Consider the following 116,521-nt stretch of genomic DNA (forward strand, 5'->3'; position numbering starts at 1 on the left):
AGTCTGCTCTTTTGTGACCGTGTCTGGTTACTTATTGTGCTGAAGAGCAGGCACCCTGCAAGCAAAATGTCACTAAAAGTCAAGCTAAACTGTTATTTATCAGCTGCAGTTTGTCTTTAAAGAGTACTCATCAAAGCGCCTACATTACCCACAATGCAACTTAACCACCAACAGTGTAGATGGAAATCCAGGTCAGAGATAAGTGAGCGGAGAGGACTCATAACCTCACTTCTGTGTCTCTCTCTCTGTGTCTCTCTCTCTGTCTCTCTCTCTCTCTCTCTCTCTCTCTCTCTCTCTCTCTCTCTCTCTCTCTCTCTCTCTCTCTCTCTCTCCTCTCTCTCTCTCTCTCTCTCTCCTCTCTCTCTCTCTCTCTCTCTCTCTCTCTCTCTCTCTCTCTCTCTCCTCTCTCCTCTCTCTCTCTCTCTCTCTCTCTCTCTCTCTCTCTCTCTCTCTCTCTCTCTCTCTCTCTCTCTCTCTCTCTCTCTCTCCACAATGATCTAAAAAAAACAAATCCAAAGCCAAATTCAAGCACTTTTAAGGAGCTTTATTTCTCTTCTTCATCACATTAAATTAGATTTTATTGTGCGATAAACAACCAAAATTATGTTTCACTAAAAGTTCCATGTTTCAAAATCTGTCACCTGTTTATAAGTAGATTTGGCTTCTTATATTACCTAGATTTCAAGCAGTTTCAAGCACTTACTGAATAATCCAAGCACCTTTTAAATTCAAGTGTTTTCAGGTATTTCCAGCACTTATAGGAAACCTTGAAAATGTGTTGCAAAGCGACAACTTTAAAGTTGTTCAGCCCAAGCAGCTATAGGCTGACAGATAGTAGTAGTAGCCGACAGAGGAAGTGCCTCTTTAAGGTGGCATGTTACATAAGTAAAGTCCTTCCCCCCACTTCAGGAAACCTAAATAAGCCCTGATGGCAGGAAAACCACACAGGGGAGTGGCAGAGTTTCGCTATCTACAGATCTGACTCCTCGCAGAAACACAGATAGTGAGAATGACTTGTAGACACGCCATCTCTAACATGAACCATCCGGCGGCCGCGACCGGGAGGAGATAAGGAGAAGAAATGGTGCATGTTTTTCCTAAAGCCTCCTTCTACAGTATAATTTTCTCTGAGTGGAAGTTTCTGTTGTAATTACATGATGCACATATCTTGATGCGGCTCGAGCACGCTGTTTATCTCAGTTTGAGATTGAAAAAAAAAATAGGAGCGTTTCATAATTAATTGAGCAGCATCTTCAATTTGGATCTACATTATTATAAAACTACAGAAAGATACTTTTTTTTCCACTGAAGGACATTTTATTCCCCTGTAACACCTCCTTCCCACTCCTGTGGAGTTATTATTCCAACACTTCATCATGCTCTCTCTCTCTCTCTCTCACACACACACACACACACACACACACCACAGCCCAGACAAATAAACACTAACTAGTTGGACACGAGGTGCCAGGCAGGCCTGTAATGATGTCATCAGCTCACTTTTGCAAACACAAAAGTCAGAGGATCACTTGCTACAGACAGATGGACAGACAAGCTGAACAATCACCCACATTGTTGTAGCGCTAAAACACCGTGGGAACTTTTAAAAAAAAGGCAAACACAGAGGCAGACAACCAGCAGAGCCAGTTGTGTTTGCGGTCTGAGCTGTTGTTGTGTTGCTCTGTTATCATTAATTATGCACCTCTGTATGTCTGTGAATGTGTGTATGTGTGTTTGTGTCAGCAGCGTGGTCTGTTATCAGGGTTCTTACCATTTTCAAAGTCAGGTTCAAGCACTTACAGGTATTTCAGCTCTTTACAGCTGTGACAAATGACAGATCTATATACAGTACATACTGTAGATGCTGTATACACTTTTTTTAAAACAATCAATTTTGTTTTGTGGCATCATTATACAGACAAAAGTCAAGGAAAATTTTTGTCAATAAACTTGGCACCCTATACAATCTAAATATCAAGCACTTCATTCAGGATCCAAGCACTTTTCAAATCTTGAAACCATTTAGATTCAAGGATTTCAAGCACCCATGGGAACTGTGTGTGACAGAGATGTGACTACTGTCAGGGCTGTCTGACGTCTGCAGCCGAGATAAAGACACACACGCACCCCTCCAGTCTGAGTACACAAAGACAAACTGACTACATGAATGAGCAGGCGGGGAGGGTGGAGACAGCAGGACTGTGTGTCACACTGGAAATCCGACACACACACACACACATACACACACACACACACACACACACACACACACACACACACACACACACACACACACACACACACACACACACACACACACACACACACACACACACACACACACACACACACACACACACACACACACACACACACACACACACACACACACACACACACACACACACACACACACACACACACACACAGGTTTACAGGAATGTGTCTCCACTTATTTCCATTTCCGTCTTTATCCTGCTAAAAGGGGGCTTCTCTCCCTCCCTTCCTCTTCCTCGTTCACACACTCAGTCTCTCTTTCATATCTTTGTACATTGAGGTAATGTCAAAATCCACTTCCACAGAGTGACTGCGAACCAAAACAATGTTCATCTTGTTCTGGGCTTCCCTCCAGCTCTGGCTTCGAGCCAAATCTGCATAGCCCACCTTTCAATCAACTGGTATGCTAAGGTAGGCTAAAGTTTCCAACTGCTGTCTTGATGCTACGCTGAGAACAACGCGGCACAAAGCGTCTCAATCTGAGAAAATCTCCAGCACAAACACAAAACAAGCTAGGCACACTTTTCCTCTCTGCTCTCTTCTCTTTTTCCCCTCTCTCCATCCTCCACTGTCTCCGTGTGCTGTTTTTTCGATTTGTGCAGCATAATGACACAGGGTGGGGAACAGAGGACGGCCAAAACCAAAATTAAGTCCCTTGCCAAGAGGCGGCTTGGCTGCCGCGCAAGGAGAGGAAGTGGGGAGTAATGAGAGATCCTGGCCCCGGCACGGAGCGGCCCGGCTCTGCTCTGCTCAACTCGCTGGCTGAACACACAGCCTCCAAATTACAGAGAACAGAGCAGAGCTGCCGGCCATCTCTCCCTCCACCCAAAGCCGCCATCTTCTCTCCCTACTTCATTCCTTCCTCTTACTGTTCAAGGAAAAGGAGAAATCAAGATTGTACCAAATCAGAAACTGTTCATTTTCTCTAAGCAGGCTGCAACTGGATGCATATACATTTCTATCTTTACAGAAACACATTTCTTTCTTTCTTTGTTTTGCTCCCTCTTTCTTTCTGGTTGGTGCACTCCAGTGTTTGTTTTCCGTCAAGAAGAGGCCTCGGCTGCCTCCCTGTCCGCTCCCCTTTTCCTCAAAGACATGAGGTCATATCCTGCGCAGCCCTTTCCTTTTGCCTGCTAACCCAAACAAGGCAGGAATGCAGAGAGAGAGAGAGAGGAGAGAGAGAAGCATAGAGAGAGAGACCGTTTCTGACTTTAGCTGCTGATTGCTAGACATTAGCTTCTTAAAAGATTGTGTCTTAGGCTGCTGATACGCAATTCAAACCTCAACTCATAAAACACCCATTCAAAACAACATTCAGACCTTTTTTTCCCACTGCGTTTGCACCAAAAATGGGCCGTTTCTTCAGGGCCCTCCATATGACAGCAGAACTAGTTTGATTTAATGAGCCGAGGTGCCAAGACTAAATTTAATCTCTGTCAGAGCCCCTGATGAAGGTTATACCTCCAGCCGATTCACTGGATGACTAATTGACTGACTGAAGGGCTGGCCGACTGTCTGTCGAGCGAGGTGACTGGCTGGTGGTATAAGAATACAACTCGGCCTAAATTTAACCTGCAGTGGGAGGAAGCGCCTGTGTGACAGTCGGCCGTGCGCCAGGGCTTGCACCAGGTCATTCTATCTGCCTGTCTGTGTGTATGTGTGAAAATGTGTGTGTGTGCGTACATGTCACCGCAGCCCAACTGGATCCTCTTACACACAGGCACTCCGGGTCAGTCCCCGATGGCACCAGCAGGCACGCCACTGACACACACACACGAACACACACACTGATGCTACACATCCAATAAGAGCTTGGCACGAACTCTTTAAAGAAGAGAGAAAACACTTTGGCTGGGTATTTACCCTCAACTCTTCTAACTATCAGAAAAAGTACAGAAAGCTGGCACTGACTGACTCCTCAGATTTATAATTCCATTTATTTACTCTGTGGTCAGATTGTACCAAACTCAATTCAAAAATTGCAAAATTAAGACAACTCTGTTAAGGCAAAGTCCTTTTATAGCTGCTTTTTTTAAAAGACAGGGTTACTACACCTATTCCAAAGTAAAACTCAACCACTTTTCAAGTATTTTCAAGCTATTTCACCTCCTTACAGCGGTGGTAAATTACATCTTTACATACAGTACACACAATACACTGTTTATTTCATGATTATTCATTATTAAATGTAATGTTATTGTGCTATAAACAACCAAAAACGACAGCATTCTATGAAGGGTGACACATTAAAACAGTTTCATGGTTCAAAATGTGTCACCTGTTTGTAAGCAGACAATATAACCTAAACATCAAGCACTTTATTCAAAATCCACATTGAAATGAAACTGTTAAACACGCTTTTTTCAAGGACTTTATCCAAATTCAAGCATATTCCTGACCATGAAGCCTTAAAATTAAGCATTAGCCAAACTTTCAAGGCTTTTTAAGAACTTAAGTATCGTAGCAGCAGTGTTTTTAAATGATACCAGGCTTGACACATCCACACTTTGTCCCACAGCCAAAACCTCAGTCTTCTCAAACTCACAGAGTTTTATTGAAGACAACATGTTCCAGACAACATGGACGTCTGGTGCCACCAGAGCTGCTCATAACCGATCTAGTCTCCGACAAGTTTAAATATTACTTAACACTCCACAGATTCATAACCAACAATCCAGCCTCCTCTTAACCCTGACCCGATCTCCCATTTCCAAATCTCTCTTCTGATCTCTCCCTTCAGTTCCTGGGTGAATCTAAACCTCTGAGCTAAGCCCTCACGCCAGCTCAAACCAAGATCAGCACCCTGACTCCTAGCTCCAGGCCTCCAGCAATCGACTCCCCCTCCCCTCCTCTCTCCTCTCCTACTCCTCTTCCCTCCACTCTTCCCTCCTCTCTGCTCTGTTCCAAGCTGATGACGTGAGCCAGCGAGAGGAGCTTTGGAGCTGGTAGCCTGGCAGGCAGCCTAGTTTGCATTTGTGCTTGTCGCTGTCGCAGCTCGTTTAACTCCTTCCAGCCTGGATGTGCCTGGCTTTTTCCCCCAAGATGGATAAACAAGGACAATAAAAAGGAAAGATGTGAGAGGATGATGTTTTCTTTACCCTCATCTCATCAGCTTTGCCTGTACTGCGTTTTGTTGCATGCATGAGGATCTCTTTTGGGTCATTTCTTGCTCTTGCTAACTCCATAGCCGGCTACAGCTGCTTCACCGAGTTAATTATTCTTCTACGATGCAAAGAAACCGACGACTTCAAGTCTTTGCCACCCTCCTTCCCTCAAAGTCACCCTCATCTCTTTTCCTTCTTCCTCTCTGTAAATATGTCTGGAGAAGAACATAAAAAGGGCAGAGTGAGTGAATTAGAAGGTCAGCAGCGGGCCTCTGGGAGAGCCATGTTTCTTTTGTCAGGGCCCCAGAGGGAGGGAGCAAAGGAGGGAGTATGAGGGGAGGAGGAGGGGGAAAGGAGGAATGGAGCAGAGTTTCTGTTTTTTTTCTTGGCTTGCCAGCGAAATCATGAGGGCAGAGCGCATCGGCCATCCCGCCCTGGCCTTTCTACCTCTGCTGCTTTCTACTGAGGAGGCCCATTCACTGGAGCACTCGCTGCCGCTGCCATGTCATCCTCGCCAGGAAGGAAAACAGGGGAGGAGAAGGAGGAGGAGGAGGAGGAGGGTACGCCTTGTGGAGGGAGGGAAGGAGGGAGCATGGGGGCGCCTGTTAAGATTCCAGTTCTAGGGTTTCACAGTTTGAACTGGGTCTAAAATGTGTCTTTAGTTAATGCACACAGGGAGGACTTTAATGTCCATCTGAAGGCGTGGAGGAGATGAGAGGAAGGAGAGGAGATTTTTTAGTTGCTCTGTTCTTGTAAGCACTGCTCCAATCTCTTCCCCCATCTAAGGACACACACACATGCAGGCAGTCAAGCTAACCCCCCCTACCGCCAAACAAAGGAGGGGGGAAAATGGGCAGCGAACACCAACTGACATAAAACAGGCTTTTAAGGCCCAGTAATGAGAACCATCTGAGGCAGAGGGAAGCAGAGAAACAGCACAGAGCAATTTCAGGCAGTGGAGAGCAAACTCTCTCTTTCTCTCTCTCACTCCTGAACACCATCTTATTCTGTAGCCTGCGGACAGGGTAAGGAAGGCATTGCTGCCAAAGGGGATTATGGGAGAAAAGCTGAGGAAGCCCGAAACACGTCCTGCATGAGAGATGGAAGAAAGAAAGGCGCCTGTGTCTCGCTCTTATCCACACACAGAGCCCAGAGGAGAGTTAACTGTCCACAAAGACATCCCCTGTACGCACAAACACACCCAAACAAACACTCGCATGTCAGTCGAAAGCCTCTTTCTGCTGCTATTTTTTCCTCACAATACCGCACGCACAGAGCGTATTCTTCTACAAACAATGTTTCAGCGTGTTTGTCTTCCATTACAACATAACACGGAGAGGAAGAAGAGGAAGAGGAGAAGAGGAAGAGGAGAAGAGAGGAGCGTTGTTCAAAAGGGCCAGGAGGGAGGAATTTATGTGGATGTGGGAGAAATACACCACCCTCCTTCACTGGCTTTTTTTTTTATTACAGAGGGGAAGCAGGGGCCCCCACAATCACTGCCTCATCATCACAAGTATGGAGGGGAGATGAGTGTGTGTGTTGAGAGGAATGCACAGGAGAAGGAAAAGAAAACAGAAGAAGAAAATAATATGGCTTTCAAAAAGGGAGGAACGGTAGAAAATCTATTTGTAGGAATATTTACCTGAAAGCCCCACAGGGGCCGAGTATGTCGTTCCCCCAGTATCACTGGATGAAGGTCCAGAGTCTGGAGAATCTAATGGAGAGAGAGAAAGAGAGGCTTTGAATTAGCACTGTGTGTGTTCCTGTGTGTGTGTGTGTGTGTGTGTGTGTGTGTGTGTGTGTGTGTGAGTATGTGTGTGAGGGGAGAAGGCAAAGCAGCAGCTGTGAGACCGTCAATCACTCCGGTGAAATCAATGCCTAATGAAGACGCTGACGACGAAGCTCACACTCTCACACACACAGAGAAGACTTACAGAGGAGAGTTTCTTACACCCCTGATAATCCCCCATAATCCACTGCTTCAGGAGGAACGTTAGCCCTGCATCTCTGCCTAGACGAGCTGCTGATCTGGAAGGAGCCGTATACTTTCCTGCTAACGACTGAGGCGAGGGCTGGGGCTGGAGACTTCTGATCCCTGCTCAATAATCAAGTGTGTTCACGGTCTCGTCTTTTAATAGAGATCCAAAACTGGGCTGATCTCTTCATATTAATCCCCCCCCCCCCCTGCTGTTCTCTCCAAGGACCGAGGAACACCAACAGCAAAAAAAACATTTCTAGATCAAGATATATAGATTTGTTTGCAGCTGCCTCGGCACACAGAGCTTAGAAAGGCCATGAAAGCTGTTCACCGTAAATGTAAAACGTCGCACTCGCAGCCAGACAAGAGAAGAAAAAACTACTCATTCTCCTTCACTCTCCCTCTCTTTGCATTTGAATGCTTAACTCCCACTAAGACTTGTAATGTAGACTAGTTTCGACATGACAAATGAATGGAACTTTAACAAAAAAACGGTGTGTGTGTTGAGTGGAGCAGCACACCGCTGGGAGCAGGCTAGCTCTGCTGCAGAGCTGCTGCTGGTAGCTCGGTATTCACTAATGATACATTCCTCTTGCTACACGTCAACGCATCGCTACACCTTCTATCCATTGAAACATGGTGTGTGGTGGTGATGCACATTAAAGCGGGATCTATTAACCTGTATTTTATGTTTCTATTAGAACACATTTACATGTTTTTTATTTTGAAAACACACATCTTTTTCTCATATTGTCCATAGCTATTCACCCTCTTTCTGAGAGTTTCTGTTTTTTATCGCCTGTCTCTTTAAGCCCAATCCGCTCTGATTGGACAGTGTTTGAGTCTTTCGCAGCACTTTTTACAGCAAAAATTACCAATATAAGCTTATTAACCATATAATGTAAACACTGCAGTAAAGTGACCGTATACTAAAATCCATTGCTGGCATCAGCTTGAACCGAGCATAGAAAAAAAACTATTTGAATGGTTCGAAACTGCTGTTTCTTTCTGCTCAAAAGAATTACCTTACTGCATTATATTAAGCTTTGGCCATGCTTTGATACAAACATTAAACACTGTATCATTATATATATAGGACAGAAAATAAGAAAAAGTTAGGTCCCCTTTAAAGTACGCAAAAATAAGCATGAAGTTATTCTAATCTGAAGTGTTTTGCAACAACTGCAGTGGATGCAAACTGAAAACAAACACTGAGTAGTGGTTCAGTATGGTACTTCTGTGGAATACTTTCACTTTCCAGCTATCAGATCGTCTAATTGCCCTGCTGTTTGACCGAGTGGTTGCTAAAAGGTAATAAAAAAACGGCGACCTGAGTGGTTTGACTGCGAGCCCTCCTCCCTGCCACCCTGCCCTGTCCAGACACTGCCCGTGCTGCTTGTGGTGACAGTAACTAGATGCACGGGCATAGCCCAAAACTCGCCTCGCTTTCATTGGCTGCCAGCAGCCTTTGCCCTGGTCTCCCGGGCAACAGTTCACAGCTGACCACAGGGCTGAGGGGGCATCAGAGAGAAAGAGCTAAACAGTGTGTGATTTATATTCCCCAGAGCTGAAACAAGGTAGCGTTTTTACGTCTCAGCTGCTTTCATACACACCGACTGCCGTTGCCACCACCGCTGCTGGAGCGGACAGGCACCCTGACACATATAACCCCACTTCCTGCTCACTGGAATCATAAAACCATCATCATAAAATCCAGGCTTTTTCCGCTTCATGCAGATTCTTTACAACGTCTGATTGCCTTCTAAAAGTTATCTATGCAGATTTTGTGAATGTCACCATGACTTAACACAGCCTAATATAAAGCAAATATAGAGAAGAGAGTATAGAAAATTGTAATAGCCCCCAGTAATGAGAAGGAGTTGATGATTGACAGCTCCCTTAGGCCACTGGGGGAAAAAACTCCGTCTTTCTGCATGATAAGCTCGTCTGTCCTCTGTGTGTGTGTGTGTGTGTGTGTGTGTGTGTGTGTGTGTGTGTGTGTGTGTGTGTGTGTCTGTACCCTCCAGCCTGCTCTATTGTCCCATTAATATGTTGTCTTTCACCCTGCCTCGCCAATACAGAGACGCTGAGACAGACAGACAGACAGACAGACAGACAGACAAACAGAGTCTCCTTTGATTAACCACAACTGCAGCTGCACAGACTGAATGAGAAAAATGGCCTGACAGGTGACACTGCTGCACATTTTCCCCTAAATCCTGACAAAAGTGACTGTAAAGAAAGGCATATTAAAACTTTTTTTAAAAGTACTCTACTTGATTCTATGTCCCTCGCCGTGTTCTGCAACATTTAATTCCCACAGAGTCGAACCAATCCAAGTCGCTCAGGGAGGGGGAACAGGGTGGTTACATGGGTTGTATAATAATTTCCTTTGTCTGCATCCAGCTTGCATTTCCTATTTACCTTCTTGTTTCCTTTCATCACTGGAATGTTTCCAACTGAACTCTTTGCAAAGAGGCTTTGCTAACTGTACTGAGACAAACATCATGTCAACATGGAGAGGATTTCAATAATAATAATTTTTTAGATAAATTCTGCTTGTATTTAAGGTTGTTTTAAATGCTTTTCAGGTACAGCAATATCACGAAAGCCTGGTCAATAATGGCAGAGAAAAGGGGGGCTTTGAAGAACCACAGCTGCAGCTGCAATGACTTCCTATTGTTTCCACTCACTGAAAGCCACTTTCTCCTTCTCCTGACTAACTGGCCGGCCGCTCGGCTGACGGGTCATTGTTCAACTGATCTTTTCCTGCACTGACAGACGGCCAGACGGACGCATATATATGAGCAAAGAAGCAAGAAAATTCTCAAAATGCCTCATCGTATTCTCTTCCCACCCAATCTGGCACTATTCTGGTTAAAGCTTGAAATCTTACACACTTCAAAACTGACTTAATAGGCGATGACACAACCTGATGCCACTTTCCAGCACTGGGGAATAGGATGACAACCACAGCAGCATGTGGAGTCCAGCACAGGTGGGGGGAGAAAACAATTAAGTAACACCAAAAAAATCTTGTTAAGGGAGGAAAAAACAGCTGAAAGACCAGTGGAGGAAATTAAACGGCACACTAACACACTCCTAATCCCTAAAACAAAAACACACCCAAACAGATATGTGGGAGGACGACACACACCCACACAAACAAGTCCTAAACCTTAATCTGATGATTAATTTGGCTGATAAAGGCAGGCTGGCTCCAGAGACGCCACTGTCTGTGCAACTGCAATTCACAATAGATAGATGGACACACAAACAAACATCCATACAACTGCCCCTCCCCCTCATCAGACACACACACACACACACACACACACACACACACACACACACTGTGCCCCTGGTGACATGCCAGTCAGTCTATAGCTGGTATCTCAACTTTGTGCTGCTTTGCCCTGGCTGCCAGCCATGCTAGAACTGCCCAGCCAGCCAGGCGTGCCACTCCACTGCTATCATAAATCACAACATAACATGGAGCTGTTTCCTACACACACACACACACACACACACACACACACACACACACACACACACACACACACACACACACACACACAGGAGCAGGGGAAGTGTGTGAAAGACCATATGCATATGTGATGTCAGAAAACACATAAACATTCATGAATACAAGATGGCCTCTTAGATGTGTATGTTTTGCATGAAATAGAAAAAGCATTCATGAGTAACAAGCTCACCTGGTGGTTTAAGATAGTCCATGGGATAGCGCGAATATGGAGGAGGAGGAGACTCTGCATGGAGTGGAAAAAAGAAGCAGAGCATGAGAAAAAAAAACAAGCGAGAGATCTAAACTTTATGATAAGAGTTGTCATTCTTCTGGGAAAAGGTTTTGTGTCTGTCAGCTCAGCCTGGAGAGGCAGGCGGTGAGGCCGGCCGGGCGGCTATTGCCTTTCATTGGCAGGCAGATAAACAGGGGGCCGCCTGGCGCCAGGAGGGCCACTATCAGCGTCTAGGACAAACTGAGATACGGGCCTCTTTTGGCCCGGGACGCCAAGCAAGCAAGCAAGCACACACACACACATGCACACATATACACAGGACCTGGAAACTTCACCGTGGAAAGACTGTAAAGCCCTGGATGAGTCGCTTTGCACTTTGGAAATGCCAATTGTGAAATGTTGAAATACCAGATGGGCTGTTTGTTTAAAAAGCGGGGCTTTGATGAAGTTAAAAAATATATCCTGATTTAACCGTGAATAAACAGCTTGTGAGTGCCAAAAAACATATTAAAGTGAGAATGTACCCTTATTCGGAAATCAACATATTTAGCATTTGACAGCAATAATTGGAGGGGAAATGGCTATTTGACTGTAAGAGGCCAAATTCACATTTAATGACACTATACTTTAAGAAAAGATGGAATAAAGGACCACTTGGCACGCTTTCCACATCGGTCAAGTTTGACCTTATGGAAACTCAAGACAATTGTGCCAAGAGAGGTGATGTCATTTGAATTAGGCTAATTATCCCTTTAAGAGTCTGGTAATTCTTTGACATAATGACACGGTGTCTGAATGTGTGCTTGATTTAAAATGAGGCCCGACCACCAGAGAATTAAACGCAATTTCAAAAGTTTTGTTGTGCGGATGAGGTTATTATAAAAGTAATAATAAAAAAAACATTAATCCAGCTCACCGAGTTCACAAAGTCTGCTCATGTGGTGCGGGTTGCAGCAAACGAGCTCTGGGTTGATTTTCCCGTAGGATTCACAGCAAGACAGCCTCTTCAGCTCCGAGGAATGCCTGAGGTCCGGCCACCTGAACACTTTGTAGAGCAGCATGGGGAGAGAGTAAGACTGTTGACCCACTTTGGCGTCCACTTTGCTGGGCAGGAGCAAGCAGGGGCTTCGGGCACCCCCCTTGGACTCCACCGCCTGCAAAAGCACCTCTAATTGTTTCTCTTTGATCTTTTTCAGTATCGAGTGGGTCAACGCCTTCAATTCAGCCTCCGACCCGGCGTTGGACTTGACCACCTTTGTCGTTTTGCCCATGCAGCAGCCCCCGGAGCCATGCGTCCCTCTATCCGCCTCCCCGTCGCCCTCCACGGGCGCACGGCTCCTCCAGAGTCGCCGGACGAGCCCCGATCGTTTGGTCCTAAACATGCGGGACGAAAAGAGGGTTCCCCGGCTAAAAAACGAGCATGGTGTCCGCAAATCATGAAGATTCCGGGATCCGAGTCCAGGCAATGACAAGCAGCCTGAGAAAATACGGTGGAAAAACCGGGAGCTGGATAAGCAGAGGAAATCTGTAGCATACGCCAGTCTATATTGCCTTCTCCTGCAGACTTGATCACCGAAATGCAGTCGAGGTTCCCGGGACAGTCAGCTCTTCCTCCGGGGATGAATAACCATCACCTCCAGGCGTTTAAGACTAGCCTATAAAAATGAATCTAGCAGCTTATACACCTCTGCTACAGCACATGTAGCCTGACTGTGCTGGGGATGTGCAGCCTTTATCGCTGTGAACTGACCCCTTTAAAACACACTCCGTGGCGATTTTTTTAGCATAAAAAACAATGTCAAAACATGTTTCTATCTGTGCGCATTTAGCTGCAGTGGAAATGAGACAAACTAGGGCCTAATTAAGCCTAAACTCGACCACAGTTATCCCATGAAAACCGAAGCTCGCCGCCGTGTCTTCAAGAGCATTAATCCACAAAATCCTTGATCCGACTGCACAGAGTAGGGCTCTCCAGCAGGCTCGCCGAGGCTTTTTTTTTATCCGTTATCGTCTAAATATGCCACTCGTCTGCAGAGGATGTGGTCTGCTGGCAAGAATGAGCCTCGTCCAAAGAGCCAGGGAGCAAATCCAGGACTGATTCTCTCACCCGAACTGAGTTGCGTTTGAAAGCCTGGGAGAAAAGCGAGAGAAAGACCCTCGGGTTACGTCCATGCACCGAGCCTCGTAACCTATTTTAGCAGCCGAATCCTTTAAGATTAAATAATCCAAACTCGTATCTCACACGAAGTTTCCGTGTCTGAGTGTGGAAGGAAGAAAGCGAGCCGACGAGTGATCTCGAGGGGGGCAGAAGGCTCTCTGTCTGTAAATGAGGCGGATGGTTTGGGTGCCCTTGCTCCGTCTCCAGTCTCCAGTGCGCATTGACGCGCCCGGTCACGTGTGTGTCTAGACACCCTGTCGCTTAAAAGAAATGTGATTGTGTTGCGCAAACAACAGATCAAGCAGAGCCCACAGCGCGCGCGCGCACACACATACACAGGCACGCACACACATAAACATGCACACATAAAAAAGTTAACATTTTCCCAGAAAAAGTTGACAAAGTGTAACGTTGAGAATTTGAAGACGAGGTTGGGAAACTAAAGCAGTTTGGCCAAAAGATACAAACCTCCATTTGAAGTAATTTCTGGTAAACTTCTCAAAGTGGTAAAATAATGGAAGATAAATCCAGTAAAGCCCCCAGGACCTTATTAACACTTCTTTTTTTATGTGTAAGTTTTTCCCACAACAAGTTTAAATTACATAAAAATTAAACAAAAGGGAAAAAACTAAGACTTAACAATGTCTGGGAATTTTAGAGCCATAAATGTCTAATTCCTCCTTCCTTGAGGCGTTTTATCAGTAATTTATTAGCAGTATATTTATATTAAAGAAAACACCTATGCAAAAAGAATGCATTAACGGAATTGGAGATAAATTAAATGTATATATGGACAGTAACAATACTTATAACATCATATAATTGATATAAAACATTTAGTTATTGTCATGTTGATCAGTCAGGATGGTTTCCCGGTTTATTAAATTTTCGTATTTTGCCCTGATCGTAGCTTCTCAGGCACATCTTGCGCCACCATTCAGCCTACTTTAGCAAATAGCTGCTCAGATTTTAGTTGGACCCTCATTTTTGGGTTTAAGGACTGTATCTGGGGTCTTCTGCCTCAAATGAAGGGTCCATGAGAGATAATTTGTGCCTGTGAGACTTTACTCAGGGTATGAAACACACGGCCCAAACCTGTCCGAAACTCAGATGAGAGCGCGCTGCTGCCGCCCTCTGGACGGTTTTCTTTCATATGGGGCAAACACACAACTCTTTGAGTTTGTCTATCTTAATTATCAACACAACAGTTTCCACCCTTCTTTATTTGACCAGTTAAACGGTCAGGGGGCCTACGGGTGCCGGACATCCTTGAAATATCCTACTTGTAGCCTATTGTAGACTATTGTGGTGTTCAAGATTTGAAAAGTACTTTAGTTTTGAATAAAGGGCTTACAACTGCTTAAAAAAGTAGGGTCAATATAGGATGCCAAGTCTACTTAAGAGCAGGAAACACATTTTGAAAGATTAACATTTGTTTTGTTTGTATGTATGTGTCCCTTCTGCCTTGTCATGAAACAAATGCCTACTTTTGGTTGTTTGTAGGACAATTTAAATAATGAGTAAACTGTATTTACTGTACAAATACCACAATTTTAAGGTGCTAGAAAAGGTTGAATGCACCTTGAATATGCCTGAAAATTGCTTGAATTTAGAGTGTAGGAAAAGCAAAACAATCCATCAGCCTAGGGACACTTAATTCACTATATTTATTAACATTTATTATCATTTTTATCATATTTATTCAGGTTTGATATGATACATTTACGGTTTTAGACATACACTAACACACAGTGGGGCAGTTTAGTTGTATTCATGTTTATACACATAAAACACTATAGGCTAATGAAAAAGATACATATTCAGCAATGAAGCTTATTGAAGTGGATGAACTATAAACCAGAAGCTATAAAACTCTGTAAATAATGTAATTTTTAAGCCACTGAAGAGAGCTACAACGTGTGTGGCTGCAGAGGAGCTCAGACACTTTTCAGTCACACTGAGCTGCATTAACATGAATGCCTTTTTCTAATGTGTATGCGTGTGTCTCCTCCGTAGTCTAATTGTGCTCCCTAGACAGACAGTAGTCCAGGGGAGGAGGTGCAGGCAGCAGTATGTTAATGTGTCAGTGAGCCAGTGTGGCTGCAGGGCAGGAGGGGAGCGGGGGAGGTGGTTGATAATGATGAGATGTGCGGGGTCGGACGACGCAGAGTGTGTGTGCGTGTGTGTGTGTGCGTGTGTGTGTGTGTGGTTGGGGGTAGTCAGTCAATAGCTCATCCCCACATTGTCCCAGGATCCCCCACTGGCGCCGCGCAAGAGCGCAACGCAAGAGCCCAAACGGTTCAGAGGACTGCGCCGCTTTTTAAGGTAGTCTGGAAGCAATCAGTCAGGGGAAAAGGTCTGTCAGAGGGTTTGTGGAAGTGGCTGCAGACCAGACACACATTGTCCCCTCCTCTCTCTCTCTCTCTCTCTCTCTCTCTCTCTCTCTCTCTCTCTCTCTCCATCTCCCTGCCCTTCCTTTTGTGTGTGTATGTGTGTGTGTGTGTGTGTGTGTGTGTGTGAGACTATTCTCCAGACTCCAGGAAGTAGCCAATTTTATCTAACCGTTTTCCATTTCAGTCTGGCTGCAGGAGTCTGTCTCCTTTCTGGCCTCAATAAACGGGCAGGATAGAGTTTTATTTAACATTTTGCATCACCATGTTTGAGCCCCAATACTTGTCTTATCACTTATTTCAAAGCGGAACCTCACATCAATTGAAATGAACAGAATGCCCCAATCAGTGTTTCCTAAAGGTCTCACAAAAAGCCTTGTGGACCCTTTATTTATGGGCCCTGGCATATATACTGTATACTGTATAGACATTATGTATAAGGGACATTATATGTCAACTCCTGATGGTTGTTATTGTTTCATTTGAACCTTCCTTCTTGAGTGAAGCTGCTTTAACACCTATTGTTCACAGGAATGGGTTTGATTAAGTTGCAACATTGTTGTATTTTTCATTTGGTTCGGTTAGTGTCCACACTGCACTGTGTGCATTGTAAACAAATGTTATGCAGTCGAAATGGTGGTTCGCTAATGGGACAGAATATCCAGGTGAAACTTGCCAACACTCTACGAACGAATGGCACAACACCAAATTTATGTGTTCTTTAGTTTTCCTGTTTTGCTTTGGTGTTTCTATTAATCAAATATTTTAGAAGAAGGCAAACAAAATGAGCAGCTGACAAGAGAGCCAGTTATCAACAAATTTGTTCTTCAAATAGCACAAAGGAGACAGCACCGAAGGAGAAGGCAAGGCAGGCCCTGTTGAGAGAGACATCATGATGTGTTATTCTTGACATACAGACGACAAGAGAGGCATAGTCATAGTAAGATATGAATTAGGTTGTTTGGATCAGATCGTGTCTCAGCTTAAGTGAACACTTAACTTGCACTTGGAAGCGAACAGAGACCCATGATTTCAGACAGATCAGAGTTTGGTTGCTTAGTCCGTACCAAGGTTTGAATAAGAACTCCAAACCAACTGGACTATCTGACAAAACGCTCCAGGGTTTGGTTAAAACAGAGCAAACAGCTCAGGCACCCTTAGAAAAACAAAAACGACAAAACTCTCCAAAATTTCAAAAAAATACAACACTGTGTTATAACCAGTACAAGTTGTTTAATCATCGACCCCAATTTAAACTATACAGTCTTAATGGAATTTCAAATTGTGTGCATTGAGAAACAATGATGCAGAGATGCCTCTGATCCCCTCTCCATTTCTAAAAATGTACATACAGTCCATTCAGGCTGGCCAGTATAATGATATCCTGTACGGTTTATATCACAGCATCTCTCCTTTTGATGTCTCTCCAGTTGTATAGAACATTATAGTTAATGTTGCAAATCAATGAGGCGCCCTGCTTCATGGCTTCATGGCTTAATTGGCTTTTTATATGATTTTTTTGCATCAAGGTGAAGAAGCAAATTGACTTGTCAGGTATTTAATTTGCTGGATTTGCAAAGGAAAGAAAAGGCATTCCTGTTCCGTCATTTTATCCATAAACCGTTTCCAAAATCATTTTTCTAGAAAATTGACTAACCTGTATTATATATTAATTGTATATATTAACCTGTATTAGCATATTATATGTGTTACTTGGACTTTTCTCCCCATTAAATAAATAATCTCACAAGGTTCCCTATTAGAGATTTTACTTTGAGTTTACTTATTTGAATATTTAGAGTAGCAATTTCAGTTTTGGGCTCCGGCATAAAATGTTTAATTTGCCCAGTTATCGTGAAGCGCACAGAGCTGATTCAGAAGAGGGCGTGTGATGTGGTAAAACAGCCTTATAGCAGAAGAAGGATGATTAATATTCTAGATAGCAGTCTTGGCCTTTACTATAATTTATTGACACAGTGACTGCCTCCAGACAAGGGGTCATGCAAATGCAATTAAAGAGGCTTATTCTGTCTGAACCACAGTGCTCCGAACTCGCTAAAGATGGCACACAGGGAGCTCCTCACTGCTAAGATAAGAACAATAAAAATAAGACAAGTATAATTAAAAAGATAGAGGAGACTTTCTTTCATCACTGGTACATCTGATATCTTGTCAGGAAAGCGCAAAAACGCCCACATTGGTAAATGTCACTGGGTAATTAAAAAAAAAAATCCTGGGGTGAAAAGCCATGAGCTAGATGTGCTTCTGTTCTCGTTTATTGTGTTGAAAAAAAACCTACCAATGTCTCCAGCTGTGGTTCCACCATAATGAAAGCAATAAGAAATGGTGTGAAGTCTCCTCAAACATGGAACCAAGAATAAAATATTAGTTGTAGGATTTTCCTGCTCTACACCCTTTTAGCTGACCTTTCAGTAAATGGTTAGAGGTCAAAGGTCATATCACATTTTTCTTTGTTTCCCTAAGTTTTATTATGTCAGAAAATGTTGTCTTATTGGACAGTTTTCCCCCTGAAGGCGAAAGTGAGACCACAACAAAGAGCTGCCACTAACAGAATAGCTCTTCTCACGAGTCCACAAAGTGAAACATTGCAATTTCAAGCGAATGAAAAAGCCACAGAAAATACTGGTCAATGATACGACACCTCAGGGTGCAGGGACAGACAGATAGCTACAAATCATAGACATTATCTCAACAGCAGGAGAGGGCATTATAAGAAAAGCGGGAGGGCAAACGATTTCTTTCATCACTGATCAATTGTTTGATCTATAAGATGTCAGAATATAGTTGAAAAAAAAAAGGCCACAGCAATTTCCAAAAGCTTTAAGGGAATGTCATTGAATTATTTATCCTGTCAGACAAACACTTAAAAGTAAATAATCCTCACAACTGAGAAGCTGGAAATAAGGAATGTGGGGTTGAATAAACTTTAGCAACTGCCAAATTAATTTTTTGTCCAGCCGCTAATTGATTTTTCAGCGTATTGTTTCAGCTTTTAATTAAAGCAGCAGAAAAATGTCACTTTCCACTGCAGACAGCACCCCCCCAGTGTAGGAGAGATTCTCAGCTGATCACTGTTGCACCACTGAACAAAACTGCCATGACATCATCTTCAATGCGACGCTCACTAAATCCTTTCATCTGCAGTGGTGTCAACTGTACAGCATAGTATACAGTGTACTTTTGCAGGCTACTCTAAAATCTGGGTCGAGTGAATAAAAAAATCAGGGTCACTATTCACGGTGGCTTGGCTATTTTGCAGGTTTGTTCCGGATGTCCCGTGTTGCAACAGTGACAATTTTCTCTGATCTGCACTGTTCTAACTCCACCTTCTAGTATTGACTCAGATTGCCTGAAACCTCAACTGAGGTGGGGCCAAAAACGTGACTGATACTATGCACGACTTTTGCAAATGGAAAACCCCAAAAAGGACCGTTTAGCCATGCTGTACCATGCAGTGGAAACATGGCATTTGATAACTTTATGACTCTTCTATAGCCTATTTATGCCACTGTTACATCATGTTTTATTAAGTCACACATAAACATTTCAGTGGTTTTATCATGAAAGTAAAACAAGAAGCACACAGCTAGACATGAGACAATTTAAGCAGCATTTTGATCATTTTTCTATTCTTTTTGCAGTGCATCTTTCAAATGCTTCATCCTGATTTATTTATTTTGAAAACTAACTAAACCAAACGAGTCAATAACATTAAACAAATTTAAACCTCACAGGGACCGGCTCGAAACTGATCCAAACAACAGCTCAGTCTGTAGTTCTGCTGGGTGAGAGATGGAAACTAGAACAGTAACACATCGCAGCCTGCAGCCTGCAGACAGTAGTCAATCAATAAAAACACACCTTAATACAATATTAATCACTTTTAATCGATCCAAATTTTTCAAATGGATCAAACTCAGACTAATGCATTGTGATGCATCAATAGTGTTTTTTACACCCCTACATACCCCCATCATACATTTATGTACTTGTTAAAAATTGATATGTTGCAAACCATCACCAGCAAGTGCATCGAAGTGTCTGGCTGAGAGAGGCATGAATATACTTAAACCATATATCAGAGGCTTCACTGAGGCCTTTTTGCTGCTCTCCTTATAGACTAAAGAAGTGTTTTATTTATGTTTCTCTCTCTGCAAGACCATGTCTGTACTTCATGTTTGTGTGAGGTTTTCTCTTATTCTTGGTGTTTAGTTAAAACATCTTTTCAATGTGAGATTGTTGTCTATAGCTTTTGTTTGATAAAAGTTTTTACCCAGTGGAGGATGCTGTATAGAACAAGTTATTATACATTCACATTTCTTTAGTCTGGTTTTTGTTCAGGGATTCAATTTGTGACTTTTTATTAAAGTAGCTGGAGGCCTTGGTGACCCAGTTCTCTTTATAGGCCATTAATGTGAAACAATTTGGAAGATCTGCATACGTGTAATTGGTCTACATAGAAGCGTGCCGAGGCCAAATGGATGGAACAAGATATGTCAAACCTAATGGTGAGATTGATTTTAAATGTGGTCTGAATAATCATGTACCCCATGAGGAGTGATATCAGTGTTTTGGTGACCTCTTTAACATTACCCTGGCTTCACCATCATGCCAAAAATATTTCTGGAGACAAGAAATGTAACAATGTATTTGGTAAATTGGCATGAAGTGCCTCCTTAGAGGACATTATTCATTTACTGTGATATTAACTGGGATTAAAGTCAAGAGGGGCTTTTTAGGCGACCAAAATGTAACATTTACCTTTCATAAACTCAAAACACGCTGTGACGGGGCCAGTTTTGGAAGATGAATGACAAGGTCCAAAAACCAGTTCACTGCTGTTTAAAAGTACACCGTTTCATTGATACGCTCACTACATCTCTAGTCTGACTGACAGGCCACCATGGTCGCAGTGGAAAGGTAGCCACGCCCTAAAGTATACTCTGCTTTATCGTCTATTTTTACTTTAATTGGGACCATACTTTTGGTTCTACAAATTGAATATCATGGTGTTGAAAGGGACTTAGAACTATCAATTAACACCATGAACACATGATGTAAATATGTAGGTAATAAATCCAATGAGAAGTAATAATTTTCTCCTAGACTTTTATACAATCAGACTTCTTCTTACAACCAGAAGAGTTGCCCCCTGCTGGCCATTAGAGAGAATGCAGGTTTAAGGCACAGGACAGTTAGCGATCACTGAGCCCAACATCGTTATTTAAAAGCCCCGCCCCCCCAAGTCACACCCACACCTGAGCACATGTGTGCAGTGGTTTTTATTAAGTGCTTAAAAAGTAATAATACTGATTTATTTAAGTTGCCCAGACTGGTTTCTTCAGTGCGAACTAGTTCTGTCACATGAATGATTCAAAAGTAGAAGAGAATTTATTCAAATTAATTCAAACAAGAATACACTTGTTTTTGTCTATGAAATGCACTAATTTCTGGTGATTTCCATATGATTAGAGTAATCATATGCCAGTTTGGCAGACATTGCCAAACCCTAAAGACACATTAGCTTTATTTTTTGCCACTTTGAGCAAAGCGACTCAAAAACAGAATACAGTGTAAAATATCAAGATGAGAAAAGCTACAGTAGAGGAATGTGACTTTCCTAAGTTAAGGTAACCAGATATTGTTCGCCTCCTGTAACCCATGACGACTAAACTTGATATCTTGCAGACATCAAGAGTACCAAACAGCCTGTCTGTCTCTTCTTTATATCTCTTTGTGCATTGGCCATTGACGGTCCAGCCCACTGAAGCTCTGTTTTCATTCCACTGAAGATTTGTAGGAAGGAATGGCAGTAGGTGTTATCTGTGTTTATTTTAACATTTATATCTAACCCTCTGTGTGGCTCTCATGCTGTGAACGAGCTTCCCCCTTGCTGTGACCTAATCCTAAAACCATTGAGCCTAACGACCTTCCATTGTTGCCATTGTAATCTGTCATATTAATGAGTTTCATATCACTGGGGGCAACCAGTACTTAGTACAGAGCCACTTCAGCAAACTGGTCTCCAGTGCCCTACTTTTTACATCATTCGATAGACGCTGATCTGGGTGTGACCTCTGCCTCTGGAGCCACGCTGCACTGGTTCACTGCAACACAATCTCACCTAGACCTTGAGGAAAATGTAGCAGCCTGCTTAAAAAAAAAAAAAAACTACCCATCCCAGAATCCCCTGCCCCATCCATCTTTCTGCTGTCACCTGAAACGGGAGCCCATGGTAAGGTGACCCCCACACCATGATGGAACAAGGAGGGCCATGTCACTTTGTGAAAACCTCCCCTCAACCATCTGGCACTGCGATAATAGAGCTGGAAGCAGGTGAGCGTCGGAGCAGAGAGAGAAAGAGTCTGGATAATTTGTCCTCGCAGCCTCACTGTAACCTACCGACGACCCCGTATTGAAAATGGGCCATTCTTTTGCATCAAATTGCATCCATTATATTGTCCTTGAGAATGGGAGAATTTCAGGCATGAAAATCAATACAATAGAGACGAAAGGCATGAAATTCTCTCTGGAAGTGGGAGCTCCGGCGACACAGTGGGTGCCATTGTGCCATAAACTTTTCCCCCCAAAATGGTTTCATGCCTCATGTTTCTGCTGCCTCTGCAGCTATGACCGCAACAGGCAACAATGAGACATGAGAGACATACGCAGTTTATTGATATTCTGTGAAGCAGATATAAGCAGTATGTGACAGTTGGCTTTTTTAGGGTGGTTTTGCTTTTGGGTATAAAAGTATTACAGCTGAAATGAGCCAAGGAAGCACAGACATAGTCCATATGCCTATAAACTCTGTTCCAGTAACTGTGTCTACAGTAGTGGTTCCCACCCAGTAGGGTTGCTAGACACATTTTTGAAGGGTTATGAAATGATTAACTAGTTGGAGCAGATGAAAAATATATACATTTCTGTCAAATGTCCTTTTTAAATTGCAAAATATGAGACAGTTCTCCCTCATCAAACCTCTTCAACATCCTCAAATGAAACAATCTGCAATCTGATGGTGAGGAGCCATACGGAGATATTGCATTGCTTAAAAGGAATTTTGCAAAATAAAAGTTTTCTTGGCAAAAGTAAGATGAGAAGATTGAAGCTAATTATGAAGCTACAGACCGAAGGCTTTTCCATCATGCTTTAATGCTACACTTGTTACAGAAAATGAGCCAAGCAATAGTGTGATAGAAATGAGCTTTTCTACGCTAAAACAAGAGTAACATTAAGTTGTTAAATTTTACTCATCTAGCATTTGCTTCTCCACTCTACTCCACAACTTGCTTAGTCATTACTAACCTCAGTGATTCTGTGGCTTGCTGCAAGCTTATTTATATGGAAGTTAATTCAGAAGTACAGCGTTGGCACACAGAAAAATGGCAGCCGCTCTTGCTCATTCATTCATTATCCTAAACCGCTTATCCGCACTCTGGTCGCGGGGGGCTGGAGCCGATCCCAGCTGACATTTGGCACGAGGCGGGGTACACCCTGGACAGGTCGCCAGACTATCGCAGGGCTGACATATAGAGACAGACAATCACACTCTCATTCACACCTACGGGCAATTTAAAGTCACCAATTAAACCTAAGTGCATGTTTTTGGACTGTGGGAGGAAGCCGGAGTACCCGGTGAGAACCCACACTGACACGGGGAGAACATGCAAACTGAAGAGCAGCAGGCGGGAGGCGAACCGGCGACCCTCTTGCAAGAGTGGTAACCACTACACCAGCGTATAGCCCCTGCTCTTGTTCATGATTATTTTAAATCAGAACTAATTCTACTTGAATTCTAATTCTATGCAGGGGACAGTTAGCTTAGCATAAACCGGCTAGCCTAGCTCAATCAAAAGATCACAAAATCATCCTTGTTTAATCGGTACAAAAGATGAAGTGTAAAGAGGACAAATCTTAGTTAAATAAGTGTCAGGTTGCACAGCAGCTGATGGAGACAAGAAATAGTCCCACATGTTACTCCCAGTAAAACTGCATCTTATAAAGTGTTACCACAATTTGTAAAATAAGACATTTTCATACATATTCCCAGTTTATGTCCATTTCCTCCCCAGACATGAACAGTATTTCCCTTGCTGAATAACCAGTTCACACTGTGGTTGCTTTGATTTCATATTTTTATTTAAACTCCTATTTCCAAAGTAATATTCGCCACAAAATGACAGCCTTTGTCATATTATATGTAATAATATAAAGCCAGTTTCCCACCTGGGAAGAATCAAAGTATAGTACCACCATTTTCCTTTCAGGAGCAGTATTCATTTCAGGACCACTGCCATTAACATCTTGGGGGGATGAATATATAAAAAACAACATACATGAAAATAAATAATTTATACAAAGTCTCTAGTTAAACATGCAAATAAAGTGACAAATCAACGAGACAACTGTAATTATGCACAGTAGGACAGGAGGTTTTAATGACTTGTCCTAGTTTGAGTACTTGCCTTGGGTTACCATCAGGGGGAAAAATGGAAACGTCAAAGACAGGGTAAAGTCAAATAAACGGGCTGGAAGCAACAATGAAATCACATGAATCAGAACATTGTGGAGAGCTAATATTATCCAGAGACTGAAATTAAGCATTAATTATACTGTATTTCAATGCAGGTTACTGGAGGTGGCCACCAAGCAACACTGGTGGACTGAAAACCATGTATGTTACATAAAAAGAGGAATATCTTTTGGTGATCACTTTTTCTCTTTCTCTGACCTTTTTTTTTTTAAATTCACAAACACAAATCTTTTATACAAACCCATTGTTTCCAGAAAACAATGTTGGTCAAAGTAAAACGCTAATTTATAAGATACTTAAAACTCAAAATTATATAAGTTTTCTGTTAATGTATGTCTTCCAAGTGTTGAATATGAAGTTATTTCTAAGCATTCAGTGCAGCAGTTAATGAACCAGAGCAGTGTAACGCTCAGGTGTTTAAATTGACCTTTTCTTCGTAAGCAAGAAAAAAAAGAAATTTAGGATTATCCATCGCCAGTGTCCTGAGCTCCCCACGATAACAGAAGAGGTGTAACTCGACATGTGCTGTGGAAGCAGGTGAAGCTGCTCAGGTGTGAAATCTCTACAGGACTGACTGTACATGAAGTGGGCGCTACTGTGTGAACTGTTAACCAGTACAGATGAAGCTTCACAGTCTGGAAGCAGAGGATTTATTATGATATGGAGAAAAAAAGAGAGGTTGTGCTGCATAAAAAGATACACCAGTCTGTACAAGGTCGAGGCACTTTCAAAGCAGCGTGCACATACTATAAAGGGCAATGCGCACACACACACACCCACCCACACACACACGCACACACATGCCGTCAGTCGTTTTTTTTCTATACTGAACGGGGATGAAGACACGCACGTCTGCTGCAGCAGGTGTTTCAGCCAGAGTCCATGCTGAACAGCTCGATGCCGTGCGGGCTCCAGTGGAGGCCGACTCCAGAGTTGAATACCAGGGACCAGACGTAGGGGATGAAGAAATCCTCCGGCTGGTCTTCCTCCACGTACTTGAACTTGAGCTCCGGAAACTTCTATACACATAAAAACAGAAGCAACACATGCAAAGAACATTTGTAGGATACAAAACCAACACAGTGACAACATTTTATATAGAACAATGTAAAGATGCAACATGGGGTTAAACGGCAGCTACACTTTCAGACAGGATTTTACAAATCTGGACATGGTGACAAACATTTTATCTTGTGTCGCAATGATTGCCAGGAGCAAAATTAGACCGTTCACGTTAATCAACTGCCAGGAAGGCAAGATCGCTGTGCAGCTGCGCTCAGTAGAATTACAACCCCAATTCAAAAATAATTGGGATGAACTATTCAGATTTTCTGAGAAGGCAGAAAACTGAAATACTTCTGGGAGGCAGTACCGAACCTGACTGCCAGAGTTTTAGGAGTTTCTTTGGAGATTGTACCGATACGGTATGTCTTCGGTACAGCACTGGACAGGACACTGAACCCTATGTCAGCAAAAAAGGATTTGAATAATAACATTTAAAGCAAAGAAGTGCATCTTGCTTAACTGGAACAAGGGAAAACCCCAAACATTCGCTTTGTTCAAACAAATTCTGAATGAAACGCTACAACTGCAACAGCAATCATACTGTAAAGAATAAGGGGGGTGTCTTTCTGAGAACATGGGAACCCTTTATGGACATCTGATCAGACGCCAGCCCAGATTATGTAAAATAGTTAAAACAGTGGCTGTAAGACAACCCACAATACTTTTTATTTTATCTTTATTTATTTGTTTCTTCTAATCCAGCCTGAATGTAATTTTTATTATTTTATCTTAATTCTATTTCCATTGTACTCTGACCTGTATATGTATACGTTAATGATAAAAATCAATAAAGAAAAAAAGATGAAATGGGATGCTGAGTAAAACTTAAATATAAACAGAATGTGTCATATTTAGAATGAGTGTTTGTAATACCAAAAAAATTACTTTTCCAGTTTGAGCATTCGATATCTTGTCTCAATAAAGGTGGCAAAGATTTTACAATACACTGCATTTTGTTTTTATAAATTTTTTTTACGGAATCCCAACTTTTGGAACCAGGGTTGTAATTATAAACTAAAAGTTTCTGCTCCGTACCGTGACAGCAGTAGAGTCAGATTACACTCATCACATGCTGGGTTCAGACGGAGGGTCCAACAAGACAGACAAGTGAAAGGCTGAGCCCCTATATGGCAATAATTCAGAATAAGTGAAATGTCTGGTGTACTTGTTAACACCAGCTTCATCACAACTTTGTGAACCAGTGGGAGAGTTTCTTCACTGTGACATCTCTTCTACCAGGAATGTGTACCTATACATATATTTCATTGGCCATCACACTTGGCTGAGTTGTGACAGAAGTTGAGCAGGGTTCAACTTTTCAACCCAGAATTGTTTTTATGTAACGTGTGCGGCATCTTATTGAAATTAATGAGAGTATTTCACACAGTGTTATTGCTGGTCTGAACATGGCCTGAGACGTCAACACCACCAACACACTGCCTCCAGCCACACTGGATGACAACACCTCCAAACACATTGGATATTTATAAAGTGCTGTGACCAACGCAGTGACATCTCTGTTGCTACACGGGTAGGTTAACTCGTTCTCAGTAATCACTCTCCATCAGGTACAGTAGCTCACGGGGAATGTAATTCCATCTGTCTGTGAGGTAAAATTGCTTACAGCTGCCTGCGGGACAGGTATCACTCTGTGGTTCGACCACTGACCTCTTAAAGGGACGGCGTAATGTGCTAATGTCACCTCAAGACCCCAGCAGGTGACTGGATATCGACAGCCCCGGTCCGACTGTCACTCAGGGTTTGTTCAGAAACTACCCAGAGATAAACGAGCAAACAGACAAAACACATCAAGTAGATACATATAAAAAAGAAACAAAAGGCAATCTAATAAACTGAAACCAAACAAAGGGCTGAACTTTACAGAGCAGTCTGTCAGCCATCATGACTTGATTGTTTAGAGCTGTGGAGAAGTGCTGAGTAACCTGATTACTTGGTAATAGCCACTCGACCCTTCAGGCCTCAGCTTGTCATGACACGGCTTGTTAATGGACAAAACACTCAGTGAGTGGGACAGTGAGAGGTTATCGAGTTCATACTGTAGGGCCTCAGTGTTGATTATGTCTGGGGCTAATCCACCGGGGGGAAGAGAAACAATTGTGGCTGTGGGTTGTACTACAGTATGTTGTGCATGCTTATTATAATGTTTTATAACTGAATTTTAGGGCTGAAATGATTGCTTGATTAAGCAATTTGTCATTGAACAGGAAAATCTATTTCACAATTTTCATAATTGATGACTCAAAACTTCACAAGTCCAGTGTCTCACATTGGCAAGACTTAAATGTCCTCAATGACAATTAATTAAATATCTATGGACAAAATAAGCAATTCAAATAAGTTTTGGGATCTGGGGGACTATATAAGACATTATTATTTGATTATATTATGGCATTTTATGGAGCCACAACAACAAAATGATAATTAAATAAAACTTACAATTTCTGATGGTCAAGATTTACATCTTCAAATGTCCTGTTTTTTTCAACAAACTGTCCTCAACCCCAAAGATTTTGACAATGATTTAAAAAACTGGAAAACAGAAAATCCTCACATTTGAGAAGCAAGAATCAAATATTGGTTGCCTTTTTTTTTTAAAGCAAGTAAAATAATTGATTGACTCAAGCCCCTTCTGTGAAAGGCCAAAATGGACAAATTTATGAGCCAATATTGATCAGAGTTGTTGGAATTTACGCATGTTTTACGATATGAAAAAATTATATTACAGAACACATTGCAGAAAACAATGCTTGGGGTGAGTAAGCTATTTATTTTATATTTTATGTATTCTTTATATAAATAACCAGCAATTGACTGATACTAAACAAACAGTACGGATGTCTATTAAGCTATTTTTTATTATTTTGATTTATTTATATTTCTAGAATCAGTTGACAATCTCATGCACAGTGTCTTTTTTTTTTTTTTTAACCAGATATAGCGCTCCTCTGCTAAGTGTCTGCATATGAAATAATGGATGTGTTATTTTCTGAAAGGTACTTGAAGCCAACAGAAACCCACCTAACAGCAGGTAGGCAGCAAAAGAAGAGCATCAATAATACAAGGGTACCTCATTATATCCTCCTGTCTACACACGCATGTATATGCACACACGCAGCCAGTAATCAGTCTGCGGTGAAAGACAGACGCTGAGGGCCTTTATGCGATGGTCCCGGTCCCGTCTATTGAGTCCCGGCTGGCTCTATTCACAGCCACACTATCGGTATCATAATGGCACAGACAGAGGGGCTACGGGGGTCACAGGCCATATGCCAGGCTACTGAGGCCAGACCACACACACCCCGCCATTGTGATGGCTAGACACAATGCGCGAGCTGTATTATCGGGCTGGTATTTGTGTGTAGGTGACTGTCTCGTAGGCAAGCTTACCAACTCATCAAATGTTTATATGACACACAGACGCTGACGGTTACTCAACACAGGCTCACTTTTACTTGATAGCATAGCGGACGTATTGCAGTATAGTTTCTAATTTCAAGAGGAAAACTATTTTGTAGGACTGCTTGATTATAGCAAAAACCATGATCATGAGTGCTTTGATATGGAGATCAGGAGCATAAAATAAATAAATAGTGCTTTTAACAGTAGATTTTCTTGAATTTTAAATATAATTAAACAAATAATAATAATAATAATAATAATAATAAAATTAAATTAATAAATCACAAATAAAAATGCATGCACTAAAATAATATTTTTTTAAAAATCAAAATAAATTAAACCACAATAAATTTTAACTTAAGTGTCCTAACTCTAAAACTACATATAATATGTGAAAATAATAAATAAAAATAGATTAAACCAAAACTAAATTAGATCAAATATTTTTTCGTGCACTGCCACAACCTACTGAAAACAACTAAACCTATATTTATTTTGTCAAACTATATTTAACATAGTAACACAGTAACTCTGACTGGAACATTTTTTTTCTGGCTAAACAGAATGCAGCACGATTATCAATTTATCCCGATTATCTTCCTTTCGTCGTTAGAAACCAAAATCTAGATTGAAAACAAAACAGCCCTACTATTTTGTTGCTATTTAGCAGCTTTGTTGACTTATAAGCACAAACGAACCAAAACAGGAGGCTGTTGAGCTGATTAATGTCCTGCCATAATCATCTTGATTAATGAAATACAACCAGTTATGCTAATTATGTAATTAAGATAATTAAAGCATTAATCAGGAAACACTGTAGTGTCGACATACACATGTGTGGTATTAACATTGTTTCTGTGTAAAAGCATTAAGAAATGAAAAGTTTCCCTCATTAATTTGCAAATATATGGAGACACGCTCCTAAAAACATCATCTATATGAAGAACATGTGCTGTAAGCAGTAACTGCCATGTAATGTTTTTAAGTTATTGTTTTCATAAGAACATGCCTTTAGACAAACATAAAGACAATATAATGTTGCACATTGTAGGTTTGTGTAGAAACATGAAAAGAACAATATTTCAGCTTATATGTTCTCTCAAACTGCGGCTGAATTGCAGCTGAATATGAGGAGCACTTTATCATGACCTCTGAAGGCAGCATTCACAGTTCACTGCAACAAGCGAAACAAATCAGAGCTCGACTATAAGCACACAAATGGTCTTTTCACAACCACTTCTACGTATTTGTGAGCACTTTATGCCTCTGTAAATACAACTCTGTAATTAGACGGCAAAGGCAGAGTGTTCCTTTCAACCGCCTGAATTATCCAGCGTTTTCTCCTAAAAACACTTAACATTCAGATTGTTCTCTCAGGCCTCTTGGGTTTTTTGTCATGGAAAGTTCATACAAGAATCACCATTTTTCACAACATCTTAAAACAACCAAACTGATAAAAAAAAAAAAAAAAAACTATCGTTGTCCATACTGGCCCTATGAAACACCATGTTATACACAACTATGTTCTAAAAATACAGGCACCCCATATAAACATTGACTTCACAACAGAATTGTATTTAAGCTGAATAAAACTTACAATAAAATAATAAAATGCTGTTTAAAGTAGACCTTCGATGCAAAGAAAATTCAATGTTTTTAATTAGAGTTGATGAGAAAACTTCTCCAGCAGCCAGTCAGCTTAAGCTACATCCACACTACCGCCTTTTCATTTTAAAACAGTGTTTTAAAACAAAAATGATCTCCGGCCTCATGACTACTTCCGAACTAACTTCCTTCCATGCTAACGCGCCTGAAAACAAACATATCAAGGATCCTTCACGTACACTGAGCAAGACTGTGCCGGTGTAAACATGGGGGAAGGCTGGTAGTGCTGCTGGACACAGGAATCGTTGCAAATTCATCCAATTATAGCTTAAATTGCATTATAAAATGCAGAAATTACAGCTGTTTCTGGCCTTCTTGTCTATGCTAGCAACTGTTGTGCAGTTAATTTCTTATTTATGCAAAATGTATTCAAGTCGGACGTTGTTTGGATCTTATCAGTCATGACATGTCCTTTTCTGGAAGCAAACATGGGTGTCTGAGTCATCATTTCCAAAGGCCTCAGTTTCTGCCTGCCTAGACTAAACTGCAACCCTGGAGTAAAATGGGGTCAGCAGCCCTTATAAAACCAAAACGTATTAGTGTGAATGTGGCCTCAGTTTAGCACAAAGACAGGAGGTAACGTCTAAAGGTAACAAAATCTGCCTATCAGCCTTATTAAACCATCAACTGTTGTTTATACACTTAGTTTTCGTGCAAACAGAACCAGGCTAGCTGTTTCCAGTCTTTATGCTAAGCTAACTGACTCAAGCATATGTAGCGTACCTATATAAGAGGTTAATCAATCTTCTCATCTAACTCCAAACAAAAAAAGCAACTAGGAATGCATTTCTCAAAATATCAAAATCTTCCATTTATGATTAAGGCTGTCAGTGTGGTGCCACATCAGTAAAGCAAGCAGTCATCTCACAAGCTGTCAAGTAATGCTGGGCTTACACCAAACGATTTTCACAGTTCGAGACTAAAAACTGAAAGTCTTCAGTAAATCTAGGAGTGTTACTGGAGTCACGGTGCGCTTCCGTCACCTTGATCGTTAAGTTTAAGGTAGTAATCTGCTCTGTTTCATATCAGTGTTTTCCTAGTCTTGGGTTTGCAATCATATCAAACGCAAGTCGCAGTGACGTAACTCAATCAACAACCAATAGATGAGCGGGGGAAAGGTTCCAGACCGGGCAGTAAAACCACTTTGACAGGAAAAAGTAACATCACAATAATGCTAGTAAGCTCAGTCCTAAATAAAAATATAGTGATGTAATATATTTATGGCCACAAGTGGGATTTTTGGGGACGCTGTTTCTTAGTAAAGAGAACAGTAAGGAGACCCAGTTAAAATATAGAAATAAATATATAGCCTACATAAATAAGTAATAAATAATCGATAATTAATGTACGATAAATAAATGAAAGTTGATAGAGCTCATACATATAATTTTTCAATTAAATAAATTATAATTAAATGGGACATAAATGTATATCATTAATTAATTTCTAAATTTTCCTTTCCTTAATTCTTCCTTATGTCTATTTTTACAGTAAAATAGTCTACTTTTCATGTCAGAAAAACAGAAACCCTTTTTCAGCTTTGTGAGGGTGAATTTTGTGGTGTCTTCTCCTCTTTTAATTTTTTCCCCCAACACAAACCACTGCACACACTAGAGCAGCTGGAGCCAAAAGCTGCTTCGCCTCCATTTGTAAGTTTTTACTAAGAGCATGATGGGGGAAAAATTGCACGGTAGGAAAAAAATGCTGAAAGAATCTATTTGTAGTCTTGTAAATAGTGACCCTGCAAGATTCACAGTCTGTCTAAAATCTCAGTCTGAGACTAGGCTGGGACTAAAAACTAAACACTAGTCCTATAGTTTTCCGGGAGTCTTTTCCAAATCTTTTGAAAGTCTTTTTGGTGTATAGGTAGCCTTACTGAAAGAAAAGTGAAATTGATGCACCCTCTACCATGAAAACAAACATCTTATATCGAATTGAGAGTTCAGAACAAGTGCAGGAACATACAGTCCCCCTGCGCACACAGACGACCATTTCCACTGGATGCTGAGCACAAAATGAGAAAAAAGAAAAATGGTCCTTGAATCACAATGGCCAACATTTTTCCTCCTACTTCTATATTGGACAGAACCACCAAGGGATTTGGTGGGACGGGAAGTCTTGGATATCACTACGTGCCTCACAGCATAAAATGATCTTGATGTCTCTGGGAAAAATCTGAGCATCTATCAGACCATAGTTTATATTATCTCTGTCCCTTATTCTGTCTATACTGTGGCTTCCTCTCAGTGCGTATCTCATTTGGCTCCCTGTTGCCTTCTCTCCCTCCACCCCTCCTCTGTTTTGTTCTCAGTCTGGCAGCTGTCTGGGCCCACTTGGCCCGGGCTCATATCAGTTAGTTATGGGTCCTGGTGGGTCAGACCCTCGCCCCTGAACACAGACTGACTGGCTGGCCTCATATCTTCACTCAGGACTCGGTGTTCCCTTCCCGCCTCTGCATGCTGCTGTGCTGTCAGAGCTCGGTCAGACAGAGAAGAATGCGGCTAGGGAGCAAATATGAACTCACACAAACACACAGACACACACAGACACAGACACAGACACACACACACACACACACACACACACACACACACACACACACACACACAGGTACGTACACAAGCAGTGGAAGGTCATATTTCAAAATGAAAAATATTAAAACTAGTGATTCCAGCCCATGTTTCACACATAGAGAAATCCACCCAAAGATTTACAACTGCCAAGGAGGTTATGTTTTCAGTTTGGTTTGTCTGTTTGTCAGCAGAATTACAGAAAAACTACTGACCCCGTTTTTATGAAACATGGAAGGGTGCAGCATGGACCAACAAAGAAACCATCAAATTATGGAGCAGATCATGAACATGGAGACCATACATGAATTATTTCTCACTTTTATTAACATTGTGAGATAGGGCATATGTGCTGCATTCAAGTGATTTCAGAATAATCAGAAACTGCTCGAGGCGAGATCAATGTGAACTGGCGGGGTAGGCAAGACAGATCGTACGTTATTTGTGCGACTATCACCCGGTAATAAGAAAGAAATTGAACCGTATCATCAGAAACTCGCCTCTCACTGGAGTCCAACAGTAAGTGAATCATTTTGAGTAAAAGGCAGAACAACTTTGCATGAGTCTGCAGAATCTCTACAGCGATAAACAGCAACACCGCTGCGTCACTTATTGTACCCATACAGTCATGGAAAAAATGATTAGACCAGCCTTGTTTTCCCATTGCTTTCTCGTTCATTTAATGCCTGGCACAACTAAAGGTACATTTGTTATGACAAATATAATGATAACAACAAAAAAATAGCTAATAACAGTTTAATTTAAGAGCTGATATCTAGCCATTTCCATGGTTTTCTTGATAATGATTTTGGTTATTATCAAGAAAATCATGGAAAATGGCTGGATATCAGCTCTTAAATTGAACTCTTATCAGCTATTTTTGTTGAATTTTAATTTTTTTTCATGACTGTATTTATGGCTTTCTTTAAATCTTTAAGGTTTAAAAGGGCTACAAGGTGCCAGTAAGTTCTCCTATATTATTACAATAATCTTAATTATAGAGCAGCCATGATATTGCTGCCTTGTTCACCCTAAATTTTAGTTGTGTCAGATTTTGTTGAACCTGGGACAGAAGATCAGTAGTGAAGACAGGTTGTATTACACACCCAATCCTTTAAAGTTACTGCACTGTTTGAAAAAGGCTTTAGAATGAGAAAATGCATATCCCCAGTGTTGTCAATGTGTGGGAAAATAGTGGTGACTAGCCGTGAGACCTATAAAGGCCCAGGTAGCAAGTAACAGCTGGTAAGCCCTTCCCCCCCACCCCCTCCGTCCTGTCGTGAGGAGCCAGAGAGTCTGTAGGCTATCACTGCTCAATAAGGCAGATTTCAGCTGGTCAGGCTAAACAACACATTCCACAGGCACTGCCCATGAGAGCCACTCAGTCTCACACACCCTGAAACAACACACTCACACAAAGAAGGAGAGGGAGATGGTTGAGTGACGAGGCGCTGAGGGGGTCATCCCTGGGGTATTAACCACCTTCTTCTAATCTTTTCTTTCAGTTGGTAATTTACATGTCCACGTCTTTGTGTAAACGCTGTAAAATCCTTTAGGTAAACAGGCCTTTTTTTGTAGTTCTGTGTCTACAATGTTCCCCTCACCAAAGACAACATGGTGAGTAAAATCTAAACAAAACGCAACTGTCAGCTCCTCCCAACAAACGGATTTCAAGGCAGCAAATTTAAGTTGTGTCCACATATACTGTTGCTGTGTAAATGCTAAAATAACCGGCATCAACAATAATAGGAAAAAATAAAAAAAATTTCCTTCACTATCTTATTAACAATTATAGACTGTATGAAAATAGTGGATGTAGTCACTGTCATGTCACCTATAGGTTTGTGGATTGGCGTTCTGTCCATTTTGTCCATTGTTTTTTGCAACCAGTGCTTGTGCAGAACGGATTGGAAGCCAGAGTGATGCTCTACACAACTCAACTCTAGCATTTTCAGACTTCTTTACTCTGGAGATAGTTCTCAGAAAGCTCTGGTTTTGGTTGTGAAAAACAGAAGGCCAAAATAGAGAGAACGTTTCTTTGGCCAGCTTACTGTCGACATGGCTACAACTTCAGGAATTTAAAATTCAACACAGCAGATTAACCACTTGTTAACTCACACAGCATTCACATTAACTATTAATTATGAAAGTAACTACATGATAGAAAAGCTGCAACAATGATTGAAAACACAGCTGAATAACTTGCTCATATTCCTCTTGGGGTTTTCTTCAGAGCAACAAACACTCTTCTTTGTAAGCCCACTCCATGCACGCACACAGCTGATTGAGACACCATTACTCCCTTCAAAGAGCTTTTCTTAGTAATTACCAATTTATTGATGATCCCACGCAACATTAATTCAACCTATAGATTTTTGCATTGGGAGCTGTGTAGCAGAATTAGCTCATAAGGTGAAGGGAAGCACAAGGTAGAGAGACAGCTGTTTGTTTGAGCGATGGTACCATCAAACGGCAGGGACTTCTCCCAGAGGAGACATTGTCCAGATATACTGTTCGCTTCATGTCACCCTGTGGAGCTAGAAAGCACTCAGGTGGTGGAGAGTCAATGTGAGACTTTTTTTTTTGCACAGAAACAAAGACTGACACACATGGCTTCACACTCATCGACATGGAGATCCAAACGGAGAGGAGGATGCACGCCACACATGTTCCAGCTACAGCTGACTGCATGAGTGTGTGGTACAGGCTCGGCCCCCTCGCTGAAGGACATGGCAGGGTTATCCACATGGCTCCATGTGTAATTCTATGGCTCTTTGGTCGATCGCTACATTAGCGCTCCAAGGAGCCGAATGAGAATGAGAGACAGATAGAGAGAGAGGGAGCACATGGACTTGTGGCCACGCACCATCCCTCTTCCACATCGGCTAGCGAGACAAATGCCTTGCAGCCAGCCGCCAAGTATAGAACATGAAACACATGATGAAACATGCAATTAAGAGCTTCTGTGCTGGTGAGGAGCGGAGTGGGGAGACCGCTGGTTACATATTTCCTCACTGATTAATGGAGGAGCACTGGGAAGGGCGGGGGTTAGCGAACCCGCCAGGAGTGTTGGGAGTGTTGGGTAACGAGGCGCAGTGGCAGATTTATGTCCCCCCACTCCCTCCCCCAATCTTATGTGCCCATGACAAAGTGCCCCCCAGCCCCCCATCCCATCTCCTTGAAATGCCATTACATGTTCGCATGCAGCAGGCCAGCGGAGATGGAATGAAGATGGGCATTAATGCTAATGAGAATTGGGCTTTAGCCTTTTGTCTCATGTCCCAATGGCTCTGTTCATCTTTCCCTCGCCCCAGTCCATATCCCCATCCCATACCTCTCCGTCTCTCACCTGTCCAGACAAACTAATTCTCTTTCCCTCACCTCCTCGGCACCAAATCAGCCATAACTCGCAGCGTTTGACAACACACTGCACCCTCAACACATGCACCTTGATGTTCAATATGTCCCACTTCTTTTTTCTTTAGCCAGTCTCATATTTCATTGTTCCTCGTCTCCAGACTCGGCCATTACATCTGCCCCCCCCCCCCCCCGCTGCGTGTGTGTGTGTGTGTGTGTGAGAGATTTACCTTCAGTCTGTCTGTGGGCAGAGCCTGGGCTCCTTTCATGATAACTTCCTGAACTCTCTCAACTGACAGGTCACTTCCAGCCTGCTCCAGACGCTGACTGAAGAAGCCAATCACCTAAACGGTCACATGAGAGGAAACAGGAATTATAATACAGAACCCAAATCTTCTAAAACATGCAGGTGGTCTTATAGAGATGGTATAAAAGCAGCAGTTACATTTCTGAAATTATTTACAGACATGGGTTACTCACTAAGTTGCCGATAAGAAGATCAATACCACTGTCCGTTATACACAGAGCTACAGCCGGAGGAAGGTTAGCTTAGCTTAGTATAAAGACTAGAATCAGGTATAAACAGCTAGCCTGGTTCTGTCCAAATGGAATTTTCTACCTACACCTCTGAAGCTCATTTATTACCATCTGAACCCCATAAACCCTTGGCACATAGCTAAAGAGAAATAACATGCAGTTATACATTTTTATTAACTTTTACGTATATTTTTCTCATTTTTTTAGTATAATTTTAGTTTGTTTTCTTTCTTTTTATCTTTAGATATTAAAAATATTTAAATTTCAATGACACTTTCTGTTCAAAACTATCATACACCCATTGGCCACTTTATGATGTACACCTGTTAAACTGCTCATTAACGCAAATCAGCCAATCACATGGCAGCAACTCAATGCATTTAGGCATGCAAACATGGTGAAGACAACCTGCTGAAGTTCAAAACGAGCATCAGAATGGGGAAGAATGGTGATTTAAGTGACTTTGAATGTCGCAGAGTTGTTGGTCTGAGTATTTCACAAATTGCTGATCTAGTGGGATTTTCCCACACAACCATCTCTAGGGTTTACAGAGAACGGTCTGGAAAAGAGAAAATATCCAGCAAGTGGCAGTTCTCTGTGCCAAAATGCCTTGTTGACGCCAAAGGTCAGAGGAGAATGGCCAGACTGGTTCAAGATGATAGAAAGACTCTTCTCAGACAACAGTTACTCAAATAACCACTCGTTCCAACCAAGGTATGCAGAAGACCATCATGTCCAACCTTGAAGCAGATGAGCTACAGCTGCAGGTGACCACACCACCACTTTTTATTATTAATTAATATATTAACTGATTACAAAATATTGGTATTGTTCTGTTTATGTAAGAAAAATAAAATACTTGCTGATATAATGTCAAAATATTGTTAAAATTCAGCCTGAAAATAAATCCAGTATCAGCCAGGCTCCAGTATAAATCTCCCACCATTAAATCCTGTTCCTGTTTCTTAACCCACAGGATCTCATGTCATTTTGATCTCATTGAGGTTTAATACCAACTCCCAGTTCTGTCATGCAGCTCTTTGACTCGTCTAATCCCGCTGTTTGGAGATGTCACAGTGATGTTGCAGCAGCCACACCCTATATGATGACACTGGCTGCAACATGGAGATCTAAATTGGAACAAAGTGGCATCGTATGCCAACATATAGAGCGCTTTAATCTGTAAACGCTGTCACTGGTGAATGTTGCTAACATTACTTGTTGACAGAAGTTCTTTGAGAGTAAATTTGCCATCAACAGCCAACAAGATGTAGCCGTGGGTCGTTTATACCATGTGGACAGATACAAAGCTTTTATTTTATAATAATTTATAGCTTTTTTAATTTTATGAAAATACTGATTGAGAATCTTTGTTATGTATAATAAAACTGCAAAAGAAAAAAAGGGCTGGTGCAATAAAGTAAGGCTTCAGTGTTGCTTTGGTTTGAGGAATTATTTATTGTTCATTTATTATTTTATAGGTGTATTTCAGTTGAAAACAAGTGAAATTAATTAATTAAACAAAATAATCGAAACATGGATAAAAGTTGAGGAAATGCCTTTAAAACTGCATGAATTCTGCTTTGAGGGGAGTAAAAAAACCTCTAAACCCAATTCAAAATGCTACTAACATAGGCTTGGCTAATATGCCTATAGGCTACTCTCTCAAAGTACATACATGCAGTATTTCAGATTATAAATTCACCATAGGGTCTGTGCATGTTTCATCCCACTTAAAACGAACACTTCATTGGAGCTCAAATTATCTGATGCCTTCTGGGTTTAAGCCCAAACAAGAGATCAAGGAAACTGTAGTTTGCGTTTCCACTGCTGTGCTAGCCTCTTCCCTGGAGAAATGTTTGATATTTGATCATTAGAAAACTCTAGGTATTACTGATTCTTTTTAATGCTCTTTTTTGTCAAACCAACAGTGAAAAAACGCATCTACAGGCAATGTTTTCTCTGCTCACGCTCTGTGGTTGCTTAAGAGAATTCAAACACACCAAAGCCTGTGTGTGTGTGTGTGTGTGTGTGTGTGTGTGTGTGTGTGTGTGTGTGTGTGTGTGTGTGTGTGTGTCTGTGTGTCTATCTAATACTAATCTCTTCATTAACTCTGAAGGCCTCCCATATGGGGTTAATTTAGAGGAGCAAAAAAGCAGCCCCTCATCCTGAATCTCATGCTCGCACACACAGATTTGCAAGCACAGGGAAGGCTTCGGAGAATAGCCTCAGGGAGACTGACTTAACTGAAGGATTCTAGATAGCATGCTTCCCTCATACTTATGGATAACAGCAAAACCCATGGCTATGTATGCAGCAACCCCCATCCCTCACACACATACTCATACACACCAAAGCTTCCTTTCCTCCTCTATATGACAAATACAGCTATGAATGACAGCTTTCCCTCACACTGTTCCTTCCTCCCCCAACACTCAATGAATATTTGACACGCAGCCTCTCGACACAAGGGGACTGATTAATTCATCAATACTACTTAAGCTCACAGGGCTCAGCGTGGCGTACAGTCCAACTGCACACCATGTTAACGATGCAGTTCGCATATGTTCCAGCGCTGCCTGGCTTTTTGAAACTTTCCCTGCAGACTGAGAGGACATTCAGGGAAAATCTGTATAACCTTGATCTATGGAATAATTACCACAAATCAGCCACGAGGCGAAGCGCTCCCAGGCTCAAGCTTCTCTTAATGCACTTCTCTTTTTTTTTTTTGAGTGAGTACAAGGAAATAACTTCTTCGACTGACCGTGTCCAAGTTCTGCATGATGTCCTGGAAGGATGGGTGCGTCCTGAACTGCTCAAAGAGCTCCCTCTTGTAGAGCAGTGCGTACACCAGGTTGGGGTTGTGGTGTAGAGAGTTGCACAAGCAAGAGTTGATGATTTCCAGCATCATGCGGATCACCTCCTCAATCACATTCAGGTCCTGGGCCTGCGGGGAGAGGGAGGATGTAAAGGTTAATTGGTTTCCCACTACACTGGTTTCACTTATAATGGTGTTTTTAAATGATTGCTTCCTGATAGATTGATCAGCAGGGGGGAACACAGAGTCGGAAGAAATTGCAGAAGGGGGGAGAGAAGGATGAAAGTTGACAGCCGAGGTCTTAGTGAGGGACAGATAGGTGACCTTGGGAGCCACAGATCGGGTCATGTCACAATAGGTTTCCTCTGGGGTCAAAGACAGCTGTCAGTAAGTGACAGGTGACAGTATGGGGAGAGAAGGGTGTGGGAATGATGGAGGTAAAGAGTGGGTGAGTGGCTGACAGGATGAGTTATTTACAAAGTTCTTCGCGCAAAGTAAGCTTGTTGCAAAACAAAATACATTCAGAAATACAGATATCGAGCGAAGAAAACATGTCAAAAAGCTGTAAAAGGCAGAAACTTGTATGTAAGAGAGTGTTGTGTTATGAGAGCTCAACCTCAAAATCTCAAAAGGATGTTAAAGGAATAGTTGGATGTATTGGGAATTTGGTGGTTAAATGTAGGACTGATACCGTTCTCACTACTGTACGGTAAAGTTGAAGCTACCATCAGCGGTCAGTTGGATTAGTTTAGCAGTAAGAGTGAAAACATTGAACTTAACATGCTATAACAAGAAGGGTTTGGGATCTATGTCCAATTATGAAATTTAAAACTTATACTCAAGACCTGCGTGACCTGATTGGACCGAAAATCATTTAGAACCTGGCCTTATTTGTGTCCTCCGTCAGGTCTCATTATAGGGAATTATCTAGCGAACCAGTCCACATTTCCACCAGTTTTGAGCAGAAACATTGTAATCAAGGATGTTCAGAAGTAAACAGAAGTCACAAGATGGTTGATCTCACTCAGTACTTTGTTCTGTTATAACAGATTTTTATTCTTATCCAAAAAAAAATGCACAGACCAACTAATGAGTTTTTCCCCATGATTTGTCACTTGACTTCGTCATTGTTGCTTTCTCCATCCTCTGTTTACAACCTGTAGAAAATGGCATACCCACTGATGTTGTCACGGTTCACAGGATGAAAACCTGCTATTTGTTTGGGTTCCAGCAGGGAACCAACTTTTCGGGTTATGAACCAAATCATTGCTCAGAACGGTACAAAAATAGGTGGAAATAGCGGGAACTGTAACAGAACCCTTTTTAGAAGAATACATTGAGTTACCAGTTAGGTGAACCAAACAGATCCAATACAGCTTCTCAATAAATCCCTCAAAACCTTACTGTCACCTTGTTTCTAGTTGCTCTTAAAATACAGCTTTATATCACAAATGTTAGGTGTTTTGTTTGCTACAAGTCATCTCATTGATGTGAAAATCTAAGCACCAAGGTACAATCTAATCAGACCATCTGCTCTATTTTGGAAACCTGTGGTTTAAGAACAGAGATTCTATCATGCATTGTTCTTCAGTTACTGTGTCGCTACCCAGACAGACAGACAGACAGATAGACAGACGCCGCTGAGACGAGATAACGTCCCACATGGCTTTGTCCATTGTGGCATAAGAAAGGAAACAGAGACTGTGGGAAAATGAATAATCTTTAAAGAGATAAAACCACGCAGCTATGAATTGGTGAATACAGTTCAAGAGATGACGTATGATTTCCCGTGGTGTGACAACTGCTGGCAGAGGTCTGAAAAATCTATCATGTACTGATGGTATTATAGATAAGATCCCTAGATGATGCAGCCAGTTTCCAAACCAATCTAAAAATACAAAAACACAAACACTGTTGGGAAAATGGACTTGAGGCACGGTGTGCAGTTTTTCAATTGCCAAAAAGAAAAATATTTATATTATGACTTATAAGAATTCATAGCAGGTGTATTTTGATAAATGTAGCATTAGCTGCTCAGAAGCTCATTTCAGATGAGAGAGTAATCTATTCTACAAAAAGTATATCTATGATGGGCAGAAAAGACAACAGCTAAGAAGAAGCTGAGACAGAAAAGCAGAATAAGAGAATGCAGGAGTCAAGAACATTCAAAGCTGTGATGCTGCACAAATGAAATAAGCCCCATGGTAGATTGACCAACGCTGTAACACAAATATTCTCTATCTCCCGGGTCTGTATGATGAGCAAGAACACCATGAGTGAGTAGCGCTGAAAAGCTGCATGTTTTTGAGTATATATAAAATGTATATATAGACAAAATCAATGTTGGCCAATAAGGGGCCAAGACACGTGAACAAATACAGTAGTGTTCAATATAATAGCAGTCCAATGTGACTAGCCAGCTTATTAGTATATTCTGTATTGCTACATGGCAAACAAGGTACCAGTAGGTGCAGTAGATTCTCAGAAAACCAACAAGACCCAGCATTCGTGATATGCACGCTCTTAAGGCTGTGCAATCGGGCAATCAGTTGAAAGGGGTGTGTTCAAAAAAATAGCAGTGTGGCATTCAATCAGTGAGGTCATCAATTTTGTGAAAAAAGGTGTGAATCAGGTGGCCTCTATTTAAGGATGAAGCCAGCACTTGTTGAACATGCATTTCTCTTTGAAAGCCTGAGGAAAACGGGTCGTTCAAGACATTGTTCAGAAGAACAGCGTACTTTGATTAAAAAGTTGATTGGAGAGGGGAAAACTTATAAAGAGGTGCAAACAATTATAGGCTGTTCAGCTAAAATGATCTCCAATGCTTTAAAATGGAGAGCAAAACCAGAGACACGTGGCAGAAAACGGAAGACAAGCATCAAAATGGATGGAAGAATAAGCAGAATGGCAAAGGCTCAGCCAATGATCAGCTCCAGGATGATCAAAGACAGTCTGGAGTTACCTGTAAGTGCTGTGACAGTTAGAAGACGTCTGTGTGAAGCTAATCTATTTACAAGAATCCCCCGCAAAGTCCCTCTGTTAAAAAAAAAGGCATGTGCAGAAGAGGTTACAATTTGCAAAAGAACACATCAACTGGCCTAAAGAGAAATGGAGGAACATTTTGTGGACTGATGAGAGTAAAATTGTTCTTTTTGGGTCCAAGGGCCGCAGACAGTTTGTGAGACGAGCCCCAAACTCTGAATTCAAGCCACAGTACACAGAGAAGACAGTGAAGCATGGTGGTGCAGCATCATGATATGGGCATGTTTCTCCTACTATGGTGTTGGGCCTATTTATCACATACCAGGGATCAGTTTGCATATGTCAAAATACTTGAAGAGGTCGTGTTGCTGAAGAGGACAAGCCCTTGAAATGGGTGTTTCAACAAGTCAATGACCCAAAACACACTAGTAAACAAGCAAAATCTTGGTTCCAAACCAACAACATTGATGTTATGGAGTGGCCAGCCCAATCCCCGGACCTTAATCCAATTGAGAACTTGTGCAGTGACATCAAAAATGCTGTTTCTGAAGCAAAACCAAGAAATGTAAATGAATTGTGGAATGTTGTTAAAGAATCTTGGATTGGAATAACAGCTGAAAGGTGCCACAAGTTGGTTGACTCCCTGCCACACAGATGTGAAGCAGTTATAAAAAACTGTGGAAATACAACTAAATATTAGTTTAGTGATTCACAGGATTGCTAAATCCTAGAAACAAAAAAAGTTTGTACAAAATAGTTTTGTGTTTGTAAAGTCAACAGCAGACACTGCCATTTCTTTGAACACACCCCTTTCAACTAATTGCCCAATTGCACAGCCTTAAGAGCGTGCATATCACGAATGCTGGGTCTTCTTGGTTTTCTGAGAATCTACTGCACCTACTGGTACCTTGTTTGCCATGTAGCAATAAAAATATACAAAAAATCTGGATTAATCTGGTTAGTCATATTGGACTGCTATTATATTAAACACTACTGTATGATAGAAACGTGCTGCAAATATTAATACATTAGGTGAGGTAGGTGCATCGGTGCACTGTTTGCTAGTGGTGGGTGAACATCTTTTCATCACTACTGTTGTCTGGTCTTTCTCATTGGAGTTAAATATCAAGCTTTTCCACTTGGCCTGGAGAACTTTGGTTGCGCTGACTGGATAAGAAGCGTTCATCTCTTGCATTTGTTTTTCGGCATTTGTGTATTTTTTTACTTTGCATTGTTTTTGTATTTGCAGCATGTTTCCACTCTCAAATTCGTTTTGGATTTTCGCATGCATTTTTTAAATAGGCTTGGTTTCTGACATTACAGCCTGTTTCTCCCTAATTAATGGAAATATTTTGGGCTGATGCTGCACATTTTCCCGTTGTTGTCCACAATGCAAATGCCCATTTTTTAAAGGGAATTTCTCCGACTCCTTCTTTAAAAAGATATGATAAGATATGCACTGAACATGTTTTTTGGTGTTCCCGTAGACAATCGTTGATATGGACAAATTTTTATAAAGCTAATAATGGCCTTTATACATATCTAAAATAAACTCAAGAGGACAATAGTACTTCAAATGAAAGTCACAAAACCAATTAAGGACATCAAAAATTTCATCCATAATAAAATTCCATTTTAACTCATAAAAATAAAGAACACACAGAGTGCTCTCATCTGAATGAATAGAATGCTATGTTTGTATTGATCATCAACCTTTCTTCACAGCAAACATTTCGACTTGTCACTGAAGGAAACTGCATGTTTTATTATAAACACTTATGATGGCTCTGTTCCATTCAAGTGTCTTTATTTTGCCTTCCTGGCAGCATTGCACTAGAGGTCCACACACAAGAGGACATGATGTTCTCTGCTTGACAACGTGAGACAACTTTATTTAAAGATTTAGTCTACATAACTGCCTCTCTACTCTGTTAACAGCAGGAGTTCAGCACAGTTGCATATCTTTCCTGCAGTGTTTGTGCATCAACTCACATACAGACCACCACTCTTCAGCTATTACAAAAAAGGAGAAAAAGAGTACACAGTCTGTACAATGGATCATGACCTGACAGTAGCTCAAAAAGGGACTGAATACAAACCAAGGACTTTGATTCAAAAGATTACAGCTGGAAAGGAAAATAAGCAAAATATCCTAACTGGACGAATGCAACAATTGCAATTGATGAGCTTAATGACCAGTTCAGCCAGTTTCTCCCAAAACCTGAGTCGCCATTTCTGCTTTACAGGAAGCCTCGCATATAGCCGGTACTCATCAGCAACTTCCTCTGGGGTTACAGCCTGCCTCATTTCAGGTTGAAATGAGAGAAGTGTATTCCCCTGGAAGTATTGTAATTCCTGTAAAATACATTAAAATGATGTGCTGAGCAAGCAGGTTTAATCTTTAATGTGTAGATATTTAAATCAGTGAAGCTTTATGGTAAAAATAAGATTGCTTCCTCAGCGATATGAGACACATTTAAACCCTTACAAAATGTAATAAAGAACATTTATGAAATCTGTTTAGCCACATTTCAACTTCCACTGAGAAGAATATGGGCCTTTATGTTTTCCATGGTGAGACTTATCCCTAAGGATTCATGACAAACATCATTGTTCTGATGACGACCTGTTTTGACCAAGAATTTGCTAATACCAGCTAAGACCAGATTCAAAACAGCAGCTCAGGGAGTCTGCAACAGCAAGCTGATTGGAAGCTGAGATTCCACGTCCAATCTGGGCTAACCATCTGTAACAGAACTGCATGTGGTAGCATTTTATATTCCATCTTCGGTGCCCTGCTTCGGAAACAAGTCCTTATCTTATAAATAACTTTGCTCGCTGTGTGGCCTTTTTTTCTTTTCTGTAGCCACACATAAGCATACGCACAATCTCATGCACATGAACACACACATGCACCCACTGAAAGTAGCCAGGGGGATCAGGATGATTGTAAATAACTGTATTCAACTGTATGCAATAATGCACCGCATTGATTTCCACAGGCTGGCAGACGGAGGTGCGGCGGCGTTGAGCTTTAACAGGCAGACCTGAAGAGGCAAGTGGAAGGCAGGAGAGCCGGCTATAATGAGGATTGATTGTGCGTCTGGAAGCAGAGGTGGCTCTCTGGGCTCGACTCCACTGCCTAGCTAGACCTGCTCCACTCTGTTCTGCCGTGGCAGGCCATAATTAGACAGAAAGCAGGCACAGATATGGAAGACATCTGAGTGGGAGGGAAGAGGAGGCAAAGGAAGGAAGACAGCAACAAAAATGGAAGCATAGAAGAAGAGTAGGGGGGAGATGACGGGAGAAAGTGAATGTGATGAAGAGGAGACAAAAGGAGGAGAGGAAGGTAGAGTGGGAGTGACGAATGCCTAGTGTGTTTGTTCTCGAGCTCTGCACCCAGCTTAATGAGATTAGCCTGGCAGGAAAAAAAATGCCACACTGGAGAATTCAGGTCACATGAAAATAGGCTAGCTAGACGTCTGCCTGGCCCTGTGTGTATGTTTGTCAAGTGGATGAGATTAAGAGGTCCATGGTCTACTTGAAACCCAGACAGGATTTAAATATATTGGCTCCTCCTCTTCCACTTCCCACACTGTTCTCTTGCACTTGTTTTTCCCCAAAAATGTATCCGCTAGACAGCCCAAAAACACCTGACATGTGTTTGTATGACTGCACGAAACCATTACAGCCTTTCCTTTCTTTCTCTCGCTCCCCTTCCTCATTTTTTCCTTCCCTCCCCTCCTTTTTTCTGCTTCTTCTCCTCCAGTCATGTGCTATTTTCCAGCCTCCTGCATTGTCATTTAGTCACAGCCACTCATGCTGCTATTTAATGTCTTCTCTCCACCCAGGAAAACACAGGCCCCAGACATGAGCCATATCATTAGTCTCAATGATCCTGCCCCCATTTTACTTGTTTCACCATTTACACAAACCTTACAGGAAGGCTGGGAGTGTGCGCCTGTGTGTTTCCGTCTGTCTGATTTCTGCTGCTAATACTTTAACATGCTGAGCACAAATGTGTTATGTCTGCAGGTGTGTCTGACCTTTGCTATCTGTCTGACAAGGAAAATTATAGAGTTTACAGATGCAATCAGTGACTGGGAAGGACATTGCCGGCACTACACTATCTGTGTGTGTGTGTGTGTCTAGCCGCCCTATCATACCAATGCATGTTTTTGTTCATGTTTGTGTGTGTGGACAGGGTGTTTAGAGACACAGACATGTAAATCCCTGTAAAGTAGGAGCTAGCATCATTAAACCAATAGCTTAGTGATTCCCTGGCTGGCCCCGCTGCTCACTGCGGGCTGTTGCAGGGCAGACAAACCAGACATATTAAGAAAGAGTACTGACAAAGACAAGGGCATGGGGATAAACACAGACTGATGCACAGCGAGAAACTGAGAGTTAAAAGCCGCACCTAAGAGACAGATGTTTTCAATGTCAGAATACAAACCATTTATCAGAAAGAGAAAGAATATTTGCATTTTTTATCCTTGATGCAACGTCATAAAGGGCAAAAAGGGGGAGGTTTGAATGAAAGTATAAGAAAGAAGAGAAGAGAAAAAAAAGCACCACGTCTACAGACAGAGAGGGTCAGACTGGCTGAGTAGCAGCAGCCTGCCCTGTCTTTTGGGAGTTTTTAAATAGGTCATCGTCTGACCTGCATTATGGTACCACGGCCATGTCATAATCACACCATTTTGTGGAGCATTGTGCCAAGGTCAGCCTCTTATTACCCCATAGCCTCACAAAACATCCTTTGTTGCACACACTCACACTGAATTGGCAAAATACAGAAGTACAGCACCAACAATGCAGTCTGGCTGTCTAGGATCTCTTTAGGAAAGACTGTGTTGGACAATCGCTGCATCACTGTCTGAGTGTGTGGAGGGGGAAGTCCAGAATATTTGCAGACAAACACCTTATTATCAGTTTAAATAAGCACACTACACATCTCGCAGCCCTGGCCGGCAGCAACAGCAGGGGGGTTAAACAGCGGTTATGTCGATGATGACATATAAAAATGGTAAAAAAAAAAAAAGATGACGCCAACAGCTGCAACATCACTCAGGCAGATAGGTGGGCAATGCTAATTGATTCGCCGCTAGCTGTGCTCTGTGGTGCCACACCTCGATCAGGAAAAGACCAGGGCACAGCGGGGCTGCCCTAATTACCATTTGGAAGCAGACAATCATTAGGACCCCAGAACACCTGCTGCCTGCAGGGGTGGTACTCCTACTGCCCGCCAATACACACAGAAAGAGTCAGAGTGAGATAGGAGGGAAGATAAGAGGCTGACAGATATTCAGAGAGACGGGCTAACAAGTAAACTAACAACCAGGTCTACCATCGTCTTCACTAGGCAGGTGAGGAGAAGAAAAATCAGAAGATAAGAGACTGAAAAGTGAATAAGTCAGCTCTCAGCAGGATACTGACTTAATGAGAGAAACACAAGGGGACAGCCTTCTATTGAGACTGACATAATGAGCAACATATAGGGTGGCACCAGTCGAAGAGGTTACTTACAATGTGTAAAACTCAACCTCATTATAAACTACTTTACTTCATGTTAAAAGAGCGTGTGTACAATTTAGGGGGGGTTTCTAAGCAGTATTTGGAATAAAATATTATAATAACAAGTTTTTATTAGTGTACAATCAGAGGATCCTCTTTCACAGAGTCTGTATTGTTTCTCCGTTTCTACAGTAGCCCAGAATGGACGAACCAAACATTGGCTCTAGAGAGGGCCAATTGCATTTGCATGTATTGTGAAGGCCACCATAGGTTCTCCTACACACTTGGAAAGTAATGGGTAAGCAGTTGGCTGCAACCTCAATGCTAGATGCTACTTAATGAGTTGTGATGATAGACTGGCCGGTAACGGAGTCCCAGTTCACATGTCTGGGAGAGTTATGGTTACAACATAGTTTCTGTGCTCGGAGACAGCTCTGGACTCACATGCACAACATGCAGCCACGCCCCCAAGTCTCCTCCGCTATTTTATCTGCCAGACTGTCAGCTGTGAATCTGCCTGGCGTACTCCATTGTTTTCATCCATATAGTTGCATGTGTCATGCAGTCGACATCACCGTCGAAAAAACACAGAAAAGGGGCGTACATCAAACTTGCTATTGCTAGGTTGGCACATACAAGTTGTGTTTTAAGCTCTCCAATAATAGGCACTTGCTGTTCACTCCCATGAGCTGCAAGGTTATTTACTTTTAGATATTTTAAATAATCTTGTATTAACTGTTTAACTGATAGTATTAATTGGTCACATTTTTTATTATTGGTTAATGGCTTAGCAGTTAATTATTAACATTCCGATTTTGTACAGTGGAAAACCTTGGCTTTATTAAACCCCATTTACCGTGGCTTATTTGTAATAACACCTCAGTAGGCATTCAGACAAAAAACCAAACATTCCTGTGTTAAATTAAAAATAGAATGCAACCTCAGTCAGTACTCTGGAATGTTGTGGCGGCAATCATTTTATCTTTCATCGAAACCTTTGCCAGAAATATGGAGTTCATGTTATAAATAATCTAGGAAAAACAAGGAATGAGCACTTGCGTGTATTTGATTGGCAGATGCACGTAACTGAACATAACTGAAAGAAGAGCGACTGCAGGTGCTGGATCCTAACAAACTGAAAGCAAAATCTGACAAAAGATTCACATATTGACCCAAGAGCTGGTGTTGTCCATGACTGACATCTCTTTTACTAGAAAAGTAAAAATGCTAGTTTGTTGGTTTTAAGCTGCTTCTCACTATTTCACCTGAGAGATCACTTCAAAAGTGGCTGAAATAACAAAGGAGTTCATAATTCTTTACTGCTAGACTCCAGACCACGAGCCATCATCCTCATCTGTAAGGAAATACATTAAAGGTTTGAAAGGTATGAAATTGTGAAAAGTTAAATGTATAGGCGCCCTTTACCTTCCCCATTTCTCTCTCCATCTCCCCTCTGGGTATTTTCACATGAAATGACGAGAAGCTCTCTCTCTCTGTGTGTGTGTGTGTGTGTGTGCGTTACCTCTGATTTCAGGGAAAGTGCTATGATAACGTGCATCAGTCTTGTGGGGGGAATTGGCTCTACATCAAAAGACTATAAGAAATGTGACAGGATAATTCACACTTCAATCAATCAAGTCCTACTTTCAGGTAAACCATGTATGAAGGAAGACACTGATCTTTGCCCCCGCACATAATGTTGTCCCAGAGTCTCTATCAGCACCGTGGAATTAGAGGAAATGGACGATGAAACTGGCTGAGACTGAGAGGTAGACATTGAAAATACATGAGATTCCCTTTTGTGATTGAGTCATGTGGAGGCTACACTGAACATAGTCATTTCATACTAAATATGCAGAGGGGAGAAAGATCAGGAGAGGATGGAAAAGTATGGAAAATGAGACTGGAAGTGAGGAAAACTTCATCTGAGAGACATTAAAACATTTCTTACAGAGGTTTCCAGCAACTTTACTTTCAGTTCCCCTTTTATCAGCAATGTGTAAATATTTTAATGTGGTTTATGTGTTATAGTTTTGTAATATTAACTTATTATATATATATACTTTACTTATTTATTTGTAACCTTTAAATAATATTTTTGTTTTTTGTATGTTTTTCTCTCTCTACTTATTTATTATTACTCTTTTATTACTTTTTTTTGGAATTTATAGTTTGTTATTTGTTTTTATTATAATACTAGATTTTATTTATCTTAATTTATTTATTATGTCTCACATTGAAATAACTTATATGTACATATTAGTGTTCATGGAATCGATTCTGTTACATAATGGTACAGTAATACTATAAATATCTTACTGTATATGTGATTTATTGCATTTTATATGAGTTTTACCAATAAAAAGCAAAAAATGTTATGATATACTAAAATGAAGTCGTAAACAGTGGTAATTATATATATGTCAACAGCTTTAACTCCTCCAGTGGGCATCAGTAAGTAGAAGCTTTTGTGTTAACAGTTCATGAATGAAAATAAGGTAAATCACAGTAATTATAATATAAAACAAGTCTTCATATGAGAAGTTATCATTTGTTTATTACTGTACATTAATAAACACTTTAAATATCCCTGTAGCTGCACTGTAGTTGGTTAGAAACTACATGTTTATACACTGCTTAAAATGCTGAGTAGAGGGAATTACTGTAATATGTATATTTTAGTACTTTTTCAGCACTGCCGTTAGAGCATGTAAGCATATTAGAACTCAAAATGTTGTCCATCGTGCAACCGACTTTAGCCTGATCGATACAACCACAACAACAACCAAGATAGTATATAATTTTTCTTTTTCTTTATATGTAAACACATTAAATCTTGATACAGATTCCTTTAATGTATTTGAAAACATGACATGATATGAGCGGTCTAGCCGATTCATTGGTCTAGCTTTATATGGAACCTTGAAGGCTGCATTCATTTATTAATGAGTAAGAGTGTGTTTGAGTCCTTGACTGACAATGTGCAACACACTGAAGGCATATGAAAAATTGAGATCAAGTAAAGAAAAACATTTTTTTTACATGGTTGCTTGGTTGAAAGGTCTAAACATACATACATAAACTTCACAGACTTTACATGAAACAACTTTTTGGAAAAAACAAAACAGAACACAATTTCTAGTCATCTGTGAGTTATAGTAGCATTAATGGAAAAACTGTGGATTTTGCAAAACAATTTCGTAGCCTAATATGAAAGTGGCAAATTCCTGGACGGCCTGATAATAAACAGAAAGCATAATGTTTATTATCTGTTGATGTATCCTCGGGCTCTGCTTTTTCCCTAAACAAAACAAATGGTGCTACAAAGCTAATGCATGTGTCTACTGTGGCTATTAAAAAGAGATCACAGATTGTGACTCAACCAGCGCACATAAACACATAGACAGGGTGGTCCAACATGCTTCTGGCTGTGTGTGTGTGTGTGTGTGTGTGTGTGTAGTCGCTTCCCAGAAATGTGCAACAGTAAACAGACGAAGAGGCACAGAAGTAACATTACCACTACCACTGGCTGGGAGCATAAACAGGGACACACAACGCAACTCAATGCAACACAGCACACACTTCCTCCTTTTTATGTTTGCTTGTGTGTACGAGCACATATATGCATGTCACTGCACATATCTCAAAGGGCAAGGAAAAAAAACATGTGCAATCAGAGGTGCAGAGAGCAACCGTGAGGCCCCGAGAGAGCTGCCCTGCTTGGACTGGGAGCCTCTGGCTGTCCCCTGGGGGCTCAAGGGGCCCTTACCCTTCACTCTTTATTCCCTGACACTAACCAGACACAGCAGCACAAACACATACAAGGATGGGGGGGTGCTCTGTGTGTGTATATATATATATATATATATATATATATATATATATATATATATATATATGAGAGACGCAGACATCAAGAGAGAGAGAGAGAGAGAGAGAGAGGGAGGGAGGAAAATGGAGGGGGAGACAGAGAAAAAAGAGAGAGACATTAACACATAAGAAGAATGCGCCCAGCTTTAACCCACAGCTTAGAGCATTTGACGATGCTTTTTCATATCCTCCGCTCAGTCTCTCCCTCGTAAAAGAGAGCAATTACATGTCCAGGACAATCCCACATTAAACAAACATTAGTTCTCTCTCCAGAGCCAGACTCAGCCAAATTACATTGTTTCCAGATGCCCAACACAAGCCCACCCTCTCTCCAAACCCCCCTCATCTCTCCTCCTACTTGTTTCCCCTCTTTCTATTGTTCCTCTTTTCTCTTCGTGTTCTGCTCCTCTTTATCTCTCCCTATAGTTCCCTAAACTTCCCAAGTTAACATGAGAATTTGTGAATAACACCAAAGCAGGCTGCTTTCAATTACACAGCCACATCCACTACTACTGGAGGAGGAGGAGGAGGAGGAGGAGGAGGAGGGCCAGCAGAGGTGAAAAAACTAAGGAGTCGACTTCTTTCAAAAACCAATGACAGACCTTAACCAGTGTGTGAGGTCATTATAACTTGCCTGATAAGAAAAGCTTTACATAAGGTTTTATGTAAATTTTAGTTGAAGATTCATGCTGATGACAGAGGGGAAAAATGAATGGCTGACCAGCAAATATTTAGCTTGTAGATAAGATTTAGAGCCATTAACTTCCAACCAATAACCTTCCCTTCATATTTGCCGTTGTATTAAACATTTAACTAGCTGTTTATTTTTCATCAATGATCTTATTCCTCCATTGACATGAACAAACGAGTCAGATATTTGCCTATATGCAATAACAGTTTAAGCCCCAACTGTTGCACACATTCAGAAATCACACAGCGTTACCATCTATGACTGAACCTGAGAAAAATAAATACTCCAATGTAAAATTCACTGATAATGGGTCACATTTGTTGTTTATTTTATTATTTTATGAAGTTATCTGATCAGTTGAACAGAAATTATCATCAGAAAAACAATCTGACACTATATTTGCATTCAATTAACCATTAATGTCCTTTTTAAATACATAAAAATGCCAAAAAATTCTCTGGTTGCAGCTTCTCACTTGTATGGATTTATTGCTTTTATTGAATTTCTATAGCTTTGTGGAGTGTTGCTTGCACAAAACAAGCAATGTGAAAATGTCACATTGATATAATAATGATAATTAATGAACTGTTTGTTGCATTCCTACTGATCGAGTCTGTATATTTGAAACCCCAATGCCACACTTCAATTCAAATGAAAATAAACCAGATAAAGAGTCTACAGTTACACTAGCAGCTCAGTGAGACAGTAGTACTTAGAGACAGCGGTGCATTGAGCTACAAACACACTAGACTTTTGCTTGCAGAATGCTGGCATGCCATCTGAAACCACACACTGTTTGATTCAGTGTAGAAAAAGCAAAGCCACTGTAAAATTATGAATCTTCTTTACGGCAGACTGTGAAAGAGGCTAGGGCTGGGCGATATATTTTTTATATCTATATATTTTTAAATGTGATATGGAATTAGACCATATTGATTATATCGATATAGTTTTAAAAAAAAGTGATTTCTTTATAAATGCTGCCCTTACTGGGGTTTGTCAAATTTAGTTCTATTGTAATGTTCGTTATTCTTTTTCTCATATAAATATATTTATTTCAGAAAAAGATTGGCCTATTTTATTTCATAATCTATTTTTATTTAAGCTATTTTTTTTATTTAAATGTGCACTTTATGGAGCTTTGATTTAAAGAAAAAAAAAGGTACTCCTGTTGTTATACAGTATTTATGTTCACCTAAATAAACGGTTTCAATAAAACTACTTGTGACATGACTGAACATTTGCTCTCACTTCGCGATAAAAATATTGGGATATATATCGTATATCGATATTCAGCCTAAATATATCGAGATATGACTTTTGGTCCATATCACCCAGCCCTAAAGGAGACTAATGGTAATGTGAAGCAGGTTCACCATCTGAGTTCGCATGTTACCATGCAAACATTTGCTAATTAGCACTCAACACAAAGCACAGGTGAGGCCGATGGGAATGCTACCAATTACAATTCATCCTGAGGTGTCCAGCCTGCTAAACATTATCAAACACTCAGAATCACCACTGACGAAGACCAAGATGTTTACTACAAAATACATGGGAAAACCTGACTTGTACTCTGCTGTCCAAGACACAATTAAGCTGAATTTATATTTCGAGGTGCACATGCTCAAAAGGCAAACAATACAATATGTTCCTTTTAATCCAGACATGTCAGTAAAGCTAAAAGTTGACTTGTGGCTGTGAACAGGGGAACCCTTGTAGACATGGGAACCAATGTGACATTGAGTTAGTATAGTCTAAGCTCAAGGATAACAACGGTATCAGAAAAGTTGACCAGTTCTGTCTTGAAAAGTCTATGACCCAGACGGGATGTCAGACGCTTTTCTAGGGAAAAAAAACCCTTGTTCTAAAATTCCCATGAAATAACCCAAATGGAAATCTGCCTTGTGCCCTTGAGCAACACACTGGAACACTACCAAAAGACTTCAAACTTTGACCTCTAACTGTGAGTGTGTGTATTCATCTTATTATTGTCACTATTATTATACTCACTCTGAGTGCACTCTCTCTATGGAAACAGCTGGCTGGACTGATATCTTTAACAGGGAAGATTTAATCAAGGCAAAGTAATCTGTCTTTATGTTTTCCTTTTCCATTTTCAGTCATATACAATCGGCGTTTATGCATGTGTGTAAATAAAACAGGGCATTAAAATAAGCCCCGAAGGAAAAATGCATCAAAACAAAGCTGGATAATTGCATTTTATATGTTTTTATGAGTGTGTGTGTGTTTATGTGTCGTGCATAGATGTCTGTGTGTAACGGGCCTCATCAGACAGTCGCTACATGGTTGAAGGAGCACTCAAATACACTCACGTTCCCACAACACCTCAGGGCATCTATGGGGACCCTTCTAATACATCTCCAACCCCCGAACACACATACACAAATGTGTTTACGCACACACACACACACACTTATCTAGGACCGTGCAAATCTAATGAGACAGCCAGACTGAGACGTATACAGACAAACCTGAAGGCAGAAGTGCCTGAACACAAACACAGACAGTTATACGGTCAATAGACAACTGTGTGTGCTCAGCAGTCAGGTGTTCTGCACTAACAAGATCTATAGATACTTGATTACATTGGGACAACATCATTTTAAATGATTGGTTTCAGCTCTCAGTTACTGCTGTGGTGCTGTTTAGATTTCAATTTCAGATAAACGCTGATGTTTCAAAGAAATTTCAATATTACTTCGGTGCCACTGACTGATTTTGTGTTATAAACGCTCAATACTTTCATCAAATATTATTCCACAAGTGGAGACTGCATTTCAGTTCAAATTAAATGTGTGGGATGTGAGCTGGAAAAGTAATGAGAAGAAGACAAAGGATTGGAGTAGACAGAGCTGCAGACTGTGACTCCATGCTGGGCCTGCAGCAACAGGCCTTAAATTTAAATTTAAAACGTAGAAACAGCATCAAGCTGTGCGCCACATTCTCAAATGAATCCCAGTGAGCTTCTAAACTGGTCGACATAACTGGTGCCAGGAGCAAAATGTGGAGTTGTCTCTGCTGTCTTTTTCAGCAGACTCAGAGAGGATCAAAAACACTTCAAAATCCATGATAGAGGAGATGCTCCAAAGCAGCACATGGCTTCATGTTTTTTTGCGCTTGTTTACACCAACATCAAATAATGCTAACACAGCAGCTGATAAATACATTGGCTGATGAACTGAAGATTTTGCGTTTGATGGTTGCAGCTTTGAATTTAAATGCTACAATCATTGCTTGTTTTTCTAAAAAGTTATAGGGTGAGAAGAACAATACCATCATCATCATCAGTCTGCTCAATATGAAGCTTCAGCCAGTTAGCTTAGCTTAAAGACTGGAAACAGGGGGAAACAATTAGCCTTGCTCTGTTCAAAGAAGGGCGATAAATCCATTTTATGATGATGTTTAAAAACAATATTTTCACTTTAACTTAGGTAATTGCTGAAGGGAATCCCCTGAGCTTGCGTAGTTCGTAGTAAAAGCTTTGAAAAACATTACAAGAAGCACCTTTTGTTATTAAGCTGGTAAATAACAGGTTTCATCTTGTTCAATAAAGTGCTTTTTATTCCATTAGATTTTTTCAAGAGGCACTTCTTAATTATTTATCAAAAGTTTTGTGAAACTAGCTTTTTTATGAATCCCAAATAGGTAGAGGTATCCTTCTTTGTTTGCTTTTTAAATTACTTTTGTTGTAAATAGCTTTGTTTTTTGTAGTTTGTTGATAAGAAAATGAATAAATTAAAATCCTGGTGTGGTGTAAGATTTTATATTTAGGCCATATCATGCAGCCAGACTTCAAAGGCGACAAACAGTCTACCAGCAACTCTAAAGCTCACTTATTAACATTGAATACCTCAATTGTTTATTTAAAAAACTGAAACTGAAGTGTAAAAATTACAATTTGGTGATTTAATGGGTGTCATGCATGGGACTTTTTCTTATTCATATATTAGTCATTGACCCAGGCTAAGAAATAGTCCTGAACATGAGAATAAGCTGGCAGTTTCTTCCTGTTTTAGCCTTTATGCTAAGCTAAGCTAAGCTAAGCTAACTACTGCTGGCTGTAGCTTCATAACAGATTGGCATCTATCTTCTCATCTCTCATCAAGAAAGTGAATTAATGCATCTCCCAGAAATGTTGAACTGCGTTTTTCATTTTTGGCTATGATAACTACTGATTTATGATTACAATTGATGGATAGTTAAATGTTAAACTAGGCATTAAAAATCATGCTGCTTCAAGTGTGAATTCAAGTAACCTCACACTCACTAAACTGACACAATCACCCATGTCAACTTCTGTACCTTGTCCAAGTAGACATAATTCAGCAACTACTAATAAACTGATTGCAGAGAGAGGAAGGGTGAGAGAATATGTGTGTTACTCACATAGTCGGGCAAGGCTGTGTTGTCTCCCTGTCTGCCTCTCAGACTCTGTGTTGCCTGCTCCAAAACCTTGTTGTGCTTTTTGGAAAGCAAAGCAAACAAACTGCAGGAGAGACACAGAAAGGAGAAAAAGGAATGAGAGCAGCAACGACAGATGAATGATACACTTCGGCAACAACCCAAATACACAATCTTCATAGTGCACATGTTGACCAGCAGCTAATGTGCTGTAAATACTCAAACAGTGGCTTTTACTCAGCTAAACTAAAGCGAGAAGCGTTTATTTAAGAGAGATTATTATTAGACACGGGTCTGTTTTGCTTTCCAAATGAAGCCTTTAAAATACTGAATAATAATTAGTTTCAGAATAAGAAAATAATCATGAAATTGCCAGGAGGCAGTTTTACAAATGACGTGTCAAAATACTAAACATTACGCTAATTTTACCATCAGCTTACAATCACAACTGCTTTTTATAACCTGGCTTTATTTGGCAGCCTCCATCACTTTTTTTAATTAATTTTTTAAGAGTATTTCCAGTATTTATACAAGTATGTGTTTGTTGCCCTCTTTGGTGACAGTCTGCCACTTGACCCACAAGTTTATTGACTTGCTTTACCCTTATTGTGTGTGTTTGTGTACGGTCGTCTGGACGGAGCTGCATGATTGAATGTGATCGCTGGACACGGACATACAGTACATCAAGAGTCCTCGAGTATGCTTGGCTGACCTTGGGTGGCAATAGTGTGGGTCACCATACACACACACATACACACACACTATTAATGGTACAGTGTTGACGCTACAGTAAACTGATTCACTCAACATGTGTGGTCACGCAAGAGACTTGAGAGAAAACACTTTTTAAAGGCGACTTTTGAGCAGCAAAGAACAACAAGCTGTCACTTTGAGTTGTTTTTAAAGGGGCTGTACACGACAGTCGGAGCATTAATATGGCAGTAAACAAGTTTTTACAATGTAAAAATATAGTGTTGTAACGGTGTCCTGACCAGAGAATGAAGTCACGCTCCCGTCGTGTGTGTTTTAATCAGAGCTTTGCTATTCTGTGTTGACAACTAATTATTGTGTAGGCCACTTTAAGCCTAAGAAAACATTAACCCCAATGTTTGGTGGTTGCCAAAAACATAAATACAATAGACGGACAGATATACGCAATTGAAAACCCTACAAAAAGCAATATATTTAACCTAATAATTAAAGCCTGATCGATATGTTTTTTTGAGACTGATACCTATACGGAGAGGGGCAATTAATCAATAACCGATATGGTGGTTGATATAGTGATGATGAAATGAAAATAGACCTATTTATGAGGATTGTTCATCCATTTTTCACCACTCTGCAAATGTACAGAGAGAGCTACTTTCTCAAACATAAACTTTATTCAATTATATTTAACACTGTTATTCATGATTAAACATAATACAATCAATGTATAACATTGTCAGTCAATTCTATAAATGACAACCTGGAAAATAAAGAAAAGGAATAAAATAAATAGCTAAATAAACATCATTGCTGTTTCAGTTTTAGTCAACTGCTGATTATTTAAAAAAACAAAACAATAAGATATTAATAACAACACCATTTCTAAATCACGCCAAGCAACATTTTCTGCATTATATATTATCATAAAAAGTTTTCATAACAACACATATCAGCCAGCATATAAACAGATTGATATGCCTCTCATAGGCCAGTATCATCCGATAACATCTGTCAAAGGATATATCTGTCTGGCTCTACTAATAATGGTAATGGTAGGGTTAGGGGTAGGGATGGAGTTAGACCTAGTCATTTTTTTAACTGAGGTCATTTTTGTTGCTAAACGAGGACAACTGAAGAAACGAGAAGATGTTACCTATCAAATGAAGCTTCATACATGTATTTTGGCCTCACAGTTCATCTGTTAAACGCATTGGTTTAATTTCTGTTGGACTAATTCCAACCCTTCCCCTACAACTAATCCTACCCAGAAAGGTGGTTTTCCAGAGCTTAATGTTAAAACTGATACACTTTCGTGTTTGTAAATATAAACTCTGAATTTGATACTTTGTTTTAATTTACATTTTTCACAGTGCTGATACTTTTTTAACTCGTTGACCCCTTATTAAACATTTTATCTACTTATCTTATGTATCAGAATCTCATATCATATTCACTGCGGTGTTTATCATCATAATTATTAGTGACCTTCTGTTTTAATTACAACTTTTTAATAGTCTTTCCAGGCCCTGAAGGCTGTTGAATGTTTAATTTATGTGTCAATCAAGGAAAAAAAATGCAGAATAAATTAAATTCAATGACAGCAAAGGGCTTGGGATACTCAGATGTGCGGCTCAGCTAAGCCCCTCAGAGCTACACCTGTCCATCTGTCAGCGCTGGAGAACACACACACGAAATCTCTCAGCGTCCTTTCACCGGGCTAATTGGCCAAATGATAGCTGAATGGAGATATCTGAGCAGCTATGAGGAGGTCTACTTGTTATCTACGGACCTAATGTCAAAGGCCCTATTAGTAAGACTGCCTAATGGGACCTGTCGTACTATCTGGTCAGGTTTTTCTATTTCAAATGAGACCACCGACCGAGTTCCACCTGGGACGGCCACAATAAAGCACTTTGAGTAGTTGCTCTGTTACATCTCTCATTTGGGCCGAGGCAGTGACGGACACGGCTCGGGAAACAGCGACACACGAGGATTTCCACACTGCCCGGATTATAACTGATCCCAAAATCTGTTATGAGGCCAAAGTAATGACAGACGTGTTCCCCCAGACACACTGAAGATGTAAAGGTGCTCTGTCTCTACCAGTTCAAAGGATCCTTTTTTTATCTGGACACAAACAGTATGTGGTTGTGTGCTGTTCAATTAAAGCTCTATTTGGACATTTGTATATATGTATGTTTATATATTACCTTTAAGGCTTTTCATTCAAAGCTCAAAGATGCAAAGTTTTGAGAGAATTTCAGAAAAGTTAAAAAATGAATTAGTGCATCTATCATCTTTCACATTGATTAAATAATCAACTGAGGATCAGTTATCAGGTGCATTGCTGGTTGTCTTTTTAGGCATTTTTTTTAGTCATTTTATTTTGCCAATTCAATGGTCTGCCTCTGAATAATGTGTAAGAATTACTGCTCAGTGGGCAGCGAGGAAAAACAGCATGTGGAGCCAGAAATGTTTTCCTATTTAACTTGAGAATTAACATATCCTGAATACTTTCTATACAGCAGAAGACACAAAAACTACCTGCTTTTATCAGTCTTTATCAAATCTTCTCTTTTAAAGCCAATTTTTGCATTCACTTTTTACCGTTTTACCCAAAACAACAATGTGTAAAACTTTCACACCTTGCACAAAAAATATCTTTTGCAAAAAATGTCTTAAATGCTTCCATTATGCACAATTTGTAAAAAAAAAAAAAAAAAAGAAGAGAAAAAAAAGCATGTAAAAATAGGTTTGAGCTAGTAAGCTATGGACTAAAGCTAAAATGATCAATTATTTTCAAATTATAGATTATTCAAGCTATTAGAAAGCAAAAATTGAGGCTCAAGCTTCTCAAATGTGAATATTTCCACCTGAGTGTTGTTGTATTAGGCTGTTGGAACAAACAAGCCAATTTAGAAGTCAACATGTGCTTCACACTTATGTGCATCCTTTGCTTTTTGCTGACATTTTTTTAGACCAAAAAACAAACTGAGAGTAACTGGTAGATTTATAGGACTTAAGAGAATGTGGATTTACAGTCATGGAAAAAAATATTAGACCACCCTTGTTTTCTCCTTGCTTTGTTCATTTAATTTGTTCATTTAATGCCTGGTACAACGAAAGGTAGCCATTTCGCATGGCTTTCTTGATAATGATTTTGATTATTATCAAGAAAACCATGGAAAATGGCTAGATATTAGCTCTTAAATTAAACTCTTATGAGCTATTTTAGTTATTATCATTAAATTTGTCAGAACAAACGTACCTTTAGTTGTCCCAGGCATTAAAATGAGTAAGAAATTGAAGAAAACAATGGTCTAATACATTTTTCCATGACTGTAGATGAACAATGCAGCAGAGGGGATATTGATGGTGAAAGAGGTTGAATAAAAAATAATAAGCAAAGACTGCTTCTGTCAGTCCTAATCACATTAAATATATATGCAAATTTTTGCATCCATATTTTACCTTCTTGTCCAAAACAAAGTGTACAACAAGCTCACACAAACGTAAAATATCTTATGCAAATATCTTTTTCTTACATGATTCCTTCATGCACACATTTAAAAAGATATATAAAATAAGGTTGAGTGATATAACTGTGGACTAAAGCTAAAACGTAAAATGATATTCAGATTATTCAAGCAATGGGGAAAGCAAAATTTGACGACCAAGCTTCTCAAATGTGAATATTTTCTTCTGAATATTGCAGTATTGGACTGTTGGCCCAGACAAGCCATTCTGACAATTCAGATAATTTTTAGACCAAAAAAAAAATTGAGAGAGAAACTTTTGGATTAATTGGACTCATGAGCATGTGTGGTGACAGGGGAGACTGTGGATGTGGAGGACAGAGGAACAATGCAGCAGTGAGGGGATATTAATGGTGAGAGAATGGGAAGTAATAAGGAAAGATGGTGGTGGTGGTGGTGGTGGAGGCTGCTGCCTGTAAATAAACAGCACCAACAGTGACTCTCTCAGAGTCAATTATGGAGCAGAGTTCAGCACTGCCTGGCAGACATTTGGAAATTCCTGGCAGGAAATTCCCTTTATCTAGCCAGCTAGTTTAGCCCAGCCCTGGCCATCACAGTCATCATCATTATCATTATCGTCAGACATGGAGTCAGTTGCTTTACATCACTACAGGACAGACATGCACACACTCACAGACAGTGTTCCTCTCTAACTCAAAACACCAGAGAGTCACAGATACGGAGCGAGACACATGCAGCGAGATAAGAGGATCCTTGTGAATGTGTGCACGTCTTCAGGGAAGGAAACATTCCTTCCTGTGTGTCTGGAGTTAAAAAACACATGAATGAGTGAGTGCGTGCGGTTTGGACGTTGTCCTCTGAAGCCTTCCGTCTCTTCATAGGCCAAACTCTTTCCCTTGTGTTACATGTTCTTCTCTACACAGACACACCCCTCTCTCAATATTTCATTTCTTAGTCTCTTCTGCTGCAGACGCTGTCAAGTTACTATAACAATCATTAAAATGAATGAGTGTGCTTGTGTGCGAACAAGAACTTCCACCCTCGTCTTTTTTGGCAATTTCTGTCTCTCATTTGGCGTCTTTTCTTGCCTCGCACAGATGAAGAATGTGTCGAGGCCTGCCACTTACTTGAAGCAGCAATTGAAACTTTTGAAATACACACCAGCTAAATGTGATATTTCACTAGATGAAGACACAAAAAATGTCAGAAAGCATGTTATCTCTCGAGCATGAGTGAATTTCATCCACATTCACGCCCTGAGGAAGGCCTCTGGCTGGAACACATTTGCTGCTTTGATGGTGTGCCAAAGTTTTCTACTTTATTAACCGTTTCTTTTTTATTATTTTTTTTACAACATGCAGTTTCTCTCTCTGGGACACATACTTGTTGTCTTTTTTATTCAAATTGTCAGCCACAAAGAAAGCACATTCTGCACAGTTTAAAGTTAGTAGGGGTCATAAAAGTCATATCAAATTTGATATCATGCAGCCTGTCTTTCTAAACAGAAATTGAAAATGTAAATGATAGTTGTTGGGGCAAAAAACGAATGATTTGTTGATCTTTACAAATCAAGACTCTGTAGCTGTGAGTGCTAAAAAACAAACAAAGAAACAAACTTTTCAATCGCAAACTTAATCAAAATAATGACCTTAAAATCGACCATTGATAAAAATACAGAAAATGTCAAATAGCAGGACTGTTTTAAGGCAATATTGGATTTTTATATACATTTTGGATCCTTGTAATGAAGAGAATCTGTATATTTATTTTGTGGTAATTCAGTCACCCCTGTCTGGTCATTTTATCCATTAACAATTCCTTAGTTTATTATATAAAAATATTCATTGGTGAAATGAAATCAGATGTACAAAGGATTTTATCCATAACATACGTCTCTAGTTGGAGGACATAAAGATATAAAGGTCAAGATCCAGATTCTGATTTAACAACTAAAGACAACTGCTGGTAAGCTGGTAACTTTGTCTCAGTATTTAACAACTTCACAAAGCAGAAATTTACTCAAATAAGATGAGAGTTGGAATAGATTGCATAGAAATCTGAAGGATGGAAGAAAGTAGCTACATTATAACATAATACACTATTATAAACTACTATGAAATGTTATTTTATCATTAATATGATCCTGAACAGTTTCAGATGGACGTGTTATCTGTTTTGGGAAGCTCTGATAGAAGGCATTAAAGCTCATTCTAAGCTACAGGAAAATGGGAAAATGCGGAAAAACATTTAACTTTTTCTCTCACTTTCCATGGGTTTTCCATGGCTGTAAAAAATGATCATCTTTTTTCCAGATCTACCAGGACATGTGGGAAAATCAGCAGCATGTTCTCACCTGATGATGCGCTGGGCAGCGTACTGGTGCAGACAACGGAACTGGGCTGACATGTTGGCGAGTGCAGCAAGACAGTTGGTGTGGAGGTACTTATCCTGCAGAGGATGCACATATAAAAACATACGCGTTACTTGAGGTTAAAGTGTAAATGATTCTGCTATGTCGATATATACAGTTCCATCAAGCATAGCATAATATGCTTGTTTGGATATGTGTTAAACCTACTCTTGTCCGGGTCATGTTGAATTGGATGGTGCGGATGACCACCAAGATAAGCAAACTGCCAAGTGAGATCTCTGTCAATGTTCTCTCCGTGTACCATGAGATGTTCTTCAATACCTGCAAGAGGGAGCCAAACACAGAACCGAGCCATTTGAGATGCGATGCTGAAAACATCAGGAATTATTTATGATTGCAAGTAAAGGAAGGCTGCAGTGGCAATATGTGAAATATGAAGCATGTGCATTAAACTTTGTCTACCTACCACCTCGTGGATGGAGCGATTGAAGGCATCGTCCTCTGTAAGGATGAGGAGGATAATGAGGGCCATGTAGACATGATGAGAATTCCTGTCCTCCACGTGGTAAAGGATCTCAAGGATGGGCAACACCTGAAAGGAAGAGTGGGAGAGCAGAGGGAAGGGCTAAGTGAGTGTGTAGGTGTAGTCGCAGAAATGGTATTCCTTGAATCCTCATTATAAGACTTCACAATCAAATAGCCTGAGGGGGGGGGAAAGTACATATCAATCTGGCAACAGAAAAGCTGAAAATCTGTTCTACTGTATACGCAATCAAAAATGTATTATTTGTATTATTCTGTTCAGTGAAAGCAAGCTTTTGTTGGCCTTTGTTGAAGCTTAATCTATCAACCAGCCAAACACAATCATATGATACTTGCAGTACATAAAGCCCTGTTCCTATAGTAGCCTAACTACCTGTGGTGCAAACTGAGTACCAAGTGAAAAAAGACAATTTAACAGTAAAAGCAGCACTGCAGAGGCTCATTGTGGAGATATTTACATTATTTAGTAATTCAGGGCTGCTAAGCTATAGGTGGAGGCAGATGTGATGTTCAGCAAAACAGATGGTTAAAGCGAACCGCTAATGACAACACTGTGCAAAAGATTTAATTCTCAGAATCTCACTGTCAGAGTAAAAGCAGTTAGTAGCTAGCATGGTGAGTGATGAACCCACACGGATGCACCGTTAGCTCATTACACTGGTGTGCAGCAGTGCTTTATTGTGGCTAGACTCATTAGTAGCCCCCCTACATAATAAGCTCAATTTAGATCTACTAATGGCGATATTTTATTATAGCAGCTATAAATAGGGAAAACACAGACAGATCATTCTGATGGGCATGAACTAATTTAATTCACCTGCAGTTTCAAAATATGATTAAATTAAAGTAATTTCCTTGGCGATTGTCATGAATTTTCTGTTGAGATTAGTTTAGATGCCAAGTCTTTTTAAGCCTCCTTTTTAGGTCTCATTTAACTCCTACTGCCACTTCTATCCAATAAAACCAAATTATTTAGTGTTACACTACGTGAAAGAGCCTCATATGTGACCGTCGTCCATGCTCATATGTGATACCATCTGACATGCTGAGCTAAAGATTGATTTTCATTCACTAAATGCCTCAGTACATTCTCTCTGCTGTAAGGAAAAACTGGCACTGTCCCACATGGACAGAACAGCACCAGCTGCCACTGCATACATCCTCGCTGTTTACTGAGCCATAGCATTGTTCTGAGATGAAACGATTTCATGGCCATACCCATGTGTATAAGGAAGGACTGCATAATGTGTTTTGATAAGGATTACCCAATCACATAGTGTTCTTTTCTCTTGCATTGTAAATAAACCACACAAAAAACATCCGAGTGAGACAGGAATAATAAATATGCATGCATGTGTGTACTTAACAACTGTCTGGATTACTATCCTACCCACCAGATTGTCCATGTCAGTTCTGGACAGCATGTATGTCCTCATGTTGGCGTTCTGGTGAAGGAGGGTGTACAGTAGAAGAGTGGCCTGGTCAGAGCGCTGCTGCTCACACAGCGCTGTGTACAGACTGTTGAAATTGATCTGGAAAGTGTGAGGATGCTCCACAGACAGCGACGACGTGTCTACATGGGTGGAAGTAAATATTAACAGGATTATTATTTTTACTTCATTACCCTCGGTCATGCACTCTCAAATAATGTATGTATAGCGGATAAAAATAAACATATATGTCACCTTGTGTGTTTCTGAAACAAGTGATAGCCTGGCGGTAGGGGTTGGGCCAGTCAGGCCCGTCCGTCAGATTGGCTAGGACCAGCAGTAACAGCAGGCTCTGATTGGACAAAGGTAAGGGGTTGTGTTCCTGGTCGATGCCGGCTTTGCTGCCAGCTCCACCCAACGTAAAGACGCTCCACAGCCCACCTGGAGACACACAGACACTCACAGATAAGAAAATATACACAAAACACATACAAAACACATGTTTCTTTCTAGTACTTTTTTCTATATCATTATATATGACTTGTATTTTAGTGGGCTCATTTATTTTTGCTAATTTTGGTCTTTTTTGCCAGTGTATGTCACATTCAGACTGGGCTATTTCTATTTTTATGTCATAAATGGTAAACTGTAAATGGACTGCACTTGTATAACACTCAAAGCGCTTTAACACTACAGACAGAGCACATTCACCCATTCACACACCATTATGCACTGGTGGCCGAGGCTACCCTACATGGTGTCACCTGCCACTGTCAGGAATTCATTCACACACTGATGAATGGGGGTCCAGTGTCTTGCCCAAGGGTACTTCGACATGGTCAGGGATCGAACCACCGAACTTCCAATCAGTGGTCACTCTACTATCCAATTGTCCAATTGTAGCTACTCAAAATTGCTGATAGTCAGGGGGCGGCAAGTGTACAGTAGAAGAGGGTTTAAAAAAAATAAAATTTTAAGCCTTAAAAATGATTAATAGCAATGATTCCTCTATTTAAACAAAAGCTCCCTTTTTAAAAGTCAGTGCGACTGTGTTTGGTACGACAACATCACAGCATAATTTTTAAATTGAACATAATTATGAATCCAAATCATATCCTAAACGTTAACTTCACTTGTGGAGTGCATAGAAATGTTTTAGTGAGCAGGCATATGGAGAAAAAAGATGCAGGGTGTCAGATTCATGGAAAAACAGACAGAAAACTGTTTTTTAAGGACTTAAAGTTCACTAGTCACTCGCGATTATTAAGCGATTTGATTAACTCAGTGGTTGCTCCAACAAAAACATTTCTAAATGCACAGTAGGGCACAGATTCTAGAGATTATTTTATAACATCCAGGTTGTGATTGTAAATTAGTTAAAATCAGCTTAATATCACAAAATAAATGTTGATAATCTCTTCTGTCATCGATAAATATGATCCGATTGTCAATTGGCGCAATCCTACAGTCAAAAGCAATAACAATGTTATACTGAGTTAAAATGTTGAAAAATATTGATTGTAGCTGTTTTATGTGCAGAAAAAATACTTCATGTCTATTCTAGAACAGCTCCCCTGGTGATCTCCAGGTTGGATTTCAGCACAGAAGGCTGGGCTCAGTACTGCAGCTTTCTGTTTCAGTACAACAGATGAGTGGATGGATTTGTTCAGAACCCAGTAATGAAGAGCAGTCAGGTTGTGTGTGTCAACCTTTTTATAGAAAAGAATTCCCACAACTTGCTTCAGCTTTTAACTGATTTACGCTTCATAGGAAAGTGAATGCAAAAGAGTATGTGCAGCCAGACTGATGTAATCAAGGGCCAAAAAGGGCACAATGGAGTCACGCTGGTTTGCGGCACCTGAAATTTGAAACAACAAAGACGGCGCCACAGAACAAAAAGAAACTGGAACTACTGGCCAACTGGTGTGGGGTTGGTTTTTTTCTTGATGGGGGATGTGAGGGAGCTAAATTTCCTACAGAGCCACAGAAGTGCTGGTGCTTTCAGGCGTCATGAGAAGCACGGGAAGCATGAACACCAAGGTACACAGATGACAGTCTCTGGCTCCTGCACGTCTAGCCACACAGAATGCACGAACCAAGCACCAGTGGGAGAGAGCGTGAGTGTGTTGCTGGTCCAAGCTACTGAATTTGAGGAGATGCCCAGTAGATTTGTTGCCATCTAGTGGCGAAGGATGGAAGAGCAGATCAATTAATCTGAATTTGCACCACACTCTCCTTGATGTTAGAGTAATGTCATTAAGTCATCCTGAGCCATCCAGCTATTACGCATTTACATCATCAGCTCACTTGGTTACCGAACCAAAACAGATTTAAGTCAAGAGAACATTGCTCTGAAACATTTTAGGGGCGAAATGCTTCATGTACACAGTCGTCCTGCTCCATTAAAAGATTAACTCAAGGAGAAAATGTGAGGTCACATCCCAGTGTTCTCTCCTGGTTCTGTTTGGAAAGGAAGGAGACAGAACAAAGGAACAACTTGTGACTGTTTAAAACTTTGACTGGTTTCAACCTCACAGGGTCTTCATCAATTACACATGACAAAATACCCGCTCGGCCTGGGGGTTTCTTCCCAACAACTTGTGACTGTTTAAAGTTCTTAGTAATGTCAATGGTTTACATGTTGGTTTGCCTCTAAATTCACTAACAGCTAGTAAAGAGCTACATCAACACTCAGTCTGACTTTGTGTATGCATGCAATTCCAGTCAGGAGGGGAATTAATTTGTTTATATTTACGGAAAAAGGACAAACACATCCGCAATAAAAAGAAATACCCAGGAGGGAAATTACATAATTTGTCTCTTTCCACGCACGATACTCTTCTGTCCTTCTACAGCTCAGAAGCAGAAGTGTGAGTGAAAACAAGATCTTGAAAGAGAGGGCCAAGTTGTGACGGAGCCCTGTTCATCTCATCACTGGCACCACAGTGACTAGCCCAACAGTGTCAGAGAGCCCGGTCTGGCAGCCACATTTCCTGCACTCTCACACACACATTCACAGAGCTCTATTTTACCTTAGTGGGTGCTGTTTGTTATCCGTCTGGCTCGGTTCCCTCTGCCTGTCTGCCTGCCCACCACATAAACCCAATAATGCTACACTGCTTAGGCCTGCTCCGGCCCTGGCCAGTCGCCCAGTGGAAAAAGAGGAGGAGGAGGACATGAAGAGGAGGAAAGGGAAGGGGAAAGTGAGGAAAAGAGAAGGTCACACACGGACACAGAGGCTGGCACACTGAAATCAGAATCTGGGCTTCAGGACTGAGGGGCAGTGAAGGCATCCTAGTGTGAGACACGCAACACAATTGCACCCACAAAGTCTGACTTTACTTGAGCCTGTTTTCACAACATCTCAGAGAACTCTTCACAACCTATAAATCTCTACTGGTCTCATTATGATATTTATACACTGTAAATGCCTATTAAAATCCAGGCTTAAAAACAGCACATAATACAAGTTTTTGCAGCAAAAAATGAGAGGAAGAGACAGAAAATAAGCCTTGGTTTTAGGACAGAAGCCTGTGTGTAGGCTTACATAATGACCACCACCATCAGACACGACTGCTGGCAAAAAGTCAACTTCTAAATTCAAACCAACATATCATCACACAATCAAATATCTAGTCAAGTCTTTCCAAATATTCAGAGGGAGGCTGAAAACCATCCCTCTAAATCCACATCTTCCCCCTGACATCTACTTCACCTGGCAGTGACCCCTGTAACAAATACAGATTCATATCATGGGTATCATAACACACACACTAACATACACACGCACACGCACACGCGCACGCGCACGCGCACGCGCACGCGCACACACACACACACACACACACACACACACACACACACACACACACACACACACACACACACACACACACACACACACACACACACACACACACACACTCCAGTGAGGTACTTAATGATGCCGCTGTTATTACACTGTTGATTGGGGGAATATCATTACCTTACTGTCCTTATAAAGTGCTACAGTACTTCATTTTTCAGTCTGAATTAAGTTACTATTTGAGGGATGTTACATCAGTCAGAACACATTTACATTAACAAAAGGCATCCCTCGTCTAGCCTTTACCAGTCATATTACCATGATAGATAAAGGCTAAATGTATTTAGTCCTATTTCAATATGATGTAGAGAAAAATAGATGAAGCCAGATGATTGTTAGAAATAAGAAACAGAGTAAACTATGCCTCGCCCAAGGCCAAGCCCTTACTTGAAATGTTAACAAAAGTTAAAATGATTCATGTATCAGCCTCGTGATTCAGATCCAGCCCAAAAAATAAATGGTACATGAATGCTGAACCCCTCCAAAAACTTTGATAATAAAAATCAGGCAAAACGTTTTTTTCAGTAATACTGCTGACAAACAAAAATGAAACCGAAAACATAACCTCCTTGGTACACGTAATAACTTAAATTTCTAAAGCTAATCCGAGCCTACCTAGGATTTAAAAAAAAAAAAACAAGACTATGTGGTAGGGCCTGGACATGGGATTATAAGACGGATACTGATTTCTGTGAAACAAGTTACAAGTCTGCATTTTCAGTTTACTTGTGTACAGAAGGGAGCTGAGGTGGGAAATATTTGCTTGTATAGTTGCAGCTGAGAACAAAGTCTTCAGTGCAGACGGCAATGAGAACGCCTGGTGAATAGGGACAGACAGAATGTGCTACTTACTTATTTACTTGCATAACAGTGAATGAAATATGACATCAGGGCTTCAGGCCAATGCCTTGGCCAAGTACGCAGATACACACACACACCCACGCACACACCCACACACAAGTACGCCAAACTCATGATTATCCAAAAATGCACATGGGGAAACATGGTGTACAGACGATAAACAAACACATTATTTAGATAGTCTCACACAAATGAAAATATGTGTTCAAAGCTCTTTCATCCGAGCCCAATCCAAAACCCTTCTAACAAAAACATACACAACATATGAAAACATTCCACAGAGTTACAATGATTTTGTAGCAAATTATCTAAATAATAACAAAAAGCTAGGGCTAAAAATGAATCTTCTTTCCCAGTGTGACCTGCACATTTTATGTTAAGTGTGCTATCATAATGACGACCTAACCCACATACATGTAAATAACCATCTGTCATCTAACCGTTATAAGTAGATAAGTCTCCCATAGACTATAAGCAATGTGAAGAGTGGGGTTGGATTTCAGTAGAGTCGAGTCAAGTCAAGTTGAATAGAGTAAAATAGTAAAATAGGAGTGGAACATAGAGTGGATTAGAGTAAAGTAGAATATAATAAAATAGTGGAGGGGACTGTAGACTGTCTCCCTCAAGAATCGCCACCTTATCACGGTGGAGGTGTTTGTGTGCTCCAGTGATCCTGGGAGCTGTGTTGTCGGGAGCAATAGCTCCTGGTAGGGTCTCCCAAGGCAGTGGTCTCAGAGGAGGGGCCAGACTAAGAGCAATTCAAAAGACCCCTATGAATCAGATTCAACAACAACGGTGTACCTCGCCCGGCACGGGTAACCCGGGGCCCCCTCCACGAGCCAGACCTGGGAGGGGAGCACGCAGGCGAGCGTCTGGTGGCCGGGCTTTTGTCCATGGGGCCCAGCCGGGCTCAGCCCGAAAAAGCCACATGGATCCGCCGACCTGTGGGCCCACCCCCCGCAGAGTAGGGCATAGGGGTTGGGTGCAGTGTGAGCCGGGCAGCAGGCAAAGGCGGGTACCTGGGCGTGCTGACCCCCAGCTTCAGCGGCTAGCTCTGGGGGCGTGGAACGTCACCCTCGCTGGCAGGGAAGGAGCCCGGGCTCGTGCGGGAGGTGGAGCGTTACCAGCTAGAAAGAGTTGGGCTCACCTCCACGCATAGCGTGGGCTCTGGAACCAAACTCCTGGAGAGAGGCTCCTTTTCCGGAGTTGCCCAGGGTGGGGGGAATGGCCTGCCCGATCTGAACCTGAGTGGTGTTTTGTTATTGGACTTCTGTGCTAGTCACAGTTTTTCCATAACAAACACCATGTTCGAACATAGAGTTGCTCATAAGTGTACCTGGTACCAGAGCACTCTAGGCCAAAGATCGATGATTATTATCATATCATCAGATCTGCGGTCGCATGTTCTGGACACTCGGGTGAAGAGAGGAGCAGAGCTGTCAACTGATCACCACCTGGTGGTGAGTTGGATCAGGTGGCGGGGGAGGCCGCTGGACAGACCTGGCAAACCCAAACATGTAGTGAGGGTGAACTGGGAACGTCTAGCGGAGGCCCCTGTCTGCAGGGTCTTAAACTCACACCTCCGGAAGAATTCCTCCATCATCCCGGTGAGGCTGGGGACATGGAGTCCAAATGGGCCATGTTCAAAGCCTCAATTGTTGATGCGGCTGGTAGGAGCTGTGGTCTGAAGGTCGGTGCCGTCAAGCTGAAGGAGGCCTTTCGGTCTTGGTTGGCTGAGGGGTCTCCGGAAGCAGGTACCGTTCGGCCAGAAGGGCTGCAGCTGCAGCAGTAACTGAAGCAAAAGCTCGGGTATGGGAGGAATTCGGGGAGGCCATGGAGGAGGACTTTCGGTCAGCCTCAAAGAGGTTCTGGAAAACTGTTGGACCAGCTCTTTACCCTTGTGAGACTTCTGGAGGGGTCATGGGAGTTTTCTCATCCAGTCTACATGTGTTTTGTGGACTTGGAGAAGGCCTACGACCGTGTCCCTTGGGGAGTCTTGTGGGGGGTACTGCGGGAATATGGGGTACCGGGCTCGGTCCCTATATAACCAAAGTGAGAGCTGTGTCCGCATACTCTGCACAACGTCAAACACGTTCCTGGTGGGTGTTGGTCTCCGCAAGGGTTGCCCCTTGTCTCAGATTCTGTTCGTGGTCTTCATGGACAGGATCGCCGGGGGAGGTAGGGATCCAGTTTGGTAACCTAAGAATTGCATCTCTGCTTTTTGCAGATGACGTAGTTCTTTTGGCTTCATCAGACCGGGACCTCCAGCACTCACTGGGACGGTTTGCAGCCGAGTGCGAAGCGGTTGGGATGAGAGTCAGCACCTCCAAGTCTGAGGCCATGATTCTCTGCCGGAAAGCGGTGGACTGCCCCCACTGGGTGGGGAGAGAGGTACTGCCTCAAGTGAAGGAGTTCAAGTATCTCGAGGTCTTGTTCACGAGTGAGGGTAGAACAGAGCGTGAGATGGACAGGCGGTTTGGTGCAGCGTCAGCAGTGATGCAGGCTTTGTACCGGACCGTTGTGGTGAATAAGGGGCTGAGCTGGAAGGCAAAGCTCTCAATTTACAGGTGCTTCCAACCCTCACCTATGGTCATGAGCTTTGGGTAGTGACCGAAAGAACAAGATCGCAGATACAAGCAGCTGAAATGAACTTCCTCCGTAGAGAGAGGGTGAAGAGCTCAGACATCTGGAGGGAGCTCGGAGTAGAGCCGCTGCTCCTTCACGTTGAAAGGACCCAGAACATGGTGGAGGAACTATATCTCTTGCCTGGCCTGGGAACGCCTCGGGGTCCCCCAGGAGGAGCTGGACATTGTGGCTGGGGAGAGGGACGTCTGGAATGCCCTGCTTAGCCTGCTGCCCCCACGACCCGGCCCTGGATAAGCGGGGGAAAATGGATGGATGGATGGATGGATGGACTGTAGACTGTAGAAGAGTACAGTAAAAGTAGTGAGGAGGGAATGTAGAGTAGAGTAAAACACAGTGGAGTAGAGTCACGTCACGTCACGTCACGTAGAGTAGAGGAACATAGTAGACTAATGAAGTAGAATCGTAGAGTAGAGTAGAGTAGAGTAGAGTAGAGTAGAGTAGAGGAACATTTAAGTAGAATCAAGTAAAGTTCAGTAGAGGAGAATAATGGAGAGTACAGTAGAGTGTAGTGTAGCAGAAAGGAACATAGACTAGTTAAATAGAATTAAGTCAAGTTGAAAAGAGTAGAGTACAGTAGAATAGTGTGAAGATTAATGTAGAGTGGAGTAGAGACAAGTAAGAATAGAGCAGAGTAACGGAGAGGAGCAGAATGTAGAGTGGAGTGGAGTAGAGTAGAGTAGAGTAGAGTAGAGTAGAGTAGAGTAGACTAAGGTATAGATCATAAGGAATAGAGTAGAGTAGAGTAGAGTAGAGTAGAGACGAGTAAAAATAGAGTAGAGTAGAGTACCGGAGAGGAGCTGAATGTGGAGTAGAGTAGAGGAACATAGTATCAAGTACAATAAAGTAAACTAGAGTAGAATTATGGAGCGGAACACAGAGTGGAGCAGTAAGAATTTCATAAAGACAAGTCAAGTTGATAGAGGAGTGTAGATAGGAATCAAATAGAATGGAGTAAAATTGTGGAGAGGAGAGTAGAAAAGAGTAAGAGTAGTCTAGCCAGGGAGAGGAGAGGAGAAGAGAAGAGAAGAGAAGAGAAGAGAAGAGAAGAGAAGAGAAGAGAAGAGAAGAGAAGAGAAGAGAAGAGAAGAGAAGAGAAGAGAAGAGAAGAGAAGAGAAGAGAAGAGGAGAGAAGAGAAGAGAAGAGAAGAGAAGAGAAGAGAGGAGAGGAGAGGAGAGGAGAGGAGAGGTTGTGAGTTGCCAGTCTGGGCGATAATCCCCCTGCAGACTCTCAGACTCAGAAAGCAGAGTGTGTAAAAGCAAGAGAGGAAGAGACATCCTATCCACCCACACATTAACATGGCGACGGAAATGAAGCACTGCTTTGCTTTGCCAATGACCAGAGCTCGTTTCTGGGGAAAAATCTAGACGTCTATGAATGTGAGTGGGTAGGCAAGAATTATGTTACACAGTACTAACATGAGGAACCTGATTTATTTAATAAGCAAGGGGACGTACAGACAGTCATCCAGAAAACTGCATGTAGATTTAAAGACCCTATAGAGTAAGTTTGAAAGGTTTAGGTCCTTAACTCCAAAGTTCACATTTAATACAGGTAGTTTAATGTGTGTAATGCATTTTTTTATAACTACAGTTCCAGGCAGCCTTCAGTTTCCACTCATTTCTGTGTGGCATCAAAATAAATGAATAAAACTCAGGACTCCTTTTTCGTCAAAATGACATTGTACAGCAATAATAATGTGACTGTCAGAAAGATAATACACGACATAATGTACATTAAAGATGGATGGCACAACTCAAGCATGCTTCAAGGATCAAACATTTATTTTCAGTAATGGATACCTAATGATTTGTAGTAAACAGGTTAAAAAATGCTGGTATGCTCCTTCAAAGAGGCCCTCTATTGAATTTGTGTTGAACAGCAATATGCAACAGATAAGCAGAATAACAGAATAACAAGAGACAGATTTAAAGAAAAGTTGACAAAATAATTACTTTTAGTCCTTAATATGGGTTGGATCCTACATTTCCCGTAATACAACCAATAGCTTTCTGCATATGATGTCATACGTCAGTGCACTTTCCAGATGGAGGGCAGGAAACTGGAGGCAACTACCAACAATGCACAAATGCATGTTATTTGTGCTGTTTACGACAGTTCCAAGTGATTAAATCAAGAAAAAAATGTGCTACTTTTGAGTCACTAAAATGGTAGTATATAGCAGGGGGAAATTGAAATAAAAACCCAGAGAAGCTGCAGCAGACATGGATCAAACGATAATAATGTTGAGGTTATTTAAAGTGTTACATTAAACAACTTGACTTGGCATGCAATTACAATGTACTCTGGTATAGATTGACCCAATAGGTTGAAACTAGTAGCTGAATTTAGCATCTATTTGCATCTATGTGCATATTTTCAATAGGAAAAAAAGAGTAAAGTAAATCGAAAAAATAGGTAATTTGTAATGTTGATTGCATCCACATCGGGCGAATTGGTCAAGTTGTGTGAAAAGTCCAGTTCTTTATTTGGTATGAATCATTTTTATGGTGATACCTGCAGGTTTATCCAACACTTTTATGTAGTTACATTCTTCATATTTCTAATTTGTGCAACATATGGCTTTATCACTGCCTTCCCTGTGTATCTGTTTCATGTGTCATGATAGTCCCATGAACCTTCATTGCCTGGTAAAAGCCCAGTTTGTTACACAGGCTTTCTGCAGAGATAAATGTAATAATATCATAGGGGTGATTTTCTACAGGCATGAAAAAGCTCCTCCGGAGCCACAGAGGACATTCTACAACTATTTTCACAGGTGTTAAAATACTAATCATGCCCCATCAACTGACCTTAATATGTAAAATTGGTGTAGTTCCCTTGTAACTAGCTGAATATTTGCTCATGCTGAAAGAAATTCAACTGGTACTATCAAAAAACACCCATGCATACGGCCATTTTCAACATTCAAATTAAAATGAGTGCTCTGACAATCCCTGATGACTGTGTGCATGTACGAGACAGAGAGACGGAGAAAGAAAACAAGTGTTGTTTCTGAGCTCTGAGTATAAGAGCGCTTGTGTCTTTGTTGGTCTGTGCGTGTGTGTATAAGGGAGGCGGCTGCAGACAGACAGGCTCTAGGGGATTACAGAACAGGACAGGGCACCATAACTCATCGGGCCGATCACTGGCCACAGACAGACAGGCTGGGTTGAATGCTGATGGCTCACTGATAGGAATCTGCCACCAACAACCGACAAAGAGCATTTATCTGCGGGGGAAACCCGGCCCTATTCTCACACTCAAACAAACATGCATTCAACACACACACTCAGAGCACATTACCAGTCAGATACACAAATACTCTGTTCATATTTGACTCATCACTTTCATCCACGCTGTCATGACTGTCAGCATGGCTCGCACTTTCATTTCTCAGATTAATCATGTTTTTCACTCCTTGGCTCCGAGAAATAAAGGAAAAAAACTGGCACTCTCTTCTTTTTTCTGTCTGGCTCTTATTTTTGTACTGTGACCATCGTTCGTATCATTTCTAAAGAGATTTCTACTCTGCAGTTTCATTTTGATGTGGGGGATGTAGCAACATCATCGCAACAAAGTACAAAATGGTAAAAAATGGTCAAATAATGAATTAGACGGAACACCCATTAAGGCGTCCGCAATATATCTAAGGGGGGAGGAAAAAGTGTATATTTCTCTTACTCAATATCAGGTTGACATTATTACTATTTTATGTCATTATTCAAATGAAACTTAAAAGAAAAGAAAAAAAGAAATTCACACCTGATTCAACAGCTCATCATGTCCACACCAAAGTCATAATATGTGACTTGGGGTCATTCAAAGACATTAGGCTTGCTGCTCTAGTCAGTGTTAATGGTAATACACGGTGTTTAAGCATATATTATATATAATATAATAATTACACACAGATTACATTGATTGTCCAACACCACCATAATTGTTTGCTTTTAAAGAAATATAGAGATAAAAACCATTTAATTCATTTTCCCATAAAAAAAAATCTAATTTGTAGAATACTAAGCATGTTATTGATACTTAGTCAGATGATGGATGCTACAATTAGTAAATGAAAGCCAATGCTTCGTACAGCAGCATAGGTGCAGCACAAAGAAGGTGGGTTTTGACGGAGACTTAAGGTCGAGGGTTCGGGTTCGTGCGAATTTGGCAATATTTCAAATTTAGTTTTATTTCGTTTTGTTCAAAGTAAGAGGATGATCTGATGATCTAAGTAAGCGCTCTACTTATATAGAGCATCATCAAGAAATATCTTTTTTTATAAAATGTCTGGTGGGATCGGTAACTCGGGAACTTGGCAACACCTGCATCCAAAATGATGATTACAGTCATGAAATGCAATAAAAAAAAACAATGCCTTCTCCAGGATACAGTTTTGCAAACTTAAGTTTAGTTAAGCATTTACAATATTCCATATAAACTATTATACCGTTTTAAATTAAACACAAAAAAAATAAAGCCAAAAATAAAAACTGAGAATCTTTCCACTTGTCACGCTATGATCTTGGTTGTACTTGAAACTGCTTTTTTCTTTTGCTCCTTTGTTTCTTTGTGTTTTGTTTGTGTGTAGACGTGTGTGTACTCGTACTTGCCACCCCTGACGCCAGGCCGTAGAGCAGGCCTCCCTCGGCTTTTGGCTCAAAGATGTGGGTTGCTGGAGGTGGACATTTCTCCTGCCTGATGAAGTTATAGAGTAGGGTCTTCACCAGTCGACTGGTTAAAGACAAACTGGGGAACAGAGAGATAAATGGAGAGAGAGGTTTAAAAAGACAGCTGGAAACCAGAAAACCTTAGGGCACGCTTTATTCAGGAGAGGTATAATATGTAACACCGTCACCATTTCAGGAATGATGCGAGTTACTATAGAACATTGAAAAATAGGGTGCAAATCTTTACAAATCTTTCAAAATAAAAGCCCTGGAGTTATCCATTCCTTTGGCCTTAAAAGCTGTTCTTCCCCTTCTATCTGACTGTACACAATTCTGCTCATTTGCCAACTCTGCCTCATTATCTGCCACTAATTCGAGTGGTTGACAATCCAGTCACCGCCTCCATGGTGTAATAAAAAGCAGACACAGGACGTGTTCTTGCACGTACATGCAGGTGCGTGTGTACAGCCGGACAGACCGTTCCCCATGCTGTCCATATCAGGTATCTATTTGAGACTCATCACATTAGGTCTCTCCCAGTGAGTGACATGCATGTAATTGCTGGTGTAAGATATCCAGTATCACTGTTTTTCACAGAGTTGCTTTACCAACGGACCCAACAGCAAAAACATTTTGGCTCCGTGTTGCCGACATCAGCAAGCCTTTCTTGAGCTCAGTGGCCATCAATCCAAAGTGCTCTCGTTTGGGTCTGAAGCTGTGAGAGCACTAAAACAAATTACTTCCATCCTCTGACCACCCATCTGAACTCCACTATTAGTTGAAAATATGGTCAGTGTTGCAGAATTTATATGCTTTTATTAACATTCAAGACAGCATCGAACTAAGGAAAATTGGGTTTAAACCATTTCAAAGTGCAGGTCGACACCCAAGGCTATCTTTTCTAGTCTTGCTGCAAGCTTAAGAGCTGCTAGGATTATATTTTTCACTTGTACAGTGACATATACAGCAGACAGAGATTCCTCGACGGTCTCTCTGTGATACTGGATTACAAAATGGCCTCATGTTTGGTATGGTCATAGCAAAAAGGATTGTCTTGGTTGTGCAGGATATAGCTTCCCCTTCTTGCTTTAAAAATGGCTAAATGGCATTGGTTCTTGTTTACACCTTAAGGTATTTTGGTATGCCCACCCCAAGTTTCTTAAGATCTAGGGACCCTTTATTGAACTTATTAAAATGGAGAGATGTCAACCTGGGAAGTTATTGCATCCGATTATATTGCGCCATACTGTAATGTATTGCATTGTGCTTTGATCCGCCAGGATTTCAGTTTTCTGGTCTACGACTTGGGCCTTCTTCCACTTCGACCACACTCAGTCTCGGTTCCAAAGACTATTTCTGACTCTCAGTTCACTTGCTGATGTTTCAGTCATGGTATGGATTGACTCTTTTCAACGTAAAGTATATACAGTATATAACTACAGATCAACATGTCTCTTGCTTTGATTTGGCTTTCATAAGCACTTAACATCTTATCCTAGCCTCATTTTTTATTTTTAAGTTTTAAGTTTTAAGTATGGTTATTATCATTGAGAATAGACTCTCTGGTTCAGTTACGATCTGAATACCAGACTATAATGTCACAATGGAGACAAATGTCTTGGTTGACTAGATTTCTTTTGTTTTTTCGCCCCCTTAAGTATCAGCTGAATGACACACGAAGACATTGTTTGGAACATGATGAGACTGTCTGGAAGCACAGAGAGTATCAGAGTCTGGATGGATGAACAGTAGGCTGGATCAGACAGTGCCACATTGGATTGGAGGAGATCCAAAATGATCTGGGCCTGCGTTCAAAAAAGTCGTTGACAGATTGTGGACGACCCAGTTACAGAGGCACATGAGAGTAACTCACAGAGCAGAGGAAAATTTAGGAAATGATTCCATCTTTATGTGTGTGTTTTACATTTAGTTTTTCTATCTGTATGAAAAATTTGCAAAGTTTGGAGGTTGAGGTTAAGGTTTGCATGAATATATTTGTTTAGATAAGAGTCAAGTTTAGCCATGCAATATGATAATAGTAACTGTTTGGTGCATAAAGATAATGACTTCAGTGGAGTACAAATTTGTGTGTGTTTTCTCACCATCGTCCCTTCATGATGTGCTGGTAGATTAATCCATCTCGGAGGATGTCTTTGTGGAAGAGCTGATAGGAGAAGAATACCAGCAGCGTGGTCACCGCTTCAAACAGGATGCTATAGGTGATGTCACTGCAGGAAAAGATGGACGCATTTAGAGAAAATGTGAATAAATTATATTCTCTGTCATAACTTCAAAGGAAGAAATGTATGTATAACGAGATGCTGCTTGTGATATGTTCACTCTAAAAGCAAACACATGAAATCCCTGATATCTACACAAGCATTTCAAATAATATTTGTTCTATTATCTGTAACAAATGTTTTACATTTTCGGTTATTTGCAGCTGTTAAATATTAAATCGCACTCGCATATTGTTTACAATATTGACATCACATTATAAAAGAAGTATAAAGATAATATGAAGTGGAAAGTGGACCTACTAAAGAGTAGCACCGTTACGTTTAGCAAACATGAGTCAATGAAAGGACTGTCCTTTCATTGACTCATGTTTGCTAAACGGTTTCCTGCTTCCTGACACCTAAGCATTTACACACCGATTATTTTTCTTTGGTCTATAAAATATCAGAAAGAAGTGAAAAAAAAAGGCCATTGTTAATTCCACAAAGCCCAAGCTGAGTACTTTAAACGTGTTTGTTTTATCTGAACCCAGAGGTCTGAGCCCAGAAGCCAAAGGCATTCAGTTTACTTTCATAGAGCAGAAAAGAAGAAAAAGAAAATAATCACATTTTAGAAGCTAGAGCCAGAGAGTTTGACATTTCACACACAACATTTTAATATAACAGTTAAAAAATATCAAGTGTTGTTGATTCTTTTCTTTTTTTTTTTGTTTACTGACCAAACAATTAATTATTGTTTCAGCTCCACACCTGTCAGTGAAACAGCTAAACAAAGATATGTGTTTTTGCTATACATTTTTATTGTCACCAATTAATTAGCTACCGGTGTCAAGGTTTAATTAGGTTATTTTTGGGGGGTTATTTGATATCTCACAAAGTAGATTTTGGTAGAAAAATAAAACAACATCATACAGAAGCAAATTCTTGACCTAATTATGCTAAAATCATATGGCTTAGTTTAAATGTTAGGCTGTTACTAACCACACACTGTAAATAAAGAGAAATGCTATGTGACAGTATGCAAGTGTCAAAATGCATCAACAATTGATGTTTCTTGTGAAATTAATCCACAAAAGGTGCAGAAGTCTGTTGGGGATTTGGGTGAACTCAGATCCACATGCAAACTACAAACCAGGAGCACGTACGGAGGAAATGGGCCGACAGCCATAAAGTGACGAAGGGAAGAAAAACAGGTAGAAGTCTCGAAGCTTGGAACAATGAATATGGTTGGAATGCTGAATGCATTTACACAGGAGCCGGGGTTTGATGTCCGGAGACAACAGAAGAGAGGGAGAGCTAGAGAAAGTAGCGCGACTGACAAAGAGAGGAGGATCAAGAATGACACAATACAGACAAGGGAAAAGAGGAAAAGTCGAAGATGCTGCGTCAAGGAAATAGCAAGCGATTGTCAGTCACGTCTCTGTGAACTTGTTTTGACACTGCAGAGGAGGATTTTGCCCACAGAGACGTACATACTGTATCTCTGTCTCTCTGTGACAGACTGAGTGGCAGGCAGGAGATAATTCCAGCAATGATGAGTAAACACGCTGAATATTCAGTCATTAAAGCAGAGAGTGTTAGCGTGCACGCCACCCACGGGGAGTAAAGGATGATACCATTTTTCAATCATTATGTTCCCTCCTCTCCCACTCATTGGCACGGCTCCTAATCCAACTTTCATTTCAAGCCTTTTCTCTTCCTCAGAAACAACAAACATCTTTTAGTCATATCCTTTCCTTCTTATGTTGTCCCTTTACTCATCACATTGCCAGCTCAGTGCTCCAAAGCGTCATTCAGCCTGACGACTCTGGGAGTGAAACATTATGGACATCCGAGCCTATCCTTGTTCTGTAATGGATTTCAGCTTCTCTCGGTTAGTGAATCAAGGAGTGAATGAGCAAGTGGAGCACGCAAAGAGAGAGTTAGGCATACAAACTTTTCAGAGAACTGCTTTTCATTAACTGCTCAATGACTAACATCTTAGACACATTAACAACCAACAAACATGAATAAAAACAAACTTAAAAGATGGGCTGGGCTGAAAAAAATGCACCAAAGTCACAATTACTTGATGTTTTCATGGGAATATTATGTGGGTAATATGATGTCAGACAAGTGATCTTAAACAATTAACACCATGACATAAAAAAGGGGAAAAAAGCTGTGTGGGGAGTGTAAAATGTCACTGTAGTGTGTTGTATCCGGACCAGCCTTGCATGTGTGACCTTTTTAAAACACAGTGGGGTGTTTAATTCAACCTTCCTCTCACACACACATTCATACACAAACAAGGGAGATACTTACAGCAGGGGCACTTCGACGATCAGGTGAATGAGGTTAGACAACAGCTCCTCCAGGAGGTCCTCGCTGCCTGTTTCTACACAAGGGGTTAAGGGATTTATTATATGAGACATACACCGCAGCTCCCTGTTGATCATCATCTCTCTTCGCACCTTCAAATTCTCACTGTACCTTTCTCTATCTTTCATATTTCATGCTCGCTGTACAGATGCATGAAGACAATTTAGCTAATTTGGATTACAGGGTTTGCCAAGTTAAATATATTACTTTTTAAGACATTTTTAATACCACACATAATTTAATTTAAGACCTGTTTCACAATCATACAGCCCAAAGTCTAAAAGTATGATGGAAACAGGAGAGAAGTTTTTGCTAAAATTCACACTTTTCTACTATGGGATAATGAGCTTCCGAGCTACCAGTGACACTTTCTACAGGTTTGATGGTGCTGATTGAAGCTCCATAAATTGACTGAACAGCCTCTTGAGAGCACAATCCACTGTTGTAACAACTCAGTTCTGTACTCAATGCTTTTTAAGCTTTTCACAACGTACAGACACCCTGCGTAATCATCTCTTTACCACGTTCAACAAGCTGTAATTACCTCTGTGTCATTTTGAAGACAAGTCACAGAAAGATATTTTTGTAACAATCATCCAACTTGAGCTGCAACTGAGGGTGTGCGTTACTGTATTTGTGGAAATGGCACAGTTCATGTGTGAGAACAGCCATGGCAAAATGATAAAAATGAAGGAGAAGCTAATCTCCCCCCCACACACACACACACTTTCCTTTCAATGGTATTTTCATTTTCTCTGCAAATAAACGCCTTAAAAGTTTCATATATTTACCTTAATCGATGTAAAATGCTGATAGTGATTATTGAGGGACTTAGCTCAGACAGTGTGTAAGGCCAAAAAGCAATGTGCAGTCAGTGGACACAGATTCAGACCTTTATTAAAGGAGTCTCTCAGAGACAGCTGATCCAGGTCAGTAGCCAGGGGTATTTGCGCTCAATTAAAAAGTCGATTTCTTATCTCTCTATGAAGGAAAGTATTACACATTTGACCCTAGTGGTTATATTCTAATAACTCATGTTATGAGGCTTCTGGGAGCCAAAACACTTCAGATTTTTCAGCAGATGATGTGAATTTTTGTGGAAAGTATACTCAAGTGGCAAAAAAAAAATCTCTTAACTGATTTAAAGTACCTTCATTTGTGTCTCCACACGTATAAAACGAGAGGTGTTTGCTCAAAAACAGTTTAATCCTGTGAAGCTGATTTCTTTATGTAATTTGTGGCACAAAATCAATGTGTGATGGAGCTCACCTCCACAGGAGCCTGGTGCCCTCTCCTGGTAGGAGAATTGTAGGTGCAGCTCTTCTTCACTCATCTCCCTGATGAACACCTTGAGCAGGCAGCGAATCATAAACAGTGCATTGTGGGCCTGCCAGATAAACAGCTGACTGCAAAAGAGAAACAAAAAAGAAAAAGGAGGACATACAGATGTGATAAAAAATAAATGCTGTTAAAAAGGGGCTGGCTATGTTTGTCAGTGATAAAAGCCCTAAATTTGCAAAAGGAAACAAGGCTGGCCGTGTATGCACTTCCGTAATAAATTCCTTCAAATGTTAAATGTTCCACATATCCATTTAAGAGGTGCTCAGCATACATGCTCAGGATCAAAGCTGTTGTGCTCTGAAACCACAAACTAGACCCCAATGGTAAAGTTCATTTCCTCATGCAAATTAACAAACCATCAGGTTTTCACTTTGTAATCGACATTTTCAACTGACTGAGCAGAACCAGTGGAGAATACTTTGAATGAGGATCCAGTGTTGTGCATGAACCTGCTAAAAGAGGGAAAGGCTCTCTGAGCACCACAATTAAACGTTTGTCCCCTACTATTAGATAAATATTTTGCTCTGAGCCAATGAGAGGTGTTGAAGGAAGATACCGCTGCAAGTTTTGCATTAAAGTCTGTTAACCCTTAATAGGGCACTCATTGAAATACTTGCAAATTCCAAAATTCAACCCTAGAGAATATTGGAGGATATTACATACACCCAGAATGTGTAAAAAAAAACCATACAGACCCAGGGGAGGGGGGTAATATTTTGAGAAAAAAGTTTATGAGATTAAGGTGTCAAATCTACGAGAAAAATGTGCAGATTTATGAGATTTATAGTGGTAAATCAGCGAGAAAAAAAGTTGTTTTTGTCCCCACTTTTGTCTTGTAAATCTTCACATTTTTCTTGGAAATTTGGCACTTTAATCTAGTAAATTTGCACCCCCCCCCCGTTTGTATCTTTATTTTTATTCATACTTGGCCTTAATATGCCGTCATAGTCAAGTTCTCCTCGTACAAGTCCATGTGGTTCTACGACCAAACAGAGAGACATGGGGACCCCATTTTGATATCCACTGAAGTTACGAAATATAGTTATTCGCCCGATAAAGGGTTAATACATCTAATAGTGTTTCCCTCCGGTTAAAATTATGTTTGCCGTAGTGCCTCCTTCTGTGATTAGGTGTGGTTAGGTGTGGGAAAACACACATCGACGGGGTAACGCACATCAACACAACACCTGTTCCAGCACTGCTAAAGTCAAAATATTTGAAGGTGTATCGAACAAATCAGTACAGATTACAGCTGAAAAAATATCACATGTTTGAGCAAATTGTGCCCACCCGGTCTGACAAAAAAAGGGCAAAAAAATCAGCCACACTGAGCTGAAACATTTAAAAAAGAAACAGAAGAAATTCAATTGAGCCAATTAATTTTTTGAGACTGTAAACTTAGTTCAATATTGTGAATGATGAACTAGTTCATTATATTCTGTATGAACTGAACCTCTTTTGCTCTCGAATAATGGCTACCCCTAACTGACTGAACATTATATGAATCTTCCTCTGTACTGTTTAAAATGTGTCTATAGAAAAAAGTAAACAAAAATGCAAGGATTATACTTTTTCTGTGCAAAAATCTTTGTTAAAAAAACACAAGAAAACCGTGAAAATGCTGTTGCCTTTACCATAGCATATAATGACACTGCAGAAGTTGCTATATACCCACAGGGACAAAATGGGGACAAAGTTGGTGAGAAACAAATGAAAAGGAAAACAAGAAATAATTGAAGCCATCCAGTGCAAACCACAATGTTTCACAACCACTAAACACACACGAGGGCGTCTAATCAGTTCCACAAAGTGATAATTTCCACATGCCAATTATGTCAGATGCAGAAATTGTAGGTTTGTTTATGGGACAGAATCTGTTGTGAAATGTGAGAAATATATATGGGAGCGATATCAACAACCTCTAATGAGGTTTAATAGACAATGAGGAGTTCCCACCCGAAGCATTAGGGTGACTTGGGCAGGGCCAGTCTCTGTGGAAATGGAGCTTGGCAGCGAGTGCAGAATAATGCCACATGTGTTGATGGTTATACCTCAGCAGTTTTCTTATGGGAAACTACAACCACTTCAGTGTTTCTGCCCTGTAAAACACAAGGATTCCCTGACTGCCTGTGATCAAACAATAACTGCACTCCCGCATAGCGGACACTGACGTGCACAGGGTCTATCATTACTGGCACAGAGTTCATTCTCTCCTCTGAGGTTCCCATACTCACTCTTGGCATTCTGTCGATATTTTCAGCTCTTTGGTTCTTCCCAGGAAAATTCTCACAAGAGCGCCAAAGTTCCCCGTTCTGGGATTGTTTTCAACTTTGAAAAAAAGAATAGAGAACTGATCAGCAGCGTTACATAAAATCAAGAAACATCCTAATCTGATAATCTGTGATAGTAGCAAACAATAAGAAGAAACATGTTTTTTTTATGTATTTAAACTTTGGAGAAGTTCATATTGATTGTGATCATCATGAAACGGTTATAACATAACCAACGTACTGAGGATCTTGGCGAGGGGGATGACAGCCTCTTCCAGTAACTTGGAGTCTCCACTGTTTTAAGGAAAAAAACATGGAAGAAGAGAGTTAGCAAACAAGGCGAAGATGCTTAAATGATAACCAAGAGAAAATGGATCAGACAACCTGATTGCTTGTATCATCTGCCCTCTGATATCATGCTACAAAATTGCAGTATAACCAGGGGTGGGGGGAGAAAGTCAATTCTTAGATGCATTGCAATTCTCTCTTAAAAGATTACATCTCGATGCAGAAAAGTCAGAAAGACGAAGAGAAAATACTTTCTGCATTTACACTAACTCTAATGCAAGTTGTGTGTAACTAAACTAAAAGATAATGGAAATTAAACTAATCCACTTATTTCAATTATGGGTCATTACAAATGTATTAAAAGTAATAATGCATTGGTAATCATTTTATAATTGCATCGTAGCCCTCTGAATTGAAAACAAATGTGACTGGACAGACTGGAAGGCCAAATCAATGCCCTAACTCACAATGTTAACGAAAGTTAAGAATTATTTGTGTATCCACAGCATGATTTGGATCAGCTCCTGAATGTAATTTAGTAAAAATGGTATTTAATAATTTTTCCTTGGCATGCTACAACCTTCCACTAAGTTTCATTAAAATTGGGGCAGCGTTTTTTCTGTAATCCTGCTGACAAACAGATAAACTGAACAGAAAGAAAACTTTATTGGTGGAGGAATGACCAGGAATAAAAAATATAAGTAAATATATGAATGCCTATCGAAGACTAAATGTACAGTGACAGTCATTTTCTGTAATATTGCTACAACAGAGCATATATATTTACTGGTTCATAAGATCAGTTGGAGACATTTGTAGTTTATACAAACTAATTCCAACTGTACAGTTTGATTAGAGTTCAATGTGGAATCTCTCTCCTTTCTGGTCGTAAACTTTGTAGTCAGATTAGCAATCTAAATAAGTTGACTTTGGCTCTTAAAACTTGTGATGAACATTTGACATTTTTCTGACATTTTACAGATCTAAAGATTCATCCAGAAAGTAATAAGCAGATTAATGGATCATGAAAATATCCTAAATCACAAAACACTGGCTTAGATCACTAATAGTGCTTTTATTTGTGTTGTCCCCAGATGCATATATGTTCAATTTGTGTCTTTATGTCTTATATTTGTGTTAAGAAAATTAGGCAAAACAGAGCGCAATAATGAGCAGGATTAGTGCACAAGTGAACGTGGTCTGGTAACAACTTTTCAGAGATGACTGAATGACATAAATGTAGTGTCTTTACTGAGCTAAATGTTAATCTATTCTCAACCAGAACAATAATCCTGCTTGACTCAGCTCAGCAAACATCCTGTCTAAGGTTTAATGTTGAATCCTGGTTAAGAATCTTAAAGGACTTTGTCATTAGAGAGGTTGTGTGCCAAGCATCTATTTGTATAGCATACTATAACTCTTGAGGAGACGCTGTAGGTAATTTGTCAAACACTGAGGCATTTCCAAGAAGCGATTTGAGGAATCTCTAATAGTCTGTTGTCCTCTGAATTTTTAAAACACACCAGCTATGAAACTTTGATGAAAAACACTTCAAGGAGACATATTTTCTGCCAACGCCCCTTAGGTCTACAATGCAATAAATGTTGCTACTGTCACTATCAATTTTATCTTTATCTTGTTTCCTCTCCTGGGTGGCTGTTTGTTTTATTTCTGTTTGGCATGTAAGGTTTTCATCTAGAGCTGCAACTCAGGCTTATCTCATTATTTCTTTCATGTTAACTTATCTAAAATTAGCTTAATTATTCTTGGGATGTTTAAAGAGTTATTTGTGTAACAATATATTCGCTCTATAATGAAGCCAAACAGAGATAAGAAGATGTGTGAAATGTGAAGCTGAAAACCAGGAATGTTTGGTACTTCAATGGGAGAAATTCCTGAAACTGATAATCACTGAGCCTTGCAATATTCTGGCACTTAACCCTCTGGGATCACACTAATTTACCACACTTTGAGGCCCTTAGGGCTGAAAATGTCCACTTCCAAAAAAATGCTATAAAAACTTAACAAATTAATATTTTTTTCTACTTTTTTCTGCATTAACCTCTTAAGCAACATCCGCCCTGCTCGAAATGACCAAATGTTTACATAAATATTTTTGACATTTTAACCCATTAAATGCCAGTTTGATTGCACGGTGTCACTGATGTTTCTAATAAAACAAATGCCCCAGTCAAAAATAACTCAATTTTTTGGTGTTTTTTCTTTGAAAAACAGTGAAACAAATTGACATTTAAAGGGTTAAAATGCTCAAAATCTTTAATCTGGTAGTTTTGAGCAGGGCGGGGGTTGTTTAAGAGGTTTATGCAGAAAAAGGTAGAAAAAACTATTAATCTGTAAAGTTTTTATAGCAGTTTTTTGGAAGTGGACATTTTCAGCCTTAAGGGCCTGAAAGGGTCATACATTTGTACACAGGGTATTATAGAGCTATTAGAAAAAGTTACATTTGAAATCCAAAATATATCAAGAAAGAAAACTTTCTTCCAAAAAGCATGCCATTTGCAGTATCACAGCCAAAATGACTGCCAAAACAAAAGTGAAAAATGACAAATTTGGCTGAAAAATGTCCCTAGTGTTCCCAGAGGGTTAATGGGACACATTAACAGAATCTTTCAGTGTGTGTGTATTTACCTGCTGGTGGGACTGATGAAGGTAAAGGAGATGAGCTGGTTCCAGAAAGGATCATTCTCCGATATGGACTCGGTGCCGACCAGGGCCTTGAGGCTGGGGTTGTCGGAGAGGTCGCTCACCTGGCTGGTGTTGGCTCCCATCTCTCTCTCTCTCTCTCTACTGGCTCCAATCAGCCAGACTCACCACTCTTCACTGCTTTTTCACCAGGCATATGCCAAATCCTGCAGCAGAAGAAACTCTTTAATCTTTGATGACACCAGAAGATAACCTGCTACTATGTATGTCTGGAGCAGCTTCACAGAATGTTATGCTGTAAAGGCATAAAGGTTTTATTATGAAGCGAACAGCTTCTTAGGCCCGACCATTGTGGGATTTCTGAGACTGATACCGATTTTTGAGAAGAACACACCAATTACCAACATGCAGGCTGATATAGTCCATTTTTGACCTGGAATCAAAACAGACCTTTTCTATGTGGATTATGCACCGATATGATCTCTTAAACAAATAATTTATTACACATTATGCTAAAAATGTATTGCATCGTCAACCAATTCTAGAAATGAACTGAGAAGAATGAATAAAAAATAAAAAAAACAGCTTAATAAACATCAACACTGTATGTTAAGTGTCGGTCAATAGCTGACTATTTTAACAAAGAAGGAATAAAAATTAAACAAACAGCTAACTCTGTTTCTAAATCAGGATAAGGATAATTTTTTCTGCATTTTATGTTCTGTAAAAAAAAAAGTTTTACAACTTAATCCAGGGAGCCCCCACCAGCTGGGGCTATGAATTACATACTTGTGAAAAAGATTTTTATAATCATCTATTTATAGACGATATGAATGTTAAAAACATGAGGTCATTAGCTTTTAGAATCTGTAGACCAATTTTATGTTGCCCAAAGTCTATCTTATTAGAAAAGTCTTTAACAAAGGCGTTTTTCCTAGAAATATTCTGGTGAAGAAGAGGTTGATATCTGATAATATCAAGATACCAAAGTTGCAGATACCGACTGATATCGATCGATGCGTGTGAGCTATTACATTTCTCTCTCTGCACTCAAATTCGGATAAGTTTAGAAGGATGCGCCCTGGTGCCCCCGGGGTTTAAGGTGGTGTCCATATAATCACAGTGTCCCCAGTTCAGCCTGGGGACCTTTGTTAATCACTGCCATTCCAAATCTCTTTTTCTCCCCTCATTTCCTACTAGTCTGTATTGTCTACTCCCCAATAAATGCATAAACCCGCCCCACCAAAAAAAGTTGGAATTCTGCAAAGCATCTCACAAAACTTTATCTTATCTTTACTTGATTTCAAAAGTAAAGATGAAATATTAAGTCAACACACTGCAGCACATCTGACAATGTATTTATTTATTTACAAAAATTGATTAAGGATTTTTCACTAACCAGGCACCCACAAACTGACTTCTCTCTTGATTACAGAGACTTAAGGTCGCCATAATAGCCATTACAAACATCATCAAACAATAAAAAAGACAGAACTGGCACATAACTTAGATTAATTATATTATTTTTCACTTGTAAACAATTCAGATTAAACATCAGCTATAAATTTGTCAAAAATCCATTACAGCACTACCATGTGTACATTGGGTGCTGATAATCAATACAAGAAGGCACATTGAGGACTAATAATGTGTCTCTCTAATCTCCCTATCAGTGCATTTCAAAGCGAATCATTAATGAAGAAAAATCATCTGTCCTCACCCAGTCCAATACATTCATTCATACGGGAGGTCAGTTTCACTACAGGATGTATAATGAACCAGGACGTGGGTTTTACTTTATTGAAATGACACACCTTCAGCACACAGGTTTAGACTCCGAGCCAACATTTGCCCAAGTACACTGCAGCACACAGTGGTAAACCACAGAGAAGGTTCGTTTATGTCTTTTAATATTAATGTTAATACAGTGCTGCACAAATCTGAGCTATGAGGGGATACACATGCCATCAAAACATTTATTTTCTTATGCTGTTGTTATCATTGGGTAAAAGACAGTTGCCACATTATAGTTTGAAGATGCATTGTGCCACCTCATGCTCCTTTAAACATCTTTGCTAATAATTTGACTGCACTTGCATCTGCTGCTCTAGTTAACCAACTTGCAATGACGTTAGCTAGCCTCTCCTGTTTCAAGTGTGAGAAATAGTCTCGACAATTTCCACTGTAAACACGGTGAACTGACAGTCACATATTAGCATGAAGTCACAGCTAGGTAAACTACTGATTCATGAACGTGTCCGGTTCACCGGCGGTTAATAACTCACTGTCCAGAAAGCAGCTACCGTTCACGGCTTGTTTGCTATCAGCTGACCGCTTACCTGTCATAAATGCTTCTCGCAGTTTCCGCGGCTCAGTCGGCTCCCAGGATCGTTAAAATGTGACCGTTTTTTACAGCGATGGACAGTTTTGTCCAATTTTTTTAAATCGAGTGTAATTTCCGTAAGCAAATACTTTAAACTGCAGGTAATTTGAGACAATTAAGTTTACTCTACATACTCCTTTCCTCCATGTTTTCCACGTCGCCACCCCTTGCGTAATGACGACATCGGAGGCGTTGAGTACGTCTGTGACGTTGCAGATAGAAATAGGGCCAATAGAAGTGCTTAATCTAAACTTAGCTTTTCTATGTACTTGAAGTTCTGTTTTAGAAGTCATTCTTTGACACCATATATATATATATATATATATATATATATATATATATAGAGTAGGTTTGTTTTTGAACATATTATAAATGTAAGGTATTCTAATCACACTAAGTCAAATATCTCTCTCCATCAGCCTTTAAAAGTTTTCGTTAAAAACATTTTCATTAATCCATTGTGATAAAATGTTCTTTATCACGTCTTAGAAGTCATTAAAACATTTTGTAATTTAGTGCTGTATTCAATTGAATATAGGTTGCAAAGGATTTGCAAATCATAGCTTTTTTGTTATTTTTACACTTTTCTTGAATTGAAGCTGTACAGGGATACACAGATACCTGCTGTATCAACCCATGATAACCAACAAAAACTATGAGATGGATACACACACACACACACATATTTTATATGCATGTCTACTGTGAATTTTTATCCACTTCAAGTTACATAAAAATCGTCATAAAATGCTTTGTGTCATAATTCAGGGGAAAAAACTCATGGAACCGTTAAAATCTTGTTTTCTTTCACATTTGTCATTACAGACCAATTGCAATGATCAGTCTTAAACCACGCCTTTTACACAGGTATGATCTTGCTGTACCATTCCATTTAAAATTTCACAAAATACGAACAATCCATCCATTAATGACTTTGCTATATGAAGTGACCAAACAAGCTGAAGTAGAATCACAGCATATTATAGGAGCAATGAGAGCATTTTTATTTTTTTTAAGGTTTTTAATTCATTTATTAAACTGCAAGTTTGACTTAGAAAAACTATTCCATTGAGAGTGAATGTTCAACACAATGAATGCATATATTAATTTGTGATTAATAAGGAAACAATATCATCAGTAACCAATTTATTAAAGAAGCTGGAATATAAATGGAAACAAATTAAAAACAAGATATGCATTACATGGTAGGGCATGAAAAACCACTCCAATCAAGGAAGAATGATAAGTTAATTTAGCATTTCTCTATCTTATATTAATAGCATATATACAATGTGTTTGATGCATTATAAACATTAAGAGCTGTCAGTCTGTCTTCTTATCTGCTGCTATAGTGGCTCCATTGGCAGTGACCTCACCGTTGCTTTCAGGCTGAAACACATGACAAAGAAAATGTATTTTAAAATGCTGTTATAAACATGTTATTTTGAAAGAGGCTCTAAAGCTTAAGAGGCAGCAGAATCAGTCATGATTTGTTCAAGTGAACCACAACTTAACCTGCAAAATTCAATCACTTTAAATAATTTTAAATATGAGAAAATACATTCAGAGTATATATTTTTAAGTGTTAATGTTAGAAAGAATATGTCTACTATTCAGCTGATATTTAACATACAATGTTAAACCATACAGCCCTACAAAAATAAATAAAGGAAAAATAGTTTCATTATTAAAATGTCATAATAAAATAATTACTTTTAAATTAACTTACCTTGTGAGTCCCATTACTCTGTTCGCTAACTTTTTGGTCAGTAGTGCCACTCTCCTGGACCGCTTTTTTGGTCCAGAATGTATTGATAAACGGTGAAATAATAGGATAGATGAACGGCTCCAGGAACCTTTTGTAGACCCACAACAGGACCGGAATCACAATACAGGGAATGCACACCATGACTGTGGCTTAGTTAGGCCGCCCGAAATGAAGAACCTAAATAAGAGAAGGGACACACAGATTTGCATCGTGTCATAACTGATAATTTATGCGAAAGTGCACTGTTGTTATAACATAGTTGAGCCTATGTATTTTGATCTAAGTTTTTCAAAATATTATAATTTATTTTTTTAAATTATATATCATTACTTTACTTGTTTTTTTCAGCTTAATTATAATAAAGTAAATAAAATATTAGTCCTGTGTTATTTGATTCTATTTACCAGCATTACAACAACTATAAATGGTTAATAGTAAATGGACTGCACTTATATAGCGCTTTTATCCAAAGCGATTTACACTACAGACTTCGCTTATTCACCCGTTCACACACACACATTCATACTGGTGGCCGAGGCTACCAGGGCACACTGGTGCCACCTGCCACCATTGGCTATAACCTATAACCTGTCACAGACTTCTTAATATGGTTAATGCCATTATTGTTAATCTCGTTCATCTGTCTATGTCACCTCTGTCTCATCCTCGTCCCTCTATCCTCCCTCTCTCTCTTTCCCCTCTCACATTCTATCTATTGTGTTTTACTATGTTGATCAATTCTGTACAAACGACATCTATTGCACATCTGTCTGTCCTGGGAGGGGGATCCCTCCTCTGATGCTCTCCCTGAAGTTTCTTAATTTTTTTCCTGTGTTCAAGATTTTGTTCTTTAGGACTTTTTCCTTGTCCATCATGAGGGTCAAATGCTTGAGGGTGTTATACCCTGTGCAGTCTGTAAAGCCGTTTGAGGAAAGTTTGTGATTTGCGATTCTTGGCTCTATAAAAAAAAACTGTCTGCCTCAATATCTGTGAAGGAAGCGACCTCATCAGATAAAGATAAAGGAAGCATTAAATAGGCTAGAAGGGCACTTAGAGAGTGCAGACCTCCACCAAAATAAAAAAAATACCCTATCCTGCAGTTGTAAGGAAGGTTAAAAATAGTTTGTGTATCTGCCACAGGATTCAGATTCACTCCAAAAATAAATGAGTTCTTCCCTGGCCCATGCTCCAGCCTTCCACAAAGTTTCATGAAAATCGTGAAAATAGTTATTCTGTAATCCTGCTGATTCTGGGCTCTATAAATAAAACTGAACTGAACTGAAACTCAATAAAAGACTTGGGAAAAGCCACCCGTTTTTAAATGCAATACTTGCAACATATTTTCAAATGAGTAATCAGGTCAAATAATCTCGATCTCAATATTCACCAAAATTGTGATTTTTGCCAAAACTGAGCAACAGTTATTGTAATGTATGTTTGAACGGTTGTACAAAAATGTCAGTAAACTCGACTGCAGTGTTGCTAGAGATTCACAAGGGGGCGTAAGAACTATAATGCATGTGTCAAATGCAAACTGTATCTCATAAAGTTTATTCTGAGTCCGAACCACTTTTATGACAGCTCTGCCTCCATCCACCAGCTCTCACAGTTTACCACCAGCCACCTGTCAGTGAAACTTAAGTCTAAGAGTCTAATTTTGAGTTAAACTACCACAAGAGAGGCTGTGTATCCAGCTATTCTTTACGACATTAATTCTCAACCTGCTGAGGTCCCTTTTGAGCATCTAGGTCATTTTGTATGTTATTAACTTGTTTTGTTACTGATCGGCGAACACGTTAGTCAAGCGTCACCAGTGAGTGTTACCTAATGCTAACGTTAGCTTACTGTCATCGCTCGGTGAATTTAACAGGTATGAAGAATTACACCTATCCTGCAGACATAACAACATTGTCTTACCCATTATAACTTTAACTGCATTATAATTCTCACCTCTGTAGATCACAAAACACCACTGCTGTCACGTACTGCTGCTGTTAAGCGGATATTTCTCAGGTGTTTTGGTCTGTGCCGCTATTGCGAACTCTCTGGAATGCTATTTGACATGCGCAAAACCAACTTCCGTTACGTAGAAGAAGAGAGAAGCGGAAGTAGTTACTAATCTGGGCGCCTTCCTTCAAAACACAAGCAGATGCGATTCTAAAATACAACTTTGTAAGTGTCCTACACACATTATTAACTTTAGTTAACACCAACATTTCTTTTAATGTGTATTTACTGGGGATGTTAAATACTACAATATGTGATACTGAAATAAACGGCAGTTTGCTGTTGGATTGTTTTTAACTGCATGTGAAACGCTGTTAGTAGCCTAGCTTAAAAACAATATCAGACAGCTAACTAATGGCAGTTTAGTGCGCCTATTGTACAGTTTAAATTCTTGTTTGCTCTTGATTTAAAATTGAAATGGTATCCAAGTTGTAATTAATTAGACATTTCTGTTTTCTTCTGCTGCTTTCAGTTTTTGTGCTGTATTTTACCTGTGAGCCTGTTGCACCACTTGTGTCTAGGTTCAAACAGCCTAGTTAGACCCTAAATTATGACTAAATTGTGATTTTTGTATTTCTAATATAAAAGCGTATGCATCGCCACGGAGATAAGTTATAACATAACTCGTAATTAACAACTGAATTGATGCACATGCCCCCAGGGAAAACAGCATTTTCTGCCACCCTGCACACGTTTCGTTTAATTTCTGAGGCAATACTCCAGTAATGACCTAATATATTGATATGATATGTCGCAGAAGGCTAACTCTGCATTGTAACTTGATAAAATTGCACTTGCCTTTAGTGGTTTAGTTCAGTGAAGACTTTTTCCAAACTAGTGAAGTGTTGTCCCAGGTAGTCTTGGGGCAACCAATTGGGGAAGCTGATATAGTTACAAAGTAACTAATAGTTTCTAAGCCTCTAGTGCCGACTTCACACCCCAACTTAGAAAGTATGTTACACGCAGCAGGTGCAGCCCCGTGAAAACTTTCACTGTCCAAAAGTTTCTTGTAAAGTTCTCTGTGTTTTTTTTTCCAGTGCCACAATGCCTCTGTCGACTCAGTCGCAAGCCGATGATGAACAGTACGTTTTAGTGGCCTGTTTGGATAACGCTCGCAACCTGTCAAACATACTGAAAGCAATCACATTCAAAGACCACGCCATTTTCAGCGCCACACCAAATGGCCTGAAGGTCACTGTGGAGGACTCCAAATGTCTACAAGCCAATGCATTCATCCAGGTGTGCATTCACCCAGTCTTGATTTCCCCCCAAATTCTAGTGGTGATACTTGAAACTGATACTTTTTTTAAATTCCAGGCTGAGATCTTCCAAGAGTTCACCATAAAGGAAGATTCAGTTGGTTTTCAGATCAACCTCACAGTGCTGCTGGACTGTCTTAATATCTTTGGAGGAAGCACAGCACCAGGTAATGATAAAAGAAGAAATAAATAAACTACGAGGGCATTCAGAGTGCAGACCTCCAGCCAAATCCCCTATTTCGCACTTGTACAGAAAGTTGAAAATACACCCTACATCAGCCACAGTATTCAGATCCACTCCAAAATTGAATGGGCTCTTCCTTGGCCCATGCTTCAGCCTTCCACAAAGTATCATGAAAGTCAGGCAAATAGTGATTCTATAATCCTGCTAACGGACAGCAAAACAAACAATGTGAAGCTATAACATAACCTCCTTGGCAGATTAATAAACCAGATTTGTTTTAATACCAAGCATAACAGTATACTGATTTTTTCATATTTTTAGCAATATATTACATCCATCTCAGATGTAACTCAACATTTTCACTTTCTCCCTATTGCAGGAGTATCAACAGCCTTGCGGATGTGCTACAGGGGGTACGGTTACCCTCTGACCCTGTTCCTGGAGGAGGGTGGGGTGGTGACTGTGTGCAAGATAAATACACAAGAACCTGAAGAGCCAGTCGACTATGAATTCTGCAGCACCAACGTCACAAACAAGGTGGACATTCACTATATCGTATTATAAAGATAGAAACTAATTTTCTGTTTCCTTGCAATGTTTGCTCTCTTTACAAGCCCATTAAAAACATATATGACCGTATCTAGCTCATCATCTTGCTTCTCATGCACTTCTGTCTCTTTTTAAAGGTGATCCTGCAGTCAGAGAGTCTGAAAGAAGCTTTCTCTGAGCTGGACATGACCAGCGAGGTGCTGCAGATCACCATGTCCCCCAGCCAGCCAAACTTTAGGTATGATGTCAAAATTACAACTGCTTTTAAAGCATTACTACTTGTTCAACAGTGTAATTTTTTAAGGACACCTCTCAAACCATTTTTGTTTGATCACACTGATTTTAAGTCACTCACATACACTATCAGTGCTTTGGTTTAATTTATTGAATAGCAAAGTTTTAGTTGTGACATTCTTCATGCGCTCAGTTATACAAAGTATTGTTTTTTTATCTAAATGCACCATTAAGTGTCAAGATCAATTCTGGATATATAACTATTGATTATTACCTTTCAGCAGAAGTGTTCTGTTTTGTTTTTCCTCTCCAGGTTGTCCACTTTTGGGAACTCTGGAAGTGCCCATTATGATTATCCCAAAGACTCTGACATGATGGAGCTGTTCCAATGCACCAAGACACAAACCAACAGGTTAGAAAACAAACTGCTTCAGCTTTAATTTGTTTTCACATCATCTTACATTATGATGTCCACCTCTAGTACCACACACTGAGGAATATTCTTGGTTCTTTATCTGCCTGTGAAGACTTTTAATAAAGCTCCACCTTCAATGCTGCCCTCTCTGTTAAACCATGACAGGTACAAGATGTCCCTGCTGAAGCCGTCTACCAAAGCCTTGGCTTTGTCCTCTAAAGTGTCTGTGAGGACGGACAACAGGGGCTTCCTCTCTCTGCAGTACCTGGTCAGGAACGACGACGGACAGATCTGTTTTGTGGAATATTATTGTTGTCCTGACGAAGAGGTGGAGGGGGAGTGATTACAGTCTGTTGAATTCTCTTTCAAAGAAGCACCTTAACTACAGTGGTGGCCAGTCACTTTGAGTTAGAAGGTACAGCCAGTTAGGTGCACACTGGACTTCATGGATAATGGACACAGTGAGACAGGATGCATTGTTTTGACAAAATCCTAATTTGCCACAATCATTTGCGTGAAGAACTGGCACTGGATTTGTGGAATGATAATGCACCTGGTCTTGTTCAGGTGTGTAGTTAAACCATCATAACATGTACATAATTTCAAGGACAGATATGGAAAATGATGGTATGCCCTGTTACTGTATATTGTATTGTTTGTTACTATGAAGACTCTGTATTTTGAGTCAGAAATCCCACAGCATGTGAACCTTGTCTGCAAATACAAGGTGTTTTGTCGAGTTGTTCACAGCACTCAATCTAGTCCTTCTGGAGCTTTCTCTGCCTTTTTTTCGTTGGATACATGTAGCAAGTTGGTGACGGCCCATAAAATATTAAAGACATAGCACATCTATACATTTTCCTCAAGGTGTTTAGTGCAGCATGTAGATTACCATAATCGACTCATGTTGAATGCATATACAGATACCTTTGACAGTCCTTTGTTTGGAGTATATAACAGATGACAGACTGTTCCAAGTTTAAATTGTTTTATTTCAGTGACATAGAAAACAACTGTAGTCACTCAAAAAGCAATAAACAGTTTTTTTTTTACATTGATAACTTTTATGAAAAAAATGACCTGTCTGCACTGTTGCATTGCCATAATGTTTTGAGACAATGCTGAGTCACGGCAGCAGTTACACATTCACTCAGCGTAATCAAGTCCATCCGGTTACCTGCGTGCCATCCTTTGTCTTTTGAAAGCTTTGTGTTTGTTCTTCTTCACCGGTTTTGGCTCCGGTGCTTCTGTCATGATGTTAACAGACTTCTCGTCAGCTGGTGTATCGAAGACGTTCGCTGTAACATCTCTGACCACTTCCTGTTTCGCTTCGGTCCTCTTCTTTTTCTGCATCTCCTTCACCATCTGCTTCTCGCGCACTCTGGCTGCCGCTGCCATTCTGATCTCTCGCCGATGCTGCAGGTGTGTGAAGAGAAAGGGGATTAATTGTGAAATATATTACGCAACATGGTAATGCATCAGGCAAATTACATGCTAAGAACCAAAACTAGCGTGCACTGGATTTTTACCGTGTTAGGAGACTTGAAGTCTGGGTTTTCAAAGAGTGTTGGCCCTCCAAAGCTCCCCTGAAAGATCTTGATGAGGTTGAGAACAAAGCGAGGGCCAATCTCCACTAGAGAGGCATCCTCCTCGATGATCTGAGCGTGACAGAGAAATTATTGCAAAATAAACAAAAGGAAAGAAATGTATATCTTAAAACTGAACCCACAACAGAATAATAATGAAACATTACCTGGTAGTTTCTAAACCATATCCTGTTGTCTGCGATGGTGAATGTGAAGACGTGGTCCACAAAGGGCTGGCTCTTAGGGTGGTAGCGTGGAGTAGAAAATGTCTACAACAAAAAACTTAATGAGTACTTCTAGAAAAGCCACTTTTGTGCTGAATGGGGTTTTTTTTTGTTTGTTTTTTACAGAATCTGGTTATTGCAAACTATTTTTGGCAGAGTTCTAAATAGGACAGGAAGAATAAAATGATTGATGAAATATTACTTTATCAGACTTGGATTTCATTGATTTTCCTTTTCCACACATTATTTGGGTTTTAAAGGATTAATACAATAGCATCTATCTCAATTTAAATAACAGTGGCAACTAAATGAAATGATACAGTTCAATAAAACAGATCAGCTCCCTCTCAGATTTCCATAATTTCATCTTCTGGCTACAGTTGAATAGAGCGTCTACTTTGCTCAGTTATTACAATAGGTGTATTCATGATTAATGTATGCCTCTGATATACACACCTGGATGAAGAGCTCCTTCAGTAAAGCAAAGTGAGGCTCCTTGTCAAATGTCTGTGGGAGAAAAAAAACAGTAGGAGAGACACAAAAAAAGGTTAGCTCTTGTTGAGATTGAAGGTTTTTGAAGGTTGTCACTAATCCATCGTCTGGAAAGATTCATTAATGTGTATTTTAGGCAGTATGACAAAGCAGCTAGGCAATAAATGACTGCTCATTAAGACAATATAGATCAGTTCATCCAAATTAAAAACAACAAATAGTTTGCTAATCATTGATGAAACAATGATGCCAATCACTGAAATATACTCCTGATAAAAACACATCATTGACAGAATATCTGACAGGGTGTCTCCCTCGTGCCAGTTTTACTCACAGGATCGAAGGAGAGCAGCGGTCTGGATCCTTTGAGGCAGTTTCCAGTCATCTTGAGTTCAGCCAGTGTGTGAACTGTGGAGGAAACAATCATATAAGTCAGTTTTTCCTATGGAACATGGCAGATGATGTCTACTGCTCTTCAGGGGCCTCATGTATCAACGCTGCATACGCACAAAAACGTGTACTTTGTTTTTCCCGCATATGCCACATGTATGAAAAGTGAACTTGCCGTGAGAATGTGCGTACTGCTGTGCAAACTTTTGTTTGGTGGAAAGTACTGTCTTTCATGCTCTATTTAAAATGTGTTTCACATCTAAACTAAAACTACACCAACTGGCATTGTGTTGACAGTTTATAGCTCTCGGACAATGGAGGAAAATGTTTAAAAATATGAGGGGGATAGATGATTTCTTATCATCTATTATTATATTTTATATTTCACCTGCATACTGCTGGTAACCCTGACGGCAGTGTGCAATTCGGGGCGGAGCCCAACGGACGTTGAGGTGGGTGGAGTCGTTTGAGAAGCCACTAGTTGTTTAGCTCCCGCGCTTTCATCTTTTCGCAGTAAACATTTTCATCAACCATGGAAGTAAGTAAGACTGTCTTTGTGCATAATTGACTTTGTAACATTCACGTTATACAGTCTGTAACATTAAATTAAAATTAACAACTAGCTAAATTTACTGGAACACCCATGTGACCAATGTCAGCAAACATCAGTGATTAAGGCAGCGGCCAATTGGACTTAAATCAAGCGGCGCTGTTCGTAATCCCAATTGATTTAAAATGACTTACACATAGTAATGTTATTATATACAAATGTAACCTTAAATGGTGAATGCTTTTTAAGTATCATGTCATTTATGTCTGCTTATTTTCTTTTACATATAGAGACAGTAGTGTATTATGTTGTTTAATAGAGGTTTTTATTTGCTGTGATTTTTAATTCAGTCATTTGTTATTTTGTAAATATGTTAGCTGTGATTTTTAATTAAATTGTGTTCAGTTCAATAGAGGTGATGTTAAAGTCACCTTAGTCTTTGATCTCTTAAGTGGTATAACCTTATGTACAAAGCACATTCACCTTGTCAGTGTGTCTGACAGAATTTTTTGTATTTTATGTTACAAATGATACAGTATAATAGCATTATAAATCAGGCTAGATAAAGTTATTACATTTATCAAATAAACAATGACCCATATTTTACTAGAGTTCACTAAAGGCAAAAAAAACTTGACATTAGACAAAAGGATGCAAACTATTTTGGCATGATGAAAATGGGAAAGAAACCAGCTTTTTTTCTTTTTAAGTTTTAATTCTTCTTTAAACTTCCTTATTTGTCATTTCACATTTTTACTTACATCTCTTATCCTATCTCTTAGTTATTGCACTATCCCTCTCTGCGACTAAATCCATAGAATCCCCTGCTGTAGTGTCCCTGCTTATACATTATCTAATCTTGTTTTATAGGATTGTAGGACAGAAGTAACTCACTGTTTTGAACCAGAAACTTTGCAGAAGGTCCATGAGGGCTGTTTGAAATCCTGTAAGGCAAAAAAATGATTAAAATAACTAACAAATAATTGTTTTTTTAACAGCAATTACAAAAGGCACTTTAAAGGCACAATGAGTAGGATTTGTTCTTTAACGTTTGTAAACATAACAGTAAATGTTGGCTCCTCCTCCTTGGTTCACAACAACACTCTGGCGAGGAAAGAGTTTTGTCCGCTTAGTGTATTGCATTTGCATATATTTGTTTTATATTTTCCGGCAGAGTGTATGCCATTTTCATAGCTTCGGATTAGTTGCCTGCTTACAATCTGGCACCTGGACGCTATGTCCACACCTCACGAGTAAAGATGCTAGCTTCTAGTTGGTAATAAATTATGATTATGAGGGATATGATAGTATGAGTAGAAGTAAACTCATTATGCCTTTAATGTTTATAGAATGTAACAAATCAAACACTAACCACATATAGAGGTCTTGCTTCTTCTTGGCCTCAAAAAAGAGGCATTTGTTGCAGTTTTTGATTTCACACACCTGGAAACAATGCATATCTTTAGTTATGCTGAAATGTATCAAATTATATAATCAATGTTCAAATACTGAAAAGCCAACTCACCTCATTAATGACAAACAACTTGTCCTTTCTGTCCATTTTTGTATCTAACAGGCAAAAAAGGCATGTTAATGTGGCAGTTTAATTGACAAAACTGTTTACTTGGCTCTGAGTAAATAACATGGAGTCAACATATATAATTGAGTGAATACTGAATATGACAGACACACGGCACTAGCGATGGGACGGACTGTGCCGAGGCTTCAGAGCGTGTGTCCAGAAATCCGGAAAGTCTTTTATGAAGTGCGTATCGAGGCTTGTTTCTTAAAGGGCGAGTGATGTCAATGATGACGTTTGAAGCCTCGCTGGTTCAGGGAATGGTTTGAGTGTTGGCATCAGGTTGGTGTGATAAATTAACATATATAAAATGCAATGGATCCCCGCAAAATTGAGTCCAAGCACAGTGGCAAAAATATTCTTTCTTAATAAAATGAAGTCATCATCATCATCATCATCCCAGTATTAATTTAAAAAAATCACTGTCTAATCTTTGGAAAACACTCCAACAATTTTAACATAAACATCTCATGTCCTATTGGATTTATTCAAACATTGAATGAAATCATACTGACATGTTGTTGTTGTTTTTTTACATTATTGACTTTTACCAATACCCATAAATTAATCAAAAAAAGATTCAATTAACGAACCACATAAAATCAAATGAAATTGTTCTTGGCAGTGATTATTCTCATGCTGACACAGTTGCAAGACAGACAAGATGCCATCACAAATAGTAGAAATGACAATAAAGGTTTTGACCAGCAAGAGGGTTTGTGTGCACATGAAGCCTCGATAAATTAACCTTTTTTTTAACCAATTGGATGAAAAAGCTTCGAGGCTTCATGGGGCTTCATTTGGCCATCACTACACGGTACTAACCGGCTTTTGAGTGGGGCATCATGGTCCTCAGGTCTTGCATCAAGTGTCTTGTTCTGAAGTTGACTCCTCTTGAGGAGAAAATGAGGACCCTCTCCTTGTTGGTCCATTTACCCTGTTCAAGATAATGCATTTCCATCGTGTCAAAACAAACAAAAACAAGCCTATTATTATGGAGATTAAGACATTTTACCCATTCATCCAGATGGCTTCTTAATTTTTTAATGAAAAGCCAAAAATAACTGAGCAAATCCAATGATTGCAGACAAGGCCAGCTGTAGTATCACAAGTTTCTCTTTGAAATACACAGTCCTATTTGTTTGTTATAGCTACTGAGTTTTAAATTTAAAACATTAAACAAGGTTCATACACTTTTTCAGTGGTCAAATTCAAACACTTTTCAATTACTTTCAAGGTCCATTTTCAAGCTTTTCCAGTACCTTACAACGGTTGTAAGTTGCATGCTTTAGATGAGTACTTACATGCTAAAAGGAGTAATTTCACTCAACCATACCAACAGCGATGGTGTTACGCTTTTAACAACCAAAAGTACAGTTTGCTAATCTCAATATTCGATTTAATATTTTTTTTTCATTGAACATGCGATTACCTATAGTCAGATTGCACGAGAAATACAGTAAGAATTTCAAGCATTTTCAAGCACTTTATCCAAAATCCAAGTACTTTTCAAACATTGATAATACAACATTAAAATGTAAGCATTTTCAAGGATTTCAAGCATCCGTATGAACCCTGATTAAATAACTTAAAGAAAAATATCCCTCTGGTGTAATGGTAAACGTAAGTTAGCTGACTAGCTATCAACTTCTGCGGCTCATAACAAACCTGATCACTTACCGCAGAAACCGGTGGCGGAATCGTGATTTCATTCTTCTTCTCCTGCTCGGACTGCACCGCTGTTTCACCTTCGTCCGCAACAAATTTTACTTTCTTTGCCTTTTTATCAAAAGCAGCCTGTCCTCCACGTTTTCTCTTGTACGCCGACATGTTTGTACTCCGAGGGAAACCTCACGTAACATCCGACCATGCACCCGACTCAAACAACACATGTTCAGAGCGGAGCGAGCGGCGGCGAGAGACCCCTGGCGGCGCGGAGGTTGTAAATGTAAAATATTTTAACGGTCTAACTCCAAAATTCAGTCCGATATAGATTTTACAGGTTTTTCGGCTGTTGTAAAATATATTTTGATACAAATCTATGATCCAACTTTACCCAGAATTTAATTTATCTATTTTTATTTTTTTAATACATACATCTTTTTTAAACAATACATTAGCATTACCGCTGTTTGTTTTGTATTTTCTGGTACTGCTTTATTTATGGATATGTTGTAGTATACATTTTACTTCATCAAAAGAAGCCATGGAAAATGCAATTGTACCTTAGTGATAATGAGAAAGAAATGAGAAAGAAAAAATAAATAAAGATCGTAGGCCTACTTCTGATTCTTCTGATCATCATATATGTAATAAGCCTACTTTTTAATTTCTAATTCAATTTTGTAACAAAAATGCCATCAGTATGTTTTATAATATTTATGTGTAGTATGATATAGCCCTGGTGCTTTTGTTATTTTTTAATTTGTATACTAGCCCTTGTATACCGAATCCGTATTATGTTTGTTTGTGGGGTTTTTTGTTTGTTTTTTTTTACATTTTAAAGCTTAGCTCTTCACCAAAGATACTATTTCAACAGTGAACGCACCACCAATTGTATATTAGATATAATCTCTCTTTTTTTTGCACCCTTTACCATTCTGATCAAGTAATTTAAATTGGTTTTCAGAACAGATTTTTTTTACTTTTTCAAAAATTGTGTCAAAGCTTCAAAATGGCAAATTGGCTCATAAAATACCCACCATGTGCATGTTGGCAATTAGTTTCCTTTCCTTTTAGCACTAATAGGTGGGTACTTCTGAGCACACCTCAGCATTCTGTGGGAAGGGGAAGAAGTCAGAATGGGTGGCTTGGAATTCCTACCCTGAGGTCACCCAGGCCTTCTGCTAAAAAAATTAAGGGAACACTTAATCGTCACAGTATAACACCAAGTCGGATTAACATCAGGGACGTCATTCTGTCCATTTAGGAATAACAAGATATTGTGAATCGATTTCACTTGCTTTGGTGCAAATAAAGGGGCAACAGCTGCAATGGAGGGGCAAAAACAAGACCACCCAATGGTTTTGCATGTGATGGCCACAAACAATTTCTCTCTCCTTGTCAGGTAAGCATGAGGCAGCACCTGCAGCCCAATCAGGTTGCACAGGTAGTCCAGCTCTTGCATGATGGTACATCCATACGCATGGTCGCAACAAGGTTTGCTGTGTTTCACAGCACAGTCTCAAGGGCATGAAGGAGATACCAGGAGGCTGGCCATTACACAAGGAGAGCTGGACAAGACCATAGAAGGGCATTATCCCAGTAGCAGGACCAATACCTGCTCCTTTGTGTTGGGAGGAATTAGAGCACTGCAAGAGCCCTACAAAATGACCTGGTGTGCATGTTTCTGACCAAACTGTCAGATTCCATGAGGGTAGTATAAGGGCCCAACATCCTCTAGCGGGATCTGTGCTCACTGCCCAGCACCTCGCAGCTAGATTGGCATTTGCGAGAGAACACCAGAATTGGCAGGTCCGCCATTGGCTCCCCGTTCTCTTGACAGAGGAGTAAGGGTTTTCCCTAAGCACATGTGACAGGCGTGAAAGAGTCTGAAGACACCATGCCATGCTGCCTGTAACATCATCCAGCATGACCAGTTTGGTGGTTGGTCAGTGATGGGCTGGGGAGGCATATCCTTGGAGGGTCGCACAGACCTCCATGTGATAGCTAATGGTACCCTGACTGCTGTTAGGTACCAGGATGAAACCCTCAGATCTATTGTGGGCCCTGGGTTCCTCCTGGTGCAGGACAATGCTCAGCCTCATGTGGCCAGAGTGTGTAGGCAGTTCCTGGACAATGAGGGCATTGACGCCATTGACTTGCCCTCTCGTTCCCCTGCGCCTAAATCCAATTGAGCACCTATGGGACATTATGAATAGGTGCATCTGACACCGCCAAGTACCCCACATGCTGTCCAGGAGCTCACTGATGCCCTGATCCAGGACTGGGAGAAGATCCTCCAGGACACAATCTGCCGACTCGTCAGGAGCAGCTCAGAATCTGCTGAGAGTGCATGCAGGCATGCAGGGGCCATACACACTACTGAGTCACATTATGAGTTGCCGTGATAAAATTCATGCAAGTTGGATCAGCCTGTGTTGTCAATTTTTCACTTTGATTTTTGGTGTGATTTTAAATCCAGCCCTCAATGGGTAAATGATTTTGGTTTTTATTGACCAGTTTTCACATGTCATTTTGATATCAACAATTTATACAATGTACATCAGTAAAGATTCTGACCGTAAATTATTTGTTGATCAAGATCTGACATGAGATTAAACCGTTCCCTTAATTTTTTTGAGCAGTGTACATGGCAGCTAATCCGCACACTCCCATGAACATAGATTCCAAACGCTCCTGGAGCACTACACAGTCATCTTTTATGACAAGACAAGTGATTTGGAATCGGTCAGTGAAGCACTGAGAGAGTTGTTCTGCCAGAAGAACAAAACAATGGAAGAGATTCCACCAACTGCTCCTTGCTGCAGCACTTGAAGTGAGTTGCCTACCAGTCTGGGATCTGGCCAATATCTGAACTGGCCCAGCAGCCGACACCCAGTCCAGAAGGAAGGGGAGGAACAATGGATGAAGACAGCCAGGTCTGGCTTCCTGTGTGGAGCATTCTACCAATAGCATCAAAAGCCTGAAGTGAACTGGGCAAGTGTGGTTGTAAAGGTGCAAGCGGCTGTCGTGCAAGGTGCTCATGTAGGAAGGCACACTGGAACTGTATCAAATCAAAATCAAATCAAATCAATTTTATTTATATAGCCCAAAATCACAAATCACAGATTTGCCTCAAAGGGCTTCACAGACTGTACATGGTACGACACCCTCTGTCCTTAGACCCTCACATCGGCCAGGGAAAAACTCCTTTAAAAAACCCTTTTAGCAGGGGAAAAAAGAAGAAGAAACCTCAGGGAGAGCGACAGAGGAGGGATCAATCTCCCAGGACGGACAGATGTACACATCTTTGTGGTTGTAAATGTAATAAATAATATAAGTGAAGCTAATAAAGTTCAATTAAATGTACGCATGTTAATCATTTTTCAGAATATGTGTACTGTATATGACCTATATTAATATATGTCTGAACGCTTAGGAACTGAGTTTGAAATTATGTAAATACATGGCCAAAATGAACATACCTGTTTGATCAAATAATCATCTAGTGATATTCTCAATGGCTTTAAAAGATCCCTTGACCCAGAAAATATATATTTTGACATCAAGATGGACCATTTAAGTGACTTGGAAGATATATTGGTTCTCATAGATTTTATATGTTATATTATGCATGTGGAAAACATTTAGTGCTTTTGTCCGGCGAGTCCCCTTTATCTAGCTAATCCGCCTGACTAAAAGGAGTAATGGTCATTTTAAAGACCTGGAGGCTGCCATTTTGAAGATGGGTCATTTCTTGGAGTCAAAAATTGGCAAACTTTTAGTATGTTTTTAAGTACATGTGATACTATTGTAAACCACTGAAAAACCTTTTGTTAGAATTTTTTTTAGGGTTAACCCATATTTGCACCTGACTATAAAGAGCATCATGGCATGATAAATACTGACAGTAAACATATATGTGTGACATCTACAATCTATAAACACAGATTCACTCTAACAGCATGAGATGAACAGGGAGTTGTAGTCAGTGAGCATTAATAGTTAATCCTTTAGTTGATTTATAATTACATGTAATAGTGTAGGACAATACACAGAATCAGAACCGTGAACATGAGAGTCCAGTGTTCATTCATTGTTAATTCAATAAATTATAGGCCTATTGTTAAACATGCGGAGTTTTACATTTTTTTATCACCTCACTAATATCTGTAAAGTTCTTACATGCTTATACAGTGGGGAAAAATATTTATTTGCTCCCCTGCTTCATTTTCCCACCTGCAAAATGCTCCTGTACTCATGTTTCATTTCAATTTTTTTAGAGATTATTATAGTATTTATATCTTCTGTATTCTAAAAGATCACATGAATGTAGAACTTCTCTGAACTCACCTTAATGTCGGACCACTTTCTTTCTCCACTTCTGCCAGGGTGCGGGTCTCTGGTTTACAGCCATGGTGACACCTTACCACTCCGTCTGTTTCCGCTTATTGCTGATCCCATAGGTGAGGCCACCAAAAAGCACCTTGTTCTCTGGCCTGCACAGCACGGCGATCTCGCACGCAAAACACTTCTTGCAGCAGGTTGATTTGCATCAGATGTGGAAGTTGATTTGCATAGGTACTTTTCTATGAAACGAGAAATGACACAAGTAGAAATAAATGAATGAACAATAATAACATATATATATACATATACATTTATTCCAACATGCGCTCAGTTCTTTTTCTACTTATTTTCTACTTATGTCATTTCTCGCCGTCTTTCAATATGAAAGCTGCGCAGTCAACAAATACATTTCAAACTGCAGATGGCAGCAGCACGCGGTTATAGCTTCAAATCTGCCAAATTTATAAAGTAAAGAAGAGCAATTCTCGCGTGATTTGGCTGCACCATACACTACTGATATGACTTATGGTCCCATCAACCGGTTGTAAAGTAACTTATCGTACAGAATATGTTTGTCAGTGACAGAGCAACTTAATAGTATGTGAATATGTAAGGCCAAAACATTATAATATTGTCGCGATCACCTGAGAAGTCTGAATTGCTGAAGAGATAAAATAGAGATGCTACCCGGTTGCTAGCATGCTGCAGTTAGCATAGCCACTACTAAAGTTAGCTTCGCCCGGCACAACGTGAAGAACGTTTTTTTTTTTACTGAATATTTATCCTAGAGTCAGGTTTAACATTACATTTAGCTTACAATGAAGTGTCACTATGAAATCTTGGGTGTGAAACGGGACGCAGGAGACGACGATTTGAAAAAAGCTTATCGGAAATTAGCATTGAAATGGCATCCAGGTAAGGTGTTGTAACTTGTAACTATAGCAATAGAATATACTTAATTTACAAGTTGCACTAAAACTCCTGATTTTGCTGTGAAATCTGTAATTATAAGTGTAGACGTGTTGTCAGTATTGGTAATGTATCAGAAGTAAACAGCAGTCTGATGTGACATTTTACACTACAGTACAATGGTGAAAGTGTATTAAATTGGCTAGTATAATGCACCAAATACAGTATGATTTACATTAAAACCTTATACCGATACGCAAGCTAGTACACTTGCAAATAGAGTGTATAGATCATACAGTAGAAGTACAATATTTACCTCTGAAATGTAGTAGTATTGCATTTATGGTTTTCTGTTATGGATATTGTAGTTGTCTGCAACACTGCATCACTACCTATTACTAATAAATAAATAATTAACAGTGTTTATTAGCTAATGTGCATTTGGAGCTTGCCCAATGTCTGTCCTACTCTGAGAAAATTGTAAAGACGCTTTACTGCTTTCAGTTTTTCATTGTTGCATCAACATGTGATGCTGTTTCCTTGAACCTTTGCATGACTGTCGATAAAGCTCTCTGGAAGTTTCTCAGTCAAACAATTGTGGTTTTTCCAGACAAAAACTTGGAAAATGCTGAGGAGGCGGCAGAGCACTTCAAGCTGATTCAAGCAGCTTATGATGTCCTGAGTGATCCGCAGGAGAGAGCTTGGTGCGTACAGATTTCAACATCATATTTAGAGTCGTCTATTGTATGTACTAACCAGATGGGTTTGGCATGCATATGTTTGATTGCTTGTGTCTTCATCTGTGTTGCAGGTATGACAATCACAGGGATGCTCTTCTGAAAGGAGGAATCAGTGGAGATTATGAGGACGACAGCATTGATCTGCTGCAGTACTTCACGGTCACCTGCTACTCTGGCTACGGAGATGATGAGAAGGTTTGTGTTTGTGGTCACCCGGGTCTCTTCAGTCCTCTTTTTCAGAGAATGAAAATAGCAATATGAACAAGATCTCGGCCTGTAAAAGAAACTTCTTCAAAACATCCTTGCAGTCTCATTTTGAGGAGGAGAAATCAATTGTGTCACTATATGATATTTGGTTAACATAGCCCAATCTCTTGTCAGTGAGGAGGGGAGGGGAAGAAAAGCTGTTACTTTAAAAGTTAAGCTGTGCAGGTTTGTCCACAATAAGCACAGAGATAACTATGAATGACCTAGAAATGGAATCTTGAATTCAAAACACATACCACACAACCTGATTGGATGTCTCTGAATTTTGAGAAGTCATTGTAACCCAGTAACACCACACAACTAAATAACAGCTCGGACTATCTTTCCTTATTGGACGTGTGTGCAAATAAGAGGAATAAGTAATGACATTATTATAAGGTGGATAAAAAGGCAATGCCAACGTGTATGCCAGCTGCAGGAATGTGGGAAAACAGGAGGTTATGCTTCACTTAAAACAACAACAACAACAACAACAACAACAAAGCATGCAGTCTCCTCTTAAGTAAGAGCACACAGGCCATCTACCAAAACACACAGAATAGAATAGAGTAGGGATGGGGTGATATGAACATTTGATGTCATGATTATTCTGGCCCAAAAAAATTGTGAATTACAATATTATCCCTTTAATCATCAAAATATGTTCTTATTCTTTTTCTTTCTTTTAAAACCAGGCTTTGTTTTTGACTCAACCACCATGATTTCAAATGGTATAGACCGCTGTTGTGGGTTTGTGGAAACTTTAATATATGTCTTTAAAAGACCTGAATGCAACAAATTAATAGGCCCAAGAAAAGAGAAAAATATGTTTACTGTTAATATAACTGTTGAATAGAAATTACAAGGGATTTTTAACAGAAGAAAGGCTTATTAATACAAAATAAGGACATTTTAATTAAGAAGCTGTATGTTTGATTTTTGATATTTGCCATCATAATGTACATGTTATTTAAAAATAGATTGCAAAGGGGGGCTAGAGGCTAATGCTGTATGGGAGTCCTTGGCATGGCAAAGCTTGGGAACCTCTGGTATAGACAACAGTTTAATCAATCACTAGTACTAGTATGTATAATTTCCAACTGGCAATGTGGCATAGAGTCAAACTGTACTAATTTAGACCTGCTACTTGAGTCGTGATGATGGCGTCATCCTTTGGGATTGTGGGCACTGAAACTGCAATATTTATTTTCTCATTTTATGTCCCCTCTTGTTTTCATCCACCCTCTCTCCTCCTTAGGGCTTTTTCACAGTCTACAGGAATCTCTTTGAGTCCATTGTTAAGGAGGAGATGGAGCACGGCAAGGTGGAAGATGAGGATGAGGAGGAGGACTTTCCTCCCTTTGGAGACTCTCAGAGTGACTATGATACTGTAAGCCAGCAGCACACTTAAAGTTGTTTAATATGCTTTTGCTACTGAGTAAAAACAACACAAAAGAGTAACAAGACTAAAATATTAATGATAGAAAGATTTATAGTCTGCCGGTGTACTTCATCAGTCTCTATTTCTATTTTACAGGTCGTGCATGTGTTTTATGGCTACTGGCAGAGCTTCTGCACACGTAAAAACTTTGCATGGAAGGAAGAGTACGATACGAGGCAGGCCTCCAACCGCTGGGAGAAAAGGGCCATGGAGAAGGAGAACAAGAAGACCAGAGACAAGGCAAGAAAGGAGCGCAACGAACTTGTGCGACAACTCGTGGCTTTTGTTCGCAAGCGTGACCGCCGTGTGCAGGCTCACAGGAAGCTGGTGGAGGAGCAGAATGCTGAGAAGATCAAGAAGGTGGAGGAGCAGAGAAGGAAGCAGAAGCTCCACCAGGCCAAGTATGTCGCGGATAGACAGTTTGGTAAATGTGACACATTTTCTCTGTTTATTTCTAATAATATGTTTCCTCCAGACTGGCAGAGGAGTACAAGGAGCAGAGCTGGGCAGCCATGTCCGAGCTTGAGAAGGAGCTGCAGCAGATAGAGGCTCAGTACGGAGAGGAGTTTGGAGATGCATCAGAGAGTGAGGAAGAGGAGCTGGATGTGGAGACACAGGAGAAGAACAGTGAAGAGGGAGGAGGTAAGTCGGACTGTGTTTGAGACTTAGGCTTTATACTTTTTTTTGGTACGTATGGCAACTCCATGCTTCAGCTCCTACAGCTCATATATAGCCTGATGTGTGATTCATCCGTCTGTGTTATCAGCAGGAGAAATCAAAGCATGAACTATAAATCAAAGCTACTGCAAGGCTTTTATTAACCCCTTAAGTAAAGTATAAATCCATTGTTCAAGCTAACAATTTTAGGGTGCATTTATAAATGATAAACTGTAGATTATATATAAGGTAACATTATCCTTTTGAATTGAAAGCAGTTAATATTTAGCATGCACCATCATTTGGGCCAGTCTGCAAGTGATGTTTTCTTGTTTTTGATGCCTTTTAACACCTTTTTAATATATTTTTTAACTGTATAATTACAAATTCTTTCACAGATGCAGAGCAGCCTGATGGAGACGAATTTACAATGGATGATTATTATGATGGTCTGTACTGCCCAGCATGTGACAAATCCTTCAAATCAGATAAAGCGTGAGTAACCTCACACTCAATTGCACCTACCTGCTCATTCACCACTACCTACCACTACTACGAAGTAACAAAAATATTAAAGGGTGTTTATACACTCAACCAACTGTTAAAACGGTCTTATTTGTGTCTTTTACATTTCTTTGAATTGTTTCTTTCCTTTCCTTTCTTCAGTATGAAAAACCATGAAAAATCCAAAAAGCACCGGGAGATGGTGGCACTGCTACGGCAGCAGCTGGAGGAAGAAGATGAGTCACTTGGTTTGAACGGAAAGGAGGGAGGAGAGGATGAAAATGAGCAGGAAGAGGAGGAGGAAGACGAGGAGGCAGACAAACCAAGGCAAAAGTGTGTAGTTTACCTGCTTACCCTTTACCTGGTTGTCAGGTTGGTTAGAACATGTTAATGTCATGAGAATTTTATATAATTTCTGACATTTTTCTTTCACCTGCACAGGCTCTCCAAAAAGCAAAAGAGGAAAAAGAAACAGCAGAAAGTAGTACAGGTGAGTGATGACCTTTCTTGTTTTTAGAGGTTTAGAGTTTACAGTTTAGTGTGAAGTGAACCTTTCTATTCATGCTCTCTATAGCAGAATGTAACGGAGGAGGAGGTGGTGGAGGTGAAGGAGGAGGAGAAACCAACACAGACCAACTGTGAGGAAGAAGCCCCAGAGAAGTCCGAGAACCCTACAGAGCCTGATGAGCAGGATGATCCCCCTCCCACAGAAGTCAAGAGGTCAGTCCAACGCTGTGTTCTTCAAGATACCAGACACAGTCTATAGTCATGTTTCCATCAACACATTCCTATGCGCATTTTGAAGATTTGCATGAGGAAAACTTGATTGAAACACCAAAAATCTTTAAAAAAACGTTATTTTTTTTACGCTCGCTTGAGGTGGTTTTTGTCTTTGACGAAAAACAGTTAATGCGCTAAACTAGAGATTGAAATACTTTTTCTGAATAAGTGCTGACGCAGCGAACATTTAACTCACATGGCTGTTTCAAAAGGTGTCCAGTTAGCAACCTCTTTTTGGTTGTTTTTTCTCTCTTGCGCAATATCTACTTCTTCTCCTGTATATTGACAGATGAGCCCACAGCAATTCATTACACTGCCATCTTCTGAACAAAGTATATTTATGCAGCTTAGTTTCTTCCATCGAAAGCAGTTGATGGAAACATCCCTTATTTGCATTTTCTTTAAAGCGACGTTTCAAAATTTGCTTAGATTTCGACTAATGGAAACTCTGTTTCTGCCTGGTTCTCTAGATTTCTTCAAAAGTCTTTGTGTGTTTAATGACTGACATTAGTAACTTTTTTATGCTAAGGGGCAGTAAAATGTTGGCATTATTGAGTGATTTTTACTTATTCTGCTCAGAGAGAACTGATTTGACAAAAACAGTTTTGGATTAGAAGACTTCTCCTTTTCAAAATCAAAGACACTTTATTGTCATATGTATAACCATACACCATATGTATAAGACACAAAAAAACATATCTGTATTTTAATTCTCCAATTAGGCATGATAGCACAAGTTATTTGAGATTTTTTTAAAAAATGTGTCAACAGTGTCTGCCTTGCAGTTAAGAATGTGTTCGTACTGACCTGTCTTCTTAATGTTGCCTCAGCAGCTCTGGGAAGACAAAAGGAAAGAAAGGTGGAGGGAAAGACAAACCAAAGAATGTCAAGTCAAACTCAGGAGCAGAACATTGTCAAACAGAGGTTTGTACGGTTAAACTCAGTCATTTATATCTATGATTATCAATTTATTAACTTCATTATTAGGAATCTCTTCTGAAAATAATTTATCCTCATTTCCACCTCCAGAAAGAAGTAAGCCTCTGCTGTGTGACCTGCAACAACGAGTTCCCCACAAGAAACAAGTTGTTTGACCATCTGAAGGCCAGCGGCCACGCCATCGCTGTCTCCTCAAACACTCAAAGCTCTGTGAACAAGAGTAAAAAAGACAAGAAGAAGAACAGATAACACATCTTCATTTGGATTGGTAAACCTGAGAGTTTGATTCAGCGGGGCATACACTTAAAAAAAGCCTTTGAAAGTGGACTTTTGTTGGACTGACTGAGACTGTATAGTTTTTTTAATTTACACAATAATCCTGTTCAGTGAGACAGTTCTGTGTGTGAGACTCTTTTATTGTTATGAGTCTTCTGAATTTGAATGATTGAAGGATTTCAATACCTTTCCCTAGCTTACCTTTCCCAGTAACTTATAAAAGTCTGCTGATAACAAGTGGAAAATCCATACATAATGTACATTTAAAACACCTTTTTCCCTGTTAGCAAATCCTTTGCCGTTTTTGGAATTATATCTCTCTGTTTGTCATGAAGAGTTCTGTAATGCTATTACTGCATCATAAAAATAAAGGCATGTTGGTATTTTTACAACTCTGGAATGATTTGCAAGACATTAAACTCCTGCATTTACATTTACATTTAGTCATTTAGTTGACGCTTTTATCCAAAGCGACTTACAGGAAGAAAAAAGCAAACAATCAAGGTATAGTGCAGTAAGAGCTATTAGTGCATCAATAAGTGCTAGTGACAATTCTTTAAGGAGTAGAATTATCGTGTGGTGCTAGGAAAGATGCTCTCTGAAGAGCTGGGTCTTCAGGAGTTTTTTAAAGGTAGAGAGGGACGCCCCTGCTCTGGTTGGAACTGGTAGTGTTTTCCACCAGTGGGGAACAAGAAATGCAAAGAGTCTGGATTGCCTTGGACCAACGGGGGGTAGAGCTAGTAGCAGTTCATTGGAAGAGCGCAACGGTCGTGAGGTAGCATATGCCTGAATCAGGGCGTTCAGGTAGGTAGGTGCTAGCCTGGCTAACGCCAGACTAATCACAAATGAGATTAGTCTGGAAACCAGCCATTCATTTCTCCGTAGAGGAGGCGTGGTTTACGATCCTCCAGAGCCGTTTATTGGGTGCTACGAATGTCTATCAAACGTAGCTCTTAGCCAATCATATCAGTTATACCAGATGACGTATGTAGAGTAACAGAAATTGATGTTTACTTAGCCAGACTAGCCCATCTCTACTTTGAGACTAAAATGCTCAATTCTGCTTTTGCAGCATGTTCTGGCTCTGGCTGCTCACAGTCTACCGGCAGTGTTGGTGTGTGTGTATCTGTGAGAGAGTGTTGCTTGCTGCTTTGCTTCTCCAGTTCTTTCTTTCTGAAATATTATTTATTTTTACGCCTTATTTCCCCCTCATGTCATTCACCCATACACATCCACTGATTTTGTGGGCAATAGATGAGCTGCTGCGGATATTGTCATCATAAATGATGACAATATCACACAAACTGTGACATCATCTGAACATAATGGAATGTCAGAGATAATTAATGATGATGTCACATTTTGTGTGATATTGTTATATCTGACCGACCGACTGCCCTTTAACTAAAGCTAGAGGCTGTCAGTTTTATGGTTAGTTAGTCAGTTAATTTGGTATTAGGTAGTTCCAGTGGTGGAAAACGTATTCATCCCTTTCTTAAGTACTA

General features: G+C 40.1%; 6 protein-coding genes across 8 annotated transcripts in view; 2 read left to right on the forward strand and 4 right to left on the reverse strand.

Annotated features, from left to right (window-relative positions):
- The window catches only part of smad7 (SMAD family member 7), a 19,723-nt gene extending 6,236 nt beyond the window's left edge, over nucleotides 1-13,487 (reverse strand). Inside the window, exons 1-3 of the mRNA XM_059358117.1 lie at nucleotides 12,034-13,487; nucleotides 11,076-11,129; nucleotides 7,024-7,095 (exon numbers count right to left, since the gene is read on the reverse strand). Coding sequence (XP_059214100.1) covers nucleotides 7,024-7,095; nucleotides 11,076-11,129; nucleotides 12,034-12,499 — 592 coding nt within the window. The 5' untranslated portion in view covers nucleotides 12,500-13,487. The remainder of the gene's footprint in view (nucleotides 1-7,023; nucleotides 7,096-11,075; nucleotides 11,130-12,033) is intronic.
- Nucleotides 13,488-24,361: 10,874 nt separating this feature from the next.
- On the reverse strand, nucleotides 24,362-91,447 carry dym (dymeclin). The gene is made up of 17 exons (XM_059358248.1): nucleotides 91,232-91,447; nucleotides 88,878-89,098; nucleotides 86,182-86,234; nucleotides 85,905-85,998; nucleotides 83,599-83,735; nucleotides 82,273-82,345; nucleotides 79,834-79,959; nucleotides 77,671-77,810; nucleotides 65,947-66,132; nucleotides 65,656-65,834; nucleotides 64,185-64,310; nucleotides 63,926-64,039; nucleotides 63,701-63,795; nucleotides 57,125-57,224; nucleotides 39,601-39,783; nucleotides 36,530-36,643; nucleotides 24,362-25,241 (listed from the first exon to the last, which is right to left on the reverse strand). The coding sequence occupies exons 2-17, from the start codon at nucleotides 89,015-89,017 to the stop codon at nucleotides 25,092-25,094; spliced, it is 2,010 nt and encodes a 669-aa protein (XP_059214231.1). The 5' UTR covers nucleotides 89,018-89,098; nucleotides 91,232-91,447; the 3' UTR covers nucleotides 24,362-25,091.
- A 959-nt stretch (nucleotides 91,448-92,406) lies between these two features.
- Nucleotides 92,407-95,119, reverse strand: LOC131992297 (UPF0729 protein C18orf32 homolog). The gene is made up of 3 exons (XM_059357831.1): nucleotides 94,994-95,119; nucleotides 93,005-93,220; nucleotides 92,407-92,664 (listed from the first exon to the last, which is right to left on the reverse strand). Exons 2-3 carry the CDS (start codon nucleotides 93,182-93,184, stop codon nucleotides 92,599-92,601), a joined length of 246 nt encoding a protein of 81 aa, XP_059213814.1. The 5' UTR covers nucleotides 93,185-93,220; nucleotides 94,994-95,119; the 3' UTR covers nucleotides 92,407-92,598.
- A 14-nt stretch (nucleotides 95,120-95,133) lies between these two features.
- On the forward strand, nucleotides 95,134-98,743 carry rad1 (RAD1 homolog (S. pombe)). Its single transcript, XM_059357830.1, has 7 exons — nucleotides 95,134-95,215; nucleotides 96,088-96,289; nucleotides 96,368-96,476; nucleotides 96,873-97,030; nucleotides 97,180-97,280; nucleotides 97,590-97,688; nucleotides 97,857-98,743. Exons 2-7 carry the CDS (start codon nucleotides 96,095-96,097, stop codon nucleotides 98,032-98,034), a joined length of 840 nt encoding a protein of 279 aa, XP_059213813.1. The 5' UTR covers nucleotides 95,134-95,215; nucleotides 96,088-96,094; the 3' UTR covers nucleotides 98,035-98,743.
- Nucleotides 98,744-98,864: 121 nt separating this feature from the next.
- bxdc2 (brix domain containing 2) lies at nucleotides 98,865-104,379 on the reverse strand. Its single transcript, XM_059357829.1, has 10 exons — nucleotides 104,193-104,379; nucleotides 103,338-103,449; nucleotides 102,459-102,502; nucleotides 102,306-102,376; nucleotides 101,828-101,877; nucleotides 100,328-100,401; nucleotides 99,958-100,008; nucleotides 99,445-99,546; nucleotides 99,221-99,349; nucleotides 98,865-99,107 (listed from the first exon to the last, which is right to left on the reverse strand). Exons 1-10 carry the CDS (start codon nucleotides 104,340-104,342, stop codon nucleotides 98,865-98,867), a joined length of 1,026 nt encoding a protein of 341 aa, XP_059213812.1. The 5' UTR covers nucleotides 104,343-104,379.
- A 4,621-nt stretch (nucleotides 104,380-109,000) lies between these two features.
- dnajc21 (DnaJ heat shock protein family (Hsp40) member C21) lies at nucleotides 109,001-115,329 on the forward strand. 3 transcript variants are annotated; one of them, XM_059357825.1, is made up of 12 exons: nucleotides 109,001-109,439; nucleotides 110,044-110,137; nucleotides 110,245-110,368; nucleotides 111,678-111,809; nucleotides 111,957-112,261; nucleotides 112,336-112,502; nucleotides 112,916-113,012; nucleotides 113,184-113,354; nucleotides 113,463-113,511; nucleotides 113,596-113,741; nucleotides 114,632-114,725; nucleotides 114,831-115,329. In XM_059357825.1, exons 1-12 carry the CDS (start codon nucleotides 109,343-109,345, stop codon nucleotides 114,987-114,989), a joined length of 1,635 nt encoding a protein of 544 aa, XP_059213808.1. In that variant the 5' UTR covers nucleotides 109,001-109,342; the 3' UTR covers nucleotides 114,990-115,329. The 3 variants fall into 3 exon arrangements, with proteins under 3 accessions (XP_059213808.1, XP_059213811.1, XP_059213810.1); XM_059357828.1 differs by having other exon boundaries at nucleotides 114,635-114,725; XM_059357827.1 differs by having other exon boundaries at nucleotides 113,599-113,741.
- The last annotated feature ends 1,192 nt before the right edge of the window (nucleotides 115,330-116,521 follow it).

This window comes from Centropristis striata, chromosome 19 (genome assembly GCF_030273125.1).
Source record: "Centropristis striata isolate RG_2023a ecotype Rhode Island chromosome 19, C.striata_1.0, whole genome shotgun sequence".
Classification (NCBI taxonomy): domain Eukaryota; kingdom Metazoa; phylum Chordata; class Actinopteri; order Perciformes; family Serranidae; genus Centropristis; species Centropristis striata.

What these genes read in the sequence shown, in the direction of transcription:
- dym (XM_059358248.1), bottom strand. Translation starts at nt 89,017, where the DNA reads ATGGGAGCCAACACCAGCCAGGTGAGCGACCTCTCCGACAACCCCAGC. An exon ending in GAACTGACATGGACAATCTG is followed by an intron (nt 64,311 to 65,655) that starts GTGGGTAGGATA and finishes TCTTCCTTTCAG; the next exon opens with GTGTTGCCCATCCTTGAGAT. An exon ending in TCATGCAGAACTTGGACACG is followed by an intron (nt 36,644 to 39,600) that starts GTCAGTCGAAGA and finishes GTGACCGTTTAG; the next exon opens with GTGATTGGCTTCTTCAGTCA.
- LOC131992297 (XM_059357831.1), bottom strand. Translation starts at nt 93,184, where the DNA reads ATGGTGTGCATTCCCTGTATTGTGATTCCGGTCCTGTTGTGGGTCTAC. An exon ending in AGAGTAATGGGACTCACAAG is followed by an intron (nt 92,665 to 93,004) that starts GTAAGTTAATTT and finishes CATGTGTTTCAG; the next exon opens with CCTGAAAGCAACGGTGAGGT.
- rad1 (XM_059357830.1), top strand. Translation starts at nt 96,095, where the DNA reads ATGCCTCTGTCGACTCAGTCGCAAGCCGATGATGAACAGTACGTTTTA. An exon ending in AAGCCAATGCATTCATCCAG is followed by an intron (nt 96,290 to 96,367) that starts GTGTGCATTCAC and finishes TTTAAATTCCAG; the next exon opens with GCTGAGATCTTCCAAGAGTT. An exon ending in ACCAAGACACAAACCAACAG is followed by an intron (nt 97,689 to 97,856) that starts GTTAGAAAACAA and finishes AAACCATGACAG; the next exon opens with GTACAAGATGTCCCTGCTGA.
- bxdc2 (XM_059357829.1), bottom strand. Translation starts at nt 104,342, where the DNA reads ATGTCGGCGTACAAGAGAAAACGTGGAGGACAGGCTGCTTTTGATAAA. An exon ending in GATGCCCCACTCAAAAGCCG is followed by an intron (nt 102,503 to 103,337) that starts GTTAGTACCGTG and finishes TTTGCCTGTTAG; the next exon opens with ATACAAAAATGGACAGAAAG. An exon ending in AGTTGTTTGTCATTAATGAG is followed by an intron (nt 102,377 to 102,458) that starts GTGAGTTGGCTT and finishes CATTGTTTCCAG; the next exon opens with GTGTGTGAAATCAAAAACTG.
- dnajc21 (XM_059357825.1), top strand. Translation starts at nt 109,343, where the DNA reads ATGAAGTGTCACTATGAAATCTTGGGTGTGAAACGGGACGCAGGAGAC. An exon ending in CTCAGAGTGACTATGATACT is followed by an intron (nt 111,810 to 111,956) that starts GTAAGCCAGCAG and finishes TCTATTTTACAG; the next exon opens with GTCGTGCATGTGTTTTATGG. An exon ending in GCAGACAAACCAAGGCAAAA is followed by an intron (nt 113,355 to 113,462) that starts GTGTGTAGTTTA and finishes TCACCTGCACAG; the next exon opens with GCTCTCCAAAAAGCAAAAGA.